Source organism: Lepidochelys olivacea (genome assembly GCF_965140295.1).
Source record: "Lepidochelys olivacea isolate rLepOli2 genome assembly, chromosome: 20".
Classification (NCBI taxonomy): domain Eukaryota; kingdom Metazoa; phylum Chordata; order Testudines; family Cheloniidae; genus Lepidochelys; species Lepidochelys olivacea.
This window is the reverse complement of record NC_140430.1, coordinates 931,485-1,046,259: the sequence shown is the minus strand read 5'-3', so window position 1 is coordinate 1,046,259 and position 114,775 is coordinate 931,485. Positions and strand designations below refer to the sequence as shown.

The 114,775-nt window shown below is 51.3% G+C and overlaps 1 protein-coding gene and 1 long non-coding RNA gene across 3 annotated transcripts; one reads left to right on the top strand and one right to left on the bottom strand.

The window, feature by feature from the left end:
• The first annotated feature begins 61,658 nt into the window (after nucleotides 1-61,658).
• On the top strand, nucleotides 61,659-112,866 carry FIGNL2 (fidgetin like 2). 2 transcript variants are annotated; one of them, XM_084610447.1, is made up of 2 exons: nucleotides 61,659-61,800; nucleotides 104,621-112,866. In XM_084610447.1, exon 2 carries the CDS (start codon nucleotides 104,632-104,634, stop codon nucleotides 106,846-106,848), a length of 2,217 nt encoding a protein of 738 aa, XP_084466573.1. In that variant the 5' UTR covers nucleotides 61,659-61,800; nucleotides 104,621-104,631; the 3' UTR covers nucleotides 106,849-112,866. The 2 variants fall into 2 exon arrangements, with proteins under 2 accessions (XP_084466573.1, XP_084466572.1); XM_084610446.1 differs by lacking the exon at nucleotides 61,659-61,800 and adding an exon at nucleotides 84,311-84,743.
• LOC311510818 lies at nucleotides 72,621-81,992 on the bottom strand. Its single transcript, XR_014709147.1, has 3 exons — nucleotides 81,764-81,992; nucleotides 80,498-80,586; nucleotides 72,621-72,829 (listed from the first exon to the last, which is right to left on the bottom strand). It is a non-coding gene; the product is annotated as an uncharacterized lncRNA (long non-coding RNA).
• Nucleotides 112,867-114,775: the final 1,909 nt, after the last annotated feature.

Sequence of the window (114,775 nt, the reverse complement as noted above, 5' to 3'; positions counted from 1 at the left end):
GACCCTCTCATAGCTAAGTGGGCCTCGTGTGTGACATGAGTTGGGTGGGTCTCAGTCCAGACCCTAGCAGACAGGTGTCTCCACAGTTAAGGCCACTGTCCCATTGGGAGCTAGTGGGTCCCTTTGCTGGAGGCCTTGGGGGTGAAGTTAAAGGGGGAGCAGGCCTGGGAGACGAGACTCAGGAGGGCAGGCTGAGCTGGGACATGGCAGGGTGTGGGGAGCTAGTCCTGCTGCTGTCGCTTCTGCGGGCTGAAGGCTCCAGGGCCCCACTGACAGCCTGCGGGTCGCTTCCTCCCTTGACCCACTCTGCTGGGTGTGTCTCCGTGGGGAGGGCACGGAGGTGAGTCTTGGGCTAGCAAAGGGAGCTGGAGCGCGAGCCCTGGGGCCTCCTATCCACCCACAGCGCGCACAGCAGGGTCCTGCTTCCCTGCCCCATGTGCGTGTCTACCCCTTGCCACCGGGCCCCTGTCCTGGCTGGGAGAGGAGAGGGACCTACTGGCAAGAGTGGCCACCAGCCCCGCTCCAAGCCCCTGGGATTTGGGGGCCCCCAAATGGTGACTGGGGGCACGTCCACTCGCTACTGGACGGGGCAGGCTGAGGAGACAAGGGGCCGACGCTGTGGCTCTCACAAACGTCCCTGCGCTGGCCCTCCAGGAGCAGCAGGAGCCCTCTGCAGCCGTTACGTAACACGGCAAGAATAGCGCCTGGCTGCTGCAGCCCTGAGCCGCCCGGGTCCCGGCACCCGAGCCTGGTCCCCGCCAGATGTAGGCCCCTGTCCTGCCTGCCACGTGCTGCCGTCAGGGCTTTATCTAACCTTCCCCAGCCTCTTATCACAAGGCAAGGCCTGGAGCGGCTTTAGGGCTTACGGGGGTTATCGCAGGGAGCTGCACGTTATAATCCGTCCTGGCTGCAGACAGGAGCCTCTGAGCAGGTTATGTCACAGCAGAGATCTTGGGATGCCTGGCCTGGCCCCGCCACAGCCCACAGGTGCATTTGCCTCTTATGGCTCCAGCACTTGCCCTCTGCCCGCCTTCTCCCGCTGCAGGCTATTGGCCATTGCTGGGTGCTCTGCGGGGCCCCGCGCCCGTGGGGAAGGAGGCCAGGGGCACCTAGAGGGGTTGCCGGTCTGTGCAGCACCTGACACCACACAGCTGGAGTCTGGACACTGCTGCAGGGTGAGGCAGGCTGGCGGAGCCCCGGGCAGGGACTCAAGAGAGGTGGATTCAAGCCTCGGCACTGCCCCGGACTCGCTGCCCGGCCTTCGGGTCTCAGCTCCAGGGGGATGATAACGCTTCCTGCCTCTGGCTCTTCCATTGGGATTGCAAACCCCGTGGGTTGGGCCCGTGCCTCTGCGCTGCGAATGGGAACCAAGGAGGGTGATAAAACACCACAATGTCCCGCAGAGCAGCAAGCCTTTTCCCCTTGCAATTGCACTGTGTGCAGCCGACGGTGGCCACCAGGGGCTGCCACAGGACAAGGCCACAGAGCCGGTTTGCCAGCTGACGGATTATTAATATGGAGCCGGTGGCTGGATAATCCGCAGCCAGCGCGTGACTTGTCCGTCCTTCCCGCTTGTCATGAGCGTCCAGCCAGCTGGCAACGAGAGACCCTTGGCAGGCGGGCTGGGCCCTTCCCTACTCCATCACCTCCCTCCTTTACCGCAGATACAAACATGCCGGGCCTGAAATATTTGCTGCCTTGTTACAATAAAATGGCTCTTTGATTTCAAATGCTGCGGCCGTGCCAGCTGGAGGGGCAGGGGCTCTCTCCCCTGGAAGGGCAGGGCTCCGGGGCGCGTGCCTCCTGTCTGTCCTGGACCGTGTGGAGAAGTCATGCACCCCCCCGTGGCCTTTTGGGCCCCACACAAAGATGGTGGTGGTTGTTTGGGATTTGTATGGAGGGAACGGCCAGTCATGGCCCAGGGCCCCATCGTCCTAGGTGCTGTAAGAACAGAACAAAGGGACGGCCCCTGCCCCACAGAGCTTCCCATCTGCTCGATGAAGCAGGAAGTCAAGTCACGGGGGGGAGCGGGCAAATGGCTCATTGTCATTTGGTGGCCCGTGATGCGCTAACTCTGTGGGCCTCGGTCCAGGGCCTAGCACACAAGTCTCCGTGTGGCAGTTTGGAGAGAAAAAAGGGGCAGAACAGGTCATGGAGACTGAGCTCCCCTCTCCTCCCCTCCCCAGCGGGGCGTGACGGCCGGACAGCGGGGGGACTGGAGAGAGCCATGAATAACCCCCCTTCGGCCCCTGCTGGCGTGCGACGTTCAGCCCCTAGCAGGGCTCCGCCTGTCACGCTGGAGCGGGGGGAGGGGCGTGAGGGGCGTGAGATGAGAATAATTGCCGGGCCTTCATTAGCTGCGCGGAGGCGGTGCACCCAGGCCTGCACTGGCAACTTGAGTATTTCAAATAAAATAAGAGCCAGTGGTGGCGGTGATAGAACTCACAGAAGCCACTAGGTGGCGCCATCGGTTCTATTATCCTTGCACTCAGGGGCCCCATGTGCCGGGAGCTGTACAAACACGGAACAGGTAGATGGTTCCTGCCCCAAGGAGCTGACAAGGAGGCCGAAAAAGGAGCCTTGTATCCAAGTTCCAGACAGTCCAACCTCACTGAACATCAGGGGGTTGCACCAGCGTCGCTCTCTGAGGGTAGCTCATAACATCAGGGCAACCCCCAGGGCAGGCCACGTTGCACCGGCATGATTTTCCCCGGTAATGTCCCAGTGAGCTGCACTAGTGCAAGCCAGGGCTCTGCTTTAGGGGTGTGCATTGGAGCGACCCACCCATGGAAACGTCCTTAGCCAGATGTATTCCTCTGGTTGGTGTCTGGAGCAGATGGGACTGGCGCAGGCTGCAGCAGGGGAGAAGGACTGGTTCTTAGGGACAGTTTTGTCTGACCCTTGGCATTTGGACTGAAGCCCAGCACTGACCATCACAATGCCTGAGGAGCGGGAGGGCATTGCCCCCCTCCTGCAGACCGAGAGGCTGAAGCAGAATGAGGTGGTGAGACTCCTGGCTCCCAGCCCTGTGCTCGGACCGCTGCCATCACACGCTGTTGCAGAACTGGCTGTTCCTAGGCAGCAGCATGGATGCAGCTGCCTCTGCCTTGGGGTAAGTGGGGAGGGAGCTGGACCATGCAGCCAGCAGCCCTGGCCTCACACCCTCCTCTCTCTCTCTCATGGTGCATGAGCAGGACCCCAGGGAGCAGCTTGCTGCATTCCCAGATTCCCTCTTAAAAAGAGCAGCTATTCCCGCAGGGCTGTGTCCGTGTGCCCAGGGCTGTGGCTCATTCCCCCGCCAACCGCAGGCAGGTCATTTACCCTGGGACATGGGATCCTGGACTCAAGAAGGCAGCCAGCAGCAGCTCCTCCAGCCTGGGCCAGGGATGGGGCCAGGACACGTCGGGTGTAAAGCGGGGCAGCCTGGCGCAACGTGCCTTCTAATCTCCTAACTGAGCGTGACTGACAATGCGGCAGCTGCCTGGCAACCGGGACCTTGATTGGCAGCTTGGCTATCTCAGCCCTCCCCCCCCAGCCACAACACACACATTGCACACACCGCACTGCAGCGTGTGCTTGGTAAGGTGCCACCCTTTGCCGTTCCTCTGGGTGTGTGAGGAGCAGCGGGGGGGGGGGGGGGTCGACCTGCTGGGGACATGGCGGGGAGGGCAGCGGGCTAGGAGGCTCCCTGGCGTCATCCTCTTTCTGCGTCAGGTGGCAGCGTCAGCCGTTTTAAGCTGGAGTTTAGAACATGAGGATTGTAGAGATAGGCTTGGGGCTCCTCCCTGTTCTGTCTGTCCAGCGCCTAGCGCAATGGGTCCTGGGCCGAGTCCAGCCAGAGTGTGTGGTGGGACGTTTTCTCTTTGCTTTCCAGGGCTTAAAAAAATTCCACCCTCTCCCTCCCCAGCTGTGACCAAGCCCCTGCACACCACTGCTGGCACCCATGCGAGGAAGTGACACTGGGCCCGAACAAAACGTGAAGCCGACCAGCTTGGTTTCATTGTCCCAAACTGAGTGCAAGGCCCAGAACTCAGTACAGCAAGTGAACCAGCCCAATGGCGCAAAGTAAACGTATTAATTTTAATCACTCACAAATGCTGGGAGCACAAGGAGAGGCAGACGTATGGCTAGGTACCTACATGGCCCTTGTCACCACAGCGTCCACTCGCTGGAGGCGTTCCATCTCTCCATGCCCCTGTGATGTAAGGAAGCGTTATCCAGAGGCACAGGGTAGATTGAGTGATTTTCCCAAGGTCACACAAAGAGTCTGTGGCAGAGACAGGAATTAACTGCAGCTCTGCTAAGCCCCCGAACCACTAGACCACCCTGGAGGGGGTCATAAGCCTCCGCCCTCAGCTCTCCAGTCTTCCATGGAGCCCTCCATCAAAATGCGGGTAAGTGACCTGACAGGCTGTGCTAAGGGTACGTCCGATTCCCAGCATGTGAGACGGACGCACGTTAGCTCTGTTCGTGCTAGCACCTGGAAACCGGCGTGTGGCCGCAGCGACGCAGACGGCAGCTCGGGTTAGCCGTCCAAGTACAATCCCGCCCGAGCCCCTGGGTGTGTACGTGGGTGACTAGCCTGGGCCACCCCCCAGCCCGCTGCGGCCACACTGCTATTTCCAGGCACTAACTGGAGCAAAGCCAGCGTGTGTCCCTCTCCCTGCCAGCTGCTGTGCAGACGTACTCAGTCTCATGCCCGCGCTGGGGTCCCAGCCGAGGACTGACTGATCCGAGGGGAATCCTGGGTGGCCCCAAGGGAGGGGCCCCGCCGCTATGAGCCCAGGGACCGGGCAGCTGCCATCGCTGCTGCGATTCCAGCTAAGCAGGGAAGTGCCCCCTTTGCCCATGGGTCTCAGGGCAGGCTACAGAGGTGGGCAGGATTTAAGCAATCCTGCCAAGGGTCATTCCATCACCATAAACCCTCCTGCTTCAGGGCACGGGCCACACACTGATGGGCAGCTACCCCTGCGGACAGGTTGGTCCGGAACTGCCCTACTGCTGCGTGAGTTGCCCCTTCTTCTGAAGCAGCTGCTGTTAGTGGGGTACAGAGGGACCCAGATGTGACCAGCCCTGGGAGTGTCTCTGGTTTATAGAGAGGGAAACTGAGGCACAGAGCGGGGTAAGTGACTTGAGCGGGATCATATACTGAATACACAGCTGAGCTAGGAATAGGACCTGGGTGTTCTGGCTCCTCACCCGTCTGCTCTGACCACTGGACTGTGCTGGCCACAGGGAGCCTGTCTGTGTGCTGAGCATCGTTCATGCCCAGACGGACCCTGCGGGCACTAAATCACGCTTGATGCTCAGGAGCTGCCGAGAAGCAGGGCGGGGGCCGAGACATGTTTGGAATAAAGCCCTGATCTTTCACCTCCCACCCAGCGTCCGACTGGAAGCCCCAAGCCTGGTGGTCTCGCCCAGGTCAGTCAACCCTGGCTGCCCCGTCATCTCCATCACAAAACCAGGGCGTAATAACTCAGTCCTGGGGGGAAGTTGGGAGTGTTGATTTAGAGCCCAGGATACTCTCCTCTAACCCTGGCCCTGCTCATGCAGGTCAGGGCTGGGTCAGCGGCTGAGGACGGCCAGGGTCTGCCTTGCCCCTATCTGCGGCTACGGAACGTGGCCTCCTGGCTGCAGAGCCGCGTGGACAGTCAGCCCCCTGCCAGCGCCAGGCGGCCCTGGCAAGTCATCGGCGACGTGTGGCACCAGCGGGTCAGTCCCAGGCTGTCTAGGGACTGCAGGTCTCCATCATTCCATGGGTGCCTTGCGCCCCTGCTGGGGTAAATCTGAGGAGGGCTGGGGTCCCAGAGAGGTGGGTGGGCAGCAGGTCCGGTGCTAGCCATCCCAGCTCCACAATGAGCAGCCTGGGTTGGGTCTGTGGTGCTGGTGGATGGGCGCAGATCACCAGGGAGGCACGTATGTTTCCCTCCTCTCTTCAGGCTGCTTCCTACAGGAGACTCCTGCCTGTGAATTGCACAAGGTCCTCTGTGCCATCCACCCCCCGTGCATCTGAGCTCAGCTTCAAACCGGGGTCCTGCCCACGTCTGTGGCGAGCGCCTGCAGCAGATGAGTGAGGGGCTCTGACCCCTCCCTGGCACTCGCCGAGCCTGGTGGAGACGTTTCCTGACTCCAGGGTGGGCTGAGCACTGGCCTGTTCATTGCAGGAGTGGGAGTCAGCCTGTTTCCCAGGGATCCTGGAGGGAGCTGCCTTTGCTTTCGCTCCCTTCCCTGGGCGATGTGGCTGGCGCTCGGGAGAGCTGCGTTTGGGCCCTGGCTCTGCTGCAGGGGCCCTGGGCCTGCATCTCCAAGCATTTCAGCCACCCAGCCGTGGGAGGCCGCCCCACTCCAAGGTAAAAGGGATTAAGAGCAGCTGAGGGAGGCTGGCGAGGTAGTTGGCCCCAGGTGTGGCTGGCATAAACGGGCTGTGGGGCCAGGAGCTAGAGGAGTCTGACTCTTGCCCTGGAGCGGGAAGGGCTAGCTGCCTGGGAGCAAGGTACCTGAAGCAGGCAGTGCTGGCGAAGGGCAAGAGGAGCTGGGGAGCTGCAGCCTGGCGACCCCCCTAGGCTGCAGGCCTTGGTGAAGGCCTACAGAGGTACTGGGGCTACCAAGGTGCAGCCTGGGGATCGGCAGAGGCAGCTGGTCCAACCTCCTTGCCGATGATGAGTGGCCACGACAGACTGCAGTCTGCCCCAGGGAAGGATGGGGCCCCTGGACACATCCCCAGCAGCCTGGCCCCCAGCCAGGAATCAGCCAGCCAGCCAGCCGCTCTCCTCTCCGGGTAGGGGCGCAGGCTCGGGTGGGCTGGGGCCGAGCTCGAAGGCGGAGGAGCGCCCAGCGTGACTAACAGATTTATGGGGGTGGGAACCGGAGCACGGTGGTCTCCGTGCCCGACACAATCGACGAGCCCCGGAGCAGCTGAGCACCGACGTCACCCGATAGTCGCTCTTTGTGGAGCACAAAGCCGTACCTATCGCAGGGGGGTGGGGGATTCAGCCCAGCACCCACTGGCCGAGCTCCCATTGTCCTGCCCCCCGGCTGCCTCTGCTCACCTCTCTGGGAGACCAGGGCAGGGGCGGACACGGCCCCTAGTGACCTGGCCCTCTCCTGGCAGGGCATCTGGTGGTCCCTAGGGCACGGTGCTGGGGTCGCTCGGCCTCCCCTACAGGTGTTGCCCAGTGTGATTTGTGGGAGGGGGGCTGTCCGAGGGGCGTTCCCCCGTCACGTGGCATGTCGCAAGGATAAAGGCCGAGAGCCCCCGGGGCAGGGCGGGGCGAGCCCATCTGTGGACTGGGGTGATTAATAGCTTGGGGCGCAAGTGGCTAGCTGGATCCAACCTGCCTGCCCTGTAACCCCCTGCATGCAGCAGCCTCCCAGGGCCGGCTCTGCCCCCGCGTCCCCGACAATCACAATCCCTCCTGCCCCAGAGACCTGGGGCTTCGGCGCTGGGCCAGGAGGCGGGTTCCATCCCTGGCCCTGCCACTCGCCTTGGGAGAGCTGCCTTTGCCCCCCACCCTGTAACCCATCTGCCGGGGGCTTGTGGGTTAATTAGCTAGGCGTGGACTGGGTCTCCTGCCCGCTCAACGGCGGGCAGAAGCCTGGTGGCCTGTTTGCCAGGTGCAGCTCTTAGAAAACCAGTGACCAAGGCTATGCCTTCCTGAGCACCGTCTACCCGCCCGTGGCCCGCTAGCGACCCCCTCATTCACGGCCATCTTCTGCCGGGCCCTATCCTGCCGCGCTGGGCAATGGGCCCGCAGACAGAGGGTTAGGGTTAGGGTTTCGCATATTAAATGTTCTTTTCTAGCATCGTGGAGCGGCTGGCGTACGAAGGCCGCTGCCCTCTACTGGCTGGCACCGGAACTGTTCAGCTGTGTGGCGTGGTATGTTTAATTTGTGTTACCGTCGTCCATAGAGCCCCCGTCAGAGACCCGTGGGGGCAGGCTCTGCACGGATACACCGTGAGAGCTCACGATGCTAATAGATCAGCTGAACAGAAGGTGGGAGAGGAAATGGAGGCACAGCCCGGCTCAGTGACAAATTGCCGATATTCTCGTTTACTCCCAGAAGCCCTTTTTCTTTTGTCCAAAAATGTTTTCACTGAATTACATTTGCCCAGCCCATGTTCGTTCCCTTGGCTGTGCCTGGGCAGAGAGCACCCTGCTCACCCGCTTGGAGCTGGGCAGGCGTTTTGGAATCCTGGCGGGCCTCTGTCACCCGGTTTCAGCACCATTTGGCTCCAGTCATGTTTCTGAGACGCACTGAAAGCTGCATTGTAGACACAATTTCCCCTCCACAACTGCTGGGCACATGATTAATGTTGCGTATTGACACCTCAAAGTACCCACAAGGATTGCTTTAAAATATTCCTCTTTTCATAGAACAGAAGGGTTTCCAAGGAGTAAGTGATCAAAGCCGCCGTCTGAGAACTCACTTTGCTCTGGTGGAAAAGACTGTGCAAGATGCAGGACATTGGAAAACTCGGCCTGTTGGGCTTTCAGGCAGGATCTGGTCTGAAAGGCCTTGTCTAGACTAGGGTAAATGGCGGGACGTTAGAATGTGCTAATTACCACTGTTAAGTCTAGTGTATACACAGTGTGCTTTCTTGAACACCAGTTCGCGGCACAAATTAAAGCTGACGGTTACATCAACCAGCTAACACGTGTTACAACTACAAACTGCCTTGTCTAAACAAATGCGTGTTAAAACCCTGACAAACACGTGTAAACGGGTGTAGCTTGTTTCCTACAGATGATGAATCACTCCTGCTTTACATGAGCGTAAGAGCAGAATCGCGTCCCAAGGTTTTCAAAAAGCCTTTTGGGTTTGTGGGGTTTTTTGGCTTCAGTTACATTTTATTTTCAGACCAATAGAAATAATAGTTGGCGAATGCAGCAGGACAAAGGAAATTCACCAAGCCAGGCGTTTGCCCACAGCAAGTGGTTTGCAGGACTGGGATCTGATAGTTAAATATGCTCAGCACTGTTGTCACAATAGGAGCTGCTGGGAGCGGAGTGGAAAATCTGGCTCCTCAATGGCTATTTGACATTAACTAGCAAATCCAAAACGAGCAGAGCCGGAGAGGTTTCTGTGGATTCTTTGCCAATGTTAATAACTCGAAGGTCGGGGCAGAGGGTGTTTCCATCTTGACGCTGTCCTTTTTAATTTACTGTCTTAGGGTTTTTTTAAAAAAAAAAGACCCAAAGAGAGATTTTTCTGATTGAATTACAGATGGCCAGCAACAGAGATCAATTTCAATTTCTCTTTTTGGGGGGTGGGGGCAGGGGAAGGGGAAATTAGACTTGCTAATCCCAGACTCAGAGTTCTAGGTGGGGAGTGTTGCTGCTGGTGCAGGTCCCATGTGTGTGGCGAGTAATTTCGGGAAGCTGTGCAAGGGCCTCTGTGAAACGTGGATGGGAAGGACGTTCCCCCTCCGATAATTGTATTGCTGGTAACCGCTCTGGAATACTGCTATAAAGAAGATGGATCGCGGTGCGTGCAGGGAGCAATTGGAGCAGGGTGATGGGAGTGCTCCGTGGCTTTCATTATGGGCGTTATCCATCAGGCCCTTTACAAGACAGCAGGAGCTGGGCCCGTAAGGAATTGCTGGGCAGTGGGCAGGTAAACGCCGACAGGCCAACACGCCAGTCCCCTCGTGCGTTTGTTTCCAAACCCCCTTCCTGCTTGTCAGCGTACCCTTCACCCTCCTTGCGTCGCCATAAAAGTGTCTCAAACTCACTGATGCACTCTGCCTCAGTGGCTTTCCCTGGCAAGTTAATCTGCATATTTATAGCTGGGAGGGGAACAGTTCATACAATATCAGGGTTGGAAGGGACCTCAGGAGGTCATCTAGTCCAACCCCTGCTCAAAGCACGACCAATCTCCAATTTTTGCCCCAGATCCCCCTAAATGGCCCCCTTGAGGATTGAACTCACAAGCCTGGGTTTAGCAGGCCAATGCTCAAACCACTGAGCTAGCCCTCCCCCAGAGACATGGGGCACTCCAGCTTTCCTTAATGCAGCTGCTGGATTTTCTTTAAAACTGCTTGTCAAGAGTCCTCTGGAATTCTTGAGCAGCCCCGTGTGGATCCGGCGCCAACAGAGCTCCTGGCTCACCGGAGAGAAAGTCACAGTGCCCTGCCTGAAAGCCACTCATGTCACCAGGGTATTTCTGCAGGCCTGCATTTCTGAAGGCGCATAGTGAGTTTTAGTGTCTCAGTTGTTGGGTGCTCGGTTTGCGAGAACTTGAAGGGTGCTATTCGGAAGGCAAGCGCCCAGAAAACTGCCTCCTTCGTGAACCAAACAGAGCAGGGAAAAGCCATCCTGTGAAATTTCCTCCTGAAAAAATGACCCAAAACTGCTCCCTTGGAGACCATGAAACCTCTTGGAGAACCAGGGCCGCATGATTTTTAAGCCAATCTCTCAATTTTTGAATGCTTGGGATTGATCACATGGGGCGTGTAATCATCATATACACCCACGTACGTACCATCAACACAGTACCCCAGAAAGGGGGTCGGGCATTTAGGCTTTGTAATACGCACGGGCATTTAATCAGGAAAGCCCGGCCTGCACCGAAATGCAGCCCCTCACCGGGGCAGGGTAGCAGCCTTTGCCCTGCACGCAGTGACGCTGCACAGTACCAGGGGAGTGGAATGATAGCGCCTGCCTCCGAACCTGCCTGGAGACTGTCAGCAGCTGGAATCTGAACCGCAAAAACAAAAGGTCTAAACGTCCCTTTTCTCACACCTTCCTCGCATGTTCACAGAACAGAAGCCTCCAAACAGGCTGCACAATACGAGGCAGAGGCCAGAAGAAACCCAACACCCAACCTTGCGTGCAATATCCTGCAAGAAGAACCGGGTCCTTCCCTACGGAAAGCAACGTCCCCTTGGCTGACTGTGCAGCTGATCAATAGAAACAGGACAATGCACAGTTGGGAACCGTACTGGCGCTCAGTGTTACGCTAGGCCTAGGCTGTGCCTGAGTGGGATCCGACGCCAAGGTGAGGGACACTGGCTGAGAGAGAAAGAGGGAGCTGGGGGTGGATGATTTACAGAACAATAGGGGCTGAAAGTGATGACTAGGAAGCTGCTAATGCTGCTCCCCAGCTGGGCTGGGTTAGTGTCAGTAAAGGAGAGAGAAAGCTTGGGGCTATTTATCATCTTTCACCAGGCCCCCTCTGCCTCTGGGACAGAGCTTCATAAACATCCAGCCACCAAAACGAGGCTGGCTCGTTAACCCTTCAGGGGGCTCTTGGCTTCCAGGCAGGGAGGTCACTGTGGCTGGTAACACAGCTGCAGCAATGGGGTGCATTTCTCCCCCCACTCTTCTGTGAAATAAGGATCCATTTTAAGTTGCTGACCCAGCTGCAGATCCTGCCTGTTGCTACTGGGGTTATTTTTAAATACATGGGAGGTGTATGTGCTGCAGTGATGGGGGTTTAAGACCTTGGATAGAGATCACCTTGCAGGGCCATTTTCCAGGAGACCCTTGCTACTGTGCCTGGCAACAGATTTCTTCCTCTCCCAGGCAAACTGCTGCCTTTTGATTGAAGGGCGGAAAGCGAGTTCAGGTTAAGCAGGATGCAAGCAAACCTAGAGGAATGCACCAGCTCGGCTAAGATTTCTTCTCCTGATTCACGCTCCCCAAAGCTCCCTCTGCTGTCCTCGTGTGTGTACGGCATGTGCTCACTCCTCTACTCTCCACGTCTGAAATTCACCCCTGTGCACAGGACCCAGCAAAAAGCAGCCGCTTAGGTTCCACGAGGCCTGGGCCTCACTGCAGTGATGGCTAGACCTAGCGCTGAGTCTGTGTAAGTTGCATTCTGGGTAGTATGAGAGATGACAAACCATTTTACAATGCGGGTTGGAGGTGAAGTGGAAGCTGGGTCCGAACATGCAACCTGCAAACCTGCCTAGCCCTGAAACGTAGCCGATCTGCATCTGTCTCTTGTCTCTGGCGAGATCAAACCCCTGGATACAGCTTTTTATTGCTGGGCAACGCCAGCCAATCTGTTTCCGTTCACTTCCCAGTGCAGATCAAAGATTGGGCCGATGGGAGGGAGGGAATTTGGGGGTGAGAACGACATGGTGTAAACTGGTGGTGTAGTCAGAGTTCTGCTGATTTGCACCCTCTATGACTCTGGATTACAAAGTATAAATGTAGGCACAAACGGAGCCCGATCCTCCGGCTGCTCTGTCACAAATGATCTAGATGCTAGATTTGGAGACCGGCTCTATATTTGGTTGCAAATGACAAGTTTTGAGAAATGTTATTAGTTGTTGTTCTATATTAGGTGCATTATGGTAGCACCCAGGAGCCTCTGTTATGCTGGGCGCTGCGCAGACATCGAACACAAAGCTGGGCCCTGCCCCAAAGAGTTTCCAATCTGAGTATAAAACAGGAGACAACAGGTGGGGACAGACAGACAGGGGAGCATGGTGAAGCAGTGAGATAATATTGGTCAGCCTGATGGACAGTGGGCTCAGCTTTTCAAGAAGAGTTTTTAAAGTGGTGTAAGACTTGGCTTTGCGGCTGTTTACAGGGAGCATGTCCCTTGCACGGGAGACTTGCAAAGGTGCTTGTGTGGAAATGTAACAAGTGAGCTGACATTCCGGGCTGCTCGGAGGTGGAAGACGACAACGCAACAGAATATAAACACATGCAATGAAAATGTAACGTTTCCCGGTGGTGGAGCCAGCTGGCAGAGCTGTGAAATGCATCCAGAAAAAATGACAGAGTCTAACCACAGAACTGCTTCTGACCCAGCTAAGTGGAGAACATTCTGCCCTGAATGGAAGATGCAGCCCCTTGCGTAAATACTTCATTATTCGATTTTGCAGAACATTACCTGTGTTTGGAAGGTGAAACTGACACAAGGCGTTACAGCCTGGGACCCTGAAATCACGGCTACATTAGCCACGGGCCAGCTGCAGTTCCGGCTACTGGGCTGAAATCAGATCTTCACCAGCATGATACATGGATGACCTCCCAACCTGCAAAGGCTGCCCTCTTCAAGGGCAAGTGGTAATTAAATTTTAGTCTCCCCCCTAGCTTGGGTGTCTGCTCCCAGAGCAGAAGGGTAGGTAGCAAGGCCTCAAAGAGTGCATTATTCCTCTGGCTGAAGAGCTGTTATGTCAGGTTGGTGTCTGACCAACAGGAAACCACACGCATTATTCCAGTTGTCAAGCTCTGCTCTTGTCACCCATAGGTGTCAAAGCGCCAAGCGAAGGAAGTCAGCACCATTAACCATTGTACAGATGGGAAAACTGAGGCCCGGAGAGGGGAAGTCACCCTGGGGGCTGTACCGGAGATAGGGATAGAATTCCCGGGTGACCTGACTCCCGGACCAGTGCATGTGGCAACTTTTCATTCAAGGATCTCAGAAAGATTCAGCCACATCATCTGGCTGAGCATTGCGCACTCCCTCTGAGAGGCGGGTGTGGGTCCCGTCTTACAGGAAGAGAGGAGCAGAATGGCTGGGTGCTTTGTCTAAGGCCAACAGGACACATCCCTGCCCAGCCTGGAGTGAGAACCCTTGGGGCCCTCACTCTGACCACTGGCCCATACCACCTCCCAGCCACCGGCTGGAGTGGGGGACTGTTCCCCACCTGCACACTCAGGGGCAGGTGAAGGGGCTCCGAACCAGCTCCCCAGACTTGGGATGAGCCTTATTTCAGGGTGGAGTTTTATCCTGCAGCATCACTTGCATGCCGGTGAAAAGCAATGGCCTGGCAGCCGCAGAATCTGGGGTCTTCTCTTTACAGCCCCTCGATGCTGTGTTCCCGGGGTACCTGTGTGCTGCAGGGCACAGCTGTTACCCCCAGGGAGCAGAGGCCCCAAAGTGCCTGGCCCGGGTCCGTGGCAGAGCCCAGAAAGCTGGTCTCCTGCCCACTAAACCACCCTGCCTGTTCTCCCCAAAAGAAATCCAGCAGGAGTCCTAGCGTTAGGCCACCCACCTAGCTGGGACGTTCCCTGGGGAGATCAGTCTCTGCAGGCACTCACCCCCTGGTCACTCTGCTGACCCCCCAGGAGAGCTGGTACAGGATGGGCCCTTGTTTGAGGCTGCGAACAAGGGGCCAGCCAGTATCAGCTCTCATGGGGGGGTTGATGTGGGGCTTCTCGTTCAGAGCTCGCTGAAATCAGCAAGAGGCCTCCCTGCTTTGGATCAAGCCCCGTTGTTCCCCATCTCCCTACTGAGCTGAACTCTGGGCTTCACAGGGCGGGTTCGGTTACACCCTTAATCCTGGCTGTGTTTGTTCAGGCAGAGCTGTAAGGGAAATATCCCCCGATTTACAAGAGCTGGTGGAAATTCACACCAGCTCTGTTTTCAGGGACATCTCCCCCTTCCCAAGCCATGAATTTGCGGTGGCTAGAATAATCCAGGAGAAAGAAAACATCGTCTCAGCCGTTAAAGGACGCCAGCCACACTCGCAAGGGGGCATTCTGCTCTCGGCTACATGTTGGGGCTGTGTCTTTAAGGTTTGAGCTGCAGTGATTCTGGGGGGCTGGGAAGCTCTGCGCAGCCCATTGGAACCAGATGCAGAATAAGCTAGAGTCGCTACGGTTTGATCGCTGCACCCCACAGACATGGACGAGACACAGAAAAGCTGGACGAGCACAAGTCCATGGGGCTGGATGCGCTGCATCCAAGAGTGCTAAAGGAGTTGGCGGATGTGATTGCAGAGCCATTGGTCACTATCTTTGAAAACGCATGGTGATCGGGGGAGCTCCGGGACGACTGGAAAAAGGCTAATGTAGTGCCCATCTTTAAAAAAGGGAAGAAGGAGGATCCTGGGAACTACAGGCCAGACAGCCTCACCTCAGTCCCTAGAAAAATCATGGAGCAGGTCCTCAAGGAATCAATTCTGAAGCACTTAGACGAGAGGAAAGTGATCAGGAACGGTCATCATGGATTCACCAAGGGCAAGTCAGGCCTGACTAATCTAATTGCCTTCTATGACGAGATAACTGGCTCTGTGGATGAGGGGAAAGCAGTGGACATGTTGTTCCTTGACTTCAGCAAAGCTTTTGACACGGTCTCCCACAGTATTCTTGCCAGCAAGTTAAAGAAGTATGGGCTGGATGAATGGACTGTAAGGTGGATAGAAAGCTGGCTAGATCGTTGGGCTCAATGGGTAATGATTAATGGCTCCATGTCTAGTTGGCCGCTGGTATCAAGTGGAGTGCCCCAAGGGTCGGTCCTCGGGCTGGTTTTGTTCATTAATGATCTGGAGGATGGCATGGACTGCACCCTCAGCAAGTTTGCAGATGACTCTAAACTGGGAGGAGAGGTAGATAGGCTACAGAGGGACCTAGACAAATTAGAGGATTGGGCCAAAAGAAATCTGATGAGGTTCAACAAGGACAAGTGCAGAATCCTGCACTTAGGACAGAAGAATCCCATGCACCACTACAGACTAGGGACCGAATGGCTCGGCAGCAGTTCTGCTTAAAAGGACCTAGGGGTGACAGTGGACGAGAAGCTGGATATGAGTAAAACAGTGTGCCCTTGTTGCCAAGAAGGCTAATGGCATTTTGGGATGTATAAGTAGGGGCATTGCCAGCAGATCGAGGGACGTGATAGTTCCCCTCTATTGGACATTGGTGAGGCTTCATCTGGAGTACTGTGTCCAGGTTTGGGCCCCACACTACAAGAAGGATGTGGAAAAACTGGAAAATGGCCAGCGAAGGGCAACAAAAATGATTAGGGGACTGGAACACATGACTTATGAGGAGAGGCTGAGGGAACTGGGGATGTTTAGTCTGCGGAAGAGAAGAATGAGGGGGGATTTGATAGCTGCTTTCAACTACCTGAAAGGGGGTTCCAAAGAGGATGGCTCTAGACTATTCTCAGTGGTAGAAGAGGACAGAACGAGGAGTAATGGTCTCAAGTTGCAGTGGGGGAGGTTTAGGTTGGATATTAGGAAAAACTTTTTCACTAGGAGGGTGGTGAAGCACTGGAATGGGTTACCTAGGGAGGTGGTGGAATCTCCTTCCTTAGAAGTTTTTAAGGTCAGGCTTGACAAAGCCCTGGCTGGGATGATTTAGTCAGGGATTGGTCCTGCTTTGAGCAGGGGATTGGACTAGATGACCTCCTGAGGTCCCTTCCAACCCTGATATTCTATGGGCTACCCGACTGTTTGCCCTCTAATGTAATTGACTGCCCTGGCTGTGCTCATAGGAAAAATGAAAGGGATCCAAACCAGACCTCTCCTCTGGAACCCCCAGATCTGCTACGCTGCTGCCTAGTGCCTCATTTACTAGCACAGCAGAATGGCGGTGTTCACACCTGCTCAGCACCAGTGCAAAGCCCCACATAGGGAGGCAGGTAGCGTTTTATCAGGCCGCAGCCGTTCTCCGGGAAGTCCTGTTTGATGGTGCACAGGAGAGAGGCTGGAAGAACAGAAGGGGAAAGCTCAAAGTTAAGATAATTTCAAACTCACTTTTTTTCCAAAAGGATTTTTTGGTTAGCTTGGTCCCATGGCGGGACTTTTTAAAAGCCTTATTTCTAATCAAAGGGATTTTCTCATTCTAACTTTTTTCAAATTTTTTCAAATTTGTTTTTGATAATTTCACACTCCACAAACAAAGGCTCATTAACAATAAATGAGAATGTGATGGAAAAAGTCAAAAAGTCAAAATGGAAAAAAAACCCTGTTTAAATAAAAAGGAATTTGGATGCACAAAAAAAAGTTTTGTGTACAAAACTGCGCCCTGCCCTGATTGTTGATCCAAGCGGGAAAGCCCCTGCTCTGACTTACATTAGGTTTACACGGTGTGCCATGTTCCTGTACCCGATCTGGACTGTTTACACAGCTTGTATGCATTCGGTGCCTGGCCAGGTTCAGTCAAGGCAGGTCTTTTATATACGGCGCCACCTGGTGTCTGAAGTATAATACAGTTTAGCATTCCGTTACAACTGTTTTCAGAGTAACAGCCGTGTTAGTCTGTATTCGCAAAAAGAAAAGGAGGACTTGTGGCACCTTAGAGACTAACCAATTTATTTGAGCATGAGCTTTCGTGAGCTACAGCTCACTTCATCGGGCTGAAGTGGAGTGACTCCTGGTTTACACCAGTGTCAAAACAGAATCTGGTGCACGCTGCAGAAGCAAAACGTGTTGCATAAAACTTCCCATGTCGTCGTTGGAATCTTAATGAGCTGAAGTTAATCAATTGGTTCTAATTTCCAGGTCCCAAAAGCAGGTTTGGCACTAGAGAGACCTCTGCTTGCAATAGAAATGTTTGCTCCCTTGTGCAGTTGAGAGGGGATTTGAAACAAAAGAGCAAGTGCCTGACAAACTGGGAGAGCAAAGGGACCCAGGGAGCAGCAAAGCTAGTGCACCAAAGGTGTAAAACAATACCAGGTCTGAATGGTTCCACCAGGTGCAGGGCAATGGTGAATCTAGCCCAGAGAGAAGGCTGTTGAAATACATGGCAGGTCAATGGGGTTTTAGAAGCATATCCTCTCTCTTCAGCTTTGGTCTTCATGTGCTTTGGGAGGTCCCTTTTAAGGGAAATACTTCCAATGTGCTATCAGGAAATACTCTGTTTACACAGTGGCTCATAAATGAGAGAGGACCAGGTCTGCTGAGAAGCTGGGTCACGGAAGGAATAATTGGCCAGAGTCCGGGGGGATTGGAGTGTTGTGTGGGAGGTGAGTGGTCAGGGCGGTGGGGCTGGCAGGATCGAGTGGAGACCAGTTTAATTAGTCATGTCCGTTAGTCACACAGTTGAGAAGAATAAATTAAGTGGAGTTTGGAGCTGGGCTCAGTCAGAGTTTCTAATGGGAGGATTTTCTTTCCCCAAGAAACTCTGATCTATGCGAAAGCTCAGGCAATAGAGGCTCCAGCAAAGATTTGGAAGGTGGCAGCTTGGGGGTCGTTGTGTGATGAGGGGAGCAATCGCTGGCGAGTGCTGATGGTCTCGGTCTCTGTTCTGCAGCTATCAATGCCGTCGCTCCAGATTTACAGCATATTCAAGCAGAGCAGAATGTGGCACATGGTGTTGTCCCCATCTTGTGGGGGAATGGAGTGGGGGTACCATTGTGTGGCCAGCTCCAATGTCCCCAAATACCCTTTGGCTCTTCCAGCCCTAGTTCGTTTCTCAGTTACACCTACACAGCTCCGGTGAGTTCAGCAGGATTGTGATTCAGCCACGTCTGAACCAGGAAATATTCCCCTTCGGGTCTATCCATAGTATTGCCCCTTTGCAGTCCAAGTGGCTAGACAAAGTTTGGGGACCAGGGGATGTTCAGCTGGAAGTAGAAATTGGGTGAGGTTTTTTTTTATTTAATGCAGCCTCATTTATTTCCAAGGCCTGTAAGAAGTCCTAGTTCTCCCAACACAGTAGAAACCCAAACCAAAAGGAGCAGTTTTTTAGCACACAGCACCAAGCCTCGTTAGCCAAGGCCAGCCCCCAGAGAGCTCTCTCTCACTTTTTCCAGGGTCACTCTGTGCGCACAGGCTGGGCCAAACGTTCTTGCTTTTTGCTCGGCCTTGCTCTGTGTTCTCCTCTGTCCTCAGTCCGTGTGTTTGCTCACACGTCCGCACAAACCTGGTCACATACCCAGTGGAACCCTCACCCACAGGTTGCTAGTTTCTAATAAGCCTTGTTTTAGGTGTGGCCCCTGAACCATCTCTTACAACTGTCGTAAATGAAGGGCACAGTCACACATCCATCTCGCCCCATACCAAGGTTCCACCCAGCTCATAACAGTATATATTTTAGGGTTTTATATCCCCCCTCCCCCATCACCGGAGTAACTGGGCACTTTCCACGTCAAATCAATAGCGCCGTCCCCAGTGGATTTTCTGGATCTTTGGCATGTCTCCTTTTTCAGGGTAAACCGGCTTGGTGGAAGATTTGAATTTCCCCCCTTTTGGGGGAAGTGGGGGAACCAGACCTGTAGGTGTGGGATCGGAGCCTGAGAGCAGACTCCAAGTTCAGACTCAAGGGGCCTCATTCACCATTGTCCTCCTCCTTTGTGTAGCGCCAGACCCGAGTGCAAAGTGGCTGTGGAACACCGTCGTGCTGACAGGATGGCTTTTTGCTCACACTGTGTGCTCGTATGCAAAGCCCCTCTGGTGCAGGAGATGAAGATGAACTGGGCCCATGGTTCTGTTTGCATCCCTGGTGCTAAATTTCCCACTTCTGTTTTATACTTTTGTAACCCTCTTTACAGGCTGCACTCAGGCACGCAGCCTGTAACGGGACTCTCATTCCTGTCATATTTTACACGGCCAACGCATGTGGTTACATTTGGTTTTGCCGCTGTTTGCTTTCCCCAAAGGAGGGAATGAAAAGCCCCAGTGTGCCCCACGTGCATTGTGACTAATGAGAGCGCCATGGCTGCAGAAAAAGCAGATGCCTTCTGCTTAATCTGGCCTGTTGTTATGTAAACCTCCTTCCTGCTTTGATGTCACCTATAAATACTCCATGTGTTTCCAATAAACCAGCTTTTTTTATCACTAGAGCTGTTAAAGGCAGATCTGTGTCCGATTGGTCCCACTGGCTCCACTGGGGGTTCGCTCCTGATAACCCTCACATCCTCTCCAAGGAGTTCCTTGTAGCTACAGAATGAGGAGTGGGGGAGCTGAATCTGGAGCGGGGAGGGTGCTGGGCAATGCAGGCTGTGTGCTGTTTGCGTTGCAGGACTAGGCATTTGGCACAGGGCTGCTGAAAGTGTCCGTTAACCGGCTGAACCAACGCACTCTGGAACCAGGCACGCTGGAACTGTAGGACGCCTTCGGTGCATCCGTTAAATGGGTCGTGTCACCGCCTCGCTGGACGCGGCGAAGACCTAAGCTGCGTCCTGCTGGAGTGTCCCCTTTGCTACTGGGGGCTGTGTTGCTGCCCTGTGCAGAGGCCCTTGCCAAGATCAGGGCTGCGTGTTACAAACACATGGTCAGAGACGGTCCCTGCCCCAAGGAGCTTGTCGCCTAAATAGACACCGGCTGGGAGGGGAAACAGAGGCACAACCTGGCAGGGCTAGCAGCAGAACCCAGGCCTCCTGATTCCCGCTCTCGGGCCTCTTCTGCATGCTGGCAGTGCCGCCGAGCTGCAGGTCCCAGCTCCCTGACCTGGGCCTTTTATCAGGGGCTGTCTCACGAGGAGCCGCAGCCCCGCTGCTCGCCAAGTAGATTGACGTTTGACCACAAGCCAGTGCTCTGCCGCCCTCTCACCAGAAGCTATTTCCCCTTCACGAACCAGCTGCCAAGCCTCAGCTCACAGGCAGTCAGTGAGGCCTTCGTTAGCTAGAGTGCAGTCACCTTTGTGTAGCACCTGATTGTTAGCCAAGGTGTTCTTGTGCACGAGGGGGCGACCTGTATTACGTGCAGTGCCCTAGCGCTTTCCTGGGGAACTGCCGGCAGGGTAACACTGCTTTGCATTTCTAGGAGGCCTTACAGCTGGGGAACTGCACAGCCGCTGCTCACTAGAGCCTTGTTCGGTGCGATAGGTAAGGAGGACGTCACCCATTGTACGCAACGCAGGGACCAATCCTGCCCCAGCAGGATGTCCAGCTGCAGGGTCCAAGGGCCAGGATTTTCCAGACGGCTCGGTGAGTTTTGAGTGCCCAATCTGGGATGCCTGATTATGCCCTCCTCCTCAAAGCCAGCCCCCATTTCAAGGTGGCTCCAGCTGGGTGCCCCGGATCATGTCACGTTCCATCCCCTACTCTTGTAACTGACACCTTGAGGGGAGCAAAGGAACGTGCCAAAGCTGCCCAGCGGCAGGAACCCAGGAGGCCTGTGTTTCTGGAGTTTTAGATGGAAGGCAGCATGTAAGTCTAAAGCTGCTGCTTTGTTTTTGCTTCCCGCTATCATGAAGATGAAATACACCCAGCTCACCTGCCTCTGAAACGCCTCCTTCCTGTCCCAATTGTGTCTCCCCTGCCCTTTCCCATGTATAAATCTTCTCTGATTGCCAGTGTCACCCAAGGACAGGGAATGAACTGCCCCCCTGCCCTGGGACAGCTCCTCAATCATTTTCACGTGACGCCCATTTCGTCTATGGAGCCCGGGCACCTGCGTTAGGGCTCCAGTTCGAGGCATTATTCAAGGTCTGACTCGAGTTAATCCCTAGTGGTTAGAACGCTGGCCCCACGTCTCTGCTGACGTTCCTGTCAGCAGATTTGTGCCGTCCAGAGCAGGCAAGGCCAGAGCAGCGGGTCTCTAGTCACCCAGGCTAAGACGGGGTGATGGGAAGAGGGCATCCCCCAGCCCTGCCCCCTTGGCCTCCAACTTTATGGGGGTGTTTCTCAGCTTCCTCTGAAACATCGGTTGCAGGAGATCAGATATTGGATTCAACAGACCCGCTGATCTGCTCTCCTGTTCCTTACCCCTGAGCAGAATGGCTGTCACCCCATGTTCCCCCTCACCCTCGGGGACATGTAAGGTAGGGACGCGGGCTCTGTGTATTCTGGGCCTGGGCTACAGCTGGGCAGCACGAAGGGCTGGACAGCATCAGTGTCCTTTATTCTGACGGGGCAATGACAGTGTTATGTAGCCGTGCCGCCTCCCCCTCTGGCCCCGGGGAGTGCTTTATCAACCTGAAAGGGCCCAGGACCCTATTTAGACCCGAACCCGACTTGTGCCATGCCGCGGGAATGGACCATGAAGAGAGGTGATTTACGAATGGAAAAACCAATGCAGAGCCACCACACGGTCCCCTCACCCAGCGCAGCCAGATCCCTGCTCCCCGCAGGACACAGGCTCTGCACCTCTCCCTCCAGCGCCCCGACGGCTGGAGGGAGAAACCAGCTTGTCGCTTGCTTTTAAAGGGCAAGGTGCCATGACCAGAGCCGAGGCGGGGAGGCTGACTCTGCCCAGAAGGGGGGCTTGCACAGCCCAGCTGTATTTCAGCTTCACACGACACTCTGTTTTTACTGTAGGTGGGCACAGCTCTGCACCCCCCTCCTCCAGAACTTGGGGGTGGGATTGTGGTAAGAAGCCATGGCCGTAGGCAGGTGGACACCCTAGTGCTCAGCAGGGATAGGGCCCGTGACCTGCAGCCCCAGGGCCACCAGGTGAACAAAACCAGCAGCTCCGAAACGAGGACCTGCGCAGCAGGCTGATCGGCCACTGGGGGTGATGTAGGCGCATGGGCTGGGCCCGTCCATTCGGCTTGGATTGAGTAGGCTGGTTTGCCCCGTGATCGAGAGAGCCATGCAGAACGGAGCCCACCTGGTGGTTGGGTTCTGATCCAGGCTTTGCCCTTGCTTGACCTGACAGTCGATGCAGAGTTGTGCCTCAGGTTGGTTTTGGTTTTGATCCCGCTGTCCAGAGAAAACATTTCCCTTTCACATTGTTAAGCATTTAACCCTCCTGCCCTAAGAACCACACCCACGCTGGGGCAGGCGGGAGGAGGGAAGGGGGGTTGCTAGCTGCAAACAGTGCCGCCCTTTTGGGGAGCCCACCTGCTTCCGCCACACCCGGGCTGCCTCTACCTCCACCCCTGGGGACACCGGAGGGGGTATAAAGCCTGCTCAAATTTCTTTCCATGGCAGCCTCCAAAGAGCAGGGGGAAGGGCCTGCCTGCTGATTGGCAGGTCACACCTCATGCCGAACCAGAGCCAGGCTGTGTAAGTGGGGGAGGGCCGTTGAAAAGGTGCCCCAGGTACCCCCAAAGGGCAAAGAGGGTGACCGCTGCCTCTGCCCCTCCCCCATGGGCTCGGCACCGGCCTTCTGCGCAGGACGGTGCGATCTGCACGGCATGGCTGTTGCAGAGCCGCAGCTTCTGGGATGGCTCAGCCGCGCTGCTCGGCGTCCCCTGGTGTGCCGCAAAGGGGCGTCCTGGGGGGCTGACAACGCTGTGATCCCTGGGGCGGCAATAAACGAGGCCTTCCCCTCAGTCCGTGTGGGGCCCAGACTGTCTGACGCAAGCCCAAGCGAGGCTTTTGGGTGCCAGACAAAACTTCAGCGCTGCCCTTGCATGGAGAAGGAGTCTGGCTTTGCCCGAGCAGACGTGGGTTCAGGGCCTGCCTCTTTTCCAGGCTCCCGCGGTGCCCCCGTCTGTAAAATGGGCACCCTGGCACTCAGGTTGTTTGCGATGTAAGTGCGTCAGGGCAATCGTCCTGGATACGTTACATTTAATATCCCAAAGGTATTTCAAGCAGCCGATATCTTGTGCATTGATATTCTGCAGTGCTGCTCGCCCACCGCTTTCCATGAGCTTTGCATTCCTGGTTGAATACATTTCTACTCTGTATTCATTTAATATTCATGTGTCGGGGCCCCGGGCTTGTGCGGGCCAGCAGCAAGGTGCCGTCCCTGCATCCCACAGGGCAGCGGGCGGGAGGTAGCACCGAACGTGGGGCTTGTCTGACCATGCACAACCCCCGGCAGTCGGCTTTTCTAATGGAAATTGTAAACCAGTTTTCTTGGCGGTGGGTTTCAGACTCGACAACTAAACTTACTAATAAGTTTGTCCTCGTGTGTGCATGCCTGCACGTGTGCGAATGGGAGTGCATCTCATTGCACGTGCACGGTGCATTGCTCAGCAATGGAGGGAGAAGCCTAGAGCCCTGAACTGGGAGGTAGAAGCTGTGGGCTCTATCCTGGCTCTGCTCTATGACCCTGGGCAAAACACACACCTCCTCTTGTTCCGTTTAAACTCTCTGGGGCAGGGACCGACCGTGCACTGAACTGGGGCCCAGCCCCAGGGTCTGTTTCTGTCCCTTACTGGATCCGATCTTGAGTGCTTGATTTGCATGAGCCAGGGTGACTGCTCATGTGAGTAAAGGGCTCGCAGGCCCGGATGCCAGCCTTGTAGCTGTAGGAGACTAGAATGGATTTTTATTTGCCTACATTTTTTTTTTTTTTGAGGCCTAATGGAAACCAAACGAGATCCAGGATGGGGGTGGGGAGGAAAGTGTTGTCACTGACTCGTGGGCCCCTTGACAGTCTGTACCGTTATTGCTGATGACATTTGAATTTGGTATTTGAAATATCTTCGCTCTGTGTTTTGACACATTGATGTTTGAAGCTACCCAGCAGGGTTTTAACTTTCCCTGGGTAATTACTGCCAGATTCAGCCCCTTTCCCCCACGCTCTCCCGGGACACTGCTGCATGCTCGGTGAAAAGCGTGGGGGACCTCCTGCGGCAGCTGCCTGGGCTGTTAGCAAACGGGGTGGACGGACGGAGGCGGGAGGTGCAGCAAGGCAATGCTGTGACTTCCCACCACACGAGGCTGAAGGAGAAATGAGCAGAGAACAGGAGCTTTCAGTGTTAAGTTCTGTATGAGGTGGAACCAGCAGACAGCTCTTTACCAGAGGGTAACTAACCCGCGGGACAGTGACACAGAGGGACGTGGTGCATTCTCCATCACAAGGGGGGAAGGAGGTCTCCTCCTACGAGGTGGGCTCTAGCTCAGCCATAAGTTTATTAGGCTCACTGCAGGCATCACAGGGTGAAGTTCTGTGCCCAGTGCTGGGCAGAAGGTCAGAATAGATGGCCAGGACGGTCCCGTGTCGCATTAAAGACAGAAATCAGGGGATCTCTGTTTAAATTCACCCTCTTAAGTCAAGGGTCTTTTTAAAATTTAGTGTGAACTCTGAAAACGGGTATAATAGAGAGACATCCAAACCGAAACCCTGGCTCAGAACTGGGCTTCCTGACTCCGAATGCAGTTCCAGACCTGCCTTTGTAGCTTTGTGATTTGACCTGCCGCTCCAGTCCCTTCTGATCCAGTCCCCAACTTTGTAGGGACCCACCTCCACTAAGTGGGACGCAGCGGGGGGGGGGGCCTTGCTATTTGTGCTTTAGGCTATTTCCAGATCCAAAGGGCTTGGATTACAAATCCAGCTCTGAGTTTTCTTAATCTGGGAGCAATTTAGGGCAAGGCCTGCCTGGGACAGCACCACCCAGCTCACAAATACCCAACTCCATACAGCCACACCCCTCCTGCCTCCACATCCAACACCGGCCAGAGTGTTTTACCATGGACATGTGGCCAACCCATCTGGCAGGACAGATCCCAGTGCGCTTCCCAGCACTGTGGGGCAAGAGGCCGTCAGATGCTGCGACCCAAAAGCACATGGGGAAGAGAGAAAGCAAGAAAAGCCCTCCCTTGGAGTCTCTTGGCTGGCTGTATTGTGGCAGTAACTAGGATGCCTCCCTGAGAATGAGGGAGGGAGGCGGTCCTGGACTTTGTATTTTAAATCCAAGAGCTGGGTCGGTTGTGACAAACAGCACTGGAAGAACTTACAACCTGAGTAAAGTTGGAGTTTTTTTCCATGGGGTTTTCTAATAGTTCCCCCTGAACAAACCGTCCTATAAATTTTGGGTATCCTCAGCCACCTGGGTGCGTGTGTAATGCCCTGTGCAGAGTCAAGATTTATATCCGGGGATGTCCGCATCCCCGGGTATACATCTTGTATCTGCACAGGGCTCTAGGCATGCGGGTTCTGGATGCACAGCCCACATGACTGGTGACATGGGGCTAATCATCTGCAGCACAGACCCTTTCTATCCATTCGGGGTTGAGTTCAGGGTCGGTAGCTAACCCTTTGTCACACTGCAGGGTTTGTGGCATTACCACTGCCTTCCCCAAGTGCATGAGAGGGACAGCACCCCTCACTCTTGGAGACCATCTCAAACTCCTCTGGATACCCCCAACCCTAGGCGTAGGGGTGGGATTGGGGAGTGCGGAGAGAACATGCTAGCATTCTGCTCACGCTATGCCCACAACCCCATGCCCCATCCACAATCCTGGAGAAACTGGCGGCATCTGCTGCTCAGACGGGATAACTGACGGTGCTGATATGTGAAGTGTTAACAGGAGGGACGAGAGTTAACATCCCGTCTATTTTTAAAACATGCCTGGAAGCCATCATACACCATTTCAGGCTGCCTGGCAGCAGACTCAAGAAGGCAGCTGGGCATTTGAGGCACATTTGGCAGGAGGGCCATTTAATTATTTATTTTATGCAACTATCAGTTTAGAAACTTCATTTAAAAAAATGTAAGAGAAAGTTTAAACTCGGCAGAGGTGGATGTGGCTGCCCGAAGTGTTAGCACAGCAGTTCACCCCACACCAACTCTCTCTCAGCCCCTAGCATGGGGGAAGACGTAGGCTTCAAATGTTCTGCCTTCACTTGCTCGTAATTTACTGAGTGCCACCATTTTTCTCCTGAGCTCCCAGCCCAGCACAGCTGGCCTTGGCTCACACCACCCAGTTTAAATCCAGTGCACTGTGTATCTTAATTTACCCTGAAATACACTGAGGTCATCCAGGGTGCAGCGCTGTGAAACCGGAGTGAGAAAAGTTCTTGACAACTGAAAGTGTGTTCTGCTTTCCATCAAGCATCAGCTTTGGCTTCCCCCAGCTGCCTGCATTTCCCTTCCGCGTCAGAGCTGAGCTGCCGTCAGGGGGACACGAGGCTCCCCTCTGGTGGCCTGATTCCTGAGAAAAGTCACAAAGGGGTTTGCAAGGGAGAAGGTCTCACTTCTGAGAGGGAGAAGTGCCCCAGCTGAGACCTGCAGGGCAGCTGGCGTCTCCATCCGGGATGGTACCGGCCAGACTTTAGGGTGACACCGGCCAGCACGGACTGGGAGCCAGAGAGAGCTGCAGGGTCTTTCTGTGTCCAGCAGCCTCAAGGAAGCTCTGTCCTGAGGGATCCTACGGGGCCAGCTTCAGTTCTCGGTATAATTGTGGCTCCCCTCCCAGCTCCAGCATGGGGCACATGTTTCCTCTGGTTTCAGTCTGTGCACGGGTTGGGTTTTGATCAGAGGGGGCCAGAGTATTCTGAGAATAGCCACTGCTCTGTGACTTCCCCCCAAGATGGTGTCGGTCTCTCAGGAATGCTCCCTGGTGTGAGAGCAGACGCCATCCAAGATGGTGGAAATCTCACAGTTGTCTGCTCTCTCCAGATCTCTGCCATGCAGGGATGAAATCTAACAAGAGCAGCTGGTGAGATTTTAGCACTGTCAGATCTTGAACTGGAGTCAGCCTCCATCCTGTCTGGATCCCAGCGCCACCCCTTGCCCTGTCTGTAATGTCAGCACCAACCCGAAAGTGGCTCAGGGTCCTGAGAAACTCAGGCCTGGCTTGTGAGTCACTGGGGTCGGCTGGTCTCGGTTTTACGCTGTGACGGAGCCTGAAGTCAGTTGACTGAATCTGGGGTTCTGCTCTAGGCCCATTTCAGGGACAAGGGCCTGGTGTGGAATTGGGGGTCAGGTTCTGACCCCCCTCCACACACAGTCAGGGGTTTGGGTCACGGCCGACAGCAGCCCTTCTCCCTGACATGAACGGCTGCTCTTAACTTAGGGTTGCCAGGTGTCTGGTTTTGCCAGGTGTCTGGTTTTCGACCAGAAAGTCCATCTGACAGGGGACATGTGCAGTGTCCAATCAGTACTGCTGACCGGACACCAAAAGTCCAGTCACCCCAGTAACTACAATCAGCCTCCGCTGCTGGGGGGCGGGAGGAGCAGCTGCTGCTGGAGGAGGAGGGATCTGGACAGTGCGCAGCATTTGAGGAGCGGGGCCAGCAGCCGGGCTCACTGCCCGTGACAGCCGCCCACACCAAAACAAGACACAAGTTCCTCTGCGTTGTTTCTAATCCAACCCCTCCCCGCTCAAACCTCCATCTCAGGTCAATTTGCAAAAGCTGTCTCCCTTATCGGTTGCAATGTCTAGCTGCCCTGTTATCTGGTGTGAAGATGTGACACTTGCTGATTAAAGGCCAAGAGAAGCTAAGTGATGGCTTCTCCAGGTCCCTGGTCTGCGCAAACCTGTCTCGAGCAACTTGTCCGCGCTCCTATTGAGTTATTGATAGGTATCAAGTCTCTCCACCTTCGCCTGCGAAATCTCCCATCACCGACCGTTGTGCGGGTCAAGCCGGAGGCAGCAAGCTGGCTCAGAGGAGGCTTTGCAGGTGAAGATAGGATCAGGATTGGTGGCTGGCTAGAGCCATTTGAGGTGGGGCACAGGGGGCCATGCTATATTCTGATGGCTGACTGTGCACTATGGTCCCTGCACCTCACGGTGAACCGTGGTGTAAATCGCTGTAGCTGCAGGAAGTTCAGGGGGTTGCTCCAGTTTACACCCGCTGAGGGTCTGACCCTGTGTTGCCTCTTAGAGCTCAATGCCAGGGCTTCCCTGAATATAGCAGAATATAAGGGGGCATGGTGTCCTCCCCCAACCATCCCTCTTGCCTCACAGAATCCCCTCCCTGCCAAAAGGGAAGCTGAGAAGGTGGCCCATCATCAGACGGACATGAGGCATCTTTTCAACGTACGGTCAGTATCTAGACGCTAGGGTGATGGGCGCTCCAGAAATAGCCAGAGAAATAATAACTGGCATTGATATGCAAGCATATTTATGTGGCAAATTATCACGTCTGATTTATCTCTGCTGGATGCCACTCTCCCTCCTCTCTGCCTGAAGGGGTTGGTTGCCACACTAACTGCATAGGCGGGGATCACTCCTCCATAACTGACATGCAGCCAGCTCTGGGATGGGACGTAGCACCCATTCATGGGCCTTTACACAGAAGTCTGTTAGCAAAAGAAGCAAAGAGTAACTTGTCCAAGTGCAGAACTGGAATGGAGCGAGGCAGACTTTGACCACCCAAGCCGGAAACTGGGTAGGACATGGGCTAACGTCGCTACCTTTAGTGCCCCTGGATCTCCAGGAAACAGGAGTGTCAAGCCCTCCGCGATGCACATCATCCTAAAAACAAGCACCTCCACCGGCACCCCCTGGGCAAAGGCTCCTCAGGAAAGACACCTACTGAAATTACAGCAGACAGCAGAGGTCCCAAGCAGGGGGGCAGTGGTGGTAGGAAATGTGGGGTACCATCCACTATCATCAGAACACAAGGCTCTCCTTAGTAGAACAGGCCATAGACCCACCTAGGCCAGTAGCCCAGGTCTCGCAGAGGGCAACACCTCCCGGCCTTCAAGGAAGGCTAAAGAAACCCTGGGGCAGGATTTTCACAGGAGCCCAGCTGGAAGTCACTGGGACTTGTGCTCCTGCCTCGCTTGGGCTCTTTTAAAAACTGCATCCTAGCCCTTTCCAGGGGGGAAGATTTCCTCCCGACTCTGTGACTTCTGCCCCAAACGGCATTGGCCACTGTTGGTCCGGGCTCGATTCAATTTACACGGTTCAATTTACAAGTTCAATCTACACGGCAAATTAATACATCTACTCCAGCGGATTTATCTGTGTGGGACGCCGCTCTCCCCTGCCCCACCTACTCTGTTATCAGTGCCCTGTTAGGAAAGCTGTGGCAGGCATTTGTGTGGCACTGAAGAATTCCATTCCCCTCATTGCCAGATGGGGATCTGAGGGTTTACTGGTGCCGCTGGCTGATAACAGAAGCTATTGCCAGTGGTTCCCAAAGCAGAGACGTATACAAGGTTTGCTATCATCAGCTATTGATAGCTCCAGCTCTGTGTCATTATTTTCCCTTTTCCGGACGCATATGGGCAGATCCACTAAAATCAACAGGGCTACCTTGGCTCCCAGCAGCTGAGGATCTGGTCACATGGACATAAAAGCCTGTATAATCAATGCTGCTCATAGCAAGCTGGAAGGCAGAACTATTTATTCAGGTGTTTTTAATTAATACATTGTTTGCCTGTTTTCGTGGTGGTTCTTTTCTTTTACAGCACTTTATAGGCTGGCTTTCTTACTGTGAAAATAACAACACAAGAGGACCTGGAAGGCAGGACTCCTGGGTTCTATTCCTCAGCTCTGCTGCTGACTTGCCGTGTGACTTTTTTGGTACGTGCCTCAGATTTCCCCCTCTGTTAATGTAGGGGGCTAGCACGATGTTACATGTCAGCAACTGTTTCTGCATGGCCTAGTGAAAAATTCGGCATGTGAAACCGGTCATAGGGCTGGCAGGGACCTGCTGGGTCCCCGAGTCCAGGAGGCCTGGCCAAGTTTGTCCTTGTTCCCCTCAGTGACTGAGTCTCATCAGAGGATGTTAACATCGTTCTGCTGCCACTTAGCAGTGCTCTCGTGGTTGGGGCCTGTGCCCTGTAGCTGGCTGGTACAATCCCAGATGGTGACCCCACCAGGGCAGCGTTGGATTTGGGGGATTTTGCTTTGAGCCCGTCTCTGATGTGAATTCAAGGCACTGAGAATCATGAGCCACTGGGACCAACGATGCCGATGGAGCTCGGCCATCACACAGCCCTGCTCCAGACAAACTGCAAGGGCTGCAGCCTCCTCCTGTTTGACATTAAGACGGGAACGGATGGGAATAAGCCCGTAAACACTCTTCTGGGGTCTGTAATGGAGCGTCCGGTGCCCTGAGACCAGGGCTCTCAACAGCTGACATAACAGGTAAAAGTCCTATGGGGCAATTTTTACTGGGGTCTGCAGGGGACAGTTCTCAGCTGCTGCTGCAAATGGGCCGGGCCATCCCAGCGCTATCCTGACATCCTCTAGTCCTGGTTACCATCCTCAGTGCTTTGGCCGGTTCTAGGGTCCCAGCCCCCACCGAGTGCCGGGGGGGAAAGTTGTTATGACGTGGCCATGCCCCAGCTGGGCTAGAACATGCTTTGGTCCTGCCTGTGTAGATGAGACCACTGGCGATTGCGCTTGTGCAGGGAGAGACGTCCAGCTACAGGGCGGCCTCGGTGCTGCCACCACCCGCATGATCCGCTGTGGCAAGCAGCTGACGCCGGGTGCACCCCGGGAACCTCTTGCTTCCTCTGTCCTCTAGCAAAGGAGGAAGAGCCCAGCATTGATTTATTTGTAATTCTTATTAATGTTGGGGTGTCTATGTAAAATCCCATGATGTTCCAAAACCTGCCATTAGGCCCTAGAGGATAACGTACGAATAGACATTCCCCCTCCTGCCCCACTTGGCATTTGTCTCATCCCCAGATTGCCAAGCCATACAGCAGAAGGGCAGGGAGCTGGCTAGCAAGCAGCAGGCCTGATCCTTTAAATACCCCCCTGGCCAGGCGGCCCCAGAGCAGGCTGAAGAGACTCAGGGCCAGCTCTCTTTCTCCCTGGAGAATCCCTTCGCCTCATGGCAGAAAATGCCCCTCAAAGGACAAAAGGAAAAACAACCTTGGGTTTCACGTAAGAACCTGAGCATGCAGTGCATCAGAATGCAGCCCTGCTCCTGGTGGGGGGACCTCTTGCCAAAGGGATGGGGGTCCCGTTGGGGGAGGAGCCTGTCCGTGGGGCTGTCAGAGACGCTTCTCCCAAGTGTTGCTCATTTATTTAGCTTACAAGGACAGAAATTTGTTCTGCTTTCCAGCCACACCTGTGGGTCCGTGCAAAGGCCGCCCCTGATTGCATGGGGCTGAGGGGAGCATTTGCAAGCTCCAGCTGGCAGTGGGGCAGCGGGATGCCTGGGCTGTAGTTGTTCTGAACTCTGCTGAATTCCCGAAAGTGGGGGATGGGGCAAAAAGAAGAAAGTGAAAGGGCATCGGGTGTGGATGTGGGTGTGGTGGCCAGGGTCTGTGTTCAGGGTGATGGAGGGGTGCCATCTCATCAGCAAATAAATTAAGGCCGCAAACCTGTAAAGACTTAGGCAGTGCCACCAAGTGTTCAAAAATCATAAGTCAGGCTCCCAGAAAATCACAAGATTGGGAGTCAATGGGGCCAGATCCTCAGCTGGAGTGAATTGGCCAGAGTCCATTGGAGTCAATGGGGCCAGATCCCCGGCTGGGGTCAATCGGCCGTAGCTCCATTGGAGTCAATGGGGCCAGATCTATGGCTGGGGTCAATCAGCCGTAGCTCCGTTGGAGTCAATGGGGCCAGATCCCCAGCTGGGGTCAATCAGCCGTAGCTCCGTTGGAGTCAATGGGGCCAGATCCCCAGCTGGGGTCAATCGGCCCTAGCTCCGTTGGAGTCAATGGGGCCAGATCCCCAGTTGGGGTCAATCGGCCGTAGCTCCGTTGGAGTCAATGGGGCCAGATCCCCGGCTGGGGTCAATCGTCCGTAGCTCCGTTGGAGTCAGTGGGGCCAGATCCCTGGCTGGTGTGAATCAGCCATAGTCTATTGGAGTCAATGGGGCCAGATCCCCAGCTGGGGTCAATCAGCCGTAGCTCCGTTGGAGTCAATGGGGCCAGATCCCCAGTTGGGGTCAATCGGCCGTAGCTCCGTTGGAGTCAATGGGGCCAGATCCCCGGCTGGGGTCAATCGTCCGTAGCTCCGTTGGAGTCAATGGGGCCAGATCCCCAGCTGGTGTGAATCGGCCATAGTCTATTGGAGTCAATGGGGCCAGATCCCCAGCTGGGGTCAATTGGCTGTAGCTCCGTTGGAGTCGATGGGGCCAGATCCCCGGCTGGTGTGAATCGGCTTGGTTCCTCTGAAGTCATCGGAGCCACAATGATTTTACACAAGCTAAGCATCTGGCCCAGAAAATGGAACTGGCAGGTCTAGTTTTGTTGTTCAAACTGAGTGAAACCACTGGCACAAACGATGAACGATAACGAAGACGTTTAAACCCTGTCAATTTTAATAATCCAAAAGCACACAGAGAAGGACTCTGTCAAAATATTTGTGTGGTTTTTTTTTTGAAGAAAGCCCACGTACACGCTTTGGGGCGTGGTGGTGGAAGTGAGGAGGGGTCTTTTAGACTAATGTCTAATAAACAGACTATCTTCCTCTGGTTAACACCATCATGGAAGCATGCATGGCCCTGTAGGCAGCCTCTAGGCCAAACCTCAGCTGTACTGCCAAATACAGGCTAATTGGATAGGGGGCATAAACACTGGCTGCATCTGATTTATTTAAATGGGAACCATTAGAGCCTTGGTCTCTGTAAGAGTTTAATTAAAGGAAGAGCTTTTCTTTTAGTTCCTAGTAGGCCGGTGACGTGGGTATGAGGCCTGCAGAGCAGGGGAAGCTGCGGGACGATATTCCAGAGGCATTGTAATTGAATTAGATACACAAACAATCCCAGCTCCGTTTTTAAGTGCTAGGTGCAAGGAATTGATGGAGGTGCTAAAGCATGGTTGCTTCAGGCCAGTGAAGCTACCGAGATATATTGCTCCCCCACCTTTTTTCATTTTTATGGAGATGCCTTTGACCCTATCCCCACCCTCCTTCCTTGCCCTGCAGAGGGAATATTTACTGTGTTATAAAGTTCCACATCTGCCTCTTGAAATGTATATGCTGGGTGTAAGAACCCATTATACCATAAACAACCCTTTCCCAGGTGTCAGAGTAGCAATGGTCTCTCCTGCTCCCCCAGCGTGAAGAAAAGCTTGGTCTCATCAGGTAAACTAGTGAGAGAGGGAGACAGATTTTGATTTGCATGAAACCAATATAAATCTGGATTAATACCGTGATTTCAATGGCGTTAGGGACAGGTTCTGGTCTCCGTTACTCAGATGTAAAAGCCTGAAATAACTCGCTGACTACATTAGAGTTAGAGCCAGATTCTGATTGTATTGAAACTAGTGCAAATCCAGAGTAATTCCATCTGAAATTTTCTCTGCCGCCATAAATCCACTGACTTCAAGGGATTTGCACACCTCCACAAAGAATCTCTGGCCCATTTTCTTTTTCCAAAACTGGACCGTTTTGTGACACTGAGATGCCGATCTCTCAGATTTAGAAGGCTGTATAATTTCATTCCTAATCGAACAATCCACTAGTTCACGTGGGTTTATAGGCAACTCTGGGGAGTTTTAAAAGAATCCTGTTACTTAAAAAGCAATTGTAAGCATCATGCCCCAAGTGGAGTGTTTCCTAGATGGAGACATTCAGCATGTATGTAACAATACACATACCGAGTTCATGTTTCATTGTATGTTGATTTATCGTCCCTTGAGTTAATTATTGACCTTAGTTTTGCCTTGGTCAATATTTACCTCCCCAGGTCAATAAATCTTGACATTCACCTCAACAGAAGTCAATACCTGCTTAGTGTTTATCTATTCCCTCTGTTGCTAATTTTGCTGAAAGCTTCTATTTATTCTTCTAAAGTGAGCTGAGTGTGGGTGAAAGACAGACTTGGGGAGGGATGTTCTTTGTTTATCCACCATGGGTGAAAGTGCGTCCTCATCTCCGTACCTTGGACATGAGCTAGAGGGCGCACTATTCTAGGGGGAATATGGGAGATCTGCCTCCATAGCCCATTTGATCCCTCTCGGTGCTGATCAGAGACGCTCAAATTTAGCACCATCTATTCCGGTGGTTTGTGGGAGGTGGCTGCCTGTTTGCTAGGACCCAGGATGAAAGTTTCTTTGATGTGGGCTGCTGAGAAGCCACCATGCATGGTAATAACTTTTCTTCACTTCCAGCTGGGCTGGGATGGGAGCCGGGGATCAAGGAAGACAAAGGGCTTTAGCTCATTCTCAGTCATCTCAGACGCCTGAGCCCTGCCTCTGATTTTCCATCATCCTGCAGTCACTTTGCCCCGATGTAAATGGTGGCTCACAGGGCGAGGCAGTGGCAAATCAGGGCCCAAAAGTGCATCTCTGCACTCAGAAGTGGTTGCGTGCACACCAGCTTTAGAGAGACGGGCACTCACTACGGCCACCTGTTGGTGCGTAGAGAGAAGCGGGGCCCAGAGCTGCTTGGGACCACCAGATGGACAGGGGCGCCTTTGAAAAGGGAGCTCTCTGCTGACATCTGCTGGAGGGCAATGGGAATTGGCTGAATGACCCAGGTCTCATTTGCATTTCAGTTATGTTACAGTCTGGCTGATTTCAGTGTAAATACAGTGAAGTTTTGAGTTTGGGGGCAGTAAAATTCTCTTGATCCCTTTGGGAAGTATCTGGACAGGAGGTCAGTACCAAAGGTGTGTGGGGTCACCCTGACTGTATTTGCAGTCAGGCACAGCTGGGTCAGGATGCCTGGAGCAAACCAAGAAAAAAGGGGGTGAGTTCTAGTTTGTGTGTGGGGGAGCTTGGGGGTAAGATAATATAGAGTGTAGGTGGATTTGGGAAAGTAGGTTTGTGTGTAGCTGGAGTCTAATCATCTGAAATAGTCAGTCTGGCTTAGAGATTTTCTTGTAGGCTTCTCTACCCTGCAACTGAAGTTGCTGTCACCTCAGCTGGGTCAAATGGCAGAGTCCTCAAAGCGGCGGTGGCCTGCCTGAATCCATGGACGCTGCCAGCTCGGGACAACAAACTGTGAGTGGGAATGGGGAAGAGGGAAGTGGCTAGAATGCGTCATGATTGCCAGAGGAGGACTGAGGTTGGGGCTGTTGCTGCTATCCTGGGGAGTGGAGTTGTATCTAACATTGTTATTTATTAATTCCTGGTTTTCCCAAGTTTATTCTATTGTCCTCGCTTTTCCTAGTAACATTCTCTTTGTTTTAAACCCCTGGACTCAGTGCTTGAGAATAGAGAAGGATTGCCCATCACAAGCAGCCAGGGTGGTGTGTATCATTTGCCAGGTTTCTGGGTGGGGCTCAGGCTAGTGTTGTTTAAGTCTTTAGGAGGAGCTCTTACAAAACTGACCCTGGCCCTTTTTGCTGATGACAGCAGTGGGCAGAAGAGTACCACACAAACAGCACCATCTCACTCAGCCCCTCTCCGCTCCTGTCTCTCAGAATCAAACCTGCTGACGGAAATCAGTTTCTGCTGTATTTAACTCCAGTTAGTGCTGCAGAGCTCTAGGTGAGCGATTCCTCCTTGTGCACTGGTGACAGAGTGGCCCACTAAGTTACACCTGTGCAAAGCCATTGATGGCGTGGGATAACGGGGAAAAGAAAGGGGGTGAAGAGGTGCAACCACAGGCCTAGTTTGTCCTGCAGAACTTTTTCTACAGGCTAATGCTGAGCCTGAAGGAAAAAACCCAGCTTGACTCTCAGAGCCCCGGCCGAGTTTGAAAGGCTGTCAGGGGTGCTGAGAGCCATTGAACCAAGCTGCAAACCCTGTAGATAATGGAAATCTCTTCAAGCCAAGGCTTGCAGCAGCACCTATGAGGCCTGGCACTTCGCGAGTGTGTGTTTGTTGCTTTTGCACCAGTGTCAGGGGAGCTGCTGGGCTGGGGCTCGGTTATCCGAGTAGCACCCCCTCATTCAGAGGGGTAATGGCTGTGTTCACACTAGGAAGGCTCTGCTGGGGTAGCTATACTGTCAGCAAAGCATTCCTGATGTGCACGCAGCTGTACCATCATGCTGCGCTTTGTATCGGGATCGCACAGCTGGTGCCCGGAGCACAACACGCGATATGGTAACAGTGCTGCCGATATAGCTCCATGTAGCCGAAGGGCTTTTGCCAGCCACAGAGCTGTGTGGGTCAGGGCTCCTGCCCCGGGCTTTCACAGTTATGCTGGCAGAAGTCTGCAGTGTAGACCTGCCCTTAGCTCCTTTAGGGCGTTATTCAGGCTTATAAGGTGGATGATCGGGGTGAGTCTCAGGACCCCACCTATGACCAGGAGGCCAACCTGTGGTGGGAGCAGGGAGGGGCAAGCAGGGAAGGTGGTTGGTTTGATGGATGGTGTATCCATGGGCTGGATTTCCTGATGGCATGAGAGAAGCAGCTCTGAGGGCCAGGCCCTTGCTCTCGGTTGCTGATACTTTATTCAGGCCCTCAGCAGGACAGGTGCAGGTGTAATTCCGATGCCAAGTCTGGCACCAGTCTGGGGTGCCCCCATCGCACCTTCTGAAGCATCCACCGGTGCTGAGATTCTGTTTCCTCTCATGCAAGACCCCTCACCTCGGAACCCCCCATCCCATTACCCTTCCCATGAAACTGAGTTAGATTAATTGCTGATACAGCTGTATTCCCATGTCCCCTCTCCTTTTGATTACCCCATGACAGAGATTAATTGGACCTGCTGTAGGAGGTTAAGGGGCTGCCAGGGTGTGGGTTGGGCCAGGGAATGAGAAGCCCTTTTTATGGGGGTGGGTGGGTTATTTGAAGCTCCCTAGCCTGTGAATTTGAAGATTTCTAAAGGCTAGGCATAGACTCAGCCGTGGACTCAGGGCTGAATTGGGTGTGTTGGTTGCAGCAGTGTTAAAGAATCCACCGAGGCAGGAAACCCAGTGGGCAAAATCCAAGAGGAACGGAGTCTCTCGAGCTCAGCTCAAGATGACCCAGCTCCGATCTCCTGCTCGTGTAAATCCTCATGGGAGCCTGACTGCATCAGTGCTGCTGCTCTACCCATTTACACCCGCTGAGCAGTTGGCCTTTCAAGGTAAACAAACATCTCTGCCTATTCCTCACTGCCCTGGCTACACGGGTGTCAATGCCCCCCCCCCCCAGAGCAAGAGCCAGGGATGGAACCCGGGTTTCTGAGTTCCTGTCCTTCGCCTTAACCAGCCAGCCCTACCCCCTGTGCCAATCTAGCTGAAATTTACATTGCTTCCTGGCCTGAAGGGCACGTGGCTCAGACAACTCTTGGTTACAGTTTCATAGCTGGGTACAGCCTGGTGTCTGTGGTTTACTGAAAACGGTGTTAAAATCCGAGTAAGGGGTTTACTGACCCTGCTTGCAGGGTAAAGGGCTCTGTAGGAAAGCAGGTGATCTGGTTCTTCATCAGCCAGTCTGCAAAGAGCTGGCCTAGAGATAGACTGGGTGAGCCAGGCCTCCCTGCTTTAGGGAGCAGCCTGCTTTGTCTCTCTGCTTTTTGTTCTTGTGTGTGTGAGGGTTCTGGAGTCTAAGAAATAAAGTTGTTACATGGCAACCTTCCAGCAAGAGTAGCTGAGATTTTTATCTAACTTTGCTGCACCCGCCATGAACGTAGCAGTGTGGGGGACACTCACATAGTCCATGCGTGCCCCGGGGGCTCCTGCCAGTATGGGAATGGCCCCCATTTCATCTCCAGTATTTCACAGATGGCTTGAAGGGCAGTCTGAGAAGCCCCAACCCCCAGCTCATGATTTGCAGAGATTGAACAAACCTTCATTTGATTGAGACAGCGAAGGATTTATCAAGGGGAAGGTAAAAGCTACTGTGCGAAGGCACAGGCCTCCCCTCAGCATCTCTCCCCCCCTCACCCCCTTAGAGATGAAATGTGACTAGGTCAAACGCAGGACGATATTGCCAGCTTTCCTGAGCGTGCCGTGGAATGAGCTCGTCTCATCTGTGTGGCGGTAATAGCCTGAGCAATAGCTCTTGCTGCCGCAGGATTGCAAACTCTGCCTCTTAAATGAAAATTCCCTGCTTCAGTGATTCTGGCTCCTTTTCTTCTCTGGCAGCTCTGGGCTCTCCTGGCTGGTGGGTACCTTTCTCTGTTCCTCATTATCTCATGGTTTTCCTCTCTGTTCCAATTAGAATGTGCACACACATTGTAGTATTAATGAACGCCTTGCCTCGTGTAGCACTGCAGATCTCAAAGCTGCAGCAGAGCTGGTCAATGGAACCCAGGCCTCTGGAGTCCAGCCTTGGGCACTATCCACTAGGCTACACTGCCCGCGTGAACTTTCATGTCATCCTGTTGCCCTTTAATGCCAACAGCTGGGGAGCATGGTGTGTTTGCCTCTCTGGGAAACATTAAACTGTCCTGGAGGATAAGTCCATCAGTCAGTCAAGATAGCCAGGGACACAACCCCCTGCTCTGGGTGTCCCTAAACCTCTGACTGTCAGATGCTGGGACTGGAAGATGGGATGGATCACATGATAATTGCCCTGTTCTGTTTGTTCCTGCTGAAGCGCCTGGCAATGGCTACAGTCAGAAGACAGGATACTGGGCTAGATGGACCATTGGTCGGACCTAGTATGGCCCTTCTTGTGTTCTTAAACTGAAGCTGTGTACAGAGAGCCCAGATACCAGGGTGAGAGGCACCCACTAAGAGTCAAATCCAGTGTGCACTGAGGTCAATGGAAACACTCCCGTTGAATCCAGTGGCTTTGGATCAGGATCTAAATACCTGTCCTAATGGCACATCTCAATCTGGTCATCACTGAAGACCTCATGGCTGTCACTGGTCTGTCCACTTACAACTGCACCGTGGCTACTGGATGGAATGCAGACCCTCCTTGTCCAAAAGCATGGCTGCCTGCCCCGGGAGCTGAAGGAGGATCACCACTTACTGTTGACAGTACAGGATCAATGATACAAAATGGATTCCCCTTTCCCTACCCTTCTTAATGCTGCTTATTGAGTTTGGATTACAAACTCCACAGCATGCTCGCACTTCTCCTGTTACACCGTGGGACCTTGTACCAGCAAGTAGCCGGTGCTGGGGATTTTGCCTTTTAAATAACGTCCTTTGAAAAAAAAGCAAACTGTCCCTCCCCATGTCTCCCATTCTTCTTCCCCGCACTGCCTGCCAGGGATCCCTGGTGTAATCCCTTCGCTTTCTCCCTGTGTGTGGGGAGGTTTGGGGGGAGAGGGGGTTTAGCCCCCATCTCTCTGCTCCTGACATGAACTTTTAATATTTTAATTGAGTGAGTTGACCTGGAGTAGTCTATTGAACTCTGCCTGACCTTTTAAATAACAGGTCAAGGATTTAGCTTCGCAGGGCTGACCTTTTCCCTTATCTGCTAATGCTGCTCCTCTCCCAGTTAGCTGCCAGCCCCTGGACTCAGCGAAGCTGGGACCCTTCGCCGGCGCCTGAATGGCTTCCTCCTACGCGCGCGTGGTAATGTACAGCGGCACCCGTGATCAGGCCTCTGAAATGGAGATACCGTAGGGCTCCGGTGTCGTTTGCATGAGCCGCCTTGCACCACGTCGCTCGGTTTTGGTGCTGCTGCTTTCAGACCTGGCGTGAGGGGCCTTAGGTGTGGGCAGGGGGGTCCGGTGGCTCCCGGGGACGACTTCTCAGTGATTTGTATTACGCTAGCCCCCAGAAGCATCGGTGGAGCTCAGGGCCCTGTTGTTCTGGGTGCTGCACAGGTGTGGGGAGAATCAGTCCTGGTCCTGGGTGAGGAATAGGGGCCACGTTCTGGGACAAGGTCCAGGGAGTGATGTCACTTGCTACGCTCAGTGAGAATCATTTGCTCCATTTTACAGATGGGGAACGGAGAAGGGCAGGCATTCTGGCCATTCTGTAGGCACTCCAGGTTCTTAGACCCCATTATGTGGGGAGCAGACCTGCCTCTGTCTCCCTGAGGAGCTGGCCTTCCTTGAGGCCATGCTAGTGGGAGCCAGGCCCTGCCTGCCAGTCAGGGTCCAATGGAGATGGCGCTGCCCAAAGCCTGTGCTAGGGGAGGGAGCAGGGGTTGTGCCAGGGGTTGCACTTGAGCAGCCGTAGCTGACCGTGAGGATGGGCGGCATGGGGATCTCAGCATTCGCTTGATCAAAAGGACCCCTTATACTGGAGCTCCCCAAAGCGGCGTTTGCAGGCACAGTTCCTAGTTGGCTTTATTGCTTTACCTTTCAAAGACCCGAGTAACTGCCTCATCCAGTCAGGGGATGAGCCTGAATCTCGGCCCCTGGAAATGGCTACCAGGAGCATCTGGAGTGGGACATCTTCCATGCAAAGCCCCGGCACATCCAATTATCTCTGGATGGGTCTGGCTGCTCGGCAGCCCAATTACTGGAGATTAGGGTGAGGTCAGAGCCATGGCATTTGGAAGCATATGGGGAGAATTGGATTAGTCTGAGCTCTGCCATAGGGGGTGAGGGGAGGGACCCCGATCACATTCCTGAGTCACGCAGCCAAATTAGCTGACGGAAGGTCCCAGCACTAGCAGCAGGGAGACAAGGAAGTCAGGGGATTTCTGTAACAGGGAGAAGAGGCTAGAAGGAGCGAGGGAAGCAAAAGATAACTCCTAATGCAGGACAAAGGAGCAGAGTCCAAGGGAGGGATGGGGCTCTTGGGAAGCAAAACTGACACCTGTCCACCAAGCACTAAGACCAGCTGACTTCTGTTATGACTCTGAGCTGCCATTAGATGCTCGTGACACTAGATCATCTGGTGTACTGAAAACTATGCTAAAATTGTGATCTCAGGGGTTTTCCTGGTTCTGCTTTCGGACAGGGAGCTCTGCCGGGAAGCCTGTGAGCAGTCAGTCAGCAGATAGCCAGTCTAGAGTAAGGTGGGTTGGGTTGTGCCTTTCTGTTGTAGGGAGCAGCCTGGTTTGTCTCCCACTGTTTTGGGTTCTTGTGGTTCTGAATTCTAAGATATAAAGTAGTGTTATGTCATAACCTTCTACCAAGAGTATCTGATGGTTTTTATCTAATGTGTCTGTCTGTATGCCAGGAAACATAACAGCTCGCTACCCTGCTGGGCCAGATTTGAATTGGCAACCTCAAGTTGCTCCATTTCTGGACTTCCGCTTTCACCAGCACACCACCCCCAGGATATAACATGAGACTCTGTCTTGTTCTGGCAGGTTGGGGCAGAATGACAAAGATGAGGCAAAAGAGAGAGAAGCTGATCTGACTTGACAGCGTCTATCCTAGAAAAATGCAACAAGAATTCTTCCCCTGGCCCCTTCAGCCCCCAGCTGTCCTTAGAAGGGCAGCCCATTCCTTTGGGCTTATGCTGCCATTGCAGGAAAGGAATTTCTAGCAGCTGGGAGCTGGAGGGAGAGTGGAAACACTTCGCCATCTGCGTGGACGTGTCCCCCGTCAGATACTTGCTGCTTTGCCTGTTCTCTACCTGAGTTCAGAGTAGGTTTGCTCAAAAGTTTATCCCCAAACCCTGTGTCCAAATGTTCCCTGACCTGGGGGAGGGAAGGGGTTTCTGAAATCTGACCCATGTCCAGATTGAAGTTCTGCAAAAGCCTCTTTATAACAGGCTGATCTGAACTTCGGGGAATTGGGCTCAAAGTTCAGATCAGTTGAGCTTCCTGTTTTTGGGCTTGGTGGGACTCGTGAGTTTTTCCCCTCGGAGATCTTGAAGTGGGAATGTAGTGACAGAGATCGGGCCAAATCTTCTGCTGGTACAAATCGATGCAGGAGTCAGTGTAACGGTGTAGATTTGCACCACCTGAGCAGTTCATTCGACCTGAGCCTTGGATTTTGTGCTGCCATTCACAGCTGTGCAAATCAGGTGAGGTTTCAGAGTAGCTGCCATGCTAGTCTATATCCGCAAAAAGAACAGGAGGACTTGTGGCACCTTAGAGACTAACCAATTTATTTGAGCATAAGCTTTCGTGAGCAACAGCTCACTTCATCGGATGCATTCAGTGGAAAATACAGTGGGGAGATTTTATATACACACAGAACATGAAAAAATGGGTGTTTATCATACACACTGTAAGGAGAGTGATCACTTAAGATGAACTATTACCAACAGGAGAGTTGGGGGCGGGGAGAAAACCTTTTGTAGTGATAATCAAGCAGGTGAGGTTAGCCACTGGATGGGAATGTTATGTTGCACAAGGATAGAATAACTGCTCAAAATGCAAGGCGGTGGAGAATCGGGCAAAGAGATTTTCTAACAGGGACCTGGCAATAGTCTTGCATGAGGGCTAGAATTCTAACCCAAACCGTCTTCCATGGGCTTCTCTCCTCACGCAGGCCTGGCCAGTTTCATTCACCAGATGATGAGCAGAGAGAGCTGGAAGATTTTTGAAAGGAAAATTTTACTGCTGAATAATGGGGTTTATTGAAATTGAAGGTTTTTTCCCAGAAAAATGTTGTTTTCATGGAGGTTTTTCTGTACAGGAAATTTCAAACTGAAATTAAAGTTTCATTTTATTTCAAACTGAAGTGATTTTGCTTTTCACAAGTGAGACACATTTTTTAAATTGACCTCTGCCCCATTTTGCCATTGAGGGCAATGCAATGGTTTTCCCTCATCCCCCCACTTTCTCCATTCTGTAACTATTTCAAATTTAGAGAAGTTCTGACAAATTGCAGACTCGAAAGGAGGGAAGTAAAAGTGTGTTTGGGGCAGGGGAGACTCAGGTTTCTGTGGAGTTTTGTTAACCAGCCACAAAGCTGACCCATTCATAAGCCCAAGACTGCATTAGGTTTCTAACTTGGATCGGAAATAAAATCATCTTCCGAGCAAGTGAGAGGAGATGACCAAAGCTGCCCAAAGTGTCTTATCAGAACTGCAGCCATCCGACAGGAGCAGTCACCGGGACTGCTCTGACACGGGGCAGCACCGCAGCTAAGGCCGCGTCCGTACTGTTGATTAGTGATTGAACAGGAAGGGATTTGAACTGAGAATTTCATCACTTTACAATTGACCAGCAAGAGCTTCTTCAGAAGCTGGGTAGAATTAGTGATTTATATACACTGAAATCTCCCTTTCTCTAACCTGTCACATTCAAGTGGGCCCAGACATTCGGTCTGTCCCCAAACAGAGCTCCAGGTCTGGTGCTTCAGTAAAAGCAGAAAATCTCCTTCCTGATTGCAAGCGCTAATGCCAGCTGAAAATCCTGGTTTTATGGTGTTTGTACATGATTTGTACAGCACCTTGCGCAACGGGGCCTCTCTGTGCTCCTGCAATACAAATTTTAAAAAAACAGGGAGCCCACCTCTATAGGGTCTAGATGCCCCTGCTCTAAGCATAGGCCCCGCCATCTACCTCAGAACATGCAGGCCCGTTGTATTCCTTGCTACAGGGGAGCCAACTCTCACGGACGTATCCAGAATCTCTCTCAATATCTGGTGTTTTTCTTGCAGCCCCTGCTCCTGGAGTCTAGGAATTAATGAGAATCTAAGATTTTATTTTACAGTGAAACCAGTTCCAGCCTTCCTGGGTGGAGAGAGAAGCTTGAAATGGGACACCTAAAGGTTCAAAAACCAGAAGACAAACACCCCCGCCCCCAATTTATTATAGCTTTGTACATCCCATTTTGGGGACAGGAGGGATTGTTTAAGCTACAGGGACAGCTATACTGAGATGCTGATGCTGTGGGCCTTACACAGGCATTGCCAGACTGCATCAGACCTAAATCCGTCTGGTCCAGGGTTAGGTGCTTCAGCTGAAGGTGTAAGAACCCTGCAGTGGCAGATGCAAGGCACTCTGTCCACACACTAATCTCACCCTGGTCTCTCTGAGTTAGTGAAGCCCTGAAGCTGGAGGTTCAATGTCCCTTCCGGAATTAGTGTTCGCATGAACTATGACAACTTTGGATATTATCAAAGAAATGTCCAGTCCCTTGTGGATCTCCATCTCTCTCTCCTCCTGCTGTAGCAAGCTTCGCCCTGCTGCCATTTCGCAATTCTTCTTGCTAGCAGCTGGCTCGTCCATCCGCGTGGTTAGCTGGCCAGCATATTTACAGGGAGCATCAGTTCCTCTTTTATGGGAAACCGAGGGAGCCAGGGAACAAATGTAAAGATTTGTAAACCCGTAAAACTCTGCCTCTACTGGAGTCCAGTGTGGAGAGAAGCTTTTGGTTAGCCAGCCCTGTTAAATTAGCGCTGGGCCCTGCATTCCAGAGTACAAATATCTGCCATTGTAAGGCTGAGGAATGCAAGCGCGTTGGAGTCTAAAATTAAAGCGCTGGAAATCAGGCATCTCAGGTTACCAGAAACAAGACTCCATTGTGCTCCCTTTGGGGTTTTGGCCTGATACAGGGAAGTGGGCTGTTAGTATTTAGAAACCGCTCAGGTTAAATGGAAGGGGCAAACTGGCCTTTAATTGCAAAATTTTGATACATTTCTTTAATTGAAACCCTCTTGACTATGCAGCTCCTGGACGCTGGAGCACTCTGCAAGATGCAAAGCATCTGTACCGTGTTCTGAAAATGCTGAAAGCCACAGGGTTTTGCAATGAAGTGTTTGGGGGAGGGGGCGGGGGAGCACACATGCGCTTGTGTGTGTAGAATTTTCCATATGGTTTTATCCCACCTTTGCCCATGTTATAATACTTTGCTATTCGACAGCATCTATAGGCCGTCAAAATGCTTTAAGCACAGTAATAAATTAACCCTCCCATCCCTCTGAGTCATTAGTCATTCTAGGGCTGAGGAATTCCCTCCCTCCTCCCCCCCCCCCCCCAGCAAATAGTAAATTCATTTTCAGGGCACTGAAACTTCGCAAATTTGGGTCAAATTCGGTGAACGGTTTCAGCCAGAAGAAAGGGAGGAGGGGGGAGTTCAGATATGTCGAAATGTTTGTTCTGCCCAAACAATGGGGGTTTTCGGGTTTTCATTTTGGCAAGGAAAAGGGAAAAATCAGTTTTGGGTTATAAACCAAGCTAATCTGTGGCGGGTTTTTCAGTTCATCCATGGAACTGACAAGCAGGTAGCCCTTCAGGCGCAGAGTTCCTGGCCCTGCAGCAGGCTTCTCCTAGACCCTGGAGGAGCAGAACTCAGACCTGCCGACCCCCAGCCCTGTGCGCTACCCACTCGGCTACCTTGCCGCACAGTCCATTAGATGTAAATGATTATTCCTGGATCATTTTCCTCTTCTCACTTTGCCCTGTTCTCCTAGGCTGAGATGCTGGAAATCCCAGGGCTGCTGTAGTCACTCTGAGTCCAATGAAGAGAACTCCCTGCCATGCTTGTGGGGGTTTAACGCTTCTGACGTTGACAAGGGTAATGCAGTGTGGTTTTCACCAAGGCCGCAGCAGATAGGGCGGTCACTGAATAACGCAGCAAATTCCCCAGATCAGACTTCCTGCCATCATCATCAGCTGCTAAAATAACTGATCAACTCAGATCCACATCTAAGCCCAGTGGCTTTCCCCACCCTTCGCTGGGCCTGCAGGCACCTCAAGGACGCTTGGCTCGCAGCTTCCCTGTAATGTCCACTGGCAACATGGCCACTGTCAGGAGGGAATTTCTGGCAGCTGGAAGAGTGAGAGCATTTAGACAGATTATCCCTTTAGAAAAAGGCTGCTTCCCTGCCATAGGGACCTGGAAACAGGGGCCAGGGTGGGCATGGCTGAGCTGGGGAGTGGATTTTATTGAACAGAAATACTCTGATTAACTGGGATATTTGCAAAGGTTTCCTACACTTACTCGGCTCCCAGGGGAAGTTGCTTAGACCTAAATCTACTGTTCTTTGACTCTCTGCCCTCATAAAAGGGGATTACATCTAACGCAGGGTCCGAACCAACTCCCGGGTCCGAACCAACCCCCTGCTCCAAACATGCCAGACGTTTGGGTTGCGTGGGAGAGGGATTGCAGTCCAAACCTGTATTAGCTTCCAAATGTCACACCAGTCTTGGTAATGAGTCAAACCAACCCCTCTGGTGTGACCAGCTCTGACCTGTGGGGTGTTCAAAGCCCAGCGCAGAACGCTCCAGCTCCCGATGAACACATGGAATTCGCCAGATTCAGCCTGTTGTGGAGGCTGACTTTGGTAAGGGCCCCAGGATCCAGCAGGGATGTAGGTTGTACAGCACGTCTAGGGGCATATGACCCCCAGTAAAGTGTGTACCTCTGATTCAGACCAGCTGAAGACCTGGTCCCTGGGTGCAGTGTAGTCACTGTATTTGAAAACCGTGTTGGAGCTGTAGACAGTCACTTTCATTTGTAAATGTTTCCTGGTCCTGCTTGCAGGCTAGGGCACTCTGTAGGAAAGCGTGGAGAGCTAGCCTACAAGAAGGTGAGGCGAATTGGGCGCCTCTGCATTGTGGAGCATCTTGCTTTGTCTCTCTCCAGTTTTGGTTCCTGTGTGTTAAAGTGCTGGATTGTAAGAAATAAAGTAGTGTTACCTTGCAACCTGCCTAAAAGAACATTTTGTATTTGCAATCTAGCTTCTCTGTTTGCATGCTGTGACCATAACAAGGGCAGTTGCCACACGATTTTCAAAGACCCTGGAAGTATGCAGGATGCTGGAGCCGAGTGGCACTGAGCAGGCCAAATCCTTTCCTGCCTTTAAGAATAATTTAATTTCTCATCCCGACCTTGAACCTGGATCCCCCACTGATTGCTCTGAGGGAGGGACAGACGCGCCAGTGCCAATGAGAAAGGGCTTTAGGAAAGTAAGAGATGGTGTATCCAGCAATCTCATTCTGATTGGTGTGTGTACGCGCGTGCACACGCGTGTGTTTACTGAACTTTCAAGAATCTCTAAAGCAGCTCAGTTTGCACGCCAGTTGTGACTCAGAAGGGAGGAAAGCTCAGTAAGTGAGGAGCTGTTTCCTGTTCCCATGCCTGTGTCCCCAGTGCAATCAATTTATGGCCCCTAAAGCCTCGTAAGTGGATTTAGCTGCTCTAGATAAATCTTTTTCTTTTGTGTGTTAAGAACGTGGCTTGAATTCTGCTGCCACTGTTGCTAAATCAGGCAGGATTCGAGGGGGTTAAACACTAAGGGCTGCGTCCTCAGCTGGAGTAAGGCAGCCTAACTCCATTGCACTCAGTCTACCTACGTGATTTACACCCATTGAAGAGCTGGCCCAGTGGGTCCTGGTGTGACTCCATTGCTGTCACTTGGGCTTAATTTGTCCCTAACTGCTCTCTTTTTTTGAATGAACAGGAGTCCTTTTCAAACAGGTAATAGACGAATATTGTTTGGGGATGTAAAACCGAGGGGCTCAGTTCTGCCTTGCCTTTGCACACGTAACTAACCAAGGGACGTTTCCGGGTATGGCTACACTTTAAACCCGACAGTGGCGCAGTCTGGGATTTCTGGTCCTTCCGGCTCCCGCTGTTGCGCTCCAGCGTCCACGCTCACGACGGGGATGGAGTCCCATCGCTGTCACTAAGTCACCTCCCGAGCGGTGGGGCAGCGAGGTCGACGGAAGACTTCGTCCCCCCGAGAGACGCAGCTGTGCTGACTTGAGTCCCAGTGTAGACCGCCCTAGGTTGGCGACGCAATCCTAGAACTTCTCAGGGAGGTGGATTAACGACAGCAATGGGAGACCCCTTCCTGCTGGCACAGTGAGTGTGGATGCAGCCTAAGACTGAAGCTGGGAATGGATCCAGGACAATAAGCGGTTTAACTAAACCCCGTTTCTGAGGCTGACCTCGGCCTGCTTAGTTCCAGGGCAAACACACCGTTAACCATCTTCTAGCCTTTATTAAAAATACAGAAAAAGGGGGAATCCAAAGGTTAAAGTATTTCCCTTTAGCTGAAGAGTCTTGAGAAAGAAACCCTCCTTGTCTGACAGTGTCAGCTGGCGTTAAAGATGATAAGAACTGCCCTTTTGGGAACAAGAGAAGTTGGTTGAGATGGATTGTTGGTACAGTCAGATCCTGCTTTCTTTTAAAAGACACCCTTAATGGGGAGAGGCAGGAAAGAACAGCAAAGATAGAAAATGCAACTTCTGTCTCTAGCATTGACTCGTCCTAGCAGCCTTGCGGCTGAAAAAGCCCAGGCCCAGCCCGTGGCCTTATCAGCCACTTCACACCCTGCAGAGCTTGTACCAGCATCGGGCTTTCTAGGGCATTGCTTTTAGCTGCCTCTTTCCGGTCAGAGGCTCGCAGAAATATATGCTGCAGACTGTACAGTCCTGGCTGGTTGAGCCAGGCTCTTACGAGACCAAAGGTATTCGGGGGTTAGCCAGAGCCGGGAGAGGGGGAGGTGGCAAAACAATCTGGGTGCCTCTCTCAGCCAGCGAGCGGTGCAGCGGCCAGCTTCCCCACAAAGTCACTTTTCTGTGAGGACCCCAGGAGGGAGTGAGGATGAAATAGCCTATCTCCCCTACCCCACCCCACCCCCCACCATTAATTTGTCTGCCAGTTTGGCCTAATTTCCCACCTGCCAGTTTTGGTTCATTGATTTCTGGGCTCTTCTTATTGGCCAGCCACGGTCCTTGAACTAGATCGGGGGGCTGTTTGTGGGGCCTAATTCAGCCTGTCTGTCTCTTCTCTGTCCCTTTCCCATTTCCATGTGTTGTGATTGGTTGCTGTGACATTTTGTGGACTGACACTTGCTGCCTGTGGTTGAGCTCACAATAAGGGTAAGCTGGAGGGCCCAGTGATCACAACCACCACAACTGCATCAGCCCCGTTAGGAGCCCCTCGCCTGCCAGGCTTGCCCTTTGACTAAGGCATGGAATGAGAATGTGGGTTCAATATCCGCTCCTGCCACAGACTTGCTTTCCGGGCCTTGGCAAGTCAATGAGGGGGCAGAGTTCCGAGAGCCCTCAGCTCCCTTTAAGAACAATGGAGAGCCCCCCTCCGGACAGAGCATCCTTCAATGTGACCACTTTGTTTAGGTGCCTCAATGGGCACCAAGCTCTGGAAAACCTGGTTTGCAATCTCCCTGGGCCTCAGTTTCCCTTTTGCAAAATGGGGATAGATAATCCCCCCCTGTCAAATTGGGCATCAGTACACAGAGGGCTGGAGCCACTGCTGTAGCAAGCAACGAGGCTAGTTATTGTCTCTTCCCATTTTGGGCAGGGGAAGGAAGGGCATTGAGGCAGCTTCTCACTCTTGCATAGTGTGTGTGTGGGGGAGGGAGGCGCAGTTTTTTATTGCATGTGGGGACCTAGATCCCCTTAGCTTTGTGCACGACCTGGCTCAGGAATCCCTTTCCCAGCGCTGCTTCCCTAGTCAAATCTCCCGCTGCAGGGCCTCTGGCTCCAGCATTCTGCCTGCTCCGCGTGCTAGGCTTAAAAAACAACAACCCCCAAACAGCCCCATTAGCTACACAAATGTTAAGCACAACCAGATGTGGGAGGTGAAGCTGTTAAACCCCTTTTGTGCTCTCCTAGGAGGCCGCGTGGGGGTTGTATGGCCACAACCCCCCCCCCCACACACACACACACACCCTGTCCATTTTTGGTTAGCAAACAGCATTTTCCTTCATTCCAGGGCATGGAGCTGCATTGGCCAGAGCTTGGTTTTAATATCTCGCAATGAGTGGGGAGGTGGGGATCGTTCAGGGAGTTGGACCCTGCAGTGGCTGGGAAAGGCAAGGGGTCAGATCCATGTCTCCCTTTCTAGTCGCGTTTACTTGTAAGCAGGCTGGTTCCTAAAAGTTCAGTGTAAGCAGAAAAGTCCATTGCACAAACTGGGGTGACTGGTGACTCTGAGGGGGGGTATTTTTAAGGTCCTGTAGGTGCAAAAGTAGCTCCACAGTGAAATCACATTGGTGAAGAGCTCTGGTAGGTCTGAGCATGTTGTAAGGAAGCAGGTAGCCAAGAGCCCCCCGTTGAAAGAGAGCAAGCGGTAAGGATACAGGGACTGAGCTTGAGGTAAATTGACAGCTCTCTGTAATTCCATGTAATGCTAATAAATCAGACACATTAAAATAGCTTGAGCTGTGTGATGCGTAAATCAAACTTCCGCTCAGGCCTGGTGCTTTAAAACAATTTGGAGATGGATTCTTGTCTTGTTGAATGAGCGAGTTGGGGGCCGGGGAAGATTTTTACTGACGGCTGTGCTGTAATGTCTTTCTGGCCGCTGTCCCCACTTGAGTCCCCAGTGTACCAGCAGCAGCCTCTTGACAAAGTGGAGCAAAAGCGCCCAGCTTGGAGGGCTGAGGAAACAGGCAGATGCGGTCCGAGCAGCACGCCCTGTGCACCTTCCAGCATGTGGCACATGAGGGCTCTGGGCTGCTCCAGCCAGGGAGGATATTACCCCTTTCTTGGAGCACGCTGGCTTTCTGCTGCTTGATCGCCCTCGATCTGCCTCCTGAAGGTGCCATTTTTGTGTCTCTCCTTTTTTGAAACAAAGAAATTGGAATCCCTTTCACCTTTAGGTCCTTTCCCCTTCTCCCCCTCAGCTCACGGTGCGGCCTGTTGCTGGGGGTCTTTGGGACTGGCCTCACACTGTCTCTGCCTCTCTACTGATTCCCAGTGCTCCGTCACAGGGGGATCCAGACTATCCATGCTTCGGAGAAGGAGAAATTGGCCGAGACGTTTAACTTTGAAAAGTGGAAAATAACTCTCGCTAGTCCTTTCCCGGTCTCACAACCCTTCCTCTGTCAGATGTCACAGCCCCACTGTGGGTAGGGGAGCATTCATCTACAGATGGGGAAAACTGCGCCGCAGGGTAGTAATGTGAGTTGCCTGAGGCAGAGCCAGGAGACTGCCCTGCTAGCCAGCTCACTCTCCTGCAGAGCTGGTAACCACTCTCCATGGCCACTCTGCTACTGCTCCTGGGATGCAGGTACATTCCGCACCCCCCCCTCATAACAAATAGCTGGTTCTCTACAGCCACTGACCTCAGGGCACTTTACAGAGGTATCATTATCCCCACTGTACAGGTAAGATATATAGCTATGTTACAAATGGGGAAACTGAGGCACCAAGTGGTGGAGTGACCGACTAGTGGAGGTGGAAATAAATTCCTGGTATCCTGAGTCCCAAGCCAGTGCCCATAGCCATTGGGCAACACTGCCTCCTACAGGCTGCTCTTAGGCCCTAAACAATTTTTAGGATGGCTTGAGGTTCTAAGAAAAGCTGTAAAAAGAAAAGGAGGACTTGTGGCACCTTAGGGACTAAAATTTATTTGAGCATAAGCTTTCCTGAGCTACAGCTCACTTCATCAGATGCATGCAGTGGCAAATACAGTGGAAATGCAGGAGTGGGATGGCTGAACCGAATTGCTCATGGGAGGGAATCGGATTCATAGGTTCCAAGGCCAGACAGGACCATTGTGACATCTAGACTGAGCCCCTGTCTGACACACACCAGAGACCTGCCCCAACATAATTCCTAGAGCAGAGCTTGTAGAAAAACATCCAGTTGTGATTTTAAAAGTTGTCAGTGATGGAGAAGCCACCACAGCCCCTGGAAAGTTGTTCCCCTGGTTAGTTACTGTCACCGTTACAGAGACAGCAGATCCTGAGGCAGGGAACCTCGATGGTCCCCAGAGTTGCAATGAATGTGTGCTTGTATTTGCGGGAGAGAGGCCAGCTGGAGAGGAGTAAATCCAGTGTAGACACCTGGACTTAAGTCTGCAGCAAAGACAACCTTTGAGGTGCTTTGTGACTCCCATTTTAGAGACATGGTGAGGTACAGGCCACGCAGCAAGGCCGCGTTAGACGAACCAGCACTGAGAACCTAGCTCTCAGGTCCTCCTCTCTGAGTTCTAGACCAGGCCAGTGTGTCTGTGTTACAGTGAGGCAGGAACAGGGGCGTAGGTGAATCTCCTCCTTCCAGGAACTCTGAATATTGGCAGTCTTCTGAGTCCCTGCAACAAAAGATGGAGAAGAATACTGTTAATCAGGCTGAGGATCTATTCCTCTGAAGGAACCCACAGGATCTTTAGAGCCTTCAAGATCTCCGCTTTTAAGGTCCCATTTTAAAATGCCAGTAAAGTAAACACAGGGGATTCTGCACTTCTACCCTGACGTGAGACAAGGCTGTCGGGCTTCAAACCTGTGCTTCATGAGAGGCCATGATTGCAAAGCAAGTTCTTAAACTGCTACGGCAACCCTGGTACGTAAGCCCTCGAGTAACCTCTTGGGACACGCAATGCATTCTATACCAGAAACATCAACACCCTAGTCTTGCAACAGTTCCATGCAGCAAGGGCTAGAAATTACCTACAAGAGGCCTGACATTAGGTGCATTCTCTACCTGGTTTCCAGTGCTGCTCCGAATCTGTCCCAAGACCCTGTTTTGCTTGTTTAGCATTATACAGGCTGGGCCCACAACCAGATGAGCAGGTTTGTCCTGACACTATCCATGAGGCCTTTGTTCCCACACTGTTGCCGATTCATCGGGTTTATTTCCTTGCTATTCCAGTCTGAATTTCTTTTCTCTGATTTTTCAGATGCAAAACAGTTGAAAATTCTCGGTATGGCTCTGATGCTGCAAACAGCTCTGGGTGGGCCCAGGGTTCCCTGCATTTGGTCCTGCTCACAGGCTCGGGGGCCAGGAGCATGCAAAATATATTTTTAAAAGTGCAACTATATGTAGGTCCTGTACACACCTGCACTATGTAAAACGCTGTGGCACGAAGATAGCTCCTCCTGCACCAGCTGCTGTTGCATGGCCTCCTGGGGTGCGAATGGGGGGCTGGGACTCAAGACTCCCTTCCTTCAAATCTCAGTGCTGACACTGGGATTTATTATAACATCCCAATGAGTTAGGCACCTCCCTCCCCTTGAAATCAAAAGCAGTTAGGTCCCCAACTCACTTAAGCACCTGGTGGGATTTCAAAAGTACCTATCTGCAGCTTTAGGTGCCTAAATCTGGTCCTAACGCCCTCCGTGGCTTTGGACAAGTTGCCTTGCCATTTTGTGCATCGGCTTCTCCCTCAGTTGAATCCTTGCCTGCTTCGCCCAGAACCGTTAACTCAGATTTGAGGCATGCTCTGAAAATGGGAAACTGCTCAATAGTGGTGGTGTGTGATGCTGGTTGTCGCCCATTAGGAGCACCCTTCTATATGAATCACTCCTCACTTGGCAAATGTTCTCTTGCCCCAAAGAGTAGAAGCTGAATCTGAACTGAAACCCACGAACCGTTCAGAGCCAGACCCTCATTTCATGGTGGGATCTTTTGCCAGGATCACGGGGCCCCAATTCTGCACAGACGTGTCAGTGGGACTGCTCACAGCACATAAGTCATGGCACGAATGGGCCAAAGTCCCCAGCTCCAAACACACCTGAATTTAGGGAAAACATGGATCTGGGTGGACATACGGCCATTCTGAAAAGCTTCAGCTCTAAGGACGTGATCAGGCCTGCATCACAGTCAAAGGGAGTTTTCTATTGGGAACTGGCTGGCACACATGGACAAGAGACTGGGTATGTTGTTCCTTTATGTTGCTCTCCTTTTTTAGGGGTGTGTAGAGTGAAATAGTCAGTGAGAGGGAAACTGATCGTGCTAATTGCTCCACTGACATGAAGGAAGCATGTTCCAGCAAGGCTAATCCTCTGGGCCGTCTGGTTTTATTCTTGCGCACTCAACTTTTAGCAGAATTCCAGGAACTCTGTGGGGTCGAACCTCTATGAAAACAACTCAGTGTGCGTGCTGGCATTCTGGGAAGGGGTCCCTTGTGCCTCTCCGCGTACAGAGCCCCGAGCTGAATGACAAACCCACCACATGCTTCTTAACAGGACCCACACAGCAGAAGCTGGGTTTAACTGAATCTGTCCTGTTGCTGTGTCCCTGAGCCCTAGGCAGGCTTCCAATTACTGTGATTAGCAGAGCAAAGCACCAGAAACTGACCGAGGCTGGGATTAAATCCTTCTTCAAACCTCTCTTCTCGAGTAACCTCCAGGTTTTGACACAGAAATGAGGAATTTTCTGCTGACAGGCACTTCCAGTTACATCCCAGTTCATCCAAAAACCTCATCTTTCACAGGGCTTTGCAGGAGAGGGTTTTTTTTTTTTCCCCATGGCTTCTCCTTGCCACCATGAACACTGTTACCTAGCTCATATATGGAGCCATAGAGCTCAAAGCACTTGAACAAGTGCCTGCACCACAAGACTTGCCTCCCACCTCTGTTTCCCTGCCTGTAAAATAGGGCTAATATCCGCCCCACAGACTAGATACCTGCAAAGCACTTTGGGAGATTTGGTGGAACAATCTTGTAGATGCGTAATTGCGATCATATGTTAAATGCCCTACAGCAGGGACTTTTCCCTAGTGGACAAGGACACTTCATAATTAGAGGCCTCTTTAGTTAATGTTTCTTGCTTGGCAATTAATAATTTTTGCCTAGTGTGTAAACCCTTCTTCCAAGCCCAGCTGCTCCCAGCCTGCAGAGGTGTAAGCTGAGCTGGTGATATGTCGCCCTTTCGGGAACCAAAGGGCTGGGAGAAAATATTAAACATCACATGTCAAAAATCCATGGACCTGGGATTATCCTATTTTGTTGTTAAACCCTGATGTGATTTGTGGAATGTCAGCTTCCCTGTGGGATCAAGAGAAGCCCCCGTGTTCTTAAGAAGGAGGTGTCAGCAGAGATTTCGGCTGATGGTTTCTATCACTGGTCAAACAGAGAGAGAATTAACAAATTCAGACTTTGGTTAGCAGTTTATTTTTCTAGCGGAATCACGGGGAGTGATTGTGAAGATAAATTATGCAGCCCTGTGGTTAGAATGCAGCATTTCTGGGGCTAATGAGGTGAGTTTGAACTCTCCAAGCAGGTCTCGGAACCCTGCTTTCCAATTTAATAAAATGCAGCTTCTGCCTAGGGAAACCCAGAGTCACCATAAATGTCAGGTTCCAATTTTATAGGTTGCTATGATTAATATTACTAGTCATCGTTTTTACAAGAGTAGCGACTAGAGACCCCCAACAGAGATTGGGGTCCCACTGAGTTGGGCACTGCACAGACACACAGCAATGAGACAGTCTCTGCTGCAAAGAGCTCACAATCTAAATGGACAAGACAGACAAAAGAATTATACCCATTTTACAGATGCAGAACCGAGGCACAGCAAATTTAAATGACTTGCTCATTTCCTGCAGAAAGTCTGTCTGACCTCAGACAAGCTGCTTCACCCCTCTGTGCCTCCGTTCCCCAACTATATAATGGAAATAAGAAAACTGACCATGCTTTGTAAAGTGCCGTCCAATCTTTGGGTGGAAAGCTGCTATATAAGTGCTAAGCATCGCTCTGAAAATTTCAGGGCTAGCTAGAGGCTGATCTAAATGCAAAGTGACACTGGTTTAACAAAAGATTTAGTTAAACCAATGCAACTTGGTATGTGGACTTTCTCCCATCGTTTTTGTCCACACGCAAAGTTGCACCACTACAGTAATCATAGGAACATAGGCATTCCCAGCCTGGATCAGATCTAAGCTCTATCTAGCTCAGCATGCTGTGTTGGACTGTGGCCAGCACCAGATACAGGAAACCCTGCACTGGGCAGATGTGGGATAATCTGCCCCCTGCATTAGGTCTCTTAAATTCTTTAGCTAGAGACTGGCCTACATTCTAAAGCATTAGGTTTAATATCCCTTCTAGAATTTACGTTGGCACTTACTATAACAACTCTGGATATTCATATTATCTGTATAAGCATCTAATCCTCTTTGGGCCTTGCTAAATGCCTGGCCGCAATGATTTCCTGTGGCAGTGAGTTCCACCGTCTAATTACACTGTATGAAAAAGTATTTTTTACCTATTTTGAATTTTCCCGTGTTTAATTTAATTGAATGTCCCCATGCTCTTATGCTGAGACAGAGAGAACAGACACCCCAATCTGCCTTCTCTAGACCACTGTTTGATATACTTTTATGATGTCCCCTGTCATTCATCTGCTTTCTCAGGTAACCAGTTGCACTCTTTTCAATCTCTTGACATAGGAGATCTTTTTTGGTCAGTGCAGCATCTCAACTTCAGTTAATTTTGTGCAACTGTGTGTCTTGTGGGTTTGAACAGTGCCTAGCATGATGAGGTCCTGGTCCTTGACTAAGGCTCCGTGGTGCTACTGGGAGACCCCCTAACAAACAGTAATGATGATAATAGATCCGGGCAGCCATATCTGGTTAGGCTTTCTGCACAAGACTTGTGCTCCCTATGCTGATGGAGTGGGGAAGCGGCAGCTTTGCATCCTGCTTGGACTCTCCGTAGGATGGTTTCTGGGCATTGGTATAAAAATATCCTCTTTTCCAAAGTGTGGCTCGGGGAGGGGGAGGGGATAGCGCGTGTGGGGAAGGCATGTCAGCTGGCTCTTGAAGGCGCTTCTGTCTGATTTATAGTTGGCAGTGGCTTCCCAAACAGAAGCCAAGCTTGCAAGGGGAGTTCAGTGAAAGCTCTGTACACACCTTGGTGCTGCGTCGTATTTGCTCACTGTCTTCAGGGCTATTCGTATGTTGATTGCAGCAGTATCCGGATGGTTCCAAGTAATTTTTCCTTGACTGAATATTGGTCAGGCAGGGCTTTCTTAACGCTATATTCATGATGTGCAATGAGCTGGGAAATACCCTCCCTACGCTACCTTCTGGCCTTTCAGACAGGTTGGAAATTGTTTCTTCCAACTCCTGTCCAGAGGAGCGACCTGCAGGCCAACATCACTTATCGGGAGCATTAAGTAGAGAAGGTGTGGTCCTGTGGATGGGCTGAGGAGCCAGTGAACTGGGGGGTTTGGCTCCAACTCAGCCTCTGATCATGGGCTAGTCAGTTGCCCTCACTGTGAAAAGGGGAACATGTTGCTAGTCATTGTTCATAAAGCACTTGGCGATCCAGCAGTGATGTGCAGAACCCCCACTGAGTTGAGTGAGTGTTTGGGGTGAGTAAGGACTGCAGAATTTGGTCCATTAGGATTAAGGGGTTTTAATTCTTCATATTAGTGGCTCTCCACATGGATGCTCCAGGGAAATCAAAACAATTACACCTTTAGCTACCCCAACCTATTCCCCCGCCCCAGTCCACCAACCCAGATGCTCTTTTAAGGGTCCTATCAAAGCTATAGCAAGCCTTAAGAGAATCCCAAGTGATGGAGTGTTAGCCCTGCATTTCGACAGATGCTCTCAGGACTTCCAGGTAAGAGAAGGGCTTTTAGGATTCTGTCTCCTCTATATTCTGCTGTGTGGCTAGGGATGTGCATGAGCAGGGAGGTGGGGGCAGAATGTATTTGCTGTGTTCCTGTTTTGTAACTTCTGAGTGTGTGCTGTTTTTGTCTAGCTCCCACTTTGATCAGGCATGAGGACTCCTTCGCGGTTGTGTCTGTCATTTCAGCTGATTTCCCCCCACCCTCCTGGTGGCTGAAGCCAAGGAACTAACTCTGGAGTCTGGGTAGAATTCAGCAAGGAGCTCTGACAATTCCTTTCCCAATTAACATGGCAAGGTATCTGCTAGAAGCTGGGACTGGACCACAGGGGATGGATCACTTGATAAATTGCCCAGGCCTGTTCACTCCCTCTGAAGCACCTGGCACTGGCCACTGTCAGAAGACAGGACACTGGGCTAGACAGACCACTGGTCTGACCCAGTCTGGCCCTTCTTGTGTCGTGTTCTTGTGTCATGGATGCACAGAACAAACCAGTCATCTGATTTTGTTTTAATTGCTACCAAACAGGCAACAAACTAATCAACAAGATGGAATTCCCCAGTGAAGCCAGACGAGGCCTCCAGTCACTAGATAAGGAAGAAGAATCAAAGGGACAGGCTTGAGTGAAGGGAGAGCAGTCCAGAGCGCTGTAGCTAGGAGCCTGGACTGTGATGGTTTTGAGGTCAATTTCCCTGGCATCTCTCCTCTTAGGGCAATGTGCTGGGGAAACTAGGGGGTTCACAGGCTAAGCTCTTCATAGAGGGAGGTTACAGCTGCAGCTCTCCGCACCCCAGACACACGTACTGATCGTCCATGCCGGATGGCCCCCCAGCCATGTAGGTCACTCTGACAAGTCACCAGCCATGACCTGAATCTTGGGAAATGTGCTGGGTAGCGTGGAAGCACCGAGGCCAGTTTCTCTGACATGCTGCAGCTTGGGCAGCCATCTCCTTCTGTGCAAAGCGAATACAGAAATGCTACCAAGTGAGCATGTCACTCTGGACGTCGTGCATGGGATTGCACACGGGCGCAGAGGTGGAGGATCAGACCCTGTGTTTCTAGATCAAATCAAAGACTTGCAGGTTCCACTGCTCCTTTCATATAATAATTATCTGTTGGGGCAGCCTTTGAATGGCTGGGGCGGCCTTTAGCCTTTCATGGCTCCAGATTTAGCACCTGGTGGCCTGGATGGGTCAAGGTTCTCTTCTCATTTACACCAGTTTTTCTTGGCTGTAACTCCATTAGCTTCAGTGGGGCGGCTCCTGTTTTACATCAGTGTAAGTGATAGGAGAACTGAGCACTGGGTGTTTCAAACCGTTATGTCCATGGGCACTTCCAGGGATGAATTTGGTCCAATGTGTATTAAATAATGGTCCGCTCATTTTTCACTCTTCAGATTTGCACCCACAAGAATGTATTATTGTTGAGAGAGAGATAATTAAGTAAATAATGAGAATATTTGCATGCAGATGAGCTGCATTTAAAAAATTCTGGGTGTGAGCAAAATGTATTCTCAATTGTAACATCTTCTGCAAAACGTGGAGTGGTAGAGGTGGTCAGAAGAACTCTGGAACAATCTTCTGGCTGAGAATGCAGATCCAACTAAATCAATTGTCAATTCTGCCAAAATTTTATTTTGGCAAAACTTTTTTCTCACTTTCTTTTACCCCAATGTCAAAATATCCCATTTGGACGTTGTTGGAATTAAACATTTAGATTTTTTCCTTTTGAAGTATTTTTCATTTCAAAATGTATTTGTTATAAAATAACAAATCAAACTCACCATGAAATGTTTCCGTTTTGTTGCAAACAAAACATTTCCATCAATCCTAAGTGAAATTTTTCTGCAATATTCTTTCATGGAAAATTTTGAACTTTTTGGGTTTGCTCCTAATTGGAATGAAAATACCTGTCACAATCTTGACATTCTCTGCAAAAAGGTAGTAAAGCCCTTATGACGTCTGGGCTATCTTCCTGCCGAAATCTTTTGGAGTACTGGATCACAGAACGTGTCTATTAACCAAAGGCAAAAATTGTGTCTTAAAGCCTCGCCTCACAGAGTCAGAGGAAGATAATTAAAATGTAAAGATGAGGCATTTCCCTCCCTCCTTTTCCCTGAAGCCTCCACTCTCTTCCATCTCTAAAGATCTAGCCAAACAGGGCTGGCTGGTGCTGAGATGACATTAAAGGATCAGTTTCTTCTTTCCAGGCCTGTATCCGCCTACCTGGAGGAATAGTGTGTGTGTGCTGCAACACACCAGTTGGTCTAGGATAATTCTGTTCCTCTTCCAGCTTCTTAAGAGGAAAACATGTCATTATCCCAAGGAAATGAGAGAGGTCTTGGGTGTGGAAAACCTCATTGTGATCTGATTGTATTAAAATGGAAACTGATCTGGTGTAATAAAATAGAATAGGAGCTTGTGTGTTTTGTTACTGGGGGGAGGGGTGGGGGAAGAGTTAGAAGCCAAACACCAGGCACCTGCAAAGCATTCTGGATTGAAATTGACCCGCAGAAGGTGAATTGTTGGACAGGGAGAAGGGAGTGTATGTCGTCCCGTAGCCCCGCAGACTATGAAGAGGAGGGATGGAAAGATTACACAGGTTCTCAAACTTTTTCATAGAGTGGCTGATGTCTTAATCATAGTCACCTCCCATCAGCATATCATCTCTGGAGTAACTATGTTTTATTTTTGCACAGTAAAGTAATGGTGGGGAAGTATTCAAGGTATTTCTGGCTTCCTTTAACACGAGGTGGTAGATGGAGACAAGGAGACCTGGCCCCATGTAAGCAGCCAATTCTATGCAAACCACCGTCTCCTATTCTCTGGGAAAGAATATAGGCAATCCCAGAGCCACCTCAGCCAGACCTAGCCAGGCCATGGGCTGCTGCTGCCTTCTCAGGGGCTTGCTGCTGGCCTTTGTGTGTTGCTCCTGCAATGTAGGAGTGGAAGGGGAGGGAGGCCGAACAGGAGCAGAGTTGCTCCATGGGTGTATATGACACAGTTGCCTTCAGATGCTTTTAAAAAAACAACCCACCCAAAACAATCCTCTGCTATAATTTGGTCTTGAGAGCCGGTTGTCTTTTGTATGAAGCACATCTCCACCGCTCTAACTCTGTCCCTGGCCCATTTACATTAAATCGTTTAAATTCCTCCTCATTACGGACCCCCCTGAAGAACCCAGTGGCATTTTGGTCCCCCAGAAAATATAGTCCATGCTGAACGGCATCCCCCCCTCCTTCCTCAAGGGGGGCCACCCTCCCTGTGACTGCAGAAATGGACTCAAACTACAGAACGCCTCGTCAACCCAATCACCATAGCCTGGGGGATACGATTGTTTTAGGTGACGCGGCGTGAACAGCTGAAGCCATCAATGGGCTTGGACGTCTCACATTGCTGTTTTTAAGCCACACTGGAGAAGATTGAAAGGTGCATTTTAAAAAAAACAAAACCCTTTCCACGTTTCAGATGAAATCTCCCACGGTTGGGCTTTTCCTGAGGCCCAGAGAAATAGCCCCTGTCCTTGGTGGGTGGTGGTAAAAGGTTACTCTGCATCTCACCTCATGGTGTTTTTCCCCAGCCCCTATTCTGAGCCCCTCCCGTTCCTATAGGCCCACCCTACAGCTGTTGTTTGTTTGCATTTCAGTGGGCACGAGGGGTGCTTCTCTCCCTGAAGCCAAGGGCAAATCTCCCACGGCCTTTAATTCCAGCTCCTGGAGATGGTTGAGACTTGAGCCCTGGTTCTGGTGTGAACTTGGCATGGTCCCGGGGCTGCACCCTTTCTGCAGGGTCGGGACCTCAATTCCTTCTGTACTGGTGTAAATCAAATCACTGACCTGGAAGCACAGTCCCATTGGCTCCCGGGCTGGGTGCCTGAGTTCGGCCCAAACTCCACGGGGGGCAGGTTTTGAGCCATAGGTCCTGGCACTTGGGGTGCTGCCGCGCCCCCTGGCTTGGCATGGTCTCCCCCAGAGACAGGGTTTCCAGCTTGGTCTCAGCACCCGCACATTGTTCCGGCCTTTGGGGTGTGTTCTGGGGCGTCTCCCTGGGCACCAGAGAGCGTGCCCCCCCCCAGTTGTGTTAACCCAGAAACGTAGGGCTCCCCCGCCCCAGGAAAGGGGGGGAAGAACCAGATCACAGGGATGAGCCGCTGGAAGTGGCTGGCCGGAGGGATTTCCAGGGACTTGGGGGTGCCCAACCCCCCGCTTTGTGCTCTGGCTGATCTCAGCTCTTCTCGCCAGGCAGCCCCTGGGCCGGGAGGCCACAGCTGACGAGCTGAGCCAGGCAAGAGGCAGCGACTCGCGGCCCATTGGTCACTCCCCCCAGCCCCCGGCTGGCTGGGGGCGGGGGCGGGGGGGGGGGAATAGGGGGCTGGTCCAGTGTCGCAGGGGGCCCTGAGCTGTGGGGGGAGGACCCTGGGAGGAGGGGGCAGAGGGGGGATCCCTGGGGAGGGGGCTTGCGGGGGCGATCCCTGGGGAGGGGGCTTGCGGGGGCAGCGGGGGGGATCCCTGGGGAGGGGGCTTGCGGGGGGAGGAGGAGGCAGAGCCCGGGGCAGGGCAGGGAGGGGGCAGCACTGAGCAGGCTGCGCCCCCCCCCCCCTCCCCCGAGCTGCCCCAGCCCAGCCCAGCCCAGCCCCGCAGCTCCTGGCCGGAGCAGCCGCCGCAGCTGGCCCCGCATTGTCCCGGCGGCCGCAGGATGCCCAGCCCCGCACCGCCGCCCGCCGCCCCCCGGGCCCGCGGATTCGGTGCCTGCGCCGGGCTCCGATAGGGGTGAAGCCGGAATGAGGAGGTGAGTGGCCGCCCCTGGCACCGGGCCGGGGCCCGCAGGGGGAGGGTCGGGGGGCGCACGGGGGCCGGGGGGTTCAGGGTGGGGTCGGGGGGCGCACGGGGGTCGGGGGTTAGATGCACTCTCGGGCTTGCACAAGCAGGGGTTACACACTGTCAGGGTGTGGATGGGGGGGTCGCACAGGTCCGGGGAGCGAGTGGGGCGGGTGTGAGGTTTGGGGGCTTGCACGGCGGTCAGGGTGTGAATGGGAGGGACGCGCATTGCGGAGGGTTGCAGCAGCCAGGGTGCAGGATGCACTGGGGGTGTGTGTGTGTGTGTGGGGGGTGCATGGAGCCAGCGTAGCTCCGGGATGGGAGGGTTGGGAGGGGTCTCCAGGGGGGAGTGCACAGGGCTGTGGGGGGAATTGCTCAGGCTCAGGGTGCAGGATGCACTGGGGGGTGTGTGTGTGTGGGGGGGGGGTTGCATGGAGCCAGCGTAGCTCCGGGATGGGAGGGTTGGGAGGGGTCTCCAGGGGGGAGTGCACAGGGCTGTGGGGGGAATTGCTCAGGCTCAGGGTGCAGGTTGCACAAGCCTGGGCGTGCAAAGGGACGGGGGTGTTCAGGGCAGCTGCATGGGGCTGCAGAGGAGGGCCCGGGCGCACAGGGTCACAGTGCCTGGCTGGAGAGGTGGAGGCTGCCCAAGGAGGGGAGAGCTTGGGCGGGGGCTGTGTGTAGGGGCTGGCGTTGTGTTGGAGGCAGAGGGCCGGCAGGAGCTGAGTGTGTGTTGCGGCAGGGGGGTGCAGGGTCTGGGCGCATGGTAGATGAGGAGATGTGTCAGGTTTGGAGCCGGGGTCTTTGGGGCCATGGCTTGCGCTGGACCAGAGGTCAGAATTCGCGAGCGTGTTGGATGTTGGTTCTGGCAGAGTGATCTCTTCACCGAGAGCATCTCATCGGCACCCCCCGGTAACTAAAGGGGTTGCCCCCCCAACCCCCGATGGATTCTTTGGGGGTGGGGATGACTATATATTATACGTTCCATTAGCCTGGCCACTGTCACTGAAGGCCCAGCTGCCTCCGAGGCTGCAAGGGGTGCGGGGTGCATAATGTACTTCACATGCATTTCCTTCTAGTACCCTGGCGGGGGGGAGGGGGTTAGCTGTCTGCCGAATCTCACTGACCATTCACCGTGCTCCGACAGGACTGGGTGCGAAGAATATTGTCTGACATTTCTGTAGCATCTGTTATCTCATGGTCGCGGGGCTACAGAAACGCAGCCACCTCTGGGGTGAAGGGCATCTGTGAGACTGGTGCACAGGGCTTGCTCTTCAGCCCCTGTGGGAGGAGCGGGATTACATAAACACATCGGGAGACAAACCCCTAAAAGTGCTAATGGGATCTTTAATGTCTACACAGGGCAGGAAGAGTTTTGATGTTTACGTTCTTGTCCAAAAGATACTTAAGAAAATTAATGTTAATAAAGATAATTAGCACCTGGAACTTATTGCTTCATGAAGTCTCTGAGGCCAAAAAGTAGCAAGATTCAGAAAGGGACTGGAGATTTATCTGGATATCAGGACTATCTAGAGTTATAGTAGGTAATGCCAACAAAGTTGGAAAGGAAGAGTAAACCTCAGTTCCCTGTACCGTCCTCTGAAGGCCATGGTGCTGGCCCCTGGCAAAGCCAAGGTGCTTGGCTACATGGACATGGATGTGGTCAGGCTGGCAGTGCCAGTATTCCGGTTATTAATTGTCACCTGGCTGTCACCAGTGTGGATAAAGATCCAAAAACCAGCGTGTTTGCGTTTGGTACCTCCATGCAAAGGGAGTCGAAGCAGCAGATCCCAAAGCAGCGGGCTGCCAAGGAGTCTGGTATCTTTCACCAACTACCTGGCTGAACTATATATAAATGCATGTTGGAGCTGTGCTGTGGGGTGAGCGAAAAGAAGTGCTGGCCACACATTCCCCTTCATCCCAAACATAGGTGCTGGCGCTCCGGGTCTTGGGTGATGCTACACGCCCCTGGCTTGATGTGGTTTCCATTGTATGCAGGGTTTACAGTTTGGTTCCGTGGCTCTCAGCACCCCCGCCATACGAATTTCTCCAGCACCCCTGATCCCAAATATTCTGAGCTTCAGTGCAGCAAAAATTGCAGGATCTTCCTCCGCTGGCCGGTGTTTTTGTGTGTTTCATAGGCCTTCAGATGCCCTGGCTTGTACTCAGTGGTGAGTAGAAGGGTGGCCAATTGACAGAAGAGGGAAAGGGTCTAAATCAGGATTAGGCTCTGTGGGAGCCAGTATCCATGGAGGCCTGATGGTGTGGGGAGTAGGAGCCTAAAGAATGTTTGGTTGGTTGGTTAGCGGTTGTGTTGATAGCAGAACTGTGTATGGATTGTACAGAAACGTACCTGCTGCTCTCACATGTGTGCCAAGTAACCCTAGCTCCCCCACAGGGCTCTGATCATGGACTGTTATAGCTGAATCTCTGCTCAGAACATTCCCTCTCCCCTTCCCCCCATGGCCTCAGGGGTATGTATTCATGTCAATGCCCATGCATGACTCCTGTTAGTATGTACATGTGTACAGGGAGTGAATGGGTTCTGGAGCATGCTATAAATGTGTTTATTGGGTAGAGCAGAAGATCACGTACCTTCTAAGAACAACAACACATATGCCCTGCCTTTAATTGCCAAGCTAATCAGGCAGGCATGGGACAGCACTGGCCTATTAACATTTTGTAGAATTAAATTTCAATACAGTATTTTTTTAAAGCCAGGAATAGTTGTCTTTGATTCTTACTGGTTTTTGTTCCTTTTCCTGCTACAAGAAGACGACAATTATTTTATTTTACAGTGGTTTATTAAACAATAAGTTTAAAAAAAGAATGTCTCACAAAAAATGGTGTGTATATATATGTATATATTTAAATAAATGGTCAATTTCTTGGATCTTCTGCAGATCTTGTGTATTGACTTATGGGAGTAATAATTTTGCTTTGGCATGTGAGATATGAATTCTAAATAATAAATAATATCTCAATTTTTAGCCCAGATTGGAAGGATACAAATGTGCTCAACTAAATTTAGAACAAAAAAATCCCCCAACACTTAATGTAGTTAATTGAAGAAGGTTATTTTAAGCAGTACAGTTTTGGTGAAGAAAATGATTAAAATAACTAGGTTTGGCTCTATAATTGAATTATTGATTGTATGCATTTGTATTATGGAAGAACCTTGCCAGTTTCCTTCAAATCTTTCCACATTGTCAGGCCGATTGCTGGCCTTGAGTTTTTATGGATCGCTCTTTATGTGCTCGTCAAATGTTGACCGAGAGTTGGAAGGGGGAGTGGGTAGAATTTTGTTTTGTGTGGGTGCCAATGTGTAATTTATGTGGGTGTTTGTTCTCAGAGGTTTTTCTGAATTAAACATTTTGGCAGGGTAGAGATGCCATGGAGTTAAACATTTGTTTTAGATCTGGTTAACAGGAGTGTATGGAAATTTTCTTGTTGAGGGCTTTTTGGGTTAATGACTGGCACATATTGTATTGTATCCTTTGAAAATCCTTAGAATCCTGAAATAATGTAAACATGCAGGCCTGAAGTCCGCACTGATGTAAGAGGGTGAAACTTTACAGAAGTCAAAGGAGCTGTGCCCGTTTTCACCACTGATGGTTTTGTGAACGCTAATTATTGATGATGAAAATGCCCTATGTTAATACTTATTAGCTTTTTGCTGCTGATATCTGGAGTTTCTGTCAAAAGTTCCTTAAAAACGCCCATTGTTTTTATTATAAAAATGCATGAGATCCGATTTAGCAAAGGAGACATAGATCCTGGGGTGGGTTTTTGGTGTGGCTTAAGCCATGAAGGAGCAGAAAGCTGCTGTTCCTCTCTCACAATTAGTTTTCTTTTAACTCAGCTCCAGGGAACGGTTTAGCTAGCAGCCTTTGTTCTGCCTCCATTCTCCTTTAGAAGACCCTCTGCATTCTTTCCTTTTGCCATTATCATTTTGGTTAAACAGAAAGGCAAGTTGTGTACCATATGGATCATGTTAACAATTGCTTATCTGGAGCTGGTGTTTTCTCCCCTCTCCCCAATCTTTTTGCTTCTTTCAGACCTCTGAGTGAGGGTTTAATAGCATCTTCAATTTGAGGCAATCAGACCGCACCGTGGTGCCAGTTTGACAAGGGTTCTGTAAAACAGGAACAACCTCTCTCTCTCTCAATCTTTCTTTTGTCTTGTTTCCGAAGAAAGTTCATTTCCCATTTCTGCAGACATATAGCTTCTTCCATGTCACCAGCTGGAAGAGAATAAGCAAATTAAAACATGTGATTAGCACTAAAAATCCCCAAACAAGCCCTACAGAATATTTGGAAATAACCAAACTGTTTTGATTTAGCAGAGACCCTGGTGAGAAATAGCACAAATTCATGGGCTAGATTCCCACCGTTTAGTCAAGAAACTGCTTTCATGATGCGTGTAGTTCAAGAGCTGTCTTTCTCTGACCTCTCTACGTCCGGGAGTTTTGCTCGGAGGCGATGCTAATGATATTTTTCAGGTTTACCCTGGCTGAAATACGTATGCACACGGAGACCAAGGGTTTCAAAAGTGGAGACCTCAATTTGGGCTCCTAAATCCACATTTAGGCTCCTCAGTAAGTAGCTTGAAGGCTCCAACTTGTGACTATAACCCTCTTTTTACACTCTGCTCCTACTGAGCTCAGTACCATCCGACAATCAGGGCTGTTTATTTTAGGAGCCTAAAAATGGGTTTGGGTGGTTCACTTTGGCCCCTGTGATGGCCATTAGGTATAAATACTGCTACTGATTGATTTCCTTGAAGTAGAAGTAAACAAAAAGTCTCAACAAGGTGTTTGGCTGCAAAGTCTGTACTAAGTCTTAAAATAGCAAAGGTGGATCAGAACGAAGAAAAAATCTGCAGAGGATAAAGGCAACTTGCAAGGATGTGGCCTGCAATCCATTGTCTGTGCAAGTCTCTGGATACATGAAGATGTGCACAGTGTGTCTCACTCGCAATCCAGTTGTTTTGCGATAGCTTGACTCATTACAGTTGTCATTTGTAGAGCCCCACAGGCATGCATGGCAGTTCACCATCCCCAGGCAGCGTACAATCAGCTTGTCCTGTAATATGCTGAAATATTACTGTCTTTGAAACTGAAGTAAGATTTATATTGAAACACCCGCCGTCAACTTTCTTCACATGTGAAAGACACCACGGCTGGTTTTCAGCAGTTACAGATTACTGCCCCAGACCCTACTACTTCATTCTCCTGTACCCCACTTCACATTTCCTGCCTAGAAATTCCCATCTCCTGTAACTTAGTCCAAGATAATAACTGAAGCAGGTATTGTTTCTTGCGGTGAAGGCACCAGCTTGGGACTCTTATCACACCACTTCACTTAGGTGGGATCTGAGCTCGCTTGAAAATTGGGCCCTTAATTTTTCTGTGCCTCAGTTTTCTTTCTGTTAAAGAGAGAGACCAATACATCCCTACCTGGAATAGGTTCATGTGTTTGTCAGTTGCTCAGAAACCCTGGTGGGGGTGGGCATAGAAACTGCTCTAAAGACCGACCTGTAGAGCTGGGCCTTGCATATTCACAGTAATGATTGGGAGAGCCACTGCAGATTTTGCAAACTATCTGGTAAGTGAGCAAAAACGTTTGAAAATCTCCTATGTAGAATGATGCATCACAAAATGCCCTTCTGTTGTTTGCTTGGTGAAGTGCAGCTCAGGTGTTGTTATTTACGGCACCTTGTAGCAGGCCAGCAAACACACTGGGACTTATTTGGGGAAGACAAGAGTGTGTCAGCAACATGACTTCTCCAGTCCAGCGCTGTGCTGATACCTCGTGATGAAAACATAAGAGAAGGCCGCCAGGCACCTCTGTAGTGTAGTAAGCAAGGGTTATCTAGGCTCTGGGATTTTTTTATATCGTTTCCCTTTTATCCATTCCTACAATGAGTCTTAACCATCTGCCCATTTACTGTGTGTGTTTGTATCCTTTTCTGACACCACAGTACGTACATGTGTGTATGGATGGGTGTGTGTGTATTACACACGACTGAGGGTGCTTTCTGGGATGTAATAATTAGTGAGTTTCTATTAGAAGCCTCAGAATAACAGATCGCAATGTTGGTGAAATCCTGATTGGGATGCGACTTGTATTAGAGCTTCTCTTGAGGAGCTTGGTTCAGTGTTCAGTCTTTGGGTTGGAGGCAACAAGATCCCTGATTGCATCAATAATACAATAAAACTGCAGTTCCGACACACTGCTACTGAGGGCAGAAACGATCCGCTGCAGACTTCTGTGGTATAGCACTTGGTCAAACCCGGCTTGTTCCTATGCCAGATGTTTCTGGTTTCCAGAGCTTTAGGGCTTTACAAACCTCTGTTGTTCCTTCTCCCTCAACTTGAGGGAAATAGAGTTGTTAGGGGGAGAAAATGTCCTAATCCACAACTGGGGGTGGGGAAGTGTCATTTGAGCTGGGATTCTTCAATGGCAAGGCAGGGCGGCCCGGGGAGCCTGTATCCAGAGAAGGAGCCTGTAGCCACCCACTTATTAAGCCTGCCTGTCACGTCTCATCCATATTTTTGAAAAGCTCTAATGATTCCCTAGTTTGCAGCGGGGACTTGGAAATGTGACAGGGACGTTGGTCTGGGGTTCTCCTCAGGAAGGTCCTTTCAGATTTGGCCAAGTTACAAGCTTTTCAAGGATCATCACTTTGGCCCCTGTATTACATGCAATAGGAGCTTGTTGCTGAAATCACTCAGCTCTCCATCCGCACAGAGCATGCTCCCAGCATCCGGCTTAGGCAGCCACTCAAAACCGACCCTCCAAGGGGTGGGGGGGAACAGATGACATGGCTCCTCTTGGCCTGAGGAGGGTTCAGTGGGCTGGGAACCAGGTGGCGATTTGTCTTCAACTTTCCTCTTCTCGTGGCTGGTGTTCATGCTGTTCTGCGCAAGCTGGGCCCAACATCTTATCAGTGTCTCCTCCTTAGCCCAGGGTTCCCCCCCCCCAGTGCTGGGCCCATCGAGGATACTAGCCTGGTCCTGCTGCCGGCTCTTGTATCCAGTGTCTCTGCAGTGGACTACGAGGAACACAGGACTGGGTCAGACTCAGCTCAGCTGAGACCCGTGTGCGCTGCACCAGCTGCTTCAGAGGAAGGTGCCAGAAACTCACAGCAGGCAGATGTGGGGTCATCTGCCCCCACGCGTTCGGTCTCTAGCAGTTAGAGATCGGCTTAAACCCTGAAGCACGAGGTTTAATATCTCGTCTAAGATGTTTGTCAATATTAGCTGTTGCAACTCTGGCTATTCTTGTGTGAAAGTCCAATGTTCAGACCCTCCTGCTGCCGCACTCAGATAACTGGCTGAGCTCCACAGTGCGTAGATGCAGCGGAGATATGGGGGGCATTCTCCATAGGACGGGATCTGCTGAGGAGGAGACTCTTGCATCAACAATGGGGATATTGTGGGAAAAGACAGAGGAGAAGCTGTTGCTAGATGCTCAGAGGGAGTGGACGGGGAGTTAAGACAGAGGCAGCTTTGCATGCTGTGTGTGTGAAAGGAACGCCCGCAGGACCGATTTCACTCTTTGCGGTCTGGAGAAAAGTCCCATGTCCGTCCCCCACCCTCCCTGGGAATGAAGGGACTCTAAAACCAAATTCTCTTCAGTGTAAATATTGAGTGTGGGCAAACAGGCCGTGTCCGGGAAAGGCAGGGGGAGCACGGACTTTGTCTCGTGTGGATCTTTGTGCTTTGGAAAGCATGTCTGCTGCGAGTTCTCAATGGCTTTCCTTGCTGCTGCTGCTCGGGCTTGAGTCGGAGTGGCGCTGAGCACCCACTGCTTCCATTTACTTCGATGGGCACGGTGGATGCTCATCTTCTCTCAGGATCAGGGACCGTGTTCGTGGCTTGATGTGTTACTAACTGAAATATTCGTGTCCTTGTAGCGCAGAGGCCCCAGCTGAGATCCAAGCCGCCTCATGCTGCACAGACGTAGAATAAGTCCCTGTCCCTGACAGCTTGCATTCTAGATAGGCAAGACAGACAAAGGGTGGGAGGGCAAACAGAGGCAAAGTGACTGGCCCAAGTCCGCACAGCGAGTCAGTGGAAGAGCCTGGAATAGAGTCCGGGTCTGCTGTCTCCTGGTGCCCTGTCCGCCAGGCCATGTTCTCGCTGAGGGTAATTCTGTTGAGAACTCTAGCTTTGCTGGCCTAGATGTGCCTTTGTATACGGAAGTAGCTTCCTCGGGCTCTCTGCAGTGAGTCGTCCCAGTGATATTGCACCTGCCCTGCACCCCAGGCTGCCTGCCCAGCAGTGGGTTGATTTTAAGGCAGGGAACTGAGGCACAGAACAGGTAACGGCCAGATTCCCAAAGCACTTGGCCTCCAGATGCTTCAGCGGAAGATGCATGAAACCCTGCCTTAGGCAGCAGTGGGATAATCTGTCCAACTTTAGGTCTCCTCCACCCTTTAACTAGAGATTGGTTTGAACCTGGAAGCCTGAAGTTTAATTTCTCGTCCAAAATTTACATTAGCCTGAACCATGATAACTCTGGGCGTTCACGTTATCCAGAAATGTTCGGTCCCCCTTTGAATCCTGCTAAGTTCTTGGCTCAACCACATGGCACAGCAGAGAGTTCCCAGTTGCGTGAGGAAGTATTTCCGGTGGATTTAATTGGATGTCCCCGTGTGCTCGTGTTGGGAGGCAGGTTGGACAGAAGCTCCTGATCTGCCTTCTCTAGCCCTTCAGTGTTGTGTCCTGTCCCCACTGGTTTCCCCTCTAAGGTAACAATCCCTGTCTCTTCAGAAGAGAGTCTTTCCAAGCCCCTTATCATTCTCATCACCCTTCTCTGGCCCCCTCAGTTCTGCGGTGTCCTTTCCATCCGTTGGAACACAACGTTCCGGATGGAGCCAATCTCTGATTTACATAGTGACATTATAACAGCTTCTGTCACGATCGCCATCCCTTGCGTGACGCGCCCTGACTCTTCGTGCTTTGGCCGCAGCAGCGAGTTGAACCGAGAGTTTCATTCAGCTGGGGAATCGCGCTGAATCGCCAACGCTCCATCCTGCAGCGCCTCACCGAAGTATTTTTGGCACAGGCTGCTGATGTGGCTTTGGGCCAGTCCCTTAGTCTCAGTTCCCCATCTGTGCAGTGGGGATAATGGCACAGGGGCATGGGGAGGATAAATGCATTAAAGATTTGTGAGGTACTCAGCTGCTACGGTGATGTGGGCCAGCGAAGTACCTAAAACACAGAGAGAGATTTCTGGGCTATCTCCCACCATACTGAAGAAGACTGATTAGATGATTGTGAATTTTTCTCTTCTCATTCTCAGTTCTGTAGTTCTAAGGAATCCCCACACCCCAACACGCAGTGAAAGGCCGATCTGAGTGCTGGGGTACTGTAGATGGTACGCAGTGTTTCTTAGGGCCCAGTACCTGTTAGGCTGAAAGATCAGCAATTCTGCCAGATCTTTCTGGCGTTCTAACAGCTTCCACTTCCACCCTCTGTGTGCGATTGCACGGGGTACGGGTCAGGGGAGCTGATGGAATGCGGCAGAGGTGAAAGCTGGATTGGACTGCAAACCTGGCACAGCAAAGCATGAGTCCCCTTATGCGTGTGGGGGGCGAGAACGTGAATTGCAGGGTCGGATCTCCATTTTTGGAGGATTTTACTAGAAGTCCACATTGTTCCAGCTCATCATTTCAAGTGTTGATCATCAAACCTTCCTCAGTAGTCAGCATGGTGATGAGAGACCCTGGTCAGACCCTCCAGTGTTGTAACTCAGCCTCACACTGTTGAAGTCAATGAATCTATGCTTGTTTACCCCAGCTGAGGATCTGACCCCTTTTCCCCTCCCATCCCCCTTAACAGGGCTTTAAAGTTACAGCCAGCTCCAAGCTTCAGAGTTTATTTTGCTGTGTAACAAGGGTGTTGTAAAGTCCTCCACCTGGCCTTGGGGCCTGTCCTCAGCTGTAGTTAATGTTCGTTAAACTGTACAGAACAATTTTTCCTCCAATAGTGCCAGCCCTGTGTTGCTTATCAGAAACTCCTGATCTTTATGGGGATCCTAATAAACCCATCCAAGGCCTAACAAACACTGCTGAATTATAGGCTAGATCAGGAAGAGACACAAATTTAAATATTGTCTCCCTTCTTCCGCTCCCACCCTCCCCCACAGCAAAAAAATAAAAAAAATACAGCCATTCCCTTAAGTAACCAGATAATGGAACTAAATATTGACACACGTCTTATTATTAAATTATGGCAGTGCCTAGTATTGTTTGTATTGGGGAACAAAAAGATAGTGGCTTCCATAAAGAGTTGACATCCTAGCAGAGGCCCCAGCTGAGACTGGAGCCCTTTGTGCAAGGTGCTGTACAAACACAGTGGGTTTTGCTTTACTCAGATAAAAGGGGAGGGTTTATAAAGACCGGGTGAGCTGTCATGTCTAAGATTCTCATGTCAACAAGGTACGTTGTACTTTAGCACAACTAAGCCCGTGCTAAATACAACTAGCCGTTGACGATGTGCTAGTTAATCAATTCTGAAAAACCCACCTTTTATGCTAGCCCAGGTAGGCTCCTAGTAAGCGACAGCCCTTGCAATGTAAATAGACAAGGGGTAAGAGGAGAAACAGAGGCACAGAGAGGGGAAAGGCCCAAGGTCACCCAGCAAGTCAGTAGTAGAGCTGGGACTGGAACCTAAGTGTCCCAACTCTCAGCCCAAGGAATGACCCACTAAACAGTATTTGCAGGCTCCCCCCTCGCAAAAAAAAAAAAAAAGTCTCTGAAAAACAGTCTGTTAGCTGCCAAATTATTTAATCTGTTGCTGGGATGCAGCTGCCTTCAGCTACTTGGACTGTTCTGTTCGTGGCCGCGTTTCCTCGTAAGCTGAACAATATAGACCTCGATAACCTGCCTGCCCAAGTGGACTCTTCAGCTGGTTTCCTTCTTTTGGGGGTGGGGTTCTTGCCAGGCAGGGATAGCTGTCTTCTGGGCTCTCATCCTGGGTTCTAACGCTGAGCCTTTTAAAGGAAAAAAGAGATTTAGCCAGTGAGCCTGTGGTAAAAAGGTATGTGATTGATTTCTGGCCTTAAAGGGACCATGATGGGTTCGTAAGCCTACCCCCTGCTCTGTCTGACCTTTTTCATGATAGGTCTGTTTGTAAACTCCATGTACCCCATGCACTGTGCAGCTCTCTTTAATGACAAACCAAGTGCTACCAACCTAGCTAGCATAGGCAACCCACCCTACAATGACGGAGTGGAGAGGGCTGCATCCCGGAGCTCACAGCCGTCATGAGCAAAGTACTCAACGGCATGCTAGAATCCCGATTCCTTAGCGAGCAGGATGAGATGGGAGCAACTGTACAGCATTGATGGGAAGAGGGAAGCGATTTCCATTGTAAAGAGGTATAGGAAATGGACGTGATTAAACCTGATTGAGTGAATGATAAAGCCCTACCGTGGTGATGCCCCGTTCATAGTGCAGAGTTGGATCGGAATGTGTTGGTTTTAGCTGCTTGTGTCTTCGCAAAAGTCTTTTATGTGTGTGTTAAAAAATCCTTGCATAGAAAAGGAGAATTGAAAGGATGGGGGTGCAAAGTGGGCAGCAGTGCCTGTGTCGGGGGAGGATGCGTCTATACATAGTGGTAAAGGCTAGAGATTCATTGGACGCTATGCAGACACAGAATGACAATTGACAGATAAGTTGGGGGTGGGGTGGGGGGAGGGAATCTATGCAGTCCTTGACTGCTGGCTAGACTCCTGATGCTTTGGTGAGTGGGATAACGGAGGAGTAATTGATGGCACCAGGACTAATGGTTGCAGAAATGTGTAATGAAAGGCCAGGGGTGATGCGCTCCTAACCTGGGCTGTGTACTGGAGATTGCAGAGGTTGTGTGTGTTTTGAAGGTGATGGCCTGCGAGTCACACCGCTCTGCTCAGAGGATCTCTGTCAGCCAATGGGCAGCTCAGATCTCGGCAGTCTTGTGCCTCATTGCAATTCGGGCTGGGAATGTCCTGCTATGTCAGAGCTGGGTTACGTTGCTCTGGGCTTGATTCTCTGCCTCATAAATAAGGGGCCCAATCTTCTGTTGCCCTGTACCTTGTGTCATCACTGACCCCATGAGGAATGTTGACACCCACGGGTGTAAACGGTACAGGGAGAATCAGGCCCCCCGTGTACTGTGACATCAGCATTAAACGTAACAAACCGAGCAGATGGGAAAATGCCAAACTACCACTTGGAACGATGCAAAAATGTTCATGTTGTTCCGCATTTCTCATGTTGGAGGTAAACAAAGAGGCTTTGTGCTTTGCTGGGTTGTGCTTGCCATCGCATAGTGCAGCGGGATCCAGGTGCCCCACGCTTGCTCTGGCATCCCCTACTAAAAGAATACGGGTCTCTCTTTGGGGGCTGGTCTGTGTAAGAGAATCAGAGTCTACTATGGCTTAGTTCAAGCATTAGAACCTTATGCATTTAGCCCCAGAGTTCCCTGGGTTCAAACTCTGCGCGAGTCAAGTGTTGGGGTGGGGGGCATTGCACTGTGTTTATCACTCATCCACAGGTGCGTGCATGTGTAATAACACAACACGTACTGCCTGTGTCATTTCTGGATCTCAAAGCACCTTACGAAGGGAAACAGCGGGAACGATTTCAGATTTGCCGAGCATCCCCTGTTGGTGAGAAGGTGCTGAATGGAACTCTCTGCTTTCTGGTCTAGGCCGCGCAGGACCGGAATGATAGACTCCAAAGTGGGGGGGATTTGGGAAGAACACCAAAAACATAATGGTTGGGAGAAAGGACATCTCCCATGGAAACGGCAATTACTGAATGCATTTAGCTTGGTTAAGGTTGGGGTGGGGGTGAAAACTGTCAGGAAGCCCTGGAAGGGTGTGTGACCTACACCCTTCCAGTGGCCAATGCAGAGGTGGCTACTGCCAGTTAGCAGAGCGACTCCATTTGCTCAAGAGCTAGCGGCTCCCTGCTTTTAGAGCAAGAGGTCTTTGGGGAGCCTGCCAAGCCAAGATGGGAGGCTGAGGCATGAACATCATGGAGGGAGGATATGTGGGGTTGTATGACCAGGAGCCAGGGGATGCAATTAAGCGGAGGGCAATGTAGGCCGGCTCTGGCGGGGCAGAGTGTCGTAAGGATGGAGTGGTGTCCCAAGGGAATGGAAGTGGAGTGGAGCAAGCACTGCACACTCGGCGGCTGGGGTCGCAGTCTGCAGTGGTGAGGAATGGGGTAGGAGCCTGAGAACTCCTTCCCCTCGGACATGGTGTGAGTGGCCCCGTGCGTTCGACAGAACAGTGAGACTCATGCTTCTCCTTTTGGAGCCTCGGGAAGGCCTGGCAGACTGAGCGCCACACCAGTGGGGCTCTCTGTGGGCGGTAAGGAGGGAAAGGCTTCCAGTCTCGGGGGTGCGGATGGAACTGGGCCCTGACCTTCCAGGAGCTGAGCTGTGGCCTGAAGGGGCCCAGTACCAGCACTTGGGAAATAAAAACAATGAAACCCTTGAAACCAGAACCAGAGGCTGGGTGCGCTTTTCATTGGAAAGGGAGAGAATAAAATATAATAAATCAGAATAAAAAATAAAAACTGGAAGCGACAGAGAAGGGGGTGGGGGAACTGCAGGGAGCCCTGGTCAGTGCACATTCTTATAGCGCAGTATCCTCCCCCTGGGATGTGCTCAGCTCCGCTCAGCAGCGTCACTCCCCTGCTTCCCCTCTGCGCTGCTCCCCCGTCTTCCCTGCAGCATCCCCCGGGCTCCCCCGCTCTTCCCTCCTCCCTGGGAGCGCTGAATTGGCCGCGCATTACAGCCATAAATCTGCTAAAATAACATGCCACAGGGGCTCATGAATAGGTTGAACTTTGCTAAACCTCTTCATGCTCGTTTATCACGTGGCGAACGGGGAGGATAGAACCACCCTTGATGTCATCTCTCTCTCCCTCCCTGATACCTCTCCTGGGAACCTGTCTGGGCCAGAGCCCTGATGTCCAAGGTGAGTAAATGACATGGAATGGGGGAACTTTACTCCCTGGATGGATTTCTAGTCACCTGAGAAGACATTAGATGCTCAGGCCTTAGCATCATCCAAAGAGGGGGCTGTTGCTATGAGAGGCTCAGTCCAGACTCAAATCAAGGCGTGGAATATAGAAAGGGTGTTGGGAGAAGGCGCCGGGGCTATTAAATTGCAGAGAGATGATCTAGGGAAGATCTGTGGCTCCAAATACCTCTGAACGTTAGGAAAGTTTGGATCTGGGCCTGCTCTACTCATCTGGCTGCATTTTAAATAAGTTTAGCTAATCGGTGATGACCGGGGCAGCCTGCTAAGGAGCAGAGGTGGTGGCATCAGCTCTCCTGGACAAGGTCTGACCAGGATGGTTCTGGTGTGATAAAACCCCATGTGCCTGGTTAAGCCTGCTTGGCCCGTGCTGAAGTCTTCACCGACCTCCGGATGAGCTGGAAACGGGAGCTGTGCAAGCGGAGCGTAGGCTGTCTGTGTCGCAGGGCAATGTGTAAGGATCATGGCTCTTTGTGTGGATGTAACACGCCTGGCACCTCTTCCAGGGTCCTGGGAGCCTGGTTGTCAAAGGTGGGTATGGGTCTCAGATTGCACATTCAAAGGGTTGGGGAGTGCGGATCTAGGGCCTGGGTGGGGGAAGGTCGGAGTCTGGAGGGGGGTTTTCCCAGTCAGACCAGAAGGAAAGCTAGCAGATTACAGTCTCTTTTTCTCCCCCCTGCAACTACTAGTGACCTCAGCAGGACCGTGTGACGGGGGACTGTAGCAGCGGGAGGAACTCCATCAGTCCAAGAGCTCCAAGCCATTAATGAGATCAGCACACTGTGCGTCAGGCAGCGGATTCACCAGCGATGCTCCCTCTGTCTCCCTCCTGACCTCCCTGGCTACGGGCAGGAGAGGAGATGGGCCAGGGTCCAGCATCTTGTCCTGGCAGTGGGACGTTCTCCATCTGTTTTGTTCAAGTGTCCCTGTGTCCCAGGGTGTGTCTGTGCTGCAAGACCCACCTGAGCAAGCTTTAATCGAGCAGGCTTGGGGGCCGGAGCAGCGAAACCACAGCAGTGTGAGCTTCAGTGTGGGCTGGCTGCCCGAGCAATTACTCAGTGGCCCATGCCCACGCCGAAGTTCCTGCTCCCCTGGCTCCAGTACCCAGCCGGCGAGGTTAAAGCTAGCTCATGTGTGTCTACACGAGCTGCAGTGACATCCAAGCCCCATGATTGCTGCGTGGGCTTACCATTAGCATCGCCAACGCCACGTTCTCCTGATGCCTAGAAGGTCAGATTCGGCATCTCTCCACTCCCAGCTTACCATCCCCTTCCAGTATCACTTCCCCGGCCACGTTGAGGTTTCCCTGTTGGTGCTTGTTCATCGACCTTTTCGTGCCCAAATGTGTCCCAGAATCCTTTGCATTGGTGCACGTTTCTGAGGCATGTGGGAATGGTATGAACTGAGCAGAGGTGGGGCAGGGTCCAGTGAGCAGGAATTCCACAGGTAGAGTGAAGAGACAAAAGTGCCCACCCAAGATCATGCACTGAGTCTGCAGCAGAGATGGGTGTCGAACCAGGAGTCCTCACTCCCAACCTTGCTACTTTAGCCACACGACCATCTTTGCCTGTCCTGCAGGGGAAGCCCTATCATTTGGTGTCATCCCCAGGAGAATGGTGTTTTATATATAGAGGCTAGTTTCCTTCTGGTTGTCCATGCCGTGAGGTACAGCGAGCGTGGTAATGCCCCAGGCTCTGTATTGGTGGTAGGAGGCTAGTTTGCGCATAATCTGCTTGGCATCATCATAACCTGTGCCCTGAGCAGCATGAGCCATGGGGCAAGATTCATCTCTTAATTTCACTGGTGTAAATCCGGAGTAACTCCGTGGAAGTTAGTTGGATTTACAGTAATGTAACCGGGCTGTGGCCTGGTAGCTGGTGGTTATTCTGTGTGTGCTGGGTATGTTTTCCAGAAATAATGTGATTATGTATCTGACCTTGGGCTATTCGCATCCTCCTCTTACAAGGTGATTACTTTTTAATGAGCAGCTGCTGAAAAGAGAGGAAAATTAATTATTTCTGCCTTAAGATTAGCTCTGGGAGACTAGAATAGCTCTGGCCCAATCAATAGCATCTTGCCAGTTGGACGGAGCCGCGCAGCCCTGCAGGGCACTGTGGGGTGCGGTATAGATTTTCCATGGCACTGGGAAAGGGAGGCTGCTGTGGCCCTATGGGGAAGTGCGTGAGTCAGAGGAGGTTGTCTCACCTATATTTGTGTGGTGTAAGGTCTGGAGTTTGGAGTCAGAACAGAGGCTTTGCTGGTGCTGCACTGTATATTCTCATGGAAGCCCACAGCAAAGGAAGGGGAAGGCAGCTGGTGCTACTACTGGCAAACGTTACCTTTTCCCGATACAGAAATCTCAGCATTCATGCGTGCAGTTTGCAGCACAAGCTGCAGTGAGCCCCAGTCGTGGTCTGTTTTGGGGGAATACCGCCTATTCCACTAGAAAAGGGGGGTATTTATTGTCTTACATCAGTGTTAGGGTGCAGTATAAAACCCTAGGGTAAGTGGACTATAGTAGTACCTAGAATCCTTGATCGGGTTTGCCCCATAATGCGGGGAGCTGCACAGATGTGTGGTAAATGACAGTCCCTGCTCCAAAGAACATACAGTCTAAAAGGACGATTTTACATTTACCGGTGGGGGCACCGGGCTGGCAGCTGGAACTCCTGGGTCCCGTTCCTGCCTCTGCTGCTCATGGACAGTAACAGTTATATTGATGCAATGCAGAGCTCCAAGCTTAGCAGAACGCAAGCCGAGAATGAAGTGCCGCCGTTTTGAAATCGAGCCCGTTCTAGTGCTGAAGTGAAGGCAGAAGCCGTAAACAGCATGTGGGTGGGTGTGGGGTGAGAGAGGAAAGCTCAAAGGGTCTTGTAGAGACCGTTCTATGCTCTAAGATACCCCATAGCAAGGAAGAGCGTTAAGTGTTGGGAAGCTCAAGGAGTCATGATTCTTCATGCTCTGTGTGACTTGTGGTCAGATTTTCTAAAGAGCTTGGTTTCCAAGTACGCAGCGCTACCAACTTGATTTCATCGCGAGTCTTGCAATATTTAATGGCTTTGCTTAAAGCCCCAACTGTTGAAATCAGGAGATTGCATTAGAATCTCAATTTTCATTTTTAACAAAAGTTTCTAGCTCTTGTAGTTGCAGAGAAAAGCTTGAAAATGAGAAAGAAAAGCTTGAAAATGAGAAACAAATACATCCTAAAGGCACAGAAACCTGAAAGCGTCTCAGAAGAACCACTGATTTTAAAAAAAAAAATCTCATTTGGGATCTGACCAATGATTTTTTGAACACTTGACAGCACCAAATACCCAGTGTTCATGAATGACATTGCAATACTTTGGGCCAGATTTTCACAAAAGCTCAGCCCCCCAATGCACAGAGCTCTCATGAAAAATCTGGCCACTTCTTTTGATGCCTAATGAGGAGCAATGGGAGTGCTGAGTACATCTGGAAAATTATGTGCCTCAGTTTCCCCAGTCTGTAAAATGGGAGTGGAAAAACAGCTTGGAGATCCTCAAACAGTAACTGGTGTGTAAATTCAAAAGGAGATGATTCTAGTGAATGGCATGGAAAAGCCATTTGCGAATGGAGTGCTGCGGGGATCCCAGCTTTTCAGGCAGCCAGGGTGGCCTGCAGAAAAGAAAGATAGTCAGAAGGCTGGTGGGGAACCAAGGGATCTTGGAGAGGCCCAACACCTCCCAGAGGGAACTCATTACACTCTGCAAGGCTGCTGATGGGAGAGGCCGCAGGTGACACTACCGGGGCCTGAACCGCTGAGGTGACAAGTGCCCTCAACATCCCCTGGAGTTGGAAGGAGTCCTGGTCTCTAGCACCTGGCAGGATCTAGGCCCCAAGCCAGCCATATGTCCCAGCATTTCTCAGTGTGCGGCACGCCCCCCTGGGGTGAGCACAAAGGATTCACTGGGGGACATGGAGGATCCATGAGCTGAGGTGAGTTAACATTTACCGGCGTGTCGGGGGGGGATTGTTTTCATTTTCCTGAAGGGGGGGCTCAGTTTTCAAACACTCAGGAGACGCTGCTCTGACCCACCTGGGCAGACCAAGCTCTGGGGTTGTACGGTGCCGAGCAGTGGGGCCCTAGTCAGAGGCTGGGTCCTTGGTCCATGGCGCTACCGCACGATGAGTAAAACACAATTTCTCTAGCTAGAATACTTGTCTGGCCCCCATCATCACGGTACCTGAGTGCCTCACAGTCTTTAATGTGCTTCTCTTCACAACCCCCCTGTGGCCCAGGGCCAGGCTGTTATCCCCCTGGCACACGTGGGGCACAGAGACTAAGCAGCTTGCCCAGGGTCACATGGGAAGTCAGCAGCAGAGCAAAGAATTGAATTTGAAATTATCAGAAACATTTTCAGTGACACAGACTCCTTCATCCCCCTCTCTCTGATCTAACCCTTGTGCAGCACCATTGCCTGTTGCATCCATGGCCATAATATATCCGGGCATTACTGTGTGATATCTAAGGGACTTACGCCAGGGATGTATTTATCCATGTAGACTTGGAGCTTGTTTAGGCTAGGGAAATTAGCACCAGTCTAATTAACGTGAGTGCATTAGTGCAAGTGGCTCCATCTTGTGCCAGTGTCATGAATTGCTTACCTTAGGAGTCAGATAGCAGGGGGTGTGACAGAAACGTATCGAATGCTAACTGGGCTGGAGCTTCTGTTCTCCCTGTCCTGTAATACAAGCTGAAGGAGACACTCCATGAAATTTAAAAGGTGAAGAAATTCAGAATGGATTAAATCCAGTATGTTTTCACACTTGGAATTAGACTGTGGAACTCACTGCTGCAGGAGGTCACTGGGGACCAGAACGTAACAAGATTCCAAGATGGACTGGACATTAATATGGCTATTGAGGGAAATCCAGAGTTACCATAATTAATAACAACCCATTTTGCAGAAGGGATATTGACTCTCCTGCTTCAGGGCTTAAACCAATGTCTCCTGATTAGGGAGCAGAATGAGCCCTAATGTAGGGGGCAGAATATCCCACATTTGCATCCTGCCCAGTTCTTACACTTTCCTCTGAAGCCTCTGGTGCTGCCCACTGTGGGAGACAGGATACGGGACTAGATGGACCTGGGGTTTGATCCCGTCTGGCAGGTCCCATGTTTCTGTTTGCACTGGCTGTAGCTGCCCTGGTTTAAAAGAGCCCGAGTGTTGAAAGGGACTCAGCGTGTTCATGCTTTGGAGCAGGGGCACTGTCCCTTCATTGCATGTGTGTGCAGCAGCTCGCTCAATGGGGCTCTGAGTCCCAGACTTGAAACCTCTAGGAGCTACTGCAGTATTAATAGTGAATTCGGTTATGTATAAACCCTTGTCTTCTACCACCCACCCTCCCACCAGAATAAAAGATTTTGGCACAACACCGTGTGACAGGTGAAAGAGCTACTCGAGAAAAGCTTGCTCTCATTTGACACAGGAAATCTGTGCGGGTTTCTAACAGGATCAATAATCCATCCTATAAGGCATGTGGCTTCATCGCTCTGTTTGCCGCCCCCCTACCCTCCATTCCGCACACCCCCTCCACACCCCCAAGCCTTGCCTATTCTTTCCCTGTATTAGCCTTTGGGCTTTGTTAGTTGCAGGTTGAGTGGTTCAAATGTGTTAATTCCCTCCCTTGGGGCTCTGTCCAGTGTTTGTAAATTCCCAGAGACGGGTTGTCATTGGCCCGCACAGCACAATGAATACGCAGAGCGGGCTGCTGCGCCGGGTCCTGCGATCCAAGCGGCTGCTTGTTAATTCGTTAGAATAACAGGGCTGCAAACAGCTCCCTCCCCCTCAGCCCCGAAAACTTTGTTAGGACTGATGGGGACTTTCCTCTCACATCCTCCAGAGTGAATTCTCCACCTACTGACTGTACCTTTACATGGTGCATGTTGCCTTTTGAATATCCCACACGCTTTGCTGGGCACCAGTCCCTGAGCTTTTAGTGGCAGGAGGAATCGTGGGCAGCTCATCGAGTGATACGGTTGTCGTCTGGGTCTCGAGAATATCTCTTGATCTGGCAGATTCCAAGGTTGCGGGGGGGCTTGGTTGTTGTTTAATAGGGTAAACCCAGCCCAGAGCGGTGAATGGATTCTCTGAGCCATCAGAGGCCCTGTCTGCATTAAGGAAATTCGCGTGGGCAGAGCCCCACTGCTATGCCTACCACGTTGCAAAGCTGTACGGTGGCCGTGCTGCATAGGTGCATAGCTGGGCAGCTTCCCCCTCCCTGTCACATACCAAACTGAGCTGCGTCAGTGTGAGGAGCCCCTTTGTGCTTGTCTGTCTGCATTTGGGGGCGTCCCTGGTGTGATTCCAAGGCTGTCGTGACAACGGCACAAATTTCCTTAATGAGGGCAGTAGAGCTGGTCACAATTTTATGTTAAATGCTTTTGTCTGTGAAAATTGGCTTTGTTGTCCAAACAGAAATGTCTGTGGGAAATCTCCACTTTCAGTCAATGTTTAGGGGCGGTTAATAGAAAAACAGAAACCCTTGTGGTCCCTTCTAACCCTATGATTTCTATGAGCATTTTTTTAATGTTGCTGTATTTTTTTACTTTATTTGTTCAGGTTTTTGGCAACTGAAGGATTTTGGTTTTCCTCAGAAATTTTTTAGTTTTTTGACAAAAGCCTGAAAATATTTGTCATTTTTTTTCATAGGACCAAAAACGTCTCCTGTCCAGCTCTAGGATGAAGTGCCAGATCCCAGTCAGAGTCACAAGGAGTAAATCCGGAAGTGGTTGCGTTAAAAGCCAATTGACTTACTCTAGATTTACACCTACGTACCTGAGATCAGAACCAGTCCCAAAGCCCCAGTCAGTCTCCTGCTGGGATGCCCTGGGCCCTTGTTTAACCTCTTCATTTCTTTTTTGGGGCAATCCTGCCATCTTTACTCAGGCAAAATTTTCGTTGTCATTGTTGAGGGTTCCAGCTGCACGGCTTTATTGACAGACAGAGGATTTAAAGTGGCACCTTCAGTTGGTTTAAAATGTTCCAAGGGGATTTTTACTTTATTTTAAAACCGAAAGGTGCAGTGTGACCTTGCTTAGCTGAGTGTCAGTTGTCCCTGAGCTCTCGGTTACCTGAAACAATGGCCTCTGAGCTGTCTCAGTTGCAATGAAAACTACCTTGATTAGCTGAGCATATTCAGTCCCCTGCTCAGTGTGTTTTCAGTTAATCAGACTTGCACTGATTTAGGACCCATAACAAGAGATTCAAGGGGACTTGGTCACCATTCTGTTATCCCCCGGCCACGTTACAAACCCAGCTCCATTAGATAGAGGAGAAGGGGTTTCAACCGTGTTCCAAACCTGAGCAAGTGCCTTCAGAAGGTGACAAGACCTGCCGGTGCCAGAGACTGGAACCTACACTACAAACTAGAACCATGTTGTACCTGGCTCAGGGGAGAACTGTGGTGCAGGCCCTGGACTCCATTGTTGTGGAGTAGATGGATGCTGAGGTTTAGGGAGGGTTGCCAACTTTCTCATGGCACAAAACTGAACACCCTAGCCCTGCCCCTTCCTGAGGCCCCGCCCTGGAGCTGGGGACGAGGCCTTTGGGGTGCAGGAGGGGGCTCCAGGTTGTGAGGGAGTCTCAGGGCTGGGGCAGGGGCTTGGAGTTGGGACGCGGGCTTACCTGAGGCAGCTCCCAGTCAGCGGCGAAGGCGGGCTAAGGCAGGCTGCCTGCCTGTCCTGACACCGCGTTGTGCGCGCCCCAGAAGCAGCTGGCAGGTCCGATGCTATTAAGCGGGGTGGGGGGAGCAGGAGGCTCCGTGCGCTGCTCTTGCTGGCTGCAGGCACTCTCCCCACCCCCCCAGCTCCCATTGGCCGGTTTCCCAGTGCGGACCCGGTGCTCGGTGTGGGAGCAGTGCACAGAGCACCGTGACCCCTCTGCCTAGGAGCCGGACCTGGTGGCCGCTTCCGGGGCGCAGCGTGGTGCCCCAGGACAGGCAGGGACTAGTCCGACTTAGTGCCGCTGACCGGACCTTTAACAGCCCAGTCGGTGGTGCTGACCAGAGCCACCAGGGTCGAAAACCGGACACCTGGTCACCCTAGGCTTAGGGCTTTCAAAGAGGTCTGGGGGAGTTTGGTACCCTGAATCCCGCTATCCCTGTTTTGTGCTTCTAGTTTTACCAATTCAGCTGAAGTTGTCAGGCGAAGGGAGAGACACTGCAGCGAGTAGAGTGAGCAGAAAGGTGTGTGTGCGGGGGGGTGTTCCACAATAGGAAATGTTTGTAAATGCAGAGAGGACTGGAGCAACGCTGCTGTTCTTGGGAGTTGGCATTTTTCTCATTCTTTAGCATTCACACGCACACGCTCTCTGTCTCTCCACACGGCACTAGACCCCACCCCCGCCTGTTCCAGAGCAGATTTCCCGCTGGTGTTATTTACAGCCCATGAAATCCAGGTCACTCCCCGCTCAGAAGCAACCAGCGTCCCACTCTGGGAATGCTCCACGGACTAGCAAGGGCCCTGCTGAATGACTGCAGCTCTCTGCCCTGCTAGGAGCTCCAGCGGTTATTTACCATGCAGGAGTACGTAGGCACTGTGTTTCCTCCTCTCCGGGCTCAGCGAGAAGGCCAGCGGGGGCTGCTCTGAACCAGAGGCCTGTGAGGGACAGGCTGGAGTTCTTGGTTCGAGCCCCCACCGCTCTTGTGCGGTGGAATGAAGCCAGCGCTGCAGGACTCTGCTGCTGCCACACAAACCACTTTCCCAGACACGCCCTCAGTGGTTCCTTGTAGTTTGAAACGGTTTAATTGGAGACCTGGAGGGTGGCGATGTGGGCCAGCCTGCTCCTGAATGGACTCGTCCCTGCCCGGGAGCCCAGCTTTGAGGGAGGGAGGCAGCACTGGAATGCAGGTAAATGCCTCCCGCTGCACACTCCCCATGGGCCTAGCCATAGGGCGGGATTCTGCTTCCAGGTCCAGCCTCTCTGCCCTGCTCCGGCTGCAAGGGGAGAATTGCCCGGCGCAGGCCTGCTGTGTGTGACCCTGTGCTGCCCTCCCCCACAAACCCCTTGGCGGGGGGCATGACAGGGCACACAGGCCCCTCGCATGGTGCTACAGAGGCCCTGGGCGGCTCAGGGCTGCCACGGAGCCCTCCAGAGACTGCCACCAGTTAGAGCACCTCCAGCTGTCATTTAAACCCGGGGTCATTCCAATCCCTGGGGCATCCCAAGGGCACAATGGCGGCTTAAAGCCACTTCCCCAGGACTGCTTCTTGAAGAGGGCCAGCATGGCATTGTAGCGTTTAGCACACTGGGCCCCTGGATTCTGCTCCCAGCCCTGCTACTGCCCCTGGCTGACCTCAGCCAGCTCACTGAGGCCTGCATTTGCAAAAGTATCTGCCAAGTTAGCTGGCCCAACTGGAGGTACCTGGGGCCGGTTTTAGCAGGGCTGAGCACCCACAGCTCCAGCTGGCTTAGTTTGGAGTGTGGGGTGGACACCTGAAACAATTTAGAGGTCACTTCCAGAAACGTAGGCCTGAGCTGCTCTCTCTGCCTCCATTTCCCATCCGTCCAGTGGGGATAACCCTCACCTGCTTCAGTCTGTGCTTGTCCGGGCATCGTCAGGCTGCCCTGTGGAACTCAGCCTGTTCTGTAGGGCAGTACCGATTCTGTTCTATCCAGGTTCCCACGATAGTGGAATCTGTCTGCCTTCTGGCCATGCTCGAAGGGGTGTGACTAACGTCTGTCCTGTATGGGTCATTCTCTCTGCCCTCCACTCCCTCGTGGGAGGATTGGGTGGCCCAGTGTCTTGTTTTGGTGAGGTCTTGGCTCTGTGAGAGCCTAGAGGTCTCCTGCTCATCTCCTTCAACTGATGCCTCAAAAGCACATGTCCAGGCAGAGTCGCACATGTCCAGTCTAATTCTGTGGAGCTGAGTGAGCTGATCTTTGAGGACTTTGCCAGATGCTCAGAATCCACTGTGCTTTCGATCTCACGTAATGCGATAAGTGGCAACCTTGTTAGCACATGTCTGCGCACAGCGGATGGGTTTAGTTCTGTCCTGCTTCAGGCTGTCAGCATAGCAATAACCTCGGAATCTGTGGGTGTTCCGTGGTCTGTAGCTGATGATAATATTTTAGCTTTTCAGTTAACAGCCTCTTTCATCCTGAATGCCCCCTACAAACTGCCATTAGAATAATGCAGTCTCACTGAAATGCATCCAGCTCCGGGGTGGAGGACAGCAATTCCTTGCCGCACAGCATGCTGGACAATAGTTTGCACTCCAGTTGCATGTCTTGCGAGAGACTCTCCAAGAGCTTTGCAGAGGTTAGCTGAGCCTCGCAACACCCTGTGAGGTAGGCGGTATTGTTAGTATCCTTCCTTTTCTTCAGATGAAGAGACTGAGACCCGTAAAGAAACTTGCCCAAGGTGGCGCACAAACTCAGTGGCAGAGCTTAGGAATGGAATCCAGGACTCCTGACGCCTGGTGCTCTGGCTGCTAGATGTGCTCTCATTCTCCAGAACGGAGCGTGGGCAGGAAGAGAAAGCGTGGGCAAGGGCACTGAGGAGGGCATGGGAACTCCTTAACGTCCACCTGGAGCAGGCAGCCCCTTGGCTTTTAAGGTCTCACCTGGATGATTGACACACAAGATGGAAGGGCCAACCCAAAGCAAATGCACCGCGGAAGTCCTGCTTTCAATTCCGTGTTGAGGTCTTACATAGTGCAGAGGCCTGGTGCACAGGTGTGAATTTCACCCACGATTCATTGCATGTCACCAGGCCTTTTCCTCCCTGGGCAGGGCGTGACCCCTGTGGTTTTGGACAGCCAAGGAGCATGTTGGGGCTAGAGGGGGATCTGTCCACTAAAGACCACACCCTTCCTTTTATTTAGTGATAACACTTTGATCATTTGTTTCCATAGCAAGCAGGGCACTGAGATGCCTTCAAGCCACCCCCATCTCCAGGCTTGAGAGTGACTGTGGCCATGTGCCCCCAGAACCCCAGTCTGCAGGCACAGATCTGCTCTCCTTTATTCGAGTCCTGGCTGCTACACGTGGTTCCACTCACAAAGTACGAGGGGCAGTTCAGGAGGCTGCTTGGACCATTCTCAGCCGTCTCTGTTAATAACACGAGGAGGCGAAACCAAGAGAACCCGGCGCCTCATGAATACGGGGAAGAGGCAGGGGCTTTGTTTTCACCCACGCCTGCGAAAAACTCAGCACCTGTTTGTCAATCCAGCGCAGCGGGTAACTCACGAGGTGGCTGGAGGACAATGGGAGTGTTTCGCAGTGAAATGCAGAGGGAGTAGATTCCTCTCCTGCCCTCCCCCCAGCCTTCATAACTGTCCCCTTCATTCAGGCATCCCCGTAATGGAGGTTTTCCGCTGCTCCTGGCATATGTGTTCCACATTGTAGCAGTGCTGGCTAAGGACACATGGGAGCGAAGGCTTCGCGGGAGCGTATTACCCTCCGCTGAGCCGCTCAGCTGTCTCCAGTCAGAGTGCTGCCGAATTGAATTATCGGTTTAAATGACATAATTGACTCAAGGAAAGGCACAAGCTGACCCTGCAGAACACACATGGGGGGGGGATATATATACAATCTGTCCTGAGCCAAGGGGTGACCTGGTGATGTTGTGGTGGGTAACTCGCACTTGCATGTGGTGCTCTTCTCCAGAGAATCTGGAAGCATTTTACAAACATCCGTTACGCTTGTAAGGCAGGCCCCGGTGACGCTTTCCCCAGTGTGCTTAGCCATGGTCAGTCAGCAAGCCAGTAGCAGGGAGAGGCTTAGAACCCAGGAGTGCTGAAGGCCCCCCTGCTGTAACCACTAGACTCCACACCCATCCCAGCGCGGGCGATAGAACCCAGGAGTCCTGACCCCCAGCCCTCTTGCTGTAACCACTAGACTGCACTTCTCTCCCAGAGCTAGGACTAGGACTCAGGAGTCCTAACTCCCCGACCAAGTTAATTTTAGTTCAGTGCCTTTGAGAGGCTTGGATGAAAGGGCCATCCATAGACATGCACATTTTTATTACCAAAAACATCTGATCAGTTGAGCTGTCGGTTGCAGTTACTGCAAGGGTGTGGAGTCTGAACTAGGCCATCTCGGCACAGAGGCTGTAGCAATTTAACCAAATCTGTTCCTAAACCGATTTAGTGAGATCAGGACAGAGTGTGTAGACAAGGCCGTGGGGACACACTGCAGCTGAGGAAGTGAGCTGTAGCTCACGAAAGCTTATGCTCTAATAAATTGGTTAGTCTCTAAGGTGCCACAAGTCCTCCTTTTCTTTTTGCAGCTATTTAGTTGTTCATGAGGTTTCTTGCCTTTTTAATTCCCAATGAATTTCCAAGGTGATATCCCCTATTCCTTTGGTCCCTAGTGCTTGCAGGTGAAGATGTGTTCTCGTGCATCTGTCGCTTCGTCAGGGTGGGCTTCTCTGGGTGTAGCGTGGTCTTGCGCCTGTTTTTGAAGGACTTGCTGGGCTTACATGGCTATGACATATGTCAGGAAGGGTTGGGGGTTTTTGGTGTGAGGATATTTTCCCCATGAAGGATCCATTCTGTGGTATCCTCCTGCCTGTGCCTGCTATAAAGTTTCTGCCTCTGGGATAAAATTAACTCCTGTCCAGAGGGCTCCAGCAGAGCTCTGGTTTGAGGAGTAAGCAGGACTCAAATGGTGCCTTGGCTGGAGGACGAGAGAGAAAATGACTTGCCCCAGGGCACGCAGCAAGTCTGTGGCAGAGCCAGAAATAGGATTTAGATGCCCTGACTCGCAGTCCGGCACTAGGTCATGCCAGTGCCTATGGATGACCTGATTCTGAAGGGTGCTGGATTCCCACCGTGCCCACTGATAACTCAAGATCGTACTGAGGAGTGGATCCCTTAGTCACAGTTGAGTGCTCAGCATCCCCCTGCTCCCTCGCTGTGTATGGAGCGTACAGGAAGACGTGGCTTGCAGTCTAAGCTGCATGGTTCGGAGAGACAGTGCAAACTGTCCAGTGACCACAAGTTGGAAGTCTCAGAGCAGAGCGATGGATGTGCCTTTGGAGGGCAGTTCTTCTGGTTTAACAATCGGCCCAAGAAGCCAGTGCCTCAGATAGCAGCTGCCTGTTTTGCAGACCCAGGAGATTTACGTAGTTCGGAGATGCAACCAGGCTGCTTATCCAAACGGCCAGCCCTCAACTGTCTGCAGTCTAGCGTCTAGGCCCCGTCAGGAAAAAGGGGTCAGGAAAAAGGCCCGGGGACAGATCCTTAGCTGGTGCAAATCTTCATTGTCATCAGCAGAGCTACCTCCATGTACGCCAGCCGGGAGCCTGGCCCCTGGAGATGTAGCTAGGCACTGGTGCCATTCTAACCCCATACAGCGCACGCCCAGGGGTGCTGCCCTCTGGTTCTGTGGACAGCTCGGTCGTTGTGCAGATTGTGTGCCAATTGGGTTCATCTGACCTGCTGACCTTTTTATGAGGCCACGTCTGTTTGGGGAAATTGTTTTGCTGATTAGAAATGGATTTTCCTCTCTCTAACTTAATCCTCTGAAATGGGGTGTTTGGGGTTAGACCTTGTGCATCTCGGGCATAATGTCAGATCCATGCCCTGGGGATCTCGTCTCGCTTCAGGGGCTGGAATGTCCATCAAGGGATACCGTCCTCAGGCGGATCCTGGCCCCATCAGAGTCCCTGGAACTGGGGTGGCCTCGCTGGGATCTGACAGCGAATAAAATACTGCATCTCCTCCCGCCCCTTGCTCAGATTTCTGTGGTTGCCCCATCCTAGAGCCTCCTGCAGTGGAGTCCCCGTCCCATGTGCTGCGGAGTAACCCTGGTGGCACCAAGAGACGTGGGTGAATCAAGAGGAGTGTGAGTTACTGCCCGGTCCATCGGGGAGACTGCACCGGGATCTGCAGGCAGATCGCTCCCAAAGCAGAGCTGCCAGCCAGGAGCATAGTGCAAGACACATGGGGGTGGAGAAGGTGCCCTTGCCCTACTGGGAACAGGGCATGGACACACTTTGAGCTACTGGGCCAGCCTGGGAAACCTGCTCTGCATTCAGTAACCGTCTGTTAGGAGCCATTCCACCATCTTTCCAGCCACATCCCATCCTGGTGGGGCTGGGAGGGTGGCCAAGTGAGTGGCACAGATCTGGCCATGCCAGCTTAACACCGCTCCGGGTTTCCTCTGGTACTGAAAATCCCCAGCCGCTCCCTTCAGGCAGTTTGCCTGCTGCATGAGCAATGGGGCGGGCTGGGGACGGTGAGTCAAGCCCCCGGCATTGTCCTTCATGTGTGTCGCTCCTAGAGAATCTGGAACGCAGCTGCATCGGCTGAACCCGCGCCGTGTGGCTCTGTGACGTTGCGTCGGCTGCCTCCTTGAGCCATGCCGTGCAGGTCTGGGTGCTGCTGAAGCAGAGTACTCGGGAAAAGCTCTGTGTAGACAAGGCCTCTAGGAACTGGTTTCCTGCTCCAGCCCTCCAGTCAAATCCTGCCCTTGGAGACGCATGTGTGCGCATGGTGGCCATTAGCTGATCTGGGGACTGCGCTATCCAGCAGCCGCGGTCTTAAAGCAGGCCAGCCGCAAGCATTCAGCGTTAACAGCTACCAGGCATCTTCTCTTTCTGTCTCCCAGGGCAGGAGGTGCCGAAGCTGCCCCCGCTGCTTTCAAAATAGGGCGTCCATGGGACGTAAGCGCAGCCTGATCCTTGTCCTGGTCCATCTGCACAAGCGGGGTTTCGGCCCCAGTGGGGCATCATTCTTTCCTCAACATCCTAACACCCCTCTGTGCCCTCCACAGTCTGCCTGGTGTCTACATCCCACGTGCTTGCCCTGGCTGTAATGTGATCTGGGACAGCCTCGGTATCTGTGTGAACCTGCCGGGACCCGTTTCCATATGAATTGGGCTGCTCTTCTTTGATACTTGTAACTTACAGGACTCTCCAAAGCCTGCTTGTAAATAACCGTGAGTGAAAACTTGATACCCAGAGCAGTGCATCTCCCAGACTTGATCTGCTGCTTTCCTGATGGGCACTTCCTCCCGACCCATCCATTTCAGCCTTTTTTATATTGCATCTTGTCAACTGAGCCACGCCAGCCCCACCCAGCTGGATTACCTGGGGTTCGAGGCTGAAAACTGCAGAGTTCACAAACTTCCTGCGGGAAAATAAAAAGGAATCAGAGCAACAGCCAAATAACAAACGGTCACATGCCTTGGGGCATGCTGTATGAGAGAAATCTGTAATTCACAATGAGACCTTGCACGTCTGAAATGTGTGCATTGACAAACAGGAGGAGGGCATTGTGACCCTCTTTAGTAACCTGGCCTGGTCAACTTTCCTCTTTCTAATAATATTTAAAAGAACCTTGCAACATCATGCTGAAAATTTGCCAGCCCAGACACAGTCTGCTTGCCTGGCCTCCAGCAGAATGCACACCAAGAAAGTCATTACATGCCTCAGGCAAGTGGAATTTTGCAAAGCAGCATTGCAGGGACACACTGGGTTAGACCCAATTTTCAGAGTCTGCTTCTCCAGCATATTAGACCAGTTTTATGTTTCTGTAACAATGTTGACAAAGCAGTTATACCTGAGTAAAGGATTGGGGCCTTGTAATTTGGGGGCAGATCCTCAACTGGTGTAAATGGATGCAGTTTCATTCACACTAGCTGAGGACCTGGCCCTTTGTGTTTCCTGTGTGGTTGGGATCCCAAACTACAGCATTGGGCTTGTTTAGGAGAACCAGGAAATGACAAGTGACGGGGAACAGCGGGGCTGTTTTGAGTCTTGCTTATCCCAGTGTGACTCTGCTGATTTCAGTGGAGTTACTTCTGATTTACACCAGTATAAATGAGAGGCCAATAAATCCCAGTGGGTTTAATTTACCCTCTTTTGCACTGGTGTAAATCTGGAGTTGACTCCATTTCAGTTGGTGGAATTGCACTGATTTTATACGAACACAGTATTGTACATTAACTTATCAGTCTCCTCTCGTCCAGTGAAATGTTGCGAAGTGAGCAAGTGGCACAATGGTGCAAGCGTTCGCGGCATTCCTTTCAAGTGCACGTGACCGGAGACTGCAGATTTACTTCTCACTGCTCCGAGGGACTCATCTGTCCTGAGCTCGTGTGTCAGGTTCCCAGTGAAGCCGCGCCTGCGTCCGATGGAACTGTTTGGGCTAAAGCTCGCGTGAGTTCCGCTCCAGTCTGAGGTACAAACAAAGGAAAATAAGTGATTCGTGACACCTCTGCACTGCTAACCCCCAAGCATCTAAAAATTACGAGGCAGGCTCCAAAAATCATTTTGCAAACCAATAATAATGTTGAGGTGGTTTTTATTTGCATCCTGGTTGTTGAAGCACAAGGGTTTGTGACCTTAAGCCTTGCCCCACCACTAGGATGGCTAGAAAGTTTCTTCTTAAAATTTTAAAGAAAAGCTGGAGTTCTCACAATCACCTGAGTCCAGAAGGTGGAGCTTTAAGAAATATGCCAAACATCACAAGAGCTGGCGACACTGACAACTGATTTCCCACATTTTTAATTCACTTCTGGGGGGATTTTTTCCCACCTCGCAGTCCAGTTTAAAATTCTGGAGCTTGGAGCAACATTCCTAAAATTCATTATTTATTATTTCGTTATTGCTTTATTAACAATCTCTGTGTATAATCACCAATAGCTTCTAGTCCTGTGGATGTCCCAGATGAGGCCCCCATCCCCGGTTCTGCATGATCTCTCGCTCTCTCCGGGTTACATTTAGCTCAGATTATCTGGTCTCAGCCTGACAGATGGGTGCGGCTCAGCTGCCGATAGTCCGAATGGATACATATTAATTTTTCATTTGCCGGACGGATACTGAAACGGCACAGATGGGAAATGGCCTATTGGTCAGTCTCCATTTTGTAGTGATGTCCAGCTGCTCTGCACTTGATATATGAGTGGGCAGAGTGGACATTACAGAGCCCTCAGCTCACCGAGAGAGCCCTGTTCTGGGCAGTGGCAGCTCCTTGGGGGTGATTGGAGTTAGCCTAAATCCTTTTAACATATGTACGTTGACCCCGCTTTGATTGGAAAACCATCCTTTCCTTTTGTCAACATCACTTAGGAGGGGGTGGAAAATGCAGGAGACAAAGGAAAGCAGCTCCCTGATGGATTTGGTGAACAGGCCAAATTTGTACCTCGATATCCAGCATTGTAAACCTTGGATTTCATTTCATAGCAACAGACCAGATTGCAAAAAATCAGCTCCCATGACTTGGATTTGTTATTGTTTGGTTTTGTGGTTTAACATCTAACCTCTCCAGTTCTTTCGCTAATGTTGTCAGGTACAACTTACAGCCGTATATAAAAATAAAACACAGTACTCTGCTCTGTTCACCCCCAATACTTCAGCATCCGTTTTGGAGCCAGATGCTCCATTGGTATAAATCAGAGAAGCTGCCATGACTTCAGTGGAGTTATGCCGATTTACACCATCGGAGGTGCTGACACCATGTCTGCAGAATACTGAGGAGTGTGTGTGTTTTAAATAACAGGTTTATCTTTATTTTCCTTTATCTTCTGGGTGATTGTGGAGGAGACTGTGTGCTGTAGTGCTGGTGAAGAGGAAAAGCTGAGTGCAGAGATGAAACTTTGAAGATACACCTCCATGTTGTAGGGGAGGTAGAAGAAGGCGGTGGTGCAGTTTTCATACTTGCAGTTATGGATAAGCGGCCATTAAACACGGGACTTTATTTTTTCAAACAAACCTGAAGACTGTTAGGGCGTTAGGATGAAAACACATGGCTTTTGCACATCCCAGCCACCCGTTGGCTTGAGGAAATGCTTATAGGTGCTGGAGAGATATTGATGGAAAACATTTCCTTTTAATAGACTCTGGGACAGACTGAAAGCTTTGCCCTTCTGCAAAATTCTTTAAATAATTAAAAATTCTGCTCTCATTTGCCCAGGTGTATCTCTGGTGGGCTTAGTGCCAATAACTCCTCATTTACACCAGCATGAGTGAGGACAGAATCAGGCCCAGGGTGTGAGTGAGTTTTTTTGCAGTGGTGCTGGAAATGTATCCATTTTTAAAACCGTTGCTAAGGTTTAATGATGCCACCCGCTAGCTGGGTGACCTTGGGTGAGTCACTTCCTCAGCTCCGGAATGGGTTTGTAATACCAACCTGCCCCAGAGGGGCGTTGTGACGGTTAGTGCATCCGTGTGTGTAAAGTGCTTTTAGACCTCAGTCGCCACAGAGAGCAGAGCGCTAAGGCATTGTGTCAGGTCACGGGGCAGAGGCTCTGTGGTAGCTGAGCCCTGCTTACCGCTGGAGAGTTACCCTGATGCAGCTGCTACAAGACTTGGCAATGTAGCTAAACCAGTGCAAACACCTAGTGTGGACACGCTGTACGGGTGTAAAATGGGGCTTATGTTGGTATGTCATCACAACAAGCTGCACTGATAGGACCGCGATAGGACTTACTAAGGGCTTGTTTACCTGGCATGTTACTGCATGACAAGATGGTGCATTGTAGATTCACACCCTGACTTACTGCACAGTAACGGGCCATGTAGACAAGCTCTTAGGGTTTGTACGAGCCTAACTGTGTAGACGCATTTACATCCATGTGAATTTCTTTCACGTAGGTGGGGCCAAATTCATCATGTTTTGTGGGCGCTTTGCTAGGCAGCTGGTCACGGATCTCAGATACCATGGTGATGAGAGAACCTGTAACAGATCAGTGTTTAATGTGCATGTGCCCAGTACAGGGAAAGCCAGAGAACCAGGGTTTGTTACCACTGTAAAGAAATGCTGCTCGATGATTTTGCTCCATTTGCTTTTGGGGAACAGGAAGAAACTAAAGGCTTATGGAACTTGCAGCACAAATCTTGCTCTTCCACCAGCACATCTCAGGATGGGCATGGCCTGTTCCCAGCTCTGGATGGTCCGGCACTAGCAGAGAAATTAAATCATCTGGTGCCCTGTTCATTTTCTGGGCACTGTTTGGGTCTAACATTTACATGTTAACTGCCCCAAACTCCAGCTGGACTCTTCCTGTTTCCTGTATGGTCCTAGCGGTTCTGTAATCCTGTAAACATGCCCTTTGCCACCCCAGATTACACCAGTGGGTCAGGGAGTCTGGCATCTTGCCTCGCCGCAGGATGTGACCTGGGAAAGAGAGAATCTCTGCCCTGCCCCTTTGTAATGCCATAAGCCAACTGATGCCGTGAAGCGGGAGCTCTGCTTGCCCTAATTGATAGTGATTAGTTTCATGAACTCTTTTTTTTTTTTTTAACCCTCCATCTGGGGAAGCTGGTTATTTCTCCTGCTGCCTGATTTGCAGGGCTGTACGCTGTGTTAGGGACTGGAGTTTGCCAGGGTGTTGTGTTCCAGCAGAGGAGCGGGATGTTTTTCCTCCCCAGAAACGCTAGAGGGAGCAGTGGGCAGGCTTTCCGGGAGCTGGACTGGTTTTGCAAAGCGGTGAGGGGTGGTCACTAAAGGAAGATCATCAGAGGTGCACGCACACCAGTCCCCTTTTGTATCTCATTCCTAGGTGATCTTTAAAGGAACTCATGTCCTGTGTCCGTCCCCGCCCCCCGCTCAGCCAAAGGCAGACTGGATTCAGATCCTGTCACGCTGCAGATTCTCAGCTCGAGGGGGATTGCTGTTCTATTTCCCCCCATCTCTGCCTTCGGAGTCTGCACTGAACTAGTCCCTCACCATGCTGCTAAGGGCTGCTGGGTAGCTGCAGGCTGAGGATGTGGTCGCTCCTGGCCATTGAAGATCCCATGGCACCGTTTCTTAGTCAGGGCAGGGCATTAGCCCTAGTGGCCGCGCTGATTTCATCCTGTTTCTTCAGAGGGGGCTGCCTTTCAATGGTGGGCAAAGTGGTCCTTCCATAGCCCTCCCATGGGGCGGTTGCGAGGTTTCATTCACTGTTTGCAAAGCCCTTCTGAGACCCGCATAGGCCACATTTTATTACTAGTGTTGTTTTGTGTGCGGGCTGCTCTGTCTCCCCCGCCCTGTGGAATATAATCCCTGGTGCCTCTACTGTTGGGTAATCAGCGTTGCCTGCTTTCCATTTCCCCCCTTCATCTTCCCTGGGGTTTGCTCCCCTCCCTTCCCCCTCCTCCTCCGATGTCACTTGTTCATTTTCATTAGAAACGCGGCGCTCCCAGGTTTCAGCTCAAGGGAACTGTGCCTTCTCTTGGGCTGGAGCTGGCAGCGTTGTGCCGATCCGGTCACTGGACGTCGCATTGCTCTTCGCGGCATGAGAGGTTGTGTGCTGCAAAGCATCAATAGGGCCTGATCTTTAGTCAGTGTGATTAATGTCCATGGAGCCCCACCAGTTTACCCCAGATGAGGATCTGGGCCCCCGTGGGTGTGGGTCCAGTGTGTGCGTTCACGTTCTGTGCAGTGTACTGGTGTGGAGAGCGTGTATTGTATGTGTGCACAAATATTCATCTTGTGTGTGCATGTAAAAACCCAGGCTGGGGATACAGGCTGTTTGTTAGCTCGTCTGAGGTGTTTGCAGTGCATGTGCCTGCATTGTGTGCCTTCCACCATGGCCGGTTGTCGCTTGGGCTGGACAGAGTGAATAAAGCCTCGTGGCTGTTTGTGAAATAACTCGCCCAGGATTTTCCCGTTTGGACACAGAGGGCTGGTGGATCAGGGCAGCAGCCCGAGCTGAGCAGTAAAAGGGGTGTTGGGGGGACAGAGCGCTCCCCACCTCAAACACTGAACAGTTGGACACTCTGCTGTGCACCCTAGTTGTATGAAGTTAAAAAGCCCCCTAACAAAAGCCCCGTTCAGCGTTGCTGCTGAATAGATTAACAAGATTTCCATAATTAGTGCACCCGGGAACAATAGGATTCTCCTTTGCCCAGCCCCCCCTCCCTCCTTTTGTCTTGTGCTTTAGATAATGGAGAAGCGGGGAGGGTGGGAAACTGACATGCCATTTGGTTACTGGACAGTCATTTTCTCACACTGCCGAAGGGGACCATTGAAACATCTGTCCTGCTCTGAAAGCTTATTCACGTTACATTTCAAACCCATGACAACTTCTGTGCCTGCCAGCCCCGTCCCCCCACTCCCTCCCTCCCTCTCTTTTCTTATTTTTAAGGGCATGGGTTTTGGTTTTAGCTTTTGCTTTGGCCCTTTTCCCAAATGCCTTTCGAACCCCACATTTACACAGATCGTATGGATTCATTTTTCCCTTTGTGTGTGTGTTTTTTTTAAATTGTGTTTTGTGTTACTCTTCACACCGATACTCCGTATAAATACACTTCATGATGACAATAATTCTGGCACCAGCCAAATTCCAGAGCCTCTGAAGTTTGCCTGTAGAAACTTTGTTCTGCGTGTCTACAACGCCTAGCACAAAGGAGTTCTGGTTCGTGCACTCGCACAGAGCAAGTAATTATAATAGAATCAGGCAGTCCTCTTTGCGTGTGCAAATATTGGGTGTGTGCAGTTGAAAAGATGCTCTGGGAAAATCAGATCCATTTTGCTACATGTGCTTGGAAAACCGCCTCTGCAATAGATCCCGATCCTGCAGCCACCCTTTGTGTGAGGAATTCCTGGGAAGTCAGTCAGTTCCAGGCATGGAGCAACTCTGGGGTCAGGCTCATAATAAATATTTCTTTCTCTCTGCTTCTATAAAACCAACCCCTTTGACTCCCTGGACGTGCAGGGATTGGCCAGTGTGGATGCTGCTGCAGGATTGGGACCTGGTTTGTTATTAACAGGCATAAGCCACATAAACACATACCCAGATTCTGCCCACGCACTTCTGACCTCTTAGTTAGACCTACAGTTACTGGCTGAGAGGCACTGTTCACCATTCCTGACCCTGGCTCTGTTCCTGAACAAGTCTCTGACAGGTTTTGATAACATTTGAAGAAATAAATGATAAATGGTGGGATGTGTCCATTTTTCAGGGCTGATGCGCCTTTGGGAGTGAATACCGTAGGGCTGGAGTACACGCATGCACACACAAACAAACCTTCATCAAAACAACCACATGGGTTCACACCTTGAGCTATTTCTCTGTAAATTTGCATAGAGACATTCTTAATTTGTAATAAACTGTCCTGCTTCCCTTCAGCTTGAGCTATTTCTCTGTAAATTTGCATAGAGACTTTCTTAATTTGTAATAAACTGTCCTGCTTCCCTTCAGCTTCTCCACATTTGCACTAAAATAACCAAAGGCGTAAATTAAAACCACTTTCTGTGTAGACCAGCTCCGAGGGGTTCGTGCCCAAAGGTCCCTGGAGGCGTTTACACCTTGCTCACTGGCATCTAAATGAAATAGAATTAAGCATAAAGTCCTTGACACATGGCCCAGAATGTAGAGCCCTGAACCCAACTGTTAAAACTCAGACAGACTAAGCGAGACATTCTGATAATCCAACACAAACTGAAAAAGGAAATGAAGAAGCAAAATGATCCCTTCGCTCTTATTCTAAGGGTATGTCTGCACTGCAAAAAAAAAAAAAAAAGAGTTGTGTTCTAAACTCCGGTTAGCTAATGCAGGTTAAATTAGCCGTGAATACACAGCAACTCATGTTAACAACTCGAATTAATCCCCCGGCTCCCCTCTAGGGGGCGCTAACCAAAGTTAAAAGCAGAGTTGCTGAATCTTCAATAAAAAGAACAGGAGTACCTGTGGCACCTTCGAGACTAACCAATTTATTTGAGCATGAGCTTTCGTGAGCTACAGCTCACTTCATCGGATGCATTCAGTGGAAAATACAGTGGGGAGATTTTATGTACACAGAGAACATGAAACAATGGGTGTTGCCATACACACTGTAACGAGAGTGATCAATTAAGGTGAGCAGGAGAAAAAAATCTTTTGGAGTGATAATCAGGATGGCCCATTTCCAACAGTGTCTTCAGTGCTATTTTGTCCCAAGTTAGCTCACCTGAGTTCAGAACACACTTTTTTTGCAGTGTAGATGTCCCCTGAGTGACAGAATGATCCCCTGAATGAAAATATATTATTTCATTTGTAAAATATTCACTCTCTGGAAACGGGGTAGTGGAGAGAGACTTCCAATTTTAGATGCAATTTTCTTGTGTCTTTGGCTGTGTTTGGAAAGACGTGGGCTAGGGCTTTTGCATCGCTCGATTCTGTGGGGAAAAGCAATGCCCTCCCTCAAAGAACTTAATTTCCTTAATGCTCCTTGTCATTATTTGTGTGGTATTTTCCTTGTAACCCCAAACCAGCTGTAACTAATAATTTTACTTGGGAGTGGGAAGATACTGGAAGTCTTCTGACTGTAAACTTGAAAAATTGCCAGATTTGGATGCAAGAGAGAAAATTGCCACTTAAGCTGATCAGCTCAATATTATAAACGTTGAGGTTACTTTTCTGATTAAGCAATTAATTCAACGAGTCTGGTGTTTGTAAAGGAGAACTTGAAAACAGTGCATGCATTTTCCAGCTATTGGAAATTAGAAAGAAAGAAAGGAAGAAAGAACGACCTTTGGAACAACATCTACTATAGTATCAGTGCATTATATGCACGTTCTGTACATACATAAGTGGTATTAACAGGGCTGGGGGCCATCCTGCCTCAAGAGAGAGAACATGACAGCAAAGAAACAGGCACTCTAAGGAGAACCTCAGGAAATAGACATGTCTTTTGTCTCTTGAAGGTTATTAAAACCTATGGCCAGGGACTCTTGGCTGTACAGCCCACTATGAGCAATATCCCAGCTTAAAGGAAGGGACGCAGTCCATGCCATCAGAGCTCATTAGGATTATTTGTTTTAGAGTAATGCGCAGATTGGGGCCCCATTGTGTTAGGTGCTGTACAAAGACGCAGTGAGGGAGACCCGAGCCCCAGATACCCTGGTGATGGAATCGATAGAATAATCTAAGGTATATCCACTTGCTTAGGTCCCAAAATACGCTTTCCTTAGAATCCTATGTATTGTCTTCCCTGGGCAGTGCTATAGGACCATGTGTGTAATATATTCCCTGTCCTCCACATTTTAAATCAGATTTTCGGCCCAGAGCAGAGTAAAAAGCATGTATCAATACTGGTTTATGGGCTCACATTGTCCTTTGCAGGCATAGTTCGCTGTTGTGCACCTACCGAGTCGGGTTTTGTGGATCAAAGGCAGTATACATCAGATCATCGATCACTTTATAATATGCCCTTTTCCTCTGTTGCAATCAATGGGGAAAAACCCACTCACACAATTAAAATCCACCTCCAGCTAGGCAGGAGACATGCGGCATTTCTAGGGGATTTCTGTGTCATTCTGTCTAGGAGTTTTGGGGTGGGGGACCTAATTGTTGCCTCTGCAAAGGGCCGGGTCCTTGTTGATGTAGCAGGAGTGTCGAGTGCTAGGCGCAAAACGCACTGTTGTAAGCTCTGTGGGGCAGGAGGTGTCTTTTCCTGTCTGTACCACGCCCAGCACAGTAGGGTCCTGGTCCATGACTGGGGCTCCTCGGCCTCGCCACAGCGCCGATGATAACCAGAGTCGCAATCGAGGCAGTTCTGCTAATGCGGTTCCTATTTTCTGATGTCTCTGCAGCAGTGCAGGAACATCGTGCCCCCTGGATGGTGCATCTAGAGTTGTTGGATGGATCTCCCTGGGATCTAGCCCTGCGCAGTCCTCGTTACCGCAATTACCGATCACGCTCGAGGGCCTGGTACTTTTGTTCTGTCTTTTCAAAACATCCTCCTTGTTCCTCTAAGTCTCCTGCTTCCTCCTGAAATTCACTTTTTCTTGTTAATCGCTTCCTGCTGCCTCTTGCTCCCGATCGAAGGGGGATGGTTTCCTCCCCCTCCAATCATACTTAGGGTTGTGCTTGGAAAAAAGCAGCTGCAAGAGGGGAAGTTTATTGGGAAGCACTCGCCGTTGCGTTCGTTAAGAAAGGGTCCTTTCCCCGCGGGCTGCCTTCGCTGTCTCTGTCTGACCATTTACCTATCGGTGGTGCTTTAATAATGGCAAGTAAATGCAGAGAGGATGTCAGATAAAGCCACGCAAAGCTGCCATTTAAATCCTCTTGTGTAAGTTTGATATCCAAAGTGGAAGCACAAATGCCATATAAGTCAATTAAAGCATTAAGTAATCTAATTGTGCTGTGGCCACAAAGTGGCTTAAAGGCTGAGAGAGGCAAGTGAATAGTGTGTCCAGAACCCTCCCAGCCCCCATTTTAGCATTCCCCCGAGGCCTTTGTGAATGAGTAAAGGGGGAGGGATGTTAGGGAAGGGGTGGAGGTTGGTGGTGAGAACATACACACACACAAGGACAACAATGAACAACAGAGAGAGAGAGAGAGTACGTGCACACAGGCACTATGATCAGCCACACAGGCACTATGATCAGCGTCCAAAGGCCCCCTTCCCCTGGCCTTGAAATTTTGGAATTTGCTTTGCCCTTAGCAAGGCTCCCTGTCTGTCTTTGTTCTTTAGCTCAGAAGAAGGAAAACAGTGCAATTAAAGTCACTTAAGAAAAGAAAAGGGTGATGTGCGGTTAGCAGGTTTCAGAGTAGCAGCCGTGTTAGTCTGTATTCGCAAAAAGAAAAGGAGTACTTGTGGCACCTTAGACTAACCAATTTATTTGAGCATAAGCTTTCATGAGCTACAGCTCACTTCATCTCCAGCACGGCCCTCCCTGGATTCTTTCATTGTGTGCAACTTTTCCCTGGTGCGTTCCTGGGCCAGAGACTTCACTCCGTTCCGGTGAGAATGAGTGGGCCTGAGTCATGGAGCAAATCCACTGGAATCGACAGAGTTAAACAAGAGTAAAACCCGTGTCAGTGAAGCTTGCTCTGTGTATGTGGATCCATGTAATGTAATCTGTCCTCCCACTGCTCAGGGACCGCACAATCCAGGGCTCTAAATTCTGTTCAAACTCATTGGGCTAGATGCTCAGCCGATGGAAATCAGCATAACTCCGTTGATTTCCACGGAGTCAGTGAGGATCTGGTGCAATTTCTTCCACAACGACACTAACGCTAACCAGTGGGGCTTCTCATGTAAAGCCAGTGGCTGCATGCTTTCTCCCGTTACTGTCTAATACATTTAATGAAGAATCCCAGCGTACAGGGGTCTGTTTTGTTTTTTCAAGGCTGTTTCATTATTAATGAGCCCCAGTTACCCTGCAAGGGGACTCCACTAGTCTGATTCTCCTCCTGCATGTGTCAATTGATCGAAATCATTGGCGTCAGCCAGGTGAAAAAAGGATGTGACCTCACAGTTGGGCCCCATATTTATATATCTCTAAGGGCCTGGTCCTGAAGGTCTGGCAAAGTCCAGAGGAGGCAAGAGTGCTCAGGACCTCACAGGATTAGGCCCCTTGGTTCCTGCCCGTGTAAAATCCTGCTGGAAGCTGTGTGAGTTGCTATCCTGAGCAAGTGTCTGGAATGAAAAACTACACTAGGCAGCATGGTGCATAGGTGCCGACTTCCTCTGTTCCTGGGTGATGCTCGGCCCCCGCTCTATTCCAGACCGTGCCCCCACTTCACCCCTTCCCCCAAGCTTCCACCCCCGCCCCGCCTCTTCCCAGCCCCACCCTGCCCCACCCTGCCTCTTCCCGCCCTTTCCGCTGCCTCTTCCTGCCCGGCTCTTCCCCCTCCCCTCCAGCGCCCCCTGAACAGCTGATTGTGGCTGGCGGGAGGTGCTGGGAGGGAGGGGGAGGAGTTGATGGGGCGGGTGCTGAGCACCCACTGTTGTTTTCCTATGGGTGCTCCAGCCCCGGGGCACACACGGAATCAGCACCTATGGCATGGCGGCTTATCCCACTTGATACCCTCTCTCCCCACCTACCCACACGCACCCCAGGGAGCACAATGAAGGAAGCTGGCTCTGTAGGAGCCCGGTCCTGGACCACCAGCATGAACAGGTTTGTCTGGGTGGATTCCATGGAAGGTGGGAACCCTCCCCCCGCAACTCACCCACAGCACGGGGCCCAGAGCAGCTGCTGCGTTGCACAAGGCTTCTCTTTATGGCGGGTTTGCCCAATGGGTCTCTGCTCCCTCATTCGCGCTGGCCGTATGCCATCCCAGCACTGCTGCAGGGAGGGTCCCTTTGGACCCTCGCTCTGCTGTGCTCGGTGGGAGCAGGTTCCCCCTTCTGCAGCCTTCTCTTGTGCGCGGCAGAGCCGTTGCCTTTAGGCCAGGAGGCAGGACACAGCTCTTAGAAAACACCCATCCAGCTTTGTGATATTTCACCTCCCTGACAGTATGGATTTAATTTCCCGTGACAAATGGGCCTGGTGAAAAGAGCCTGGGATTCATATAGGCTCATGGATAATTCATAGAAAGTGTCCAACATGTCAGGAGAGGTGGAACCTGAGGCCTGTCTGCGTCGTTCTGCCTGGTTTATCCACGTGCTGATACGAACCAGTGCCTTGTGCTTTACTCTGTACGCAGGGCCTTTAGGGACAGTATTGTGCAAGGGGCCAGCACCCCAATAGCCCAGCAAATTGTGATCTGAGTCCCAGCGTCTTCCCTCAAATCTATATCTGCTGTGACCCTTTTGGCTGAGTCTCCTCTTGCTCCTGCTGGCGTAAAGCGGGAAGGGAGCTGCATGTTTGAGAGGAGGAGACTCTGATCCTTTGTGTTCTGTCCTAAACTTATCTTCTAACCCTTTGAACAAGCTGAGCAGAAATGCAGACTGGAGTCTGCCCCTTGTGTACCATTTACACCAGTGCAAAGGCAGTGCAAAGTGCTACCATGTGAAAATGGCTTTGCAGTGTTGTGAAGGCCCCGACAAGGCCCAGGGTAACAGACTAAGGGCTAGTCGAAACTGCCACACTACATCGCTCTGATCTGGGTTACATCCTCTGTCGATGCATATTTCATCACAACAACCTTAACTCTGACTTAGCATGTGAGTTCTTAGGGCAGTGCCTGTCTTTTTGTGATGTACTTGCAGTGTCTTGCTTTGGGCGTGACTGGGATCTCCAAGCACTACTGCAGTGAAACTAATAATAATAATGATCCACGATTCATTGGGTGGGTCCTATTTTGAATTTCTCAGATAAAAAGTGGCTTAGACGTGTAAAGCACTGCAATGATTATTAGTGATACGCAGGGAATTGTGTGTATGGTTCCCATCGGTGTGAATAGACTAAAATCCACTCCAAACCATCAGAGATGAGAATGTCTCCTCTTAGGCCCTGATCCAGTGTGTTCTGTACTGTTCCACAATCTTGTCTTGATCACAAAATGCTGCCAGGTAGAACTGGGAGTGAAATAAGCAGCTGGTCTTGGTATTCTTGTGACCACTGGGGGCGAATCTCCGTTTTGGCACGTGGTGATATTTAGTGACCTATGCAGTCCCAGTTGTAGACGTTTTCCCAGTGTAACTTAAACATTTTTGTCTTGAAGCCTGATTCAGTTTTTTTTAAAAAAGCTTCCCCACCCCCACCCCCAAAATCATAGGGCATAGAAATTCTCCTAAAGAGAAGCCAACCCAGCCTCAAAAGGGGCTCTATGAACATCACAGAGCCTTTTGCTAAAATATTCAAACTTCAGTGCCTGAAGGCAGGCTCCGGAATACCGCTGGCCTGCCTGGCAAGGTGCTAATTGCCCTCAGCTCCTGTGGACTTCAGTGGGCATTGTGCCTGCTCTTCACTTCTAGGGATCAGGATACTTTTATTTAGGTGAGGGGTTCTTGGCCTCTTCCGTGCGGAGGACACCCATGGAGCCCTATCGCGTAGCTGGGACCCTCTTTACGTTTAGCAAACGGAGAAGGGCAGGGTGCTGAGCCCCGTACATTTAAACCTGCCTCCGGTTCAGCAGGACCACTCTACTCCAGGACCGTACTTAACCCTTTCTACCTCTGTTTCCCTGTCCCCAGCTCTGTTGAAGATGCACTGGACACCAGAGCATGCCCAGCCCCTGAACCAGTGGCCAGAGCAGCACCTCGATGTCTCTTCCACCACCTCCTCACCGGCCCACAAATCTGACCTCTACCACAGCAGCCGGCAGCGCTTCAACTACGCCTGGGCCAACGACGACATCTCCGCGCTGACGGCCTCCAACCTCCTCAAGAGGTATGCGGAGAAGTACTCGGGGGTGCTGGACTCGCCCTATGAGAGGCCGGTGCTGAACAGCTATGGAGATGGAGCCTTTGGGCCGCTCAATGGGCAGAAAGGTGACGTGGAGCCCTGGCCGATGCCGCACGGCTCGGACGGTGCCTACCCCCTGAACACCATGCACGATGGGCTGCCTGGCTCCAAGGGGGTTGTTCCTTCTGCCCCAGGAAATGGGCCGGTAGGGCTTGGCAGCTCCCCTGTTGTCTGCGAGGTTGCCCGGGACCCCATTTATCCCACTAACTCGTGTGGGGGAGCCGCCGGCTCCAGCGGCCTTGGCTTGTCTCAGGAGTATACCTCAGGCTACAGTGGCACCTACCTGCCATCGGGCTACTGCAGCCAGCCCACGACAGCACTTCCCCCTCCCCACCCGTCAACCCTGCACAGCTCAGGACTCCTGCAGCCCACGCACCCTTCCTCGGCGCTGGTCCCCAGCTACAGCTCCTCAGGTCCCATGTACAACTACGCTTCAGGCAACTACGCGCCTCAGCCCGGCTACGGGGGGATCCACCCTCCGCACCCGTCGGCCTCTTACCTGCCCTCGGGCATTGCTGCACCCACCCCCATCCCCCCGCCGCCCCCCTCCTCCCGGCCCCCGGGCATCCCTGGTTATAGCTACCAGAGCTCCAGCCTGCCCCCCCTCCCAGTGCCCCCCCTCAGCAGCGACTCGGGGGGCTCCCTGAAACGAAAGGCCTTTGATATCCCGGGGGGGGAGGACGAAGCTGAGGGCAGGTACAGGAAATACAGCTACGAGCAACCAAAGTCCACCCCTGAGTCGCCATACCAGATGTCCGACAACGGCGAATGTGGAGGCAACAGCTTCAGCCGAAGCACCGAGACCTCTCAGCTGCCCTTCAAGGCTGGGAAAAGGCCGACGGGAGCAGCGGCGACAGTGGCCTTGGAGGAGCATGTAGGGAAGTACAACAGCCAGCCCATGAAAGGCCTGGTCTCCCCTCCGTATGGCGCCGGGGAAGCCCCTTTGAGGCCCGGGGAGAGCTTTGAGAAGTTCACCCCGCCTCTCGCCAATGGCGAGCGTGCAGGTGGCGAGCAAGGTCATGCCTTCACCCACGGGATGCAGGCCAAGCCGCAGGGGTTCAGCAGCCAGCCTGTGGAAGAGCAGCTGAAAAACGTAGACCCCCTGATACTAGAGCTAGTGAACAACAAAATCGTCGACTGCAGCCCGCCCGTCCAATGGACGGACATTGCTGGCCAGGTCTCGGTCAAAGCCGCCATCGAGGAAGAGCTGGTGTGGCCTATCCTGAGGCCTGGGGCCTACACGGGGGAGAGCCGGCCACCCAGAGCCATCCTACTGTTCGGGCCTCGTGGAGCAGGGAAAACCCTGCTGAGCAGGTGCATCTCCACCCAGCTGGGCTCAACCTTCCTGAATCTCAGCGGGACGGCCCTGCTTTCCAAGTGGAAGGGCGAGGCCGAGAAGATCCTGCAGACGGTCTTCTTCGTGGCCAGCTGCCGTCAGCCATCAGTGGTGCTCATCTCCGAGGTGGAGTCCCTCCTCGTGGCCTGCGCTGGTGAAGAAGCCGCCCAGGCGAGCGGCCTCAAGACTCAGCTGCTTTCCTACTTGGACAACATAGCTACCTCAGCCGAGCAGAATGTCGTCGTCATCGGGACGACCACCCGGCCCAGCACTGTGGACGAAGCCTCCCAGAGGAGGTTCACCAAGCGGTTCTACATTTCCCCGCCCGACAGCATCGCCCGGCGGCAGATCCTCCACCACACCTTGGCCCAGCAGAACTACTGCCTCAGTGAACGGGAGATGGCCTCCCTCGTGCAGCACACCGAGAGCTACTCGGGCAGCGAGCTCATCCAGCTGTGCCAGCAGGCCGGCCCCACCAAACTCCACAGCCTGCCAGGCCAGCTGCAGCCCACCTCCTACAAAGACTTCGAGAACGCCTTCTGTAAAGTCCGCCCCACCGTCTCCCAGAAGGAGCTGGACTTGTACATGGAGTGGGACAAAATGTACGGGTCCAGGCACTGACGGCGCGTGGAAGGGGTGGGCTGGGGGAGCCAAGCCCTCAGCCTCAGACTCCAGTGGCATTTTTTTTGTTGATGGTGTCGTTGGTTGTGTGCCAGCTTGACCTCTGAGTGGAAGATTCGGGGGGATTATTTTGTATTTGTTAAGATCTGTTGCTCTGGAGTCTCTGGTTTAGCTCCAGCTGCTAAGGATGGAATCACAGCTCGCCCATGAATTCAGTCAGTGTCTTTTGTCTTTCTCCTATGTCCAAGCTGATCTGAAGGTGAAATACTTGATCCAAGAAAAGACCCGAACACAAACAAATTCTTTTACAGGCTGTTTTATGTCATACTTGACTGATTTTGTTTGTTTGTTTTTGTTTTTGGAAGTAGTCGCTCACTGAACTCAGGATAATCTATTTATTATTCGTCTACTTTCCCGTTCATCCGTTTTGAGACCAGCAACGTAAAGGATGCAGCCAGGTGGAGATGTGTTTGGTTTTAGCCTTCTCATGTGTGATACGACAGCTCTCTAGTCGATTTACAGAGACCTGATTTTTGTTGTTGTTGTTCCTAATAGAAATTTTTCAGCCATCATTTAACAAAACCAGCCCCCTTTGGCTGTGGCTCTGTGGGCAATTTTTCTGTATTGAACTGTGCCATACAAAGGACTTGTCCCCCGCACAAGTCAACATCTTTTCAAGCCATCATGAGGAATTTATTATTAGGAATAAACGGCACAGGGAGATGGGAGGAGGGAGGGAAGGTTTGAAGTAAAGAAAAATGTAGATTGTTTAATATACTAGACCTCATTTTTATTTTTGTAATGTATGTAGTATTTTTTTGTTTTTTCTTTTTAACTACTCAGGAAAAAAATTACCTCAGAAAAAACAAACAAACAAACAAACCCGAATGTGTTTTTAAAAACTCTTTTATCTTCTCAAGAAAGGGAAGGGGGGGAAAAGATCTTAAGAGTTTGCCAAACTCAATACAAAGCTGCATTATGTGTTTGCTTCCAAAAAAGGGTGACAGAAAGAAGAAAAAAACAAAACTTGAAGTTGTTACAAAGATGAAAGCTGAATGTATTTCGGGTGCTTTTCACAATATATTATGCCATAATTTTATTTTATTTTTTTTTCCACATTGTTATTGTAGCGTTTGGTGGAGTAACGTGTCTTCAAAGGAAAAGAGAGTATTAGTGCCGTAGTTTAAAAGCTGTTGCTAGTACCACTTTTTGGATAAACCTACGGGGTATGTTCCCAACTTTCTTGGTTTGCAAAGCTTGCTTCTCTGTTGTGCTCTCCACTTCCTCTTCTTGCATCTCCCAGCTAGGGGCCCTTCCTGGGCTGCAGAAGTGAGCATGTTTATGTGTGGTCAAGACCCAACCATGTTGTAAGAAGGTTTATTTTGCCTTTGTGAACAGGAAAAACTATGGTAGAGAACCAAGTTTTAACCTGCAAAGGCTTCTGCACTGTGCGTTTAAGGCCTTATCTCCAGGAGAAAGCTGCACTGCTTTACTTAAGGGTGAGATTTCAAACAGATTTAATGAAACCAGTGCAAACCTCTGTGTGGATGCTCATCTTTTTGTTTAAACCAGGCGTATTTCGGTGTAGCCCAGAGTCAGTTAGTAGTTGGCAGAAGCTGAAACAAAACGAGCTGCCTTTAAACCAAACTAAGAGGTTTGCACCAGTTTAACTAAATCATTTTTAAAAAACAGCTGAAGTTAAACTAGTGCCGTTTGGTAGGTCTCAGCCCATTTCTTACTGCCCAGTCCTGCACATTGTGTTGCTGGCGTGTCATGTTGCCCTGTGCAGAACAACATGCCGGATCAGGGTCTTCGTTTGCAGGCAAGGCCCTCTCAAAACCCACCCCTACAGGAGCAGAGAGCAACGGCAGAGGGGTAAAGCTAAATATCTCGTGTGTCTTCCTGGCACTAGCTGTAACCCTCTGAGACCCGTGTGTGCATCTGAAATAATGCAGGGCCCAGTCGCCTCATGCAGAGGCTTTTCTGGTCTCGCATTTTCCTTCCATCTAGCGAAGATGGGTATGTCCCAGTCAGTGGTAGGGGAAGGCAGGGCAGTACCATTGTGACCCCCTGGGAATCATACCCACTGGCCCAGTGGCATTGCCACCATTCCAGAACTAAGGGGTCCGATCCCAACCCCATTGATTCTTCTTACCCGCGTGGAGATTCGCATCACCTCAGCCCCCGGCTGGCTCCCTGAGCTGCATTTATACGGCCTATAAAAAACAAGCCAAGCACTTGAAATACAAAATGCCAAACCCCCAGGCACTTGAAGTACCACTGCGGGCACTGCCTGGTAATAGAGTGTGAGCCCATGGTTTGTGCTTATCTAGGACACTATAGCAATGCTTAGCAGCCGAAGGGCTAGAGCTAAAAGGCCAATGGAGAATTAACGTCTAATGCTGAGAACTGGTCACTTTGGGGCAGGGAAGAGGCACAGAGCAGGATGAAGCAGGTTAGCAAGGGCATTGGGAGATTCTCTGGTCCTGAATTTCGGTTACTCCCATCCCTGCATGTGTGGGAAGGTGGAGTTAAGGTGGATTTAAGCCAGTTTTGCACTCCCCTGTGTTTTGTGGGCTTTCAGGGGCCATCACATCCTCCAGTGTGAGGTACAGCAGCCTCAGGGGTGCTCTAACTTATGCTTTAGTTCCCATGGCCCCCTTTGGGCCAGGAGAAGCAAAGAATAGTGGCAGTGTAGTCCAGGCACTCCCACTTCCTTAGTTAGATCATTTTGCTCTACTGGGGGGAAGGCAGCTGGGGGAAGCTAGCCAGGGTACCACAGTTGTTCCCTCCCTGGCTCTGTGTTCATCACAGCCATTCTCTTCTCACACCAGATAATGCCCCTGTGCCAGGTGCCAACACATGGCTGCCTCTTAACTTCTTTCTCTAGGCATGTTCTTAACAAATCATTTGGGAGGGAACAGACACCTTGGCTCATGGTCTACAGGACTGCAATCATGCCCCTTATCCCCACCAAAGCTTCGTTGGTGTCGCATTTGATAAAACCAGTTTCTTGAGAGGTTTTGCATGCTATAGTCTGTGAGCCAGGAACTCTGACTGCTCAGGGAGAGTGGAAGGGTGTTTGCAGGGGTGAGATGAGGGAGCTGGAGCTGTTAAGGGGCTTGCTGCTTCTCTGTCCTGACTTTGGAGCCCATGTGTCTCATGAGAAGATTCTGCTGCTAGCATTGCAACGTTCCCCCCTTCACCCTACAAAGAATGAGGTTTTTGCACTCGCACCCAGAACATGCGATGTCCCTGCACAAACATATAACGGCCCAGTCCCCAACCCAAACTATTTCTTGAAATCCTCAATTTGAGTAGCTGCCTGAAAAGGAAATCTTTTTAAAAGGGGCATCTGCATTGTAAAGACTCACTATGTAACTCAGTCTAACTGCACCATCTCTGCCTCTGATGGACCAGAGCAAGTAGCAGAATAGCACTGATGTGCTTGTGACAACCAGCGTTCATTAGCTTTGTGCAGATTTACTGAATAACCAGACCAACCATTTAAAACGATGTAGGGCCCAATTGAAAGCCCTTTTGAGTAAATGGAACTAGAACCCTATCCACTTCACTGAACTGTGGATCAGATCTTTGGATGATGAGTGCAAACAGGGCTCTGTTACTTTTTATGGTGCAGATGTTCCTTTTCACTTTCTGTATCGATCTCCACCTTCATCTCAATTTGCAATAATCAGATTGACCCAGAAGCTGGAGAGGGATAGCACTGTCCTTTATTTGTTCTTCACTGTGCTGCATTCCGCTGCCCTTTGCTGGCTGTGACAAGCATTGCCACTTGAAAAGTGCCATTGTCTCTTGTGGGGGCAGGTGTGCTGCGTTGGATTGGATTGTTTTCACTGCTCTCATTCATTCCTTCCCTCCTCCCTCTGCTTCCTCAGATCCTAATATCTCACTTTCTTTTAGGGTCTTTCCATCAGCTCCTTTTGAGGCATCTCCTTCTCCGGGTTGGATTCGAGAACCTTGGCAGCTCTAACCAGTGCTCCGTCTCTCGGACAGCTGCTGCGTTTAACCATTGAGAAAGCAGAAGCCCAGGCTATTAAAGTAGCCTTACATGAGTGTATAATTTAGGAGGCAAATTAAATAAGCTCTTCTCCATTATCTCTGAGGGCTTAGTATAAAACACTGGATGAGACCCAGGGCACTTTTCACACAGGGCTCAGTTTTTCTGCTTTTTCTCTCTAGGATTCTTCATTTGTTCTTTCGAAATCATGGAAAACAAAAGCCAGAAAGTGTTCAGCAGCTAGAGAGAGCTGCTTGCAGTGAGGTGTCCAACGGTGGCACTTACTGGGCAACTCACTGCTGGAATATGTGCTTGCCGCTCAGACCAGGATATAGTCCCTGAAATAGCTGCACCTGACTCTTCTTGCTGAAGTTTGCCCAAGACACAGAGTTACATTCTGTATTAACCAAAAGTCCCCAGGTGTCAGGAATCAACCCATATTCTCTATGACCAGGGATTCCCTGGGGCTGTTGCCCAGACTCAGCACTTCCCCTGTTATATATGTTGGTGGTTTGGAAATGGTCCTAGTTACAGTCCATGTACAATGGTTGAACAGCTGCTCACTGAAAGAAAAGGGGCAGCAAGACCATACATGCAGTAGGCTGCAGGAATCGACCCTCTAAAATTCTAGCCACTTGTTTTTCTTAATGATGGTATCTGGCTCCAGCCAGACCCTCATCCTTTTTCTGATTTCCCACTGAGAATTAAGAATGGCTAGACTTGGCTCTCTTGGGGAGAGGATTTCTGGTTGGTCTATCTTCCCTTGATTAGTAATGCATGAAAATGAATAAAGCAAAGGGGGAAGGAGTTGACTGACAGTGGAACCCTGAGGAGGGAGAGGATTGAAAAGGTGTAGGGGATTTTAATTTTTTTTAATTTATCAAGTTTGACTGTGTTGGGCCAGTTTTCAAAACTTGGCCGCTAAATTTAAGAGATCCAATGCCATGGTCGGGCTCTCAGATTGACACTCAGGCACCTAAGGCATGTATTTGGGCACCTGACTGCTGGTTTGAATGGCTGGGGGACAAATTGGGTGTCCAGCATTAAAAGTGGGGTATGGACAACATCAGTTGGTAAGGGGAGGGTGTATACGTGAGAGACATTGGATAAACTGGTTGAAATACAATAAGATAACATGACCCAGACAATTTACAAAAGATTTTTTTTAAAAAATGTTTCTGTGTTCTTGTTTTATATGAAATTGGAAGTACTATACAAGAGGAACTGTTCTTTATTTTTTGTCTATTAAGAGGCAACAAGGAACCAAGACTTCTGGGCTCTGTTCCCTGATGGTGTCATGGGTTTACTGCACGACCTTGGATTAGTTTTATAACATGCTCTGTGCCTCAGTTTGCCCATCTGTAAAATGGGGGATAATCCCACTCACAGAGATGAGGAATCAGCAAAAATCTCCCAAGAAATATAAATGTCTCTGTGGTGTAATTAGCAGCACGTTCCCTGAGTTGTACTCCAGGCTGGGACTTAAGGAGATCCAGGATAGTGGCAGCAAGCTGCACAAGCTGTGAGCTGAAGAGCCAGAGAGGACTGAAGGGTCTGTGTCCAGGACCTCAACAAAGAATACCTTGTTATGTTCAGTATAGCCAAAGCCTCTCTATTTCCTGCTGCATGAGACATCACAGGAGGAGGCTATGTCCAAATATTATGATATCTACATGAACTTTTTCAGGTTCACCTGTGTACATGTGTATCTGCACATTCACTTGATAGTACCATGATCGCCTTTCTACAAAGTTGGCTCTTGGGGATATTTTTAAAATGTACCTCCTTTTAGCATCCTCCTTGCCCTCCCTCTCACCTTTCCTCCAAAAAGTGGTACTGGATTTTTGAAGACTTTTTCTTATTATCATATTTGACTTTGTACATCCTCTGTAACCATTTCTACCTCATTTTGCAACATATTGTACATGAAAGTATTTAATTCATGTCTTATTAATGTCTGAAAAGAAATGCTTTTGAACTGTAATGGTCTACCTCAAAAAATACTGTATTTTAAAAAGAAAAGTATTACACAGTATTAAAGAGATTACATGAAAAACAACGTTTGACTCCAAGAGCATGTAGTTTATTATTCATTACATCATCTCTCTCTCAGAACGTTCACAGTGGTATTTGGAATCGTCACAGTAACAGCGTGGAAATACGGCCAGGGAATCTGTACCCTATTGTGACAACTGGTCAGGGATTTTTTGACTGGAAGTTTTCCCACCCAAAAACGTTGCTTCAGCAGAACTGAATGTGTTTGTGGGAATTAGTTGGTTTTGACAAATTTACTCCGCTCGAAAACCTGTTGGAAAAAAGTTTTCACATTATCAAAATGTCCTGTTTCAACGTTTTAGAAACAAAACATGAGTTTCCTGATTCAAAATGGTTCTGTTTTGAAATTTAAGCTAATTATAGTTAAATAATTTTTTAAAAAGGGTCAGAGACAAAGCATTTGGAAATGATCAGAATAAAAGTTTCAGTGGACCCAAACCACACATATGTTGGTTTGCAAAAAGTTTTGAGATTATTATTTTTCATCCCAATTTGAGACAGGGAATTTTTTCTAAATCTCAAATATTTTCCCAGGACAGGGAAACCCTTTCCTGCCCAGTTCTGTTTATTACACAGCTACTGCCCACTGCTGGAGAGGATCAGTACTTCACTTGTTTTTGGCAGTGCTGCCCTCTAGTGGCTAGAGGTCTACAGAGTCCTGTTATTGGCAATTAATGGAGAGTCTTCTTTGTAGCCAAACATTAGCTCTGTGATATTTGGAGCAGGAGCCCTAGTATTCTGGTCACTAACACTGCACACCTGTGCGTGGTTTAACTGGTGACCATGTAGGTACACAGCAGCTGATTCCTTCCTTCCAGCACAGCAGACTACAGAACTAGCTCTCCCCGAATATGAGATGACCACAAGGGAGCTGCTTTGGGGTGTGGGACCAGACACCTGGAGATCCTGCCCACCTGCTCTAGGGAAGTGCGTGCTGACTTTTGTGGAGCAGCAGTAAGGGGCACTGCAAAGTGTGTTGCTCCTCAGGCCTCCTTGACAGGGTGGCTTGGGGACCCTCTGCTCAGCCCCTGTCTCTCCGCTCCCAGAGCCGCCCTCCCCCCATCAAAGCAGAGCTTTGTCCTGTGTGAATGTCAAGGTGGGTGTCTCTTAGGAGATGATGGGGGCTCTGGAGGCAGAGCTGGTAAGCACACATGCAGATTCCTCACTGTTCCTTCAGGGCACCCCATGGGCCAAGGCCCTTTCCCACTGTGGTTTCCCCACCGAGGGGGAACATGCTGGGGCAGGAACTGAGGAAGCAGCTCTCACCCTCTGGGAAGCTGTGGGGTTGTATAGGATGTTTGCAGCCTTGTTGGCCTCTGGATTTTATAGGAGTATCTTTGGGAAGAGAGCTCTCCAAGTAGGGCTGCCAACCCTCCAGGATTGTCCTGGAATCCCCAGGAATTAAAGATTAATCTTTAATTAAAGATTGTGTCATCTGATGAAACCTCCAGGACTATGTCCAACCAAAGTTGGCAACCCTCTCTCCCAGGGGTAGCAATCCTCCCCGCACCCTGGCTCTGGGAAGCTGAATGGTGGCAGCTGGAGGCCTGGCTGAGCCCAGGTGAGGCTCGTCCCCTCGTCAGGTGCTTCCCTCCGAGCAGAGCAGAGCAGTGCAGCCTTGCCTCTGGAGGAGAAGGGACTCTTGCTGGTTTCCCTCCCCTGGGCCTCGACTGAGGAGCAGGGTGACCAGGACATGGCTGCTGAGGCCAGTCAGTTCCCATGGTGATGGGCACAGGCTAAAGGCGGTGGCAGGCCTCGTCCCCCAGTCAGTGGGGTGCTTTGCCCACCTGCCTTTGAGGCTGCTACCTGCCCACTTCTGCAGCAGACCAGGGTGGCAGGCATTGGCCTGGC

What these genes read in the sequence shown, in the direction of transcription:
- FIGNL2 (XM_084610446.1), top strand. Translation starts at nt 84,662, where the DNA reads ATGTGGGCCAGCCTGCTCCTGAATGGACTCGTCCCTGCCCGGGAGCCC. An exon ending in GAGGCAGCACTGGAATGCAG is followed by an intron (nt 84,744 to 104,620) that starts GTAAATGCCTCC and finishes CCCTGTCCCCAG; the next exon opens with CTCTGTTGAAGATGCACTGG.